Genomic DNA, 142,170 nt, shown 5'->3' with positions numbered 1-142,170 from the left:
GTTTTCGTTGAACTAAAGAAATATTTGTCCCGGTTGCCATTTCTCTCTAAGCCAATAATAAGTGAGATGTTATGGATGTACTTGTCAGCCTCCAAAGGGGTAGTCACTATGGTCTTGCTATGGCAAGAGGACAAGATACAACACCTGATATACTTCTTTAATCATTTATTAAAAGATATCAAGAACAGATACACTAATCCGGAGAGGTTAGCATTCGAGTTGACTCTGGCCGCTCATCAACTAATGCCATATTTTCTTGCTCTCCTAATCACGGTCCTTACTAATAGCAATTTGAGTCGAGTACTAACCAATCCAGAAGCCTTCAAAAGATTGATCAAGTGGATCACTAAATTAAGCAAATATGACATTCAGTATCAACCAAGAATTGCTATCAAAGCTCAAGTCCTGGCTGACTTTCACTGAAGTACCCAATAGGAAAGTTGAAAGAACATGGAAAATTTACGTGGATGGTTTGTCCACTCAGAAGAGTAGCGGAGTCAGAATATTATTGATATTCTCTCAAGAGGATGTACTAAAACTTTCGATCCAGCTTGACTTTCAAGTGTTTAATAACAAAGCCGAGTATGAACTTTTACTGGCGGGACTTTAAGCGGCCAAGAGGGTTGGGGCTCCTCGAGTCATAATCTACTCAGATTCCTAGTTGATGGCCTAATAGATAGAAGGGAATTTTGAGATTAAGAATGAACGACTACAACGCTATGCTAATATCTTCGAAAAATTGAGATCCAACTTTCAAGAGGTCAGTCTCTAAAAGATTACCTAGGAGGAGAATCAAAAGGTCGATGAGCTGGCCAAGCTAGCCAGTGCATTAGGGAATTGGAAGACGAAAGACTATGTGTCCCGGTCCTATTGATCTCTCAAGTTAATCAAACCTCAATCTAGGATATACCTATCGATTGGAGGGTACTCATCATCACCTATCCCGAATAAAGAACTTCGCCTACTGATCCAGAACAAGTTTGACTACTCAAAAGAAGCACCCTCATTTTACTCTGATTAGGGATGTACCATATCGAAGGTCCTTCTCACGTCCCCTCCTTAAATGCTTTAGCCTAGATGAGGAGGAAGATGCTACTGGCTATGTATTTTTGGTCAACTTTATAGGCAAACACAATCTGATTCATCATTGTATGCATTCATTACTAGAAACACCATAATATCTCTCATTGCCCAACTGAGTTTCTAAGAACTTTCACTATAGCTTGCCCCTTCGATCAATAGGGTATGAATATCATAGGTCCTTTTTCTACTGGGAAGCAACAAAAGAACTTTCTCCCAGTTAAAGTTAATTATTTTTCTAAATGGATGGAGGTTGCACCCTTAGCCCAGATAACGGAGAACGTGGGAATGAAGTTCTTGTGGCAGAATATCGTTTGTTGATTTGGTTTGCTTTACAAGCTCATCTCAAATAATAGCAAACAATTTTAAGGTCATCTATTAAGGGAGTGGTGTAAATGATTTGGCATCCAGCAAACCTTCACCACGGTGGCTTACCCACAGAGCAACGAGAAGGTGGAGGTGGTCGATAGAGATATAGTGAAAGGGCTAAAATTTAAATTGAATCATGTTAAAGGTAGCTGGGTAGATGAATTGTCTAGTATCCTTTGAGACTACTGAACGACTCCTCAAGAAAGTATGGGAATGACTCCCTTCCACCTTGTTTACGGCAGAGAAGTAGTCACCCCAGTAGAAATTGGAGACAAATTTACTCAGAGAAGCACTTATGGACAAGATAACGCCGACCTGCGGCGCCTTGCATTAGACTTTGATCTCCTTTCAAGACTCCCATGACTCAGATATAATCAGGATCAAGATTCCGACTGTGATATCAATCTTCCCTTCACACAAAGGTCGAGTACATATCATATTGCCCACGTTCTTTTCAAGGTCTAAACTCTCCCGACTCGGATATAGTTGGGATCAAAGATCTCAGCTGTGATATCAACCTCCCTTCACACAAGCGTCGAGCACATATCGTATAGCTCGTGTTCTTTTAAGGTCCAAACTCCCTCGATTCGGGGGTAGTCAGAGTCGAAATCCCGATTGTGATATCAACCTTTCCTTTGCACAAGGGTTGAACACATATCGTATCTCCCGTGTTCCTTTTAGGACCCGAACTCCCCTAATTCAAAGATAATTGAGGTCAAAGATCTCGATTGTGATATCAACCACCCCTTTACGCAAGGATCAACCGTATGTCGTATTGTTTGTGTCCTTTTTAGGGTCCAAACTACCCGATGCAAGCATAGTGGGGGGTTAAGATCTCGGTTGTGATATCAATCTCTCCTTCATACAAGGGTTGAGGCCTATGTCTTTTCAAGGCCCCAATTTTTCTGGCTCTAACATAGTCATGGTTAAGATCTCGGCTACGATATCAATGTTGGTGCAGGAAGCATCCGACGATCAAACTTGAATTTTGATAATGGCAAAGGGTTCAAAGTTAAAATTAATTGTTGTCTAACATACTCGAATAAGTGGTTCAGGAAAGTCCTAACTGCGGTTAGATAGGTGAAAATCCTAAGGGGTGGTAACTTTAGGTCCTAGGGGGTGGTAACCCTAGGTGGAGGAAAATCCTAAGGGGCAGCAACCTTAGGTCCTAGGGGGTGGTAACTCTAGGTGGAGGAAAATCTTAAAGCAAGGCAGCCTTAGATCCTAGGGGGTGGTAACCCTAGGTGGAGGAAAATCCTAAGAGGGGGTAACTTTAGGTCCTAGGGGGTGGTAATCCTAGGTGGAGAAAAACCCTAGGGAGTGGTAACCCTAGGTCCTATGGGGTGGTAACCCTAGGCAGAAAGTTCAGTCGGTCTGGAGGACCGGACTGACATCAGGTAATCTCTCCTGAGGGGAGTAGGTGAGGACGCGTTCCTTGCAGAGGGAATAGTAGGCGTCGGATCGACCTAGGGTTTCCGGTCGGAGATCCGAAATCAGACCCAGACAGTCCAACGACTGTCAAATATTGCTTTTACTATATTTTATGTGTGTTAACTTTGTCTTGCAAGGTATGCGTGTGTTTTGTGAACTAACATGCTTTGCAGGGACAAATGAGCAAGACCAGTCTCGGATGAATAATGTCCGAGGCGCCTCGGGTGCAAAGGAGCTGAAGTCTGCGCGGTAGAGCTGGAGGCGCCTCAGACTGAGCTGGAGGCGCCTTGGACCGCAGCTTGGAGGCGCCTTGGACCAGCTTGGAGGCGCCTTCGAGTGGATCAGAGGAGAAGATTTTAGCGCTGATCCACGCGGCTAACTCGACCACTTTGAGGTGCCTCGGAAGGGCTTTGAGGCGCCTCCAGCACTGTTTAAAAGGGGTATTCAAGCAGCAGGTTGAAACAATAAATTCCAAAGCAATATTCTCCTGTGTGTCGCGAACAAGACGACCCAGAAGTGCTGCTATAAGTGCCCGACGACTCAGAGTTTCAAATCTTCAATTTTAGTTGTCGGTACAACGTTTAATACTGTTAAACTGTAATACTTTTGTAACTGAATTTGCACGATATAGTTGTTGCCTATAGAAAGCAATCAACGATCGCGGACCTTGGAGTAGAAGTCGCCCTAAGCTCCGAACCAAGTAAATATCTTGTGTTCGTGTGTTGTTTTTCTTTCTATTTTCACTGCATTTACTCGAACGATTTTCGAATCCGAAATGCGTGAAAGCCACGAGCGATATTCACCCCCCCCCCTCTAGCACTTCTCGATCCAACAATTGGTATCAGAGCAGAGTATCTTTGATTTGGTGTAACCACCAATCAAGCATTTTTTGTGGTATTTTCTGTTTTTCAGAGTCAATCGGAATCAGTATTCTTGTCGTTTTCCGATCTAACTTTTCGTAATCGGATTTTTTTCTCGAGGTTGGTGCAACACCGCCCGAGTTCGTTTCTTTATACATCCCGCACTACTAATCCAGGATCAAGTCCTGGAATATTCTCTGTGTCTGTTTTTTTGTGTGCATATCCTAGGTGGAGGAAAACCCTAAGGGGCGACAACCTTAGGTTATAGGGGGTGGTAATCCTAGGTGGTGAAAACCCTAAGGGCCAGTAATCTTAGGTCCTAAGGGGTGGTAATCCTAGGTAAAGGAAAACCCTAAGGGGCGGCAACCTTAGATCTTAGGGGGTGGTAACCCTAGATGGTGAAAATCCTAAGGGGGGTAACCTTAGGTCCTAGGGGGTGGTAACCCTAGGTGGCAGAAAACCCTAGGGGGTCGTAACCCTAGATCCTAAGGGGTGGTAACCTTGGACAGAAAGTCCAGTAGGTCTGGAAGACCGGACTGACATCAGGTATACTCTCCTGAGTGGAGTAGGTGAGAGCGCATTCCCTGGAAGAGAGAACATAGGCGTCGGTTCGACCTACGATTTTCTGTCGAAAAATCCGAATTCAGAATCAGACAGTCCGAAGACTGTCAAAATATTTCTGTTGCTACATTTATTATGTGCTAACTTTGTTTTACAGGATATATTGTTGTCTTGTGGACTAACCTATCTTGCAGGGACAAAATAGCACTTTATGCCTCCGATGAATAGTATCCGAGACGCCCTCATGGAGAGTAGGAGTCGCCCTAGGCTCCGAACCAAGTAAATACTTGAGTCTTTTTGTGTGTGTTATTTTCTTATTCCGCTGCTTTACTCGTACATTTTTCGAATACGAATTATGAAAGCCACGAGCGCTATTCCACCCCCCTCCTCTAGTGCATCTCGATCCAACACAACCCATTGGAATTGTTGTAGTGTAATTTGTGTTGGATCGAGAAACATTAGAGGAGGGTGAATAGTGCTCGTGACTTTCACGCATTTAATATTCATAACGAGTAAATGCACAACGGAATAAGAAAACAAACAAGACACAAAGACACCAAGATTTACTTGGTTCGGAGCCTTGGGCGACTCCTACTCCAAGGCCCGCGATCGTTGATCGCTTTCGGTGGGCAATCACTATCAATCCGTAAATCTTTTAGACCTTTAAAATATAAGTGTTGAAGTAAAGAACTATTATACCGATAATACAAAAGATGAAGAGAATGGTCGTCAGTTGTTGGAGTAGCAAAGCGCAGTTGAGGCGTTTAGAGCAGTGTACAAGACCACAAGTTGTTCTTTTCAAGTTGTTCTCTGAAGCTGCTCCCCGAGACTCCTTTTTATAGCCTCTGCAAGACTGGTCCAGATCCTCGAAACTCGGGATCGGGTTTGACCCGAAGCGGATCGGTCGACCGATCACCACGTTCGGTCGACCGATCAGATGATCTCCTCCTCATCTGATCTGCCCAATCCGCTTGCTCTGCTTCAATCTAGTCAACTCCTATCTCTGGTTCGGTCGACCGAACCCCTGGTCGAGCCCGGTCCACTTGCTGGAACAACTGTCCTGCTGCTTGGGGGTTCATTCGACCGATCCAAACGTTCGGTCGACCGATCCCGGTCAGTTCTACCCCTGCACAAAATGTTAGTCTCCTGCAAAATAAAGTTAGAAGATAACAGATAATATATTAGAAAAGTAAGTTTGACAGTCTTTGGACTGTCTGATTCTGACTTCGGATTTCCGACCGGAAACCCTAGGTCGAACCGACGACTACTGTTCCCTTTTCCGGGGAACGCGTCATCACCTACTCCACTCAGAAGAAGTTACCTTTTGCCAGTTCAGTCTTCCAGACCAACTGGACTTTTGCTCAGCGCCCGATGCTTCCGATCTTCATGCTGGACGTCCGGTCCATGACCCGTCCAGACTTGCACCTGGTTCGCGACACCAGGATTTCAACCTAGGGTTACTGCCCCTAGGATTTTTACCCGAAGTTCCGACCCACCAAGACTTTTCACCTAGGGTTACCACCCTCTAGGACCTAGGGTTACCGCCCCCTAGGGTTTTTCCCTTGCCTAACCGCAGCTAGGACTTTTGCTTAAGAAACCTAGGTCTTTCCTACAAAGCTCATTCAACATATCAGATAACAAAATACCTTAACTTTGAACCCTTTGACATAATCAAAATATATGTTCGATCGTCGGATGCTTCCTGCACCAACAATCTCCCCCTTTTTTATTATGGCAACACGATTCAAAGTTAAGTAAAAATATGACAGTAAATGCAAAAATTTAAACATAAGCATAAATGAAATAATTTGAATTGAAAACAAACTTATGCTCCCCCTCTCATAATCTTATGCTCCTCCTTTCATAACCTTATGCTCCCCCTTTCATTATGTTTAAATTCTTAATTCTTAGCTTAACTTTGACTTTTCTCTCCTCCTTTGACATAACTCAAAAAGAATAAGTAGAGAGAAAAAATAGAAAACTATTTTATTTAAATCTAAGCTCCCCCTGAAGGGTAGCACTTAGCTAAATTTTGTGCTTTGAAAATAATTATTTTTGAGAAAACTTAGTTAAGTACTTAGCTTAGTTGGGTTTTTCATAAAATCATAGTTAAGTACTTAAAAAAAACTTGGCTTAAATAACATAACATTTTCAAAAGTATTTTAACTTGATTTTTCAGAGAAACTTTAGTCAAAATTTTGAAGATAATTAAAAAAATATATAATTATTAAAAATTTAAAATTTAAGATTTGTAAATTATAATTATACAATGATGTTGAACTATAATTTGAAAATTATAGTTTGATAAATAATTTTTTGTTTTGAAAATAAATTGAATTTTTTGAAATATTAAAAAACAATTTAAAAAAAACTTAGCTTGACTCCCGTCACTATGCCTTAATGCCCCTATGATTTAAAAATAATTATTATTGAATATCTTTTGATATTTTGAGATATAATTTAAAAGATTTTTAAAAGGATTTAAAATTTTTAAAAGGTTTTTAAAATAATTTTTAAAAGGTTTTTTAAAATAATTTTTAAAAGGTTTTTAAAATAATTTTTAAAAGGTTTTAAAATAATTTTTTAAAGTTTTTTAAAAGGTTTTAAAATAATTTTTTAAAAGATTTTTAAAAGTTTTTAAAAGGTTTTAAAATAATTTTTAAAAGATTGATAAAATAATTTTTAAAAGATATTTAAAAGGATTTAAAATGTTTTAAAAGGTTTTTAAAAGGTTTTAAAATAATTTTAAAAATATTTTTAAAAAGATTTAAAATAATTTTTAAAAGGTTTTAAAATAATTTTTAAAAGGTTTAAAAATATTTTTTAAAAAAATTAAAAGATTTTTAAAAGGTTTTAAAATAATTTTTTAAAAGATTTTTAAAAGGTTTTAAAATAATTTTTAAAAGATTTTTAAAAGATTGATCCATCTCACTCGATTCTAAGTTATCAATCAGGGAACATTATGTAGTTTTGTAATATGGTTATATTTAATTTAGATTATATCTAAGGATTAATTTATAGTTGAGTTAGACTTAGGTTTTCCAATTAGTCAATTAAATACACATTTCAAGGATCGACTCCCAGGCTGTGGCGAGGCACTAGGCCTTCTTGGGTATGCGATTATCCACCACTTCCTAGACAAAGCTGGTCAAAAAAATTATGTATTTAATTTACTTTTTGAAACCCCTAGGTTTAACTGGGTAAGTGTAAATTACGCCTAGGTCCTTATACTATCTTGATTTAAACATGCATATTACAAAGAAAAGAAAATAAACAAGCATCAAACAATTTTATCCATTTATTAAGATAGTTTTTCTATTGGCTCCCCCTGGATCATAGTCTGGATATGATCTATCAAGATAATGTACTTGACCCAATATTGTCCAAGTCCAACTTGATTAACCAAGTTTGACTTTGGGACCTATGCTTGAACTATTTTTCTATTATTTCTATTAACTAGGGATAAATATAATTTATACATTCTTTTAGTTTTAAATCCAAGTCCGAATTTGTTGTAAACGGCTCACTATTTTCTAAGAATCAGATCAAGATTCTTGGAACCCAGGGTAAACCGTTCCAACGTGTCCTTGAGTTCTTTAACTTGAGTTTTCAAATTAGAATTTTCTTCCTCGAGGTATTGGACTTGAGTTGAACTTCCAATTTAAACCGGCTCAGTCAAAGAACTCGAGTCAGTCGCTTCCTTAAGGGTTGTTACCTCCTTTTGGAGTGACTTGACCCAGACGTTGGATTTAGCCAGTTTCTTTAACAAATAAGGAACTAAGTTTTGTAAGTCGTCTAATTAAGTCTCAGCGAGTAGAGAACTTACAGTGGGGTTAGGTCCTTCAGAAATGGATACGAATCCATAGCTTCGCTCGGACTTGGTTTTTGCTTCGCTCTCGGATTCTGAATCAGACTCAGTTTTAGCAACATATGCTTGCACTGGTAAAGCGAGGAAGCTTGTTGGTTCTTCTTCGCCAGACTTGGATTCATCCGATGACTCAGACCAAGTTGCCTTCAACACTTTCTTTCTTCGTTGCTTCTTATTTGGACAATCTGGCTTGTAGTGCCCCTTTTGGTTACAGCCGTAGCAGGTGACTCCAGGCTTGACTTTCGTGTTCGTTGGAGTCGCCTTTTTTATTTTGCATATCTTTTGTACGAGCCTTATTAGTTCGAAGGTAATCTCATCGTCGTCTTCTGAGTCTGATTAATCTTTGGACTCAAGTTTGATTTTGTGCTTTGTTTTAGCTTCTCGGGTTCCGCTTGTACCTGCAATCAAGACAATACCCTTCTCGGTTGGATGTGTATTAGTCTGTTTATGCAATTCAAACTCTGAAAAAAGTTCATCTAGTTTAATTAAAGATAAATCCTTGGAAACTTTGTAAGCATCAACCATGGATGGCCACAAGTGTTCCTCGGAAAAACATTAAGCGCGTACCTTATTACGTCGTGATTTTCTATTCTCTGGTCGATTGCATGAAGGTCGTTCAGCAGGTCTTGGATGTGCGCGTGAAGTTTGCTTGTTGTCTCTCCTTCCTGCATTTTTATGTTATATAATTTGTTTATAATTAAATCGCGCTTGCTTACCTTAGTGTCGGAGGTGCCCTCATGCAGCTCGATCAAATTTTTCCACAACTCTTTAGCACTTGAGAAGGGTCCGACTATGTTTAGTTCTTCGTTTGTTAACCCGCATTGTAACATACAGATTGCTTTGGCATTAGCTTCAACTTTTTTCATTATGCAAGCATTCCTGTTGATGCATGAGACTAATTCTCCATTGTCGTCACGTGGAAGCTCGAGACCGGTCTGGGTAATTGATGTGCGCAAATATTATGATCATTTAAGAATGTTTGAGCGCACATTCACAGACTTTATGCTTATATATTCGTTACATGATTGCCTCTTTTGTCTTGTATTCATTATATATGTTCTTTTGTTCGGATATCTGATCTTTGTTTGATTTTGTGTTGACAGGGACGACTTTCGGAGCAAAAAATGGCAATTATCTACGCACCGAAACTAGCCGAAGAACACGTCCATGCACGACCGTGTGACTACACAGGGGGGAGCAGTGCACGACCGTGCACCCTTGCACGGTCGTGCATCATTGCATGGCCGTGCCACCCCCATGCCGAGATGAAGGAACACCCGGTTGTGCATCCTTGCAGCGCCGTGCCACAGGGAACAGGAGCCAGAGACTACACGGTCGTGCATCCTTGCACGGCCGTGCAACCCCTCCAGAGGGAGATAAGAACAAGGTCGTGCCATCTTGGCACGGCCGTGTCGCCGCGGCTAACCCTAGTGTATATAAAGGGTTTTTAACCCTTCTACCAGGAGAGGCGAGCCGTTAGGGGAGAATTCGTCTTGGAGCCATTCTACGTTGTCTCGGAGCTCCGTCCCACGATCCTCCACCACCACATCAACTCCAGAAGCATAGAATCAGATTCGGAGGTCACTCGTCGTCATCGGAAAAAGCATACTCTCTCTTCCTCGCTCTATCTAAAGATTGTATGTCGATTTACATTATGTCTTCGAGCGTTTCTCTGATACTTATGCAGTAGATCCTCTGTTCTAGGAGTAGGGAGTAGTTGAGGGTTGGTTTGATGTAAAACTCACAGTTTGTCTATTCACGTTGGATGATCTTTCATGTCTTGTTTCAACTGCTTATCGCTTGATTGTGTAGAACTTACCGACCCCCGCATAGGAATTGTTTCTAGATTGTACACCCGAGAGGCCCTAGTGACAGGGGTAAACCTTAACAGACTTTCTTAGGAATCTTATTCCTCTTGGTGTTTAAGTGTAGCCGATTTAGTTTCCAGCAACTGCATGGTAAAGGACAACGAAGATAGGATAAATTGCGACACATCAATACTACCACAACGAAACCGACCTCCTAGAATACCCCGTAACCAAGTGAATACTTTGACTTTCCAGTTTTCGATTCTTTTTCCCAACCTCTCTCTTTAGATTATTCGAGGTCATTGATAACTTAGCTAACCCTAAGTGAACAACTGCTAGTGCTTGTAATCAGTCCCTGTGGGATCGATATTTTTATTACTGACGACGAATCCATGCACTTGCGGAATCGTAACAATAATGATCCGCATCTTGACTTGTGTCTTGAGGTGGTATTCCATCCGATTCTTCCAATAGCCAAAGTCCTCGCCAGAAAAGAGCGGCGAGTGGACTGTGCTGTAGCCTTCTTGATGGGCCATTAATAAAAAACAGATATCTCGCACACACAAAAACAAAAAATTATTCCAAGACTTGGTCTTGGATTAGTAGTGTGGGAGTAAGAATAAAAAGTAAATTACGATCTCGAGTGGTGTTGCACCGACTTCGAGAAAAAAATTCGATTACGAAAAACTAGATCGGAAGACGGTAAGAATACTGATTCCGATCGACTCCGAAAAACTTAAAAACACCACAAAAAACGTTCTTGACTGGTGGTTGCACCAAATCGAAGTGACCCAACTCTGATACCAATTGTTAGATCGAGAAGCGCTAAAGGGAGGGGTGAATAGCATTCGTGGCTTTCACGCGTTTTGGATTCGTAACGAGTAAATGTACAGCGGAATAAGAAAACAAACAAGACACAAAGACACCAAGATTTACTTGGTTCGGAGCCTTGGGTGACTCCTATTCCAAGGCCCGCGATTGTTGATCGCTTTCAGTGGACAATCACTATCAATCCGTAAATCTTTTACACCTTTAAAATACAAGTACTGAAGTAAAGAACTATTATACCGACAATACAAAAGATGAAGGGAATGGTTGTCGGTTGTCGGAGTAGCAAAGCGCAGTTGAGGCGTTCAGAGTAGCGTACAAGACCACATGTTGTTCTTTTCAAGTTCTTCTCTAAAGCTACTCCCTGAGGCTCCTTTTTATAGCCTCTGCAAGACTGATCCAGATCCTTGAAACTCAAGATCAGGTTTGAGCCGAACCGAATCGGTCGACCGATCCCCACATTCGGTCAACCGATCAGAAGATCTCCTCCTCATCTAATCCGCCTGATCCGCTCACTCCGCTTCAATGTGGTCAACTCCTATCTCCGGTTCGGTCGACCGATAACCAGATTCGGTCGACCGAACCCCTGATCGAGCCCGGTCCACTCACTGGAACAACTGTCCTACTGCTTGGGGGTTCAGTCGACCGATCCAAACGTTTGGTCGACCGATCCCGGTCAGTTCTACCCCTGCACAAAATGTTAGTCTCTTACAAAATAGTGTAAGAACATAACAGATAATATATTAGAAAAGTAAGTTTGACAGTCTTTGGACTGTTCGGTTCTGACTTCAAATTTTTTATCGGAAACCCTAGGTCGAACCGACGCCTACTGTTCCCTTTTCCGGGAGCGCATCCTCACCTACTCCACTTAGGAGAAGTTACCTTTTGCCAGTTTAGTCTTCCATACTGACTAGACTTTTCTCAGCATCCAATGCTTCCGATCTTCATGTTGGACGTCCGGTCCACAACCTGTCTAGACTTCCACCTGGTTCGCGACACCAAGATTTCAGCCTAGTGTTACCGCCCCCTAGGATTTTTATCCGAAGCTCTGACCCGCCAAGACTTTCCGCCTAGGGTTACCACCCCCTAGGACCTAGGGTACCGCCCCCTAGGGTTTTCCCCTTGCCTAACTGCAATTAGAACTTTTGCCTAAGAAACCTTAGGTCTTTCCTGTAAAGCTCATTCAACATATCAAATAACAAAATACCTTAACTTTTAACCCTTTGACATAATCAAAACATAGGTTCGATCGTCGAATGCTTCCTGCACCAACAATTTGGTATTAGTCTGTCTTGACTATAAAATTATAGTAGTACACTATGTGTGTATTGAGCAGGACCATTTGAGGTTTTTCGATTTGTACTGACTGCATAAAAGAATAGAACATCTATTATTATGGATGTGCGTCCTCTTAATCCCTATATAATAACAAGCACGTATACTTAGTATTTATTTCTTTAACTTATCAATGGGTGAGATTTATTCGTTAAATCAATATGCCCGATGAGTTGGGAGATAGTATTATTTATATCGTATGTTGTTGATTATAGAAGGAATCTATGTCCTAATTATTTAGGTTGATGATGTCCCCTTGAGGAGCTCATAAGGATTATCATGTAAACATTGCAGGTGGAGTTAGTCCGGTATGATAATAAAGTTGAGTGGTACTACTCTTGGAATCAGATGTTAATTAATTGAGTTGTCAGTAATTCATTTAATTAACGGGCATACGATATCTTAAACATAGGGAGATTAACATACTGATGATAAGAAGAAGACCATATTGTAATATGGGATTGGTGCGGTAGTTCAATAATAACTTTTTAGTGGTATGAATTATTATTGATGAACTTGGGTTGGGTGTTCGGGCCAAACACAAGAAACCCAAGCCCATCAGGAGGCCTAAACCAATTCCTCCTCTAGGTTCCTATTGTAGTCTCTATATAAAGTCTCGCATCCACCCATCCATAACTTGGTTTGGTTTAATTGGGTTTAGTTTAACTTAACTTGGTTTGATTTAACTTAACTTGGTTTGGTTTAACTTGATTATAGAAAGAAAGATTTTTTCTAAACAGAATTCAGTTATAGAAAGAGAGATTTTTTCTAAATAGAATTCTGTTATTTTTCTTTCTTTGTAACCGACGGCAAGCCTATAAAAAGGAGTAAGTGGTGGCTCCTAAAACCTAATTTTCTAATTCTCCACAATCCTCTTCTCTCCTTGTGGTCGGAGTCGTTCCTCACCTTGCAAGGGCCCCCCTCCTCTCCTTGCTTAGGGTTGGTGTCCCCTTTCCTCTCCTAGCTAGGGTCGGCGCCCCTTCCTAGCAATCCATTGGTGGCTGGCGGTTTGAAGAAGAGGAAGAAGATTAGAAGGTGCCCCATCCTAGAGCCTCCTTTTGTAGCCGGCGGTTTGGAAACTGAGAAGACAAGGAGGGTGGTATTGTCTTGGTAGATCATCACCCACACTACGTCCAAGAAGAGGAGAGGAATACAACAGAAGATCAAGAGATCTTTAGCTACAAAGAAAAGGTACAACTAGTTCTTAATTCCGTTGCGTAATTAATTAGTTTTCTTTATATCATTTTTTGGAATACCAACACAAGAGGCCAGCGATCTTGTACTTCGATCAAGGTGCGCTTTGATCATTCAAGAACTTGTTTAATTGATCAAACACATGATTGATCGAACATGCGGGTTGCTAGAAAAAGTTCTGTTCTTGTATAATTTTTTGTACAAGGAAATTGAAACAGAACGGAATTTTAGCGCCTTCAGTGTATTTGATTTTTGACAAATCTGAAGCATTAGATCACTTCAATCGTTACTTAAATGAAATTAAGAATCAATTGGAATGTAATTTTAAAATCTTGTGCACTGACTATGGAGGTAAATATTTGTCTGATTAGTTAAAGACAATATATAATGATAAAGGGATTATTAGACAACTTACTATCCTTGGAACTCTATAATAAAATAGGGTTGTTGAAAGAAGAAATCAAACTCTTATAAATATGGTTAGGTCTATGATTGCTCAAGCTAATTTATCAATTTCCTATTGGAGAGATACGTTATTAGTTGCAACCTATATACTTAACCGAGTATCTTCTAAATTTGTTTCATTCACTCCATATGAACGTTGGATAGACAAAAAATCAGATTTGAGTAATCTGAGACCTTAGGGGTCAGCTGCCTTCGTTCATGATAAAACTTACAAATATGAAAAATTATGACTCATAGGTAAAAGTGTATCTTTATAAGGTATTCTAAGACTTTTAAGGGTTATGTCTTCATTGGTGAGCAACAAGATGAGACTATCTTTGAAATAAAGTCAAGAGATGCTACTTTTCTCAAAACTAAGTTCCCAACAAGAGATGAAGTTGATAAAACAATTCCTCTATTTGCGATAGAAGAGGAGGATAATGTTTCTTTATCAACAAATCAAGTATCGCGAGAGATGCTTGAATCTAGTCAACCTAGTGGGAGTGATTTGCTGATGAATGAGTCAATTTCTTAACTGTCTAACCTACAAAAAAGTAGTTGTCAAATTAGTCCTCAAAGAAGATTTGACATTGAGAATGAGGCATTAATGATTCTCTTAGTTGACGATGAGGAACTTCAAACAGTTGAGGAAGCTTTGAGATGCTCAGTAAGAGAAAAATAGAAAATTACAATGGATGAGGAGATGGAGTCTATGAGAAATAATCAAATTTTAGATTTAGTCGATCTTCCTCCAAGCTAAAGGGCTATTGGGAAAAAGTAGATTTTTAAAATTAAGAGGAAAGCAGATGGATTGATTAATCGATACAAAGCTCGTTTAGTTGTAAAAGGATATACCCAAATGGAGGGTGATCCTGTCCGAATCGCTAAATCAACGGACGTTGGGCACGTGGCTCTCTCCTGGTTGATGACGTGGATCTCCGGCCGGTCGTACGGCGCTCCGGCGAACCTGCAAAGAAGTCGGGCCGGGAAGGGGTTCCCGGCGACGACCCTCTGACGCTCAAGTCAGGCAAGCAGGCAACAAAGCAGTGGCTCCAAAAATCGTAGAATGCGTACCTCCGGTGAAGGGTGAGACCCTTTATATAGGGCTGGAAAGGGACTCACGCACACATATCGGGGTGAATATGTGTCCTCAGCCCATACCTCCATATGGGCTTATCAGAAAAGCTTACCTGACCCCTTACTGCTACAGTCCGAGCACGTCTTTGACGGGACAACGGACCCCTGTCATAAGATCCTACGTATGGCCTGCTCCTCGGACATACCTGCTGTCAGAGGATGTTTCCTTGTCCTGTTCTCCTTACTATATGACGAGTATCCGGCCGGTCAGCAATCCCTTTTCGTCCGGCCGGTCATACATGCTGGTCCACTTGAGATATTCCAGGTAGTGTGCTCTGTGGAGACTGATCGCAGTATTGCTACTTTATGCCTTCGGCCAAGTGGGCCACCCGCTCGATCGTACAATCCTATTCAACGAGCGTCGGAACCCTAACTCCTCGCCGGGTGCCTTGGACTCTGATGGGACCCCGTTTGGCCGACCGGTCTCCTCTCCTCCGGTCGGTCGTTCGGTCCTTTGACTTCTATGTGGCGTTGACTTCCCTCAGAGGTGGGTCCCTGTTCTTATCGCCGGATCACTTGCCTTCCCTTCAAGTCTAGTCGAAGGAGGCGATTAGTCCGACTGACTGGACCATCAGTTGGGTCGAGCGTCCTGCTGCAACTGCCATCCGCTCGGAAATCCGAGGCAGGCAAAACGCCAGTCGACGCCAACTTTCCTCAGCGTCTCTTCGAATTTTCCACCATCTCCATCATTAAGGTTGAGCACGCACTCATTAAATGCATTCCAGTGGCTGAATGCCACGTGGCGGTGCTGCCGTCATCGTACGGCGACGACGTGGATTTTGATGGGATCGAGGCGATTTGAAATGAACGGTGCGATGCGTGCTCCGATTCTCGCGACCTGGATCCAATGGTGGAGGTCGCTCGGGCTCCACCCTATAAAGGCTTCGTTTTCTTTCCTTCACCTCACATCTGCTATCGCGTGCCTCCCTATTCCTCCTGCGCTCCAAACTTCCGGCGATCTTGCGCTTCTGCTTCCGGCGATCTCTGGTGCTCTTCCCTCGATCCTCCTCTCCATTGTAAGGTTCTGCTTCTTTCTGCTTCTTTTTCTCTTTGTTTCTGGTATTTCCGTTGCTTTTCTTTCCCAAGTTTTTGTTCCTGGCTACTGTTTCTTTGCCATCTTCTTCCTTCTCCTTTGATTTCGTCAGTCCGGATCATGGCCCAATCTTCTCAACCCGAAGACCAAGCCCTCGGCCCATGGTACACTACCATGGAGTCGCGATTCGATCGGCGTGACGCCGACCTTCTAATTAATACTTTTGCATTCCCTTCCAACCTTGAAATCATCCTTCCCACAGATTCCGCTCGGCCAAACAAACCACCGCGCGGAGCGTTTTGTGTTTTCCGTGACCAGTTCACGGCCGGTCTGCGACTCCCCATTCATCCCTTCTTTGTAGAAGTTTGCAACTTTTTCGACATTCCGCTCGGAAGCCTAGTCCCCAATACTTTCCGCCTTTTATGCGGTGTAGTCGTCCTCTTCAAAATCCATAACATTCCCCTCCGGCCGGAGGTCTTCTATTACTTCTATTACCCCAAGAAATCCAAGCCGGGCACCTACATGTTCCAAGCTCGGCCCGGCTTGGTCTTCTTTAATAAACTGCCTTCTTCCAATAAGTATTGGAAGGAATTCTACTTCTACATCCGCTTTCCCGAACGGCCTACCTTCCGAACCCAATGGCAGGTCGGAAATCCACTCTCCCCAGAACTCAAAAAATTCAAGACCCGACCGGATTACCTCCGCGCCGCCAACATGCTATCCGGTCTGCGGCTTGACATCAACAAGTTCCTTCCAGAAGGGGTTATGTACATCTTCGGCTTGAGTCCGATCAGAGCCCCACTACCGAACGGCTTCGGTAAGAATTTAACTTGGTAAATTCATTTTAATTGCTAACTGATTTTCTCTGTTTTCCTTGGCAGCGAACACCGTCATGGAGTCAGTGATGGCTGGCATTCTGAAGAAAAAGGCGACGGTGCTCGAAGCCGCAGCGGCCAAAGAAATGGAGGCTCTCGGCATCCAGCCGGTCGGATCTAATGAGGGAGAGAGCGAGACCCACGCTGGGGAGTCGACCGCTCAAGCTTCTCTTCCAGATCAAGCGACTAGCGCAACTGCCAGTCGAGAGCCTTCCGCTCGGGATGAGGGCTCAGCGCAAGAGGAAGAACGCCCCCTTTGGCAAAAAAGACGACGGGAGGAAACGATACTCCGCTCGGCAGCTTCAGCTATACATCCATCTGAGCGGGTTACCGCCGCTTCTAGAGGTAAAGCCCCAGAGATCGAGGCGATTTCATCCGATCGGACTCCCTCCCAACTTGACGCGTCCGCGGACCCTCTCGAGGCGGTTCCAGTCAGCGTCCTTCCGCCCGCTCTCCATCAGGTCCATCGTTCTACAATTTTGTCCCAATTTTCTACGCAGGCTTCCGCTCCTTCTCCGGCTTCCGCCCAGACGACCCCCGGTCGACGCCGCACCATCCGAGTCTCGCTCCTCCTCCCGACCGAAGAACTGTTGCCCGAGGCCGACCGACCCACAGCGCCTGAGCACATGATCACAATGAAGGGGCCCTTAGCTGAAATGTGGGCCGACGCTCGGGCGCGTGTGGCACTAATTCCGCTCCGCAACTTGGCCGATAGTCACATGCAACAGGCCACCGGGGTAGGTGTATTTTCTCCAACTTCCTCTCACATTCTTTCCGATCGGCTTATAATAAATTTTCTTTTATTAGAGATGGGTGGAGGAGATTGTCGTTTCCAATCGGCTTGCGATGGTGGACGAGGAGCTTAAAAGGCTACGGAGCTCGGGAGGCGCTCCTCCCCAAGGCCCTTCGTATGCTAAACTCCAGAAGGAGCTCAAAAAGACTCAGGATTTGCTGGCGGCCACTACAAGAAAAACGTCATTCAACAACACTCAAACGACAACGGTTTTATACCAAACCGTTGTCTTTTTGCCTTTTAACAACGATTTTAATAAAAACTGTTGTCTTTTAGTAATTTTTTTGGCCTATGACAACGGTTTTTAAAAATCGTTGTCTATTTATGTTTTTTTGGGGATACAACAACGGTTTTTAAAGGGTACAACAACAGTTTTTTAAAACTGTTGTCTATGTGCACTTTTTTGGGATTACGACAACAGTTTTTAAAAACCGTTGTCTATTAAGTGTTGTTAAATGCAATTGTTTTTTCTTTCGCCACTTTTTCTCCTTCGTCATTTGTCTGTTTTACGCCTTGTTTTTTTTTCTGTCTCTTTCTCAAAACCCTACTCTTCGCCGACTCCTCCTCACCGCCCTCTTCGTCGCCTCCCTCCTCACCACCCTCTTCATCGCCTTCTTCGCCGCCTCCCTCCTCACCATAGCGCCATCACTGCCTCCGACCTCCATCTGCTCCTAGTCTTCACGCTCGACGATCGCGTGGACTTCATACCCGAGGCTGACCTCCTGCCGCCCTCACAATTGTCTCCCATCAGCGTCAGGAGCTGGGGCCAGAAGGGATCACTCTCCCCTTCTCTTTCCTATTCATCCTCTTCATGCTTCCTCCCGACCCGAGCGACGGAGATGAATGGTGCTGGTCCTTTCGACTAGTGTGGGAAGAACCCCGAAGGCTTGAGTTGGATGATTTCGCCTGCCGACAAGAGTGGGGAATAAGATGCGGACCATGGCTCGCTTGTAGATGGGGTGGTTGAGCCGGGAGCATTGATTATGCTTCTGTCACCACCGCCTAGGGATTTTCTGGGTCTGAGATGCAAGGACCTACGGTGCTAAATGGTAGCCTGGAGGTGGACATATGGGTTACTATTTTTGGATATGAAATCAATTTCTCTCTTTGCTAGCTCTGGATTTTACTTCTATTGAGTTTATTTTCCTTGCTATTTCATCATATGGCTAATTATGTCTTGTGCTCTACTTATCTTCAATTGCTAGATCTTATAATGAGCTTGCTTTTCACTCAATTAGATATTTATATGACTTTATTTGGTGGAGTTTCCTGACATGTCTATTTTACCAACAAAAAATCTGTTAAGATGAGTATTTTGGTGGTTGATTTCATATTAGGACTCGTCATGAATGTTTGTAGAATATGGTTCTTTCACCTTTAACATTTTAAAGCGTAATTAATCATCTTGTATGACATTCTATCAAAAATAGTACGAGTGTGTTTGTTTATCTGGTATAGTCGTATTGATTATTGTGTATAAGATTGGATTTTCATGCGACAAGTGGCCAATTTTGTCATAGATCTAAAACTATTAGAATTTTCCCTTCTTTTTTTTTTGATTATCTACAGGCATGGTTGATGGTCTGGATGTAGATGATGAAAGCTTTGTACTGACAGATTAAACTGGTCCAGCTTTATGGTATTTAATTAATTATATCTTGCTTCAGCATGAAATCTTTAGTATATGAATTTGGTTTTCAACCTATTTATGATAGTACGAATTTAGCTCAATGCATATGTATATTGTTTTTTGTTTTCTGTATATCCATGCTTCAAATTTTCTAAAAGCATCCTATGGCATGTCTTCTTTGTCTCAAAGATGGGCCACCACTGCAAGAGTTTTCTGGTAATATTTTGATATCAGCTCTCAATTTATCTATTTAGTATCTGAATGTTGCAAGAGCATTCAAGTAATATTTTCTGATGGAAGTTCTGAAATGTTTGATTGTAAGCAGCTCAAAGCTTGCAAGTGCTGATGTTATTGGGATTGATTTAGGCACCACAAACTTATGTGTGTCTGTCATGGAGGGGAAGGTACATTATGCTTCCTATTGTTTACAAAGCCTTTTTGATTTGTTTAGGTCTGGGTCTTTGTGTGGTACTATACTTTTCTAATGTTTCTACCCTGGTTGGTTGAATCAGACACTAAAGGTGATTGAGAATGCAGAAGGTACGAGGACTACTCCATCTGTTGTTTCCTTCAATCAGAAGGATGAGCTTTTGGTGGGTACTCCCGCGAAGCAACAAGTCGTGATGAATCCAACAAACACCTTATTTGGCACTAAATGACTGATTGAGAGAAGGTTTGATGAGTCCCCCATACTCAAAAAGAACTAAAGATGGTTCCCTATAAATTCTCAAGGCACCTAGTGGAGATGCATGGATGGAGATGAATGGTCTGCAATATTTGCCTAACCAGATTGGTGCATTTGTCCTCACCAAGATTGGTGCATTTGTCTTCATCATTGTACTTTTCTAATGTTCTATTATGTTCTTTGTTTCATCTTTTTTTGTTATTTTCCATCTTCAGGTTAAGGCTACCAATGGGGACACATTCCTTGGTGGTGAAGACTTTGATAGTGCACTGCTAAACTATCTAGTCGATGACATTCAATTAATAGCATCGACAATCAACATCTGCCTTGCTATTCTATTATTACAACTAAGCATGTATATAGAACCAAATGTTATTTATGCATGTCAAGAAATACCAATTATTAATTCAATTATAGAACCCAATTATTAATTCATGTATATAGAACCCAATTATTAATTCGTTCTACTGATGCAAAAATGTCAGCATGTGCATATGAGGTGTGTAAGCCTTTATGTAGAAGAATTGATTAGCAACTTTTATGATTACAGTTAGGTATGCTGAGTGATATGATATGTAGAAGAATTGATTAGCAACTTTTATGATTGCAATTAGGTATGCTGAGTGATATGACCAAAGTTCATTTCTATTGTCGGGAAATCAAAGCCTTCGCTCATACAAGTAAGTTTTTGCAATTCAAAATATTTTCCATTGATTAAAGGAGCACACATGATAAGTTTGGTTTCTTAATTACTTCTTTTAATACTACAAGAAATTATACAAATGATGTATGCCAGGTATAGAAACATGATATCTTCTTTTTGGAACTCATGATTTAGGTTTATTCTGGAAGCCTTCGCTGTGCTCATGCAATTCATCAGTGCTTGGAAGAGGAGAGGTATGTACTTGGCTTTCAACAACATTCAGTATTAATTGATACTTTATCTACGTGTTGGTTCCTCTATTCATTGCCTGGAAAAATAATATATATATGGATTCATTTAGATTTTAGCAAATATTGGTGCAGTAAGAATCTTATATTTTCTTTCAGGCATATTTTTTACCTTATGTGTACCTTTTTTTGTGTCAACCTTTGATGTTTCTATGTGGTGCAGTAAAGTACCATGTCTATATATATTCCTAATGGCAAGTGAGGTCAACAATCTAATACTAAATCTAATATTAAATTCTACAACAATTTTTGCAGTGTGATTGGTCCAATTGTTTTTGGACACAACAAAAACAACTAATGATCAACTAATGCTCTTCACTCTTCAGTCCTTACTAAAATGATTAAGATATTCTAAAGTTAGATTTCAGCCTGATGAAGAATATTCTTTGTGACTGTACAATAGTGTAAGTAGAGCAATTAAATGTGCTAGTTGTTGTAAGATTTTTACTGAAAATGTGTGATAATACATATAGTTTGTCAGGAGTAGGTTTATTTGCTAAAATCACTCATTTTACAATTTAACAACATTTAGGAAGTGCATTTCTCGGTGCTCTAGCATTATGTTTAGGCAAACTTATGGAATTAATTTCTATTTTTTTATCTAACAGAAGTGTTAAGTAATTATCTTTACAACCTTTTATTCTTGGACTTTCGTTTACAAAGCCGGTTAGCAATAAAGCTTATCAAGTGTTTAATTCTTTTAGTATTTATTTCTTGATTGACCATAAGTTATGATGTAGGTTATTGAGGACATGTCTATACAAGTCAATGTACCTGCTCTAGCAATGGAAGAGGTAAAAATATCTTTTGGAGTTGTCTTTTAGTTTATGGTAAAAACAGTTTCGAGTCACTGAAATACAATGGTTTTGCAGGTTGCTCCATTGGTCGTCTCAGATGCGGCTATGCTTGCCCCTCAGGAGATTTTTCATGGAAAAGGAAACATCAAAGAAGAGGCAGAGTTAACAAAAGAAGAGAGGAAAAGGAGACGGGCCAACCAGAAAAGAAGATTTCGAAGATTGAAAGGTATTCTTTATTCGCTTATATTTATGGTTCTGCTTATTTTCATGCTTGTCTACAATCTGTGCATAATGGTCAAAAAAATTAGTGGCGAACTTGTGACACACATGATCCACCACTTAGAATTACATAGTTCTTGTGCACAGGATTGTATAATTTCATTCTGCTCTTTTTAGGTGTCCTCAAGAGTATTGGGAAGAATGCCGACAAGCTAAAAAAATGAAGAGACTTTAACAAATTAAGGAGCACTAGGAGATGCAATCCCTCCTCTTCACCGACATCTAAGTAGAAAATCTTGTGTTATATTGTTCTACCTTTGTTTTAATAGTGTTATTATTTTGTTGGTTGCTTATGAAATTTTGTTGGTTGCTTATGAAATTTCTTCAGAATGTTATAAATATTATTTTTGAATGTTAAAAAATTGTATATTAAATTTTATTTTGAAATTTAGTATTTTGAATGATTTATAATATTGGAAAATTGTGTATTAATTTTTTTTATTTTTTTTCTAAAAAAGACAACGGTTTTTCACCGTTGTCGTAGATAGTTTAAAACTATTGTTGAAGACCCTGTTATTAAAGGTAGACGCTCAAAGACAACGGTGAAAAACTGTTGTCTTTGAAGGAAAAGACAACAGTTTTTCACCGTTGTAAAAAATGTTGTCTTTGCCTTCAAAGACAACGGTTAAAAACTGTTGTCTTTTGCCACCCCTTTTAACAACACGGCCTTTAACAACAGTTCAAAATGGCCTACGATAACGGTGAAAAACCGTTGTTGTTTGACTTTTTTCTTGTAGTGGGCCGAGCAGAAGAAGACGGTCGATCAGGCCCACGCCTTGGCCGAGTCCGAGCGACAAGTCAAGTCGCTCGACCAGAAAATAACCCTGGCCACCACTCAAAAAAACACGTCCATCTCCGATCTGGAGAAAAAGAATGTCGAGGCTCGGGGATTGGAGCAGAAAGTCAAGGAGTTGATGGAGCAGCTCGATAAAGAGAAAGCGGGCCGCTCGGCCGACGCAATCAAGCATAAGGACGAGCTGAAAACTCTGCAGGAATCCCTCGCTGCCTCCCAAGCGGTATTCACATAATATCAGGAGGCCGAGCCGAGTCGGGTCGCCGCCCTGAGACAGAATTACATCCGCTCGCCTGAATTTTCGGAGAAGGTTTGCGAGAGGATGTATACTGCGTTTGACCTTGCCATGACCGCCACGGTGACCTATCTGAAGTCCAAGGGGCACCTTCCCGAGTCCGCCGTCATTCCAGCCACAGATCAAGTGGCTCTTCTCGACAACATCCCCAAGGACCTCTATGATTACCTAGTAGAAGTTTTACATGTAAATTGGCCGCTCGGCCCAAGGCACTCCTTTTTTGTAATTTGGCCACTCGGCCCGTCTTTTTAATATGCTATCCTTTCGCTTGTTGTCCTTTTGCTAGTTAATATGTGTGTTGTCCGCTCGCCTCTTATCACACCTCTCGTGCTCGAAAGGTATTTTTACGAAGTATTTTGCATACCATTTCCGCTCGGACGAATATGTTCTGATTCGACGAGATTATTCACTGGATATTGATGAAGTACCTTTGGGCACTGGGCCGAGCAGAACGCATAGTTGGTCAAACGATATTAATAGCGATTACAAGTCCTTTTGATTGCCTTCTTCGTCCGCTCGGAAGATTTATAGACGCCGGCTCGTCTATCGATTTTTAACGTCGGAGCTCGACGGTCTTCCGCTCGGAGGGTTTATAGACGCTGGCTTGTCTCTCGATTTTTAACGTCGGAGCTCGACGGTCTTCCGCTCGGAAGATTTATAGACGCCGGCTCGTCTCTCGATTTTTAACGTCGGAGCTCGACGGTCTTCCGCTCGGAAGATTTATAGACGCCGGCTCTCGATTTTTAACGTCGAGCTCGACGATCTTCCGTTCGGAGGGTTTATAGACGCCGCCTCGTCTCTCGATTTTTAACGAGCTCGACGGTCTTCCGCCGGAAGATTTATAGACGCCGGCTCGTCTCTTGATTTTTAACATCGGAGCTCGGCGGTCTTCCGCCCGGAAGATTTATAGACGCCTGCTCGCCTCTCGATTTTAACGTCGAGTCTCGGCGGTCTTCCGCTTCGGAAGATTTATAGGCCGCTCGTCTCTTGATTTTTGACGTCGGAGCTTGACGGTCTTCCGCTCGGAAGATTTATAGGCGCTGGCTCGTTTTTAACGCCGAGCTCGACGGTCTTCCGCTCGGAAGATTTATAGACGCCTGCCTCGATTTTAACATCGGAGCTCGACGGTCTTCCGCTCAGAAGATTTATAGACACCGCCTCGTCTCTCGATTTTTAACGTCGGAGCTCGATGGTCTTCCGCTCGGAAGATTTATAGACACCGGCTCGTCTCTCGATTTTTAACGTCGGAGCTCGATGGTCTTCCGCTCGAAGGGTTTATAGACGCCGGCTCGTCTCTCGATTTTTAACGTCGGAGCTCGACGGTCTTCCGCTCGGAAGATTTATAGACGCCGGCTCGTCTCTCGATTTTTAACGTCGAAGCTCGATGGTCTTCCGCTCGGAAGATTTATAGACGCCGGCTCGTCTCTCGATTTTTAACGTCGGAGCTCGACGGCCTTAAAGGCTAACTTTAACACTGCCGTTCGGCGAAGTTATCTGTCATCCTTTATCATTTTTACGGCCTGCATTACAAGTACATAGGCGACCAAAGCATATGCAAAATTACATCAGCGCACCTCTTACCCTGCTCGGTACGGTTGGAGATGATTCGCGCTCCATGGTCAATCCAGCCGCCGCCCGTCTTCATCCTCCAAATAATAAGCACCCGAGCGGAGCTTTTCGATGACTTTGAAGGGGCCCGCCCAAGGAGCCTCCAGTTTGCCCACGTCGCCGACCGACTTTACTTTCTTCCAGACGAGGTCGCCAACCTAGAATGCTCTGGGGATTACGCGCCGGTTGTAGTTTTGCTTCATCCATTGCCGGTACGCCATCAGCCGGACGGATGCCTTGGCTCGCTCCTCGTCGACCAAATCCAGCTCCAAGTTTCTCCGCTCGGCGTTGCCATCATCATAGTTCTGGATCCGGACGGACTCGACGCTGACTTCGACAGGAATAACCGCTTCGCTGCCGTACACCAGATGGAACGGCGTGACGCCCGTTCCTTCCTTTGGGGTCATGCGGATGGCCCATAAGACGCCAGGTACTTCATCCACCCAGCCGAGTGCGCAGAATGCGAAGAATTTCCCGGTTGGCTACTTCGGCTTGACCATTGCTTTGGGGATACGCCACAGACGTGAAGTGTTGCTCGATGCCGTAGCTTTTGCACCAATCTTCGAGCAACTTTCCCGCGAACTGCCGCCCGTTATCAGAAACAAGTCGACGAGGGATGCCGAATCGGCAGATGATGTGTTGCCATATAAACTTTTTAACCATCTGCTCGGTGATCCTGGCCAATGGCTCGGCCTCCACCCATTTGAAAAAATAGTCGACAGCCACCAGCAAAAACTTCCGCTGACCGGTCGCCATAGGAAGCGGACCCACGATATCCATTCCCCACTGGTCGAACGGACATGATACGGTAGCTGCCTTCATTTCCTCCGCCGGTCGGTGATAGAAGTTGTGATACTTCTGGCAGGAAAGGCACGTTGCGACAGTCCGAGCAGCGTCTGCTTGCAAGGTTGGCCAGAAGTATCCGGCCAGCAGGATCTTCTTAGCCAACGATCGTCCGCCCGAATGCCCTCCACACGATCCTTGGTGTACTTCTTGAAGAATGTACGTCGCGTCCTCCGAGCTTACACATTTCAATAGTGGGCGGGAGAAAGCCTTCTTGTAGAGTTGGTCTCCAATGAGCGTGAACCGACCGACTCTCCTTCTTAATAGCTGGGCAGCTTCCCGATCGGACGGTGTCGCCCCCGTGCGCAGAAACTCTATGATGGTTGTCCTCCAGTCGCTCGGGAACGCGAGGCCCTCCATCCGGTCGACATGTGCCACCAAAGATACTTGTTCAATTGGCTGTTGGATGACGACCGGCGTTATTGAACTTGCTAGTTTGGCCAACTCATCTGCCGCCTGGTTTTCCGCTCGGGGTATCTTATAGATAATGACCTCTTTGAAATTGGCCTTGAGCTTTTCGAAGGCCTCCGCGTAGAGTTTGAGCCGAGCGTTGTTAATTTCAAAAGTACCTGAGAGTTGCTGAGCGGCCAACTGAGAGTTTGAATGCAGCGTCACCCGTCCGGCTCCAACATGTCGGGCGGCCTGTAAACCGGCTATAAGGGCTTCATACTCTGCTTCATTATTTGTAGCTCTGTAATCCAGCCGGACGGATAAGTGCATTTTTTCTTCTTGAGGAGAGAGTAATAGTACGTCAATCCCGCTTCTGAGCCGAGTAGATGATCCGTCCACGAATATTCTCCATATGGCTTCGGGTTCTGGCCTTTGTACTTCGGTGACAAAATCCACCAAGGACTGCGCCTTTATCGCCGAACGGGGATGGTATTGAATGTCAAATTCGCTCAACTCCGTTGTCCATTTGATGAGCCGTCCGGACGCTTCGGGATTCAACAACACTCTTCCCAATGGGCTATTCGTCCGGACGATGATAGTATGAGCCAAGAAATATGGACGGAGGCGCCGAGCGGTGAGGACCAGAGAGAAAGCCAGCTTCTCGAGCCCAGTGTAGCGAGATTCAGCATATTTCAAAATATGTCTTAGAAAATATACAGGTTCTTCTCCGCTCGCTCTTACTAGTGCCGAGCCGACTGCTTGCTCGGTTGAAGATAAATAGATACAAAGTGGCTCACCCACAGTCGGCTTGGCTAGCACAGGTAGCGAGTTCAAGTACGTCTTCAGATCTTCGAACGCCCGATCACATTCTTCATCCCAATGAAACTTAGTGGCCTTGCGCAAGATTTTGAAAAAAGGCAGGCTCCGGTCGGCGGTCTTGGAGATGAATCTGGACAGAGCTGTTATCCGACCGGTCAAGCGCTGCACTTCCCTTAGATTTCTTGGAGGCGGCATATCTTGTAAGGCTTTCACTTTGCTGGGATTTGCCTCGATGCCCCGCTCAGTCACTATGTATCCCAAGAAACGCCCGCCTTTTACTCCGAACATGCACTTCTGAGGGTTCAGCTTAACTCCATATTTTCGTAGCGTTCGAAAAGTCTCTTCCATGTCTTCAAAGAGATCGGCCGCTCGGACGAACTTGATGAGAATGTCGTCCACGTATACTTCCAGATTTCGCCCGATCTGCTCTTTGAACACTTTGTTCATCAAGCGCTGATAAGTGGCTCCAGCGTTCTTCAATCCAAACGGCATCACATTATAGCAATAGGTGCCATCGGCCGTAACGAAGCTGACTTTTTCTTGATCTTCTCGGGCGAGCGGCACTTGATGGTAGCCTTGATATGCGTCGAGTATGCATATCAACTCGCAGCCGGCCGTGGAGTCCACCAATTGATGGATCCGAGGCAGAGGATAAAAATCTTTTGGGCACGCCTTGTTAAGATCCCGGAAATCGATGCACACTCTCCATTTGTTGCCCGGCTTGGAGACTAGTACCACGTTCGCCAACCAGCTCGGGAACTGGACCTCGCGTATGTGGCCGGCCTCCAGGAGTTTCTCGACCTCCGCTCGGATGATTGCATTTTGCTCGTCACTGAAGTCCCTCTTTCTCTGCTTCACCGGCCGAGCGTCCGGTCGGACGTGGAGCTCGTGCTGCGCTATACTTGGTGAAATTCTGGGCAGCTCATGCGTCGACCAGACGAAAACATCACGGTTTCTCTGGAGGCATTTGATCACTTCCTCTTTCTGGTTGGCCTCCAGATCGGCCGCAATGAACGTTGTGGCCTCCAATCGGGTTGGGTGAATCTGCACTTCCTCTTTTTCTTCATAAACCAAAGAGGGAGGTTTTTCAGTTATAGCGTTCACCTCGATTCGTGGCGTCTTCCGAGCGGAATTGGCTTCTGCTCGGACCATCTCGACGTAGCATCACCGAGCCGCTAGTTGATCTCCTCGTACTTCTCCCACTTTGTCTTCAACCGGGAACTTGATTCTCTGGTGGAAGGTGGAGACAGCCGCTCGGAATTCACTGAGAGCCGGTCGTCCCAATATGACATTGTACTCCGACGGAGAGTCCACCACAACGAAGTTTGCAGTCCGCGTCCTTCTGAACGGCTCCTCTCCTAGCGAAATGGCTAGCCGGATCTGTCCAACCGACTGAACTTCATTGCCCGTGAACCCGTAGAGAGGGGTTGTCATGGGCAGCAGCTCGGCTCGATCAATTTATAGTTGATCGAAGGCCTTTTTGAATATGATATTGACCGAGCTTCCTGTGTCAATAAAAACGCGGTGTATAGTGTAATTGGCTATTACCGCTTTGATGAGAAGAGAGTCGTCGTGGGGAACTTCAACTCCTTCCAAGTCCCTGGGCCCAAAACTGATTTCGGGTCCGCTTGCCTGTTCCTGGCTGCAGCCGACCGCATGGATCTGGAGCTGCCGGACGCTCGCCTTCCTTGCTCGGTTAGAGTCGCCTCCGGTCGGCCCGCCAGCAATAATGTTGATCTCGCCTTGGGAAGTGTTACTTCTATTTTCTTCTTCCCGAGCGGACGCTCGGGGCCGCTCCCTAGACATCCGGGGATTCTCACGCCTCGGAGTGTGATGTCGTTCGGGAGTCTGTTGTTGTCACCTGTCGGCTACCATCCGATCGACTTCACGAGGCCTCTGTCGCCTGTCGGATGATGGCGATCGACGGCCGCCACTCTGAGGAGCGGGATGAGCGATCAATGGAAGACTCCGGCAATCTCTGGTGTTGTGCGTGTCCATCCGGTGGAATGAGCAAAACATAGGGGTCCACACCTTTTTATTCGTTCTGGGCCGTTCTGCAGCTACCTCCTGTACATGGGACCTAGCATGGGGGGAGCGAATTGCTTCGGCCCTCGGTCCTCTGGGCGGTTGATGAGCAGTGTGCGGCTTCCGCTCGGCGGGAGGGGCCCGCTCGGTTGGAGTTTCCTTCCTTCAGGCCGCTTGGGCTTCCTCCACGTTGATGTATTCGTTGGCCCGGTGTAGCATGTGGTCGTAGTCTCGGGGCGACTTCCGGATGAGCGATCGGAAGAAATCCTCATCCACGAGGCCTTGTGTGAAGGCATTCATCATGGTTTCCAAGGTGGCCGTTGGAATATCCATGGCCACCCTGTTGAACCGCTGGATGTAGGCTCGGAGCGATTCGCGGGCTTCTTGTTTGATGGCAAACAGACTAACACTAGTTTTTTGATAGCGCCGACTGCTTGCAAAGTGGTGGAGGAAAGCCCTTCGGAAGTCTTTAAAACTTGTGATGGATCCGTCCGGAAGCCTCCGAAACCACCGTTGGGTCGATCCCGAGAGGGTGGTAAGAAAAACTCGACACTTCACTCCGTCTGTGTATTGATGAAGGGTAGCCGTGTTATCGAACTTACCCAAATGATCATCCAGGTCGGTGGTTCCATTGTATTCACCGATCACCGGGGGCACATAGTGCTTTGGCAGAGGGTCCCGCAAGATGGCTTCCGAAAATTGACGGTTGACCCGCTCGGGAGAAGCGTCCGCTCGGGGGGCTTTGCCTTTTCTGCTATCTCGTATTGGCACTTCGTCTGATGATGACCCTCGATCACGATTAGCTGCCACGACTTCAGGAGTGCGGAATAGAGCCCGATGGAATGGAACTGTGGCCTGAGGTGCTTCCGCTCGGCCCCCTGATACTGATGTCGCTTGCTGCTCAAGCCGCTTGGCTTGTGCCTTTTGTCTTTTCTCCACAAGCTTAGCGGCCCTCGACTCGATCAGAGCATCGAGTTCCTCCGTGGAGAGCGTCACTGTATGCGGTCGTCCAGCTTCGTCCATTGCTTCCAATCGGATGCAAGAGCGTTCCCACAGACGGCGCCAAATTGATCCTGTCCGAATCGCTGAATCAACGGACGCTGGGCACGTGGCTCTCTCCTGGTTGATGACGTGGATCTCCGGCCGGTCGTACGGCGCTCCGGCGAACCTGCAAAGAAGTCGGGCCGGGAAGGGGTTCCCGGCGACGACCCTCTGACGCTCAAGTCAGGCAAGCAGGCAACAAAGCAGTGGCTCCAAAAATTGTAGAATGCGTACCTCCGGTGAAGGGTGAGGCCCTTTATATAGGGCTGGAAAGGGACTCACGCACACATATCGGGGTGAATATGTGTCCTCAGCCCATACCTCCATATGGGCATGTCAGAAAAGCTTACCTGACCCCTTACTGCTACAGTCCGAGCACGTCTTTGATGGGACAGCGGACCCCTGTCATAAGATCCTGCGTATGGCCTGCTCCTCGGACATACCTGCTGTCAGAGGATGTTTCCTTGTCCTGTTCTCCTTACTATATGACGAGTATCCGGCCGGTCGGCAATCCCTTTTCGTCCGGCCAGTCATACATGCCGGTCCACTTGAGATATTCCAGGTAGTGTGCTCTGTGGAGACTGATCGCAGTATTGCTACTTTATGCCTTCGACCGAGTGGGTCACCCGCTCGGCCGTACAATCCTGTTCAACGAGCGTCGGAACCCTAACTCCTCGCCGGGTGCCTTGGACTCTGATGGGACCCCGTTTGGCCGACCGGTCTCCTCTCCTCCGGTCGGCCGTTCGGCCCTTTGACTTCTATGTGGCGTTGACTTCCCTCAGAGGTGGGTCCCTGTTCTTATCGCCGGATCAGAGGGTATTAATTTTGAAGAGACATTCTCCCCAGTAGTGAAGTTTGTGTCAATACGTGTTATCCTAGTTATAGTAGTACAATTGACATGGAATTACATCATATGGATGTAAAAATGACTTTCCTTAATGGTAATCTTGATGAGGAAATCTATATGGCACAATCAGAAGGTTACATTACTAAAGGCCAAGAAAATAGAATAAGTAGACTTAAGAAGTTTATATATGGACTAAAGCAAACATTAAGATAATAGAACATAAAATTTATTGAAGTCATTTTATCTTATGATTTCGGAATGATCAATGAGGATCATTGTCTTTACCTAAGAAAGAAAAAAGAGAAAAGTTTGTCATCTTAGTATTATATATATGTTGATGATATGATAATAGTTGGAAGTAACATAGAGTATGTGATAGAAGTCAAATTATGACTTTCATCACAATTTGACATAATAAACATGGGAAAAGCTGAGTACATCTTAAGAGTGAAGATTATTAGAGATCGATCGAAAAGACTTTTGAATTTGTCTCAAGAGGCTTATATCAAGATGCTACAACACTTCAATATATCATATTGCAATATTGACCAGACACCTGTGGCGAGAGGTACTATTCTGAGTAAAATTATGTATCCCAAGACTCTTGAAGAGATACCTGAAATGAAGAAAAAAATCATATGTCAATACTATTGGTAGTTTAATATACACTATGTTGTGTACTCGTCCTGATATAAGCTATGTTGTTAGCTTAGTTAGTCATTTCCAGTCAAACCATGATTGAGACACTGGAAAGCAATGAAGAGGATATTCATATATTTTAAAGGGATAGCAGATTATTGTCTCTGTTTCTAAGGATCAAATATAAGTCTGAGTGACTACACAGATGCAGATTGGCAGGAGACCTTGATGATAGAAAATTCACATCAGGCTATATATTCTTGCTAAATGGTGGCGTCATCTTATGGAACATCAAGAAGCAGACTTATGTAGCCCTTTCGACAATGGAAGATGAGTATGTGACTTGTGCAGCGGTTGTGCAAGAGGTTGTCCGGTTAAGAAGGTTCCTGAAGCTCTGAAGATTTCTAAGGACAATGGGAGTCTTGTTACAGTGTATTGTGATAGTAAAGTTGCAATAGTATTTTCCAAAAATCTCAAATATCACAGCAAAGGCAAGCATATAGAAATTAAGTATAATTTTGTAAGAGATATTGTCGACAAGAAAAAGATAGTTCTTGAGTACATCCCTATACTTAATATGATTGTCGATCACTTTACTAAGCCATTGAATAAAGAGTCATTTCAAGGACATTTGAAGTCTTTGGAACTTCGAAGAATGTAACATATTATAAAGACAAATAGATATATGAAAATGTCATGGCCTATTTAATGTATAAGTCTTTAACATTTGAATAAAGTCTCGATAAGCATGTTGGCAGGTTGAGATTGATCCACTCACATAAATAATCATCTCTATTTGTTAAGTATAAATAGAGGTAACACTCTTACTTATGGGACAACTTATGTAATTATGAATAGAGACATGCTCATAAGTTAAGGTCGCCTTGATAATTGTGTCAAGATGAGATTATTTATGTAATGATCGGAGTAGATGAACCAACTATTTACTAGATCTATTTAAAACTATATAGGAATTCATATATTGAATTCAGGATTAGACATTGGGTATGTTTAGATCGAAATATGTATGATGTTAGATTCAGAGAAAAACATGTACTATTTTTAGTAAAGAGAATAATATTGTAGCATGTGTTTCATACCACATGTGTTATGGCGACAAGAAGGGTAGTAAGAGAATGGATCCGTACTTCTCTACTATGTGAGACCCTTGAAATTATAAGTTAATCTTAATCTTACCCTAAATGACTATTTAGCTGTCTACTTGAAGTTTTGATCAATGACTGCTACTTTAGCATGTTTCATATTAGCTATGGGTGATACAATCTATGAAGCATAACTAGGAAAGTGGTTAATTAGAATGAATAGATTCTAACTAAAAATAAAGATTAAAATTGATCTACATCTTTAACATTTATTCACTTATATCAATTACATTTTTTGTTCAGTACATAAAATATAATTATGAATAATTGTATTGAATTGAAAATGTTGAACGTGCTTTTGACATAATAGTCATTATGAGGGATTAGAAATGTTCATAATGATGTAAATGATTTAATCTGGGTTAAAGGCAAGTTTTTGATATCTTTGATTCATTCTATATTGGAGCTATGTTAGGTGTAACAATCTTCTTAGTAATAATTGTTCAATATGCTTGCTATCGCATGAATCATTTTCTCTAAGGTATGGATTGGATGTTCTTATTTGATATTTGTGATTAATTAATTTTTTGCTCTGGTCTTTGTGACTTAATTATCATATAGTCTATGTGATTTACCTGAGCTTTGTGACATATAACTTTTATGCATTAACTTGGACGGGTGAGAGATGTTGGACGTTGTAAATATTACAAAATTTGCAATGTGAGGAAGTGAAGGAGGTGATCGGTTCATCTCCCTCCATTTAATCTCAATGAAATATTATTAAAGTATCAGTTAAAAATTGATGTAAACTTCCTATATATCTCTACGACAAAGAGCAATCAAAAGGTGACGGGGGTGCAAGGTGAGGCAAAGGAGAACACCAATGAACAGAAGGGATTTGGTTTACGACACTTCTGAGAAGGTTCCAAGGTGGTGATCTTCTCGGTGTCATGAGCATCTTTATAGTGCGACATCGTCTCCAATGTCTTCTCCAAGTTTCTTCTCCAAAGAGTACTGTAAGTCTTTATTGTTCTGTACAATAGTTCTACAGTTAATCCCTATGGGCAGAGGTAAGCACATACAAATGCATCAAACCCTAACTTCACAAATCACCGTCTACATCTTTCTCCTCCATCTGAGACTTACTGGAGCATCAGAGTGCTTGCGCCGAGGCACTCTTTAGTCGTCATTCTAACCTACTCTCTTTGGTGCTTTCTTCCTAGGCTTCATCGGAGCGCTCTGCAAATCCTCGTGGCTAGATGATTGACGGCTTAGTCAATCTCGACGCTCATTCATCAATGAGTTGTTCATCAGCAATCTCAAATAGGATCAATTATCAATGATAGAAACGAAGGGGCAACATGGTAAGAGAATATATTATACATTAAAAACTATATTAAACAAATTTATCTAATAAAAAAAAGTAAAATTATATAAGAAAAATATATTTTTTATTGTAGGAAGTACAGATATATCAGTCGTTTTACTTTGATTGCCTACCTCCTAATTGGGATCCAAATTTTTGTAGGCAAAAATTAGAAAGGACCTAAATTTTACAAATCATGGTTCTTTTTTCAAATAAAATAAAAATAAAATGGCATCTCATTCCTTGGATTTTATCTTGAAAATATCTTTAATTTTAATATTATTGAGTAACTGATATAACGTATAGAAATTACTTGATAACTAAAATAATACCTAGAAGATATTCAATAGTTGCTATAATTTATTTATATATCATTTAATTTAACTAAAATGAAATAGAAAATTTTTCATGTAAATAGCCGCTATACATTGTAATTAAATCCAAAACTCCATTGTAATTAAATCCTAAACTCAAAATTTTGAACAATATTATATCAATTTTTTTATTAATTTAGTTAAAAAATTTTAAACTTTATTAAAATCATTTAGCTACTACAATACTAATAATATTATATTAAATATTACATATTATAACAGCTATATAATAACTTCTACACATAACATTTAATGGTAGCTATTATAATTACTTTAAAAATAAAAAATAACATTATAATAATTACCTAAAAATTTCTATACATGGTAACATGTACTCTATAGATACTGTAATAATGGTTGAATAAAGAGTATTTTTGAGATTAAATGATTGATGGGATGTCCATTCGTTTGCTTTTAATTTGGAGTGTCGTTTTAATTTTTACCTAATATTTTTTTTGCAGAATTACATATAACTCCCTTCCTTTTTGAAAATTCTCCAAGATAGAACAAGAAGAAGATAGATACTTTTACGTAATGCTATTTATGCGTAAACTGATATTAATTTGTAGCCAAATTTGTTGTAATTTTGAAATGACACACACATTTATCAATTATCTAAACTTAGGTCTCAGTTACATTTACTAAATTTGATGCTAAAGTTAGAAAGTTAATCCTTGGTAATTACACCACTGGTACCGAAAATTTTAAAATGACGATTATCGGAACCCCATAAATTATTTTCGTTCAAAATTCAAAATTCCCGCCTAAAAGCTAACGTCCGCTATGTTACCGTCTCCTTATCTGCGATGGTTCCGGTTTCGGTCCAACGTCCGTCATCTTCCCGTGCGATCGATTTCACGAAACCAAATAAACGTTGCGCCTCGCCGTCTGCTACTTTCTGCCCTCCTCTCTTCTTTTCCGTTTCTGATCTCTGCTCTCTGCTGCCATCGTTGACGCCGCCATGAGAGAAATCTTACACATCCAGGGAGGGCAATGCGGGAATCAGATCGGAGCTAAGTTCTGGGAAGTGGTGTGCGTGGAGCACGGGATCGACGCAACGGGACGCTATGGCGGAGACTCGGAGCTCCAGTTGGAGAGGGCGGATGTGTACTACAACGAAGCAAGCGGAGGTCGTTACGTTCCGCGTGCGGTGCTCATGGATCTGGAGCCGGGAACCATGGACAGCATCCGTTCCGGGCCGTATGGCCAGATCTTCCGACCCGACAACTTCGTCTTCGGTCAGTCGGGCGCAGGCAATAACTGGGCCAAGGGCCATTACACGGAGGGAGCCGAGCTCATAGATGCTGTACTCGACGTCGTGAGGAAGGAGGTTGAGAACTGCGATTGCCTGCAGGGTCCGACCCCGATTCTTTTAACCCTTGTTTGCTACTCTTCAATTAAGATGTCATTTTGTTCTCATTCCTGGGCTCAATGCTGTCATTCATGTGTGAGGTCGTAGATCCTTCATCGTTATTAATACCTTGTTGAATTTGTTAGGGTTTATGCTTATTTGACATTGATAAACACGATCTAAATAGTTTTCTAAGGTGTCGTAGTCTAGTTGGTATGTTTCATTTCTTAGCAGAGTGTTAATTTTCTTTCATTTCTGATATCAAATATAGTAGATTGTTTATCAGGATAGCGGGAGTTTCTTCACTAACTTGATGAATTTGAAGTTATATAAACCGGCAAAGATGAGATAAATTGTTTGTGCATTTCCATGTTTGGTACTTCCCTCGATTTTTCTATTAACTTCTGTTTATTTTCCATGTTGCAACCATATTCTTTTTCTAGTCACTTGTGTGCGCATATGGGTTAAATTCTACATGTTGAATATGTAAACTTTGCACGATACATATAGATCTTTCAAAATGCAGGTGGTCTCATTTATCTTGGCTGATTATTGGTTGTTTTTTTTTCAATACTAGTAAATAGATGATTATCTCTGATAGGAATTAGTAGTTTATGTTGACGAGCTTATGCTTTTCTACAGAAACAATGCCGAGAATGCACAATTATTTCTGTTTTATTCTGTTCAAATTGCAGTGAAGTTTAAAAAAAATGCAAAATGTTTTTCTCTTAATCATTCTATTTATTCAATAGGATTTACTATTTTATATTCTTTATTAACTTGACGGTTTGCAATTAATGAGCCTTTGGTTGATATCACAGAATTAACTAAACTAATATGATTCCCTCGTCACGTTAATCAGGTTTCCAGGTTTGCCATTCACTTGGAGGTGGAACTGGTTCTGGCATGGGAACGCTACTAATATCCAAGATCAGGGAAGAGTACCCAGATCGCATGATGATGACATTCTCTGTCTTCCCATCCCCAAAAGTATCTGATACAGTCGTCGAGCCCTACAATGCTACTCTGTCAGTTCATCAGCTAGTTGAGAATGCTGATGAATGCATGGTGTTGGACAATGAAGCTCTCTATGACATATGCTTTCGTACTCTAAAACTCACAACTCCTAGCTGTAAGTATTTGCAGAACTAATATTTTTTTTTGTTCATTTCATTAAAATTGACACTTTTTTTGTGTTGAACTTAATCAGTCGGTGACTTGAACCATCTGATATCGGCCACCATGAGTGGGGTTACCTGCTGTCTTCGCTTTCCTGGGCAACTCAACTCAGACCTTAGAAAGCTAGCTGTTAATCTCATTCCTTTCCCTCGACTCCACTTCTTCATGGTTGGATTTGCTCCTCTTACATCGCGTGGATCTCAGCAGTACAGAGCTCTCACTGTTCCCGAGCTGACGCAGCAGATGTGGGATTCTAAGAACATGATGTGTGCAGCTGATCCTCGTCATGGCCGTTATCTGACTGCATCTGCTATGTTTCGTGGCAAAATGAGCACCAAAGAAGTTGACGAGCAGATGCTTAATGTTCAAAACAAGAACTCATCTTACTTCGTGGAGTGGATTCCAAACAATGTCAAATCGACTGTTTGTGATATACCTCCAACTGGATTGAAGATGTCATCTACATTCATTGGAAACTCGACTTCAATTCAAGAGATGTTCCATCGGGTTAGTGAGCAGTTTACCGCCATGTTCCGAAGGAAAGCGTTCTTGCATTGGTACACCGGAGAGGGTATGGATGAGATGGAATTCACTGAGGCTGAAAGTAACATGAATGATCTCGTTGCTGAATACCAACAGTATCAGGATGCAACAGCTGATGATGCGGAATACGAAGAGGAAGAAGGTGATTATCAAGAGGAATCTTAGGTAACTTTCAACCATGAATGCTTCAATGTTGTGTCATGAACTTTACAATTCAGATCCGAATCCTCTTTGATGACTTAAATTGTTGGAATTATGAAGTAATTGTCTTTTGCTTTTGAGTTGCCATGCGTAATTCATGTTTCTGTTTTGCTATCTCTTGCCCCTTTATCTAGTTTCTCTTATCTATGCCAGATTACACAGATTGATACGAGAATATCAAGTTTTATCAGTAGTGAAAAGCAAGACAAGTATGTTTTCAAATTAACAATAGTTGATATTGTTAAGATTAACATTAGTTTGAGTAACGTTATATATTTGCTTCTGGTTTTGGGTTTGGAGGAATTTATTGGAGAATCTTAACCATCTGCCCATATGAATACATGTGAACGTTGACCTAACTACTTAATAATTGTTTCAGTTATTATATGCACAGAAGGCATACATGGTTGACCTGCTCATGTGTACGCGTCGCACGCACCAAATAATGCAAATTGCTCTCCTTTAAATTGCCATGCTTTCCGATGTGAAATCCATCTATGGATATTGACTAGATTGACTCAATCGATTTTGGACAGCGCGTGTTCACTGCAAAACGTTACGAGTCAAAACAGTAGAAAGACTAGGATAGTGGAGGAGATGTGATCACACAAAGACTAGAGAAAACGATTAAGAATGTCAAAGTAAATTTAATGCATTCCTTGTAGACTAGGGCATAGACAAAAATAAATGCACGACCTCACGACTGAGACACGGAGGTTTCAAACAAATAAGGTCAAATCACAAACATTAAGAAGGTCAACAAGTCAACTTGTATCGAGTGCTGAAGAACCGGTCCTTTTTCCATGGCTAGTAAGTCCAGTGTGGAGAGAGGGAAGCGTGAAACCAGAACTTTGAGTGTCATGTAAAATTAGATTATTTAGGATGTAAGGTGCTCGCAAGGTTATTATTGATTTTAAGATTTTACATTTTTTCCGTATACATATAAACTTTATCTTTTCTTTATATTTTTATAATAATTTCACATCAGCTGAAGGATAATGCCATCTGAATATGACGAGTCTGTTTCAAAACTAGTGCAAATAATTCTAACTTTGCTAGTCTTCAACGTTGTGAAGAATGAGACGCACTCCGCGAGAAGGCCGGAGTGACAGCATGATCCGCGGCGCGTGATCGTTCGCCGGTGAAACCGACAGGAAAAACCGGCGAAGGACTAGGCTGAGCACGACCTTGAACTCCATGGCGGCGAGGTTGCGCCCCACGCAGGTCCTACCCCCGAACCCGAACGGCAAGTACCCCATCCGGTGGTTGCACCCACCGTAGATCCGGTCCTCCTCGAACCTTTCCGGCCTGAACTCGTTCACGTCATCGCCCCACAGCTCTGGGTCGTGGTGCATGCCCACCACGTCGACCCACATGTTCGTCCCCTCGGGTATCACCACGTCGCAGACGCGGACCTCCTCCCTTGCTTGCCGTTGAACGTTCGGCGCCGGCGAGTACAACCTGAGCACCTCGTTCCACACCCACCCCATCTGCAATTGCAAGTCTTCTCGTGTTAATTTCCACCATATTGAAGGATTACTTTCATTTGATTTACCTTTGTTAGCTTGGAGAGCATGTCGGAGTCGAAAGGACCCCCGCCGGAAACTCGCGCGATCTCTTCCCTGAGAATGCTCTGCCACTCTGGATGCAGAGCCAGCAAGAACAGGGCCCAAGACAGCGCCAGCGCGGTGGTCTCGTGGCCAGCGAAGAAGAAGGTCTTGCACTCGTCGGTCAGCTCCCTGGCCGTCAACTTCCTCCCTCTCCCATCTCTATCCCCGGCCTCGAGGAGCCCTCCGAGCAGGTCATGCCCCTGCTCCGGCATTGAATCACTGTTTTTCTTTCGTCGGGAATGGATGATGTCGCGGAGAAGCCGATCGGCGTCCTTCCCCAGCCTCCGGGCGTCGTAGGCCTTCTTGGCGCAGAGGATGTGGCCTAATGGGACTCCGACGAGGCGGCCGGACCGGAACAGCATCTGCTGCAGCAGCTGCAGCTTCTGGAACACCCGCTTCCCTTTCTCTTGGCCGACGCCGAAGCTGGTCTTGGCTATGATCTCCGCTGCGTTCTTGGCGATGCCTTTCTCCACGTCTACTTCATGCCGGCCAGCCGCCACCTCGTCGCTCCAGTCCTCCAATAACTTCTGCGTCGTCTCCTCCATCACCCTTATCATTCTCTGCAAACGAATCATATAAACATACAAAAATCAAACAGTGTACACGCACATAACGCTTAATCAATATACCGACCGATCTGTTCCATGAGGTGACGAATGGTTATAGTGTGACAGATTTATTATAATATATTGATCGATCTAATTCCCGATTGTAAGTTTGATGACTTCGTATAAAGAGCGTAATCATCTTTTACTATCTCACGTACCTTGAGATTGGTGGCGGAAAATGCTGGGGCAATGATTTGTTTGTGGCGAGCCCAATCTTCGCCTTCGAGCATGACAAGGCCGCGTCCAAACATGGGCTCTCTGTCGAGCTTGAACACATTGGGTTTGCCCCATTTCTTGCCCATCGCACCAGCCGTGGCGAGTTTGAGGAACTCGGGGTCGGCGATATACAAGAAAGGCTCCGTGCCGAGCCAGTAAATGAAAACCTTTCCTGCAAGCAAAGTTCGATTTAAGATAAGAAGTAAGTAGAAAAGCTCATGAATTACTACTCACCGTAAGCTTTCCTCCATCTGGAGAAATAGGGGAAGACAGAGGAGTGTATATCGTGCAGGAAATTAGGGGGCCTTTCAGTGTTCTCCTTGCTCATTTCCATGAGGTTTCCGAAGGGGAAAAATGGAGAAGGGCCAGAAAAGCCGTTCCTTTGGAGCCTGCGCCAGCTAACTGCCGGAGAGAGCCAGAAGACATTGGCGATGGCTGCAAGAAGCAGGAGGAGGAGAAGAAGGCAGCCAAAGTACAAGAACATATCGTAGTAGTTACCCACTAATACTGTATATTAATTATTGAATATCTGCTATCTTATTAATTTGCAGGAGACTGAGGAGGAACGATGGGTTCGTTTTATAGAGGAGAGGAATGATTGCAGAGTTTGAGGGGTGATCAGAGAAGAAGGAACAGAAAAGAAAAAAAGTTCAGCTTTTAAATTTTGTAAGGTATAGATTTGTCCAAGATATGAACTTCCGACGAGAGCGTCTATGAAACCGCGGATGGAGGTCGGCTAGTGGTGCAAGATGACGTATAATTTATTCCGTGATTGATCAGTGGATAAAAAAACAAAACAAAAATCATTGTGTTAGGCTGTTAGCCGTTTCTTGTGGAAAAAAATTCTGTAAAAATAAAAAATGATATTGTTTTTTTAATGATATAGGTTAAAAAATAAATGTTAAATTCAATTTTTTTAGAAAATATAAAAATATAAAAAGGTCAAGTAGAGTAAAAAGAATATATTGAAATAAGAGATAATAAATTAACTATACGCAAGAGTTGGTACCAAATTTAGAAGAAGCTTTTCTGCTCTTTAGATCTTTTTGTGTCTCCAAAAAATGAGATATGTGTACATATTTTTCTGAAATATGCAGCTTTACCAAGTAGAAGTAGATGCTGCATCCATGCATTCTTCTTTCAGTGTCCTTGTTGATAAGCAGAGCTTTACCAACTCAATGAATAGTTTCTGAGATAAGCAGAGTTTTTCTTCTGCATTTGCATTTGCATTTGCATTTGCACCCATGTCTATTATTATTGAGGCATTGGCAATGCTTTGCTGAGATCCCTTATTCTGCTCGTGCTGCTATTCATTCAGACAGCCTTCATTCAATATATCCAGGTAGAACCACAGGTAATGAAATTAATACTGAGAGAGATAGTCAAAGGCTCTTAAGAAAGATCTTCAATTCCAATAAGCTACTGTTGTTAATGTTTGTTGTTTATATGCTCGTCTGTTAACACTATATATCGCAGAATTACTCATTTCAATTATCATTATATTTTAATTTTGTAGTTTAAAGTGCTTGAGAAGTTGGTCCCGAAGAAAGGTGTTATAAGTCAGTTAGTTAGCAAAGGATATTTTGCAAAACTTAGTTGATGATTTTATTATGCATGACGCACTTCAATTCTATGAGTTTATTTCCTTTCATATAATCGAAGAAGAGTTTTTGTTTTGTATTGACTTAACATGGATACAAAGTTTGTAGATTATGTATATATATTTTTTATTTGAATCGTATAATGTTTTATCTTTTGCTAAATAATTGTATTTTAAAAAAGATTATGGATACTCATAGTTTTTATTTGTGGATATTCATATTTTCTCTTTGTAAAGTTTATGGATACTCATATTTTCTATTTGTAAATAGATTAATCTTTTGCTAAAAAATTATATTAAAAAAAATAACACTTTCGAAGTTTATTTGGTTCTTAGATTCTTATAGATATATGATTTATCAAAAAAAAAGTTTATTTGATTTCTTGAACTTCATCATTATGATCTTTCGAAGTTCTTTCATCATCGTAAAGCCCTTTTGATGGTAGTTGAAAAAATAGAATTTAAACAAGATACAAATAATGGTCTTCAATATATAAGAACAGTCTTCATTAATGGAGAGATTCATCTTTCACTTTAGTACCAATATAAGCATACAATATAAGAAATTGAATTCATTCTCCAATTTCTCTTGAGTTACAATACTTACATATTGGAAGAAACGATAACCAAAGTTGTTTTAGTTTTTAAGACTACAAAAGAGAGTTAACTAAAATATCTTCCAGCAAAACACAACTTAAGACTCCAAGAAACTCATGCTGAAATCGCATTATCTATATGAGAAGCTTTTTGATTGCATCTTGCAGTTACATCATATTGAGAATAGATTAGTATGAGTAAATATCAAGAAATTTCAATGACAATTGAACTAGAAATTTCAATAATTGTAGTTACATCAGTTTGAGAATATCATTACTTGCATCTTGCTATTACATCATATGAGAATCATTTTTGTCCCTTCGGGACGGTCTAGTAGCTAGCGTATGAGGTGTTGCCACCATGAGGTATGGGGTTCAAATCTCGGCAAAGTCGAGGTAAATGTCTCTCTTATGTGCTAGTAACTATTCCAAAGGTTAGTAGTCGCCCGTGATTTGTCTCCTCCGTGTTGGCTCTGGGACAGGTTGGCTGGGGGGTGCTTGGGGCGAGCGTATTCGCCTTTTGCCACCATATAAGAAGTTTCATTGCTAGTCACAAAACAAGCAATCATAGACTCCCTTCCTCACCCTGCATTATTGAAGCTTGCAGAAACAAACTAATCACAAAATTTCACAAGAAAAGAAGCACTAGCGGATCTCTTTTTTCTAAAATAAAAGACAAAAAATGGAAAATAATTAAAACCTAAACAGCAATGGTACTTGAACAATAATCAAACCTAAAAATTTATCAATTTGTTCAATGTTTGATAACTCATCTTACTTTCTATCAACGATAAAATCCTGTAATAATTAACAAAAGTAAAATTAATTATCACCAAAATATAACACCAAAGTAGCAAATTGCACGAAATATACAAACCAAACATTTTTTTTTGAGACTTTACCTTTGCCCTTTTCTTAATTTGCTCAATTTTGGATTGTTTTCTTTTCGTCTGTGGATGTCCATGAGACCTTACTTTCAGTGGATTGTGAAATTTTTTGCTCTCATTTCTTGATTCCTTATATATTATGTTGCTGCCTGATCACTATCCAATGAATCACTAATATTGATATCCATAAACCTTTTTTTTGCTTCTTTAAAGATCCATAGTAAAACAAAGTACCTCTCTATTACAAAACATCAAACCTCGTAGTTCATTTTGAAACAACTTTAACATCTTATTAGTGTAAACACTTTGAAACCACTTTTCAATTGGATTGCCACTGATGACCAGAATTTCATCTTATTAGTGTAAACATTTTGAAATTGCTTTTCAATTGGATTGCCACTAATGACCAGAATTATTGAATTGAAAGATGTAAAATCAAAATTATCTTCCTTTTCAATCTTGCTTTTCAAAATATTGTCATATTATTCAACAAATTGCTTTAAAATTATTTTTGAATGAACATAATCATCAAAAAATGCATTCATACTCCCACTTCTTTGACTTGTCGACATCCTTGTTCAAAATTTATCTTTCACGTACACAGGCATCCACTTATGATGAATTTCATATAAAGAATTCAACCAATCGTTTTTCTCTAAGTTAAATTCTTCAATCATTTTTTCCAATTGCTATCACATTTTGTAGATGTTAAAGAATTGTAAACAATATTTTTAAGGTTCTCTTTATCAACTTATAGTTGGCATGACTACTAAACTTGGCTGGAAGTTTTTTCATAATATGCCAAAGACATAAACGATGATGAAAGTCTGGAAATATCTCAAGAATTGTAATTTCCATGACTTTGCTATGATCTATAGTAATAGTTCATGGAGCTCGTCCTCTCATGCATGTCACCATGGTTTAAATAACCAAATGAAAGTTTCTTAATCTTTTTTAGATATTAAAGTACAGCCAAGTAATATGGATTCACCATGATGATTCACTCCAACAAACAGAGCAAATGTCATATGATAACTATTGGTAAGATATGTAATATCAAATACAACAATGTTAGAAAAAGAATCACATGTAGCCCTACATCTTGCATAAATCCAAAATATATTTCTTATGCGAGAATCTTCATCTACGTCAATCACATAAAATAAATTTGAATTTCTACTTTGCATACGACAAAAGTAATTATTCAAAGGTTTTTGTATCATCATTCCCAAGCCTTAATCTCTGTACTTCAACTACATAATTTCTACACTTTCTCTTATCAAATGGCAAATTTTCATAGCTACTAACTTCAATAACAAATGATTGAAAACTCTTACTTAAAGTTATTCTTGGTTGATCATTCAACTCTAATTTCCTCTTAATTTGAGAATCTAACATTTTATTACATCTAAAATGTCTTGATTTCCTTGGACTTAATGCATAATTATGTTCTAGATTAATACTAATAATGACACATAATTCATCATTCTGAACTGTAATATTAATCTGTGCTTTGCAATCTATTCTGCTACAAGCTCTAGGATAAAAGGAATTTTTCACTTTAGGAACGATCTTATCATTTTTAGAGCATCTGAATAAAAAATACTTCATCTGGCTATTATTTCCTTTTTTGGAACCCAACTTTGAAATACCAAAATCAAGACCTTGGGCATATGATTTGTAAAAAACACGAACTTCTTCAAATAAAAAATACATCCCAACTTGTGGAGTATAAATTGTATTATATCACCCTAAATTACTAGTTCTTGCTCCATAACAATTTTACAACCTAAATTCAAACAAAATTAAAGATAGAAATAAACAATAGCAAAAAGAAATGTTTAAGAACTGTTGGATCGTTGCGGTCAGCTAGAAGGGGGGTTGAATAGCTTGAAAATAAAACTACAACCCTTCTCGAACTCTTAAACTAACACTTGCATAAAATAGCTAAACAGAAAGTAAATCAGAAAAGACGAGGCATACCGGGATTGACTTGATTACAACTGAGGAGGTTGTTAATCCAAGGAAGATGATCGCACTAAAAACTCCTTCAGGCAGAGAAACCTCGTACAATGATAAAGCGCACAAAAAGAAGCTAAACTGCAGACGAAATACACAAGTGTTGAAAGAATTACTTGAGTTCTGATTGATTGAAGCTTCTGGACCAAGGCTATATTTATAGCCTTGGTCAGGGCGCCCCGAAGGGATTCTGGGCGTCCTGGGGGGATAAAACTTTATCCCCCAATGTTCAGATCGTGTTTGACGCGATCTGGTCAAAAAGTCAACTTTAGGCGCCCGGAAGGGTTCCGGGTGCCCCGGAGGGGTCCGGGCGCCCCGGAGGGAAAAGTCAACCCTGTTGACTTTTTCCAACCCGGGTCTTCTACTCTGGCTTCGTTTGTCTCAGACCGAGTCTTCCACTCGCTTGGGTGATCTCTGCCATCCGGAATAGGCCTTACCCGAACCCAACTTCCGATTTTCTCGAACAATCTTCCGCTCCGGCTTCTCGTCTCTCGGAATCGTCGCGTGCTTCCTTCTCGTTCGCCAGCGTACTCATCCGTAGTTTTTGTCCCTCGGTCGCATCCCGTGACGACCTTCTCTCTAGCTGCGTCTCTTGCTTCTCGAGTAGTCTTCCGCTCCGACTTCTCGTCCCTCGAAACCACCACACGCTTCCTTCTCATCCGCCGGTGTACTCTTCCGCAGCGTCTCGTCCCTCGGACACACCATGTGTCATCCTTCTCGCTAGCTGCGTCTTCCGCTCAACTATCTATGCTCCTAAGCTCCTGCACACTTAGACACAATGTTAAAAATACACAGGACCTAACTTAACTTATTTTTCACACCAAAACAACCTTGGGGTTCCAACAATCTCCCCTTTTTTGATGTGAGCAACCCAAGTTAGGTTAGGGTAAAAATAGACATAATAATAAACTAACTAATTTTGCAATTAGGTGCAAAATGATAAAAAAAAAAAAATTATTTAGCTCCCCCTAGACTTATACTTTTCCTTCTCCCCCTTTGATCACATAAAAGAATGGGGTTCCGAAAAAAATCTAAGGGTTAAAAAAAATTTCTAACTTTCTTAAAAAAATTGTAAGTTGAATAAACTCTAAGTTTAGAGAATCTTCAATAATTTTCAGCAAAAAATATTCTAAATTAAATAATTTCTAAGTAAGAGTTTTAGTTAAGTAAAATTTTCAAAAAAAAATTGTAAGAAAAGCTCTAAGTAAAAATTTCTGACTTGAGAAATTTTGTAAAAATTTTTGAAAATATTTCTAAGTAAAGCAGAAATTTCAGAAAAACTTTTAATTTTTATATAAAAGTTTTATGCAAAAAATTTTTTAAAAAAATTGATTTTTATTTATTATTTTATTTTTAAAAATGTTTTAAAAATCTTTTTAAAGTATTATTAAATTTCCACCTTAATGTTTTTATTATAAAGTTAATTAAACATTTATTTCAATATTTTGACTTCTAGGTCATGGCGAGACACTAGGTCTTCTTGGTTATTGGAGCAACAACCACTTCCTTAGACCAAGTCTCATAAAGAAATTTTAATATCTAATTTTCTCACTGAAAGCTCTAATTAGTTCAAGTTCAAGTCAGACAGGACTTTGGAACCCAATATAGATTCCAGCCTACTAAATTGACTAAAAATTTCTTAGAGACATATTTCTTTGAGATATTTCTAATATGTCCCTTATGATATCGAAAATATCAATTTAAATTATTAAATATTCTAAAATTTGTATTAGATGAGCATGCACGGTTTTCAAGTTATCTACTTGAATTTTCAGATTTTCATTTTCTGATTTCAATTTTTCATTTCCTAATTTTGATTTGTCTAAATCTTCTAGAGGGCAAGATTTAGCTAATATTACTTTTAAATTTTTATTTTCTTTTTCTAATTTGCAGCAATCTTTTGTTAATAATTTAACGAATTTAAAAAGTTTGTCGGGAGGAAGAGATCGTACCTGACTTACCTTGGCTATCTCGTTGTCCGTTTCTTCCCCTGAACTGCTGTTTTCTTCCGACATAGCTCCCCCTTCATCGATGCTCATCTCGGAAGAGCTTGAATCGTAGTCGTCGTCTTGATGACTCGCCATTAATGCAAGCTCGGAGACCGCCTCGACTTCCGATTCGGACGACGTATCGTCCCACGTCGCCTTTAGGGCCTTGCGCTTTTGGACAGGCTTCTTACCTTTATCCTTGTCCTTGTTCTTTAACTTGAGGCAGTTGTCCTTGACGTGCCCTTTTTCGTCGCAGTGGTAGTAACGGATGATCCTTTTCTTTTTCCCCTGCAGATGGTTAGGTTCCCTAGATTTACAAAGATTCTTAAACCGTCTTACCATCATTACCATTTCCTTGTCATTGAGAGAAGACTCCGACTCAGGTTCGTCTCTCGATTCTTTGAGGGCGACGTTGTTCTTGGGCTCCTTCATACCTGCACATCTTGATTCGTGCACTTCAAATGTAGAAAAGAGTTCTTCTAATGAAAGTTTTTCTAAATCTTTTGAAATATAAACGACATCTACTAGTGATGCTCATTTTGAATTTCTCATAAATGAATTTAACGCGTACCTTAGTGAATCTCGGTTACTTACCTTTTCTCCGAGATTCGACAGTCCGGTGACAATTTCTTTAATTCTCGAGTGCAGATGTGCAACTGTCTCGTCTTCCCCAAGTCGCAAGCTGGTGAGCTGATTGCGAAGTAGATCTCGTCTAGCGAGCTTGGCTTCGGACGTCCCTTCGTGCAGCTCGAGGAACTTCTCCCAAAATTCCTTCACGGATTTGTAGTTCCCGATCCGGTTGACTTCCTATGGCAGGAGAATGCTTAGCAGATGGTACTCCGCTTTGTCGTTCGCCACATAGTCGGCCTGCTCTTTTTTTGTCCATTGATATTTTTCTTTGCCTTCTGGAGCTACAAAACCAAATTCCATTATTAAAATTAACTTAAAATCAGTTGTAAAAAATACCTGCATTCGCTTTTTCCAGGTAGCGAAATCCCCTTCGAATTTCGGTGGATAGATGCTTGGTCTGGCCATTATCTTTGCTTCGATCGGCGATTAGTCCTCTTGAAGCGCCACAGCTCTGATACCACTTGTTGGATCGTTGCGGCCAACTAGAAGAGGGGGGTTGAATATAGTCTAAAAATAAAACTACAACCCTTCTCGAACTCTTAAACTAACACTTGCATAAAATAGCTAAATAGAAAGTAAATCAGAAAAGACGAGGCACACCGGGATTGACTTGGTTACAACCGGGGAGGTTGTTAATCCAAGGAAGATGATCACACTAAAAACTCCTTCAGGTGGAGAAGCCTCGTACAATGATGAAACGCACAAAAAGAAGCTAAACTATAGACGAAGTACACAAGTGTTGAAAGAATTGCTTGAGTTCTGATTGATTGAAGCTTCTGGACCAAGGCTATATTTATAGCCTTGGTCGGGACGCCCCGAAGGGATTCCGGGCGCCTTGGGAGGGGGGATAAAACTTTATCCCCCAACGTTCATATCGCGTTTGACGCGATCTGGTCAAAAAGTCAACTCCGGGCGCTCGGAGGGGAAAAGTCAACCCCGTTGACTTTTTCCATCCCGGGTCTTTTGCTCTGGCTCCGTTTGCCTCAGACCGAGTCTTCCTCTCGCTTGGGTGATCTCTGTCATCCGGAATAGGGCTCACCGGAACCCAACTTCCGGTCTTCTCGAGCAGGCTTCCGCTCTGGCTTCTCGTCCCTCGGAATCGCTGCGTGCTTCCTTCTCGTCCGCCAGCGTACTCATCCGCAGTCTTCGTCCTTCGGTCGCATCCCATGCCGACCTTTTTGCTAGCTGCGTCTCTTGCTCCTCGAGCAGTCTTCCGCTCTGACTTCTCATCCCTCGGAACCACTGCACGCTTCCTTCTCGTCCGCCGGTGTACTCTTCCGTAGTGCCTCATCCCTCGGACACATCACGCGTCATCCTTCTCGCTAGCTGTGTCTTCCTCTCGACTACCTGTGCTAAGTTCCTGCACACTTAGACACAAGGTTAAAAACACACAGGATCTAACTTAACTTGTTGTTCACACCAAAACAACCTTGGGGTTCCAATAAGAACATCATTAGAAAAAAAAATTGAAGATGGAAATAAATTCAGTATGTTTCTTTTGCTATTATGAATACACATAACCATCACTAGTAACACACCATACAAATTCAACATCATACTCTATCTATAACTTACCAAGCACATTCATTGTTGCAAGCAAGTTAATATTGACATGGGGCCTAAAATAGTTTGATGCACCACATAGACGGTGGTTGTTTAGAGCAACATCGAAGAACATTAAAAAAAAAAAAATCCTAACAATTTAGTCAGAAAGTCAAACTTGACAAGAATTACTATGTAACACTGACATAGAGCCACTGGATGTAAAATAAGAAAATAAATGATAAATGATATTAGAGAGAATGAAACACACGAACTTTGTAAATTATAATAGCAAAAGAAACACTCTTCGTGACCCCGAGAAGAATGGAAAGGGCATGAGGAAGAAGGAGATACCATCATGGGAAAGGGAGAAGGTACCGATCTTGCTCTGTGGGTAGTGAACACCGCTGCTAGGTCGCACGGAGTGACAACAAATGGAGCTTGTCGTCTGGCAAGAACTCAACGAGGCAGATAGCGTAATCGAAGAGGGTCAAGGTCGGAGTCGAAGGGCTGCTTGTTGCCAAAGATCACGGATCACGACATAGAAGAAGAGGGGGACAGCGTCAATATGGTTCGTCGGCGGGAAACCGACGCGGGGGTGGAAGGACGAGGGAGCGATAGCAAGCGGAGCCGAGGCGGCACCAAGTGGAGCTTGTCGTCTGGTCATGATGTAGAAAGGGGGGGGGGGGTGCTCTAGTCGAAGTAGAAGGACTACTGGAGCTAGCTCTGGAGCCTACGGGGGTCAGTGGGGAGGGGCGGTCGTGGGCAGAGAAGAAGGGAGAAGCGACGTTAGGGCGTGGAGGAGAAGGGAGTTGCGATGGAGTTAGGGAGAAGCTATGTTAGAGCGTGGAGGAGAAGGGAGTTGCGATGGAGTTAGGGAGAAGCTATGTAGTATTTGACACCGTTTCTTTGATTTTTTATTCAAAAAATAATATGCAGAGGAAAAAAGTATTCAGACAAAACTCAGGGATAGATATATAAAGTGATGAGCACATAAAAATAAAAATAGTAGATCGTGTCTATCCTAAACTTTTCCTTGATATTTTTTTCCTCTATATATTATTACTCTTTTTATTCATTTTTTCCACATAAGATTCGTTAATTGTATCTCTTAGGATGTGTTTGATTCAAGTTATCATGTATAACCTTGGTTATGTGATTACTTGGTAATCACATAACCAAGGTTATATGGAAAAAACATAATCAAATGTTGTTTGGTTAAATGTAGATAATGTAACAAAAACTTGTTTGTTTGAATGTTTTAATGAATAACCTAATTTAATATTTTACTATATTACCCTTAGTTATAAAAATCAAGCATATATATTTTTTAAACTCCACATTTTTTATATTTTTTCTTTTTCACATTTTTCTTTATTTTTATGTTTTTTTTAAAAAATTTTTATTGCTTTTCATTTTTTTATTTTTTTCATCTTTTTATTTTAAAATTTTTTTTTTCCATTTTTTCATTTTTTTTATTTTTTTAAAAGTTTTTTTATTTTTTTACTTTTTTTTTATGTTTTTATTTATTTTTATTTTTTATGTTTTTCTCTATTTTTTTATATATTTTTTATTTTTTTATTTTTTATTTTTATGTTTTTTATTTTTATTTTTTACATTTTTTCTATTTTTCTAGTTTTTATGTTTTTTTAAATTTTTCCCATTTTTTATTATTTTTTATTATTTTTATGTTTTTTTCTATTTTTAAAATTTTTTTAATGTTTTTTCATTTTTTTTATTTTTTTATTTTATTTTTATTTTTTTCTTTACATTTTTTTATCACATTTTTCTTTTATTCGAGCGTATTTTGGATAAAAAATTTTTGTTACCTTAGAATCAAGAAAACCTCAGTTTTCCGAGGTTCCCGATTCCGAGCTGAATGCCCCTTTTGCTGACGTGTCGAGCATGGAACATTACTCAGGAATCATCGATTACCTAAATCAAATAGAACCCTCAACCAAATGCACCCGGTGCGTTTGGTTCAAGATATCATGTATAACCTTGCTTATGTGATTACCAAGTAATCACATAACTAAGGTTATAGGGAATAAAACATAACCAAATATTGTTTGGTTCAAATTAGGTAATGAACCAAAAACTTATTTGTTTGAAGGTTTTAATGAATAACCTAGTTTAATATTTTACTATATTACCCTTAGTTACAAAACCAATCATATATTATTATTATTATTTTTTAACTCTATGTTTTTCTTTTATTTTTTAGTTTTTTCACATTTTTCTTTATTTTTATGTATTTTTTTTTCATTTTTTTACTTTTTTTGTTTTTTTATTTTTTTTAATTTTTTCAATTTTTTTGTTTTAAAATTTTTTTTATGCTTTTCTATATTTTTTTAAAATTTTTTACATTTTTTAATTATTTTTACGTTTTTTAAAATTTTTAACATGTTTTTTCTATTTTTTATGTTTTTTTTTCCATTTTTATTTTTTTAATGTTTTTCTATTTTTAAAATTTTTTTACATTTTTTTTTAAAAAAAATTGTTTTATTTTTTATATTTTTTTCTTTACATTTTTCTTTTTTATCTCATTTTTCTATTATTCGAAGGTATTTTGGACAAAAAAATTTCATTATCTCATTTTTCTATTATCTCATTTTTCTTTTTTAATCTTATTTTTTTATTTTTTCGAGATTTTTCGATTCCAAATTACATGTCTATTTTGCTGACGTGTCGTACATGAAACATTACTCAAGAATCATCTCATTTATATATTTTCAAGTGTTTTAAATGAAACTCATTTCATATTTCATTTTAATAGTATAGATGAAATTTAACCCACTATCACTCCATTGCTAGATTAATATCGACACCAAATTAAGCAAATAGTGCCATAATCTTGTTCTTAATACTACCAAATATACTAGTTTTGTTCTACGCCTTCCAATGTAATCTGACGAACAGAATATATTTTATTCTCGATAATTATCATATAGATATATATAATATAAATTCTCTATGTTCTTTAACAAAAACTAGAGGCGACTCTATTTATCAAATTTAACTCTAACTAGAAGCTTAAGGGACGTACGTATTCCGATTCACGACATCAGTTATTCCAATCGAGCCGAGAAATCCGACTTCCTAATCGATGTTATCAAGGAATGATATTGCTGCAAGGTTTCAGAGGCAGACCGCATAGGCACAGATTGTTGGCGTAAACCCTGGCGGAACGTTTGCTGAAGAACTCTCCGTGCGGAATTCTTCCGCAGAGCTTGTTGTTCCTGAAGTTGACGCGCGCCAAGCTGTTGAGCATCTCCAACCTGCGCGGGATCGGCCCCACCAGCCTGTTGTAAGACACGTCCAGCACCTGCAACCCCTCCACGAGGCGAAGAGTCGACGGGATCCTGCCGGCGATCTTGTTCTTTGACAGATCCAGCGTCTCCAGCTCCTGCAGGTTCGAGATGTTGCGCGGGATCTCACCGCGGATCTCGTTGTTTGACACGTTCAGCGATCGCAAGGTAGAGTTGGGCGGGAATTCCGGTAAGTTGCCGGTCAGGTTGAGCCCGGCGAGGTTGACGTCGGTCAGGTTCTTCCGGTGGAGTATCCAACTCGGGATGGTTCTAAGGGTGAGATTGTTGTAGGAGAGGTCGATGGAATTGAGAGCGGGGAGGCCCTTCTTGAAGCTGACAGGGAGGTGGCCTGTGAACGCGTTGAAGGAAAGATCAAGGTTTTGTAGGGCAGGAAGGTTGGCTATGGATTTGGGGATGAAGCCGGAGAAGTTGTTGTGGCTGAGGTCGAGGGATTGTAAAGTGAGAAGCGTTCCCAAGCTTCTGGGAATCTCTCCGGCGAGCCTGTTGTTGGACAAGGACAGGTTCTTGAGGGAGGAGAGTCTGTGCAAGAGGGAAGGGAGTTCACCTTCGAGATTGTTGTCGTCGAGGACGAGCTGCTGGAGTTGGGTGAGCCTTTGGAGGTTCCTGGGGATGGTTCCATTGATGTGCTTGCAGCCGACAAGCTCGAGCACTCGGAGGGACGGAAGGAAGCCGAGGGCAGGGGAGAGGGCGCCTTGAAGTTTCAAGCCCTGGGAACAATGTAGCTTCAAGCTGGTGACGGCGCCGGTGGTGAGGTTACAGCGAACGCCCTTCCAGTGGAAGCAACAATCGCGGGCGGGCCTCCATGTGGAGAGGACCTTGGTGGTGGTGTTGTCAGAGACGCCGGATTTGAATTTGAGGAGGGAAAGTTGATCATCGGGCGAGCAGAGTTTGGGGTTGGGATTTTGGGCGTTTCCTGGATGGAGAAGAAGAAGAAGAGGGAGGAGGAAGAGGAGGAGAAGTTGCTGGCTCGGCATCTCTGCAATGGCAATGCAGTTCTGCTTCACGGTACATCTCGTTATAAACCTTCGGACGTTACTACACGTCCTTTGCAAACTCCAGCTTGTGTTTACTAGTTTCTGAAACCCCCACTGCCAAATTAAAGGAATTACTTGAAACCGATGTACAGGCAATGCATATGGATCAAGTTCGCATAAATCTCTCAAATGCACACTGGATCAACTAATTAATTGCCAATGTTGTTTCCTGCAAACAGGAAAATACAAGTTTACAGAGCACTACATTGCACAAGTAAATATTTATACTCGATAAACATGGCCTCTAATCATCCAAATCAGCGTGTTGCTGAATGAGATTGAATGGGACGAATAAAAAAAGCTACATTCGAACAGCTAACGAGCGATAAGATGATCAGAATGTCTCCTAAACCACTGAAACCTTTTTGTTAATTTCTACAGATCGTGAGGAACGTCGATGACATGGCGGCGGCCAGGTGCGATGGCCGGCAGCGACGCCAGGTCATTCCGACACAGCGGGCACGTGGCATGTCTGAGGAGCCACGGGTCGATGCACTCCGCGTGGTAGCCGTGGCCGCACCTTGGCAGCACCCTCAAGGTGTCGTCGCAGCCGAACTCTGCCAAGCACACGGCGCACTCCCCTGCCTCCTCGCGTCCCCATCCCGCGGCTCCGAACGGCACGAGCAGGAACGAAGTCACGGTCTCGGGGCTGAGTCCCTGCTTCTTCTTCTTCTCCATCATCCTTCGCGCCAAATTCTCCTGCTCCTCCTCCAAGCCCGAGCCGAAGGAGACGCTCAGGAGCGCGCCGACGATGAGGAAGGAGAGCACCAAGAGGCAGATCTGGGGAAGGGCTTCGTCGATGGATGAAGTCGGATACTGCGGAGCCGCCGCGGTGGTCGGCGGGAAGCGAGGATGCGAGCTGAAGGAGAAGCTGCTTTCCATCGTGCGTCTTCAAGCAAGGAAGCCGACAAGCAAACGTTTAAATAGGGTGGAGGTCGACATTACTCACCTACCACTCCATGGATCCTTCGCCAGCTTTCCAACAGTTCGGAGAACGGAAAAAGAGAATTTATCTGCAAGGTTTACAAGAAATAGCAGTTTGCATGGGGTTCCGATCGACGCCATCTGTGCAACTCTTTCTTCTAAACCGCCGGCTCTCGCGGAACTTTCGTCGTCCTCTTCAACGACAAACCGTGGCGCGCCAGAAATATAACGATAACATGTTGAAAGCGGATAAAGAAAGTTATTATGTTAGGCTATTGTTTTAGATCCAACTGAACCTTCAAATCCGTCTCATTGTGCGTACGAGGACTCTCATAATTTTTTTTTAAAAAATAAAATTTAATTTGTAATGCAATTGAATGAGCTTTGACTCTTCCATTTCAACAAAAGTCAATTCCACATATTCAACTAGATCAATAACATATTAATTTACCTTAGCAATCCTACATTTTATCTTTACAATGTATTAGTATTTTTTTTTTTTTGCTTAGCTCTGTTAGCGTACGGTTTTTGAAATAAAATTTCTATAAACTTATTATTAGTGTACGGTTGTCTTTTAGCATACTCATTGACCATCCTTTTTTTTTTTAACAATTAATCTTTATAATAATATAGGAAGGACTACAAAAATTAAATTATTCTAAGGATATTTAAAATATGAAGGCCTTAATAGGTGTTTTGAAGGACGGATTCTTGTAAGCCAATCACAATTTTTTTAAAGCCAATCCAGCTCAGCTTATTGACACGTTAGCACTGATGACGTAGGAACCGAAAAAAACAAAAAAAAAAAATGCCCAAAAATACTCAATTCATTCACCGGGATCGTATGTTGGGAGTCTTCAAGGGAAAAAAAAATCAGCAGCCAAACCCAGGATTCCACCATGTTGTGGACCCGACCCGACCCGACCCGACGGAGAACTTCTGGAGCCCTATTTATCAGGCCGCCTGTTCTTTGACTCGAAGCTTCTTCGACAAGACCCAAAACCAGCAATTCCCAATCTCGCCGGGAGTTGAATAGCAATCGTGTTCCAGTTAAACGCAGTCGTCATATCCATTTCCCTAACCTTCCCTCTCCGCGGGGGTTGGATTCGTCGGCGATGCCGCAGTCCAAGCGGCTCCTCTCGGCGGGAGGCGGCGGGAGGCGAAACAGCGGCGGAGGCTGCCGGCCTCCCGTCGTGCCGTTGCTCTTCCTCTGTCTTCTCGCTCCTTTGCTCTTCTTTGCGACGCGCGGCAGTACTCGCATCCCCATCTCCTCCAGTGAGTCATCAAGTTCTCACCTAATTTTTCTTGTGTTTTGAAGACTTTCATCTTCTTTAGTCAGCCCTCATTGAGGTTCAATATCATAACCCCTGAAACACTCAGATCTGAATCGAACTTGTCTGCTCGGTTGCTATTTTGAGGGTTTTGTTCTTTAGAGATCTTGAAATTATGATGGACCTCTGTCCGCTTAGATCCGACTATTTTCTCGCTTACATTGCTTGTCTACTCGTTATCCCCGATTATTTATTGTCGCTTCCGCATTCTGACGTTTATGCTTAGTGCATTTTCAAAGAATACCAGATAATGTATACCTAAACCAGGCATTATTAATTTGGTATTGTTGAATATGAATCAATTATGTCCAAGGACATGAAACCTAAAGCAGAAGACAAAGAAAGAGCTGGTGTACACTTTTTTTTTTTAATAAAAAACTAACTGTGGGGTGAACTGAGGTTCACTCGAATTTTATGTTTTGAGTTGTACAGGTTACTTGCAGATAGAACTGTATGGAGGGTATTGCTATTAGTTCCTCAATACTAGACAACTGTACTGCAAATGAATGATTTTCTTTAAATTTAATAAGCTGATAGAAAACATCTTGTACTAGGAAATACATTAAATTGATAAACATGCCATCTGTATCTTCTGTTCATTCTCGTGTAAAAGTATTGAATGATCATGTCAAATTATATATGGATCACATAACTTAAGTATGAATAATCACTGGATTACTTAGCACAGTCATCTATTTGTTATCCCTTTTCAATAACTATGGTTATGTTGGAAACCTCAACTCAGATTATACGATGCAGAAGGGTAAAAACTAAATGGTAGATGAAGAAGATGCACTAGATATTACTAAATTATACTCTTCAGAGAAAACCCGCCTTTTATGCTTTTCAGTATGATATCTCAGAAATTCTGGATACCTTCTAAATTATATTTTTCTAATTTTGATACAGGGACTTCAGGATTCTTAGGAAGAAAGGTAGAATGACATTTTTTTCCTTTTATTGTTTTACTTGTCAAGACACTCAGCTCTATTTTTTCAATATATCCATACTCCCCGACTATTATACAGACTCCGGATTGGAAAGAACAGTTGATAATCAAGCACCTGAAACCGATTCTGACAAAAGAGGTTAGTTTCTTGTAAGAGATGGTGAAATTAGCTTACTCGGTGCCTCGTTTATGTAGTTTGCTAGCTATTATGGAATCTGCACATTGCATTTCTTACTGGAAAGTAAAGAGATATATCAAATGTTTTAAATTTCTTTGTTTTCTGTTCTATGATTATTTTAATTTGGTTCAAGTTTATAGTGCATGATTTTTATAGAATCTGTTGTATTTTTAGTGTTGATAACTTTAGCTGTTTGATTCACCTAGTTCGGGTTCTATATATATGATTAAACAACATACAAGTTTGTTTTCCTGACTCAAAGATGAGTCTCTAGTGCAGCACTGGCTATATGAACTCTCAAGTTTACATTGTTCCAGGTGGTGGATTTAATATCTGCAAGCCAGCGTGAGATGGGACAGTGGAGTCTTGATTATCTCAGAACACACCATATATCTTCTTCATGGCAAATTGATGGAGCTGGTATTGCTGATGTTGATAATTCAACTGTGACAGAGGTGAATATGCTATTGGCTCTGTTCCCAAATTATCAAGTTTTATATAATCTGCTATTAAGTGTGTATACTGATTTTTTCCTATCTTCATCTTGAAGGTACCTCAAAATGCATCAACTGTTGAAAAAAGAAATTCTGCAAAATCGGATGATGATACCAGGCTTGGTCCCATGGGGACTAAGAATAAAGATAGTAAAGATACTTTGGGTAAATATTACTTCATTGTTTCTATTTACTTAAGTTTTTATCATATCCTGCATTATCAAATGAGAAAATGAGTTCCCATTAATGCAGATGGACACGAACATGTTGACTCACCTGCGAAGATTGCTAGAAGGGTAACTTGTTTGATAATTACTACTTTTCTTTGTTAGGTTCTGGCATTTTTTTGTATAACTTTTAAGGAATATTATTCATTTTAAAAATCAATATTACACTTGCCTGGAGGAATGGAATTTAGAGAAAATGACCATTTATAGATTTGATCATGTACGGAGAAATGATTTGGCTTGGAGAAAATGTTTACTTGCTAGGACTCTGATGATCAATAATTGCTTAATGCTTTTTCTTATTCATCTTAACTCTTTTTTATTCTTTTTTGCTATGTTCTTATACTTTAGCAAATGCGAGAAAAGAGACGGGAAAAGAGAGCAATAGAGTTGCTTAAGCAGGATGATGAGGCATTGGTTAGACTTGAAAATGCTGCTATTGAACGTTCAAAAGTAGTGGACTCTGCTATCCTGGGAAAATATAGTATATGGAGGCGCGACAGTGAAAATGAAAATTCAGATTCGACTGTTAGGTTGATGCGTGACCAAATAATCATGGCTAGAATCTACACAGTACTGGCTAAATCAAAGAACAGGCTTGATCTTTATCAGGAATTACTGACTAGCATTAAGGAAAGTCAACGTGCAGTTGGTGAGGCCAATACTGATGCTGACCTCCATCATAGGTGAGTTACTTTTCATGTTTCTTCTATATATAACAATTCTTCTAATTTAACATGCAAAATGTTCAGTGCTCCCGTGAAAATGAAAGCCATGGGTCAAGTACTATCAAGAGCTAGAGAAGCATTGTATGACTGTAAGGCAGTGATTCAAAGGCTTAGGGTGATGCTTCAATCTGCAGATGACCAAGTTAGGAGCTTGAAGAAGCAGAGCACATTCCTTAGCCAGTTGGCTGCAAAGACAATACCTAATGGCATTCACTGCTTGTCTATGCGCCTGACTATAGACTATTACCTCCTTCCTCCAGAGAAAAGGGTGTTTCCGCGGAGTGAAAATCTGGAAAGTCAAAACCATTACCATTATGCTCTCTTCTCTGATAATGTTTTAGCTGCATCTGTAGTTGTGAACTCAACAATCATGAACACTAAGGTAGTATCATTTCGTTTCCTGATTTGATGTTTTAAATTGATTATCCACTATTTTCATGCACATATGGTTATTATAATTACAGGAACCAGAGAAACATGTATTTCATCTTGTGACTGATAAATTGAACTTTGGAGCAATGAACATGTGGTTTTTATTAAATCCTCCTGGCAATGCGACTATTCATGTAGAAAATGTTGATGACTTCAAATGGCTGAACTCTTCATATTGTCCAGTTTTGCGACAGCTTGAATCTGCTGCCATGAAAGAGTACTATTTTAAGGCTGATCATCCAACAACTCTGTCAGCAGGTTCTTCCAATTTAAAGTACAGAAACCCAAAGTATCTGTCTATGCTGAACCATCTCCGGTTCTACCTTCCAGAGGTTTATCCCAAGTTGGATAAAATTCTGTTTCTTGATGATGACATTGTTGTCCAGAAGGATCTGACTGCATTATGGTCTGTTGACCTTAAAGGAAATGTCAATGGTGCAGTGGAGACATGTGGTGAGAGTTTCCATCGCTTTGACAAATATCTCAATTTCTCAAATCCTCATCTTGCTCGCAACTTTGATCCCAATGCATGCGGTTGGGCTTATGGGATGAATGTGTTTGATCTTAAAGAGTGGAAGAAGAAAGATATAACTGGTATATATCACAAATGGCAAAATATGGTAAGTTAAAGGAAAGTTTCTCATTGTTTATTTTTAGCTTCATATGATGTTTCAAAAAACAAGATGGACATCATGCTTAAATAAAAATGTATACAATAATCATTAGCTTTGCCGATCTTATGCTGGGGCACCCGCTGCCATCCGGGGCGCACACGTGGGCGCGTGAGGGGGGTGGGGCGCAACATATCATATTTGTCTGTTACATAATCACTTGCTTCATTATTATTAAAAATGAATATAATAATCATTAGCATTGCAAATATGTTACATAATCACTTAATTTTGTTGCATAATCCTATACAAATTTACATTAATTTTGATTTAGCATTATACTATATGAAGCATGGATGATTGCAATTATACATGATGTTTGGTTTAAGTTGTATTCTATATGGAGGAGGATAGATGATTGCTACGTATAAATTTACTCTGCATTGGTTTAACATGTACACTACGAATCATAATGTATGTAAATTCTGACATAGTTTGTTTGTGCATAGTATTTATGATTATTCATGTGTTTGATTACTTGATTACTGCAACTATAGGCCTGCACTCTTAGAAAACTTTTTGGTGTGTTTTTACTCTAAAGATTTCTTTGTTTGCTGAAAAAAGTTGCCTTTCTGTAAAATTCTTTTTACATTCATTTTCCATAGCTAATGCACTTCTCTTTCAAATCACATGTATAGTTCTCTTTATCAATCATACCTCAATGAAGGTCACTCATGTTCCTACTTCCTAATGGAATGGTAAAATATGAAACTGAAATGTAAGTCTTTGAGCCTATAGAGAAAGCCTACTGGACCAATTATTTTATTTGTATCAAATTTAGAGCTTAGTCAGGAGGTATTCTGTTTCAGTCGTGTCCTGTCACCTTCTATTGCCTTTCAATATTTTGTTTAATGTTGATGTGCATTTATGGTCCTTGGCAATTTAGACCTTGTACTTTATAGTCTGGCTATGAGAACCACTATGCTGATATAAACGATCCCAATTTCCAGCTGCATTTCTATCATTGATTACTGCATTCATGTCTTCTCATTGACTATTTCACGAGAAGACAACTGTACTTAATCTTCCTCTGTTACTATGGTTTAACTCTTTTTTTATTTGCTACCTTTCTGGTGTCTAGAATGAAGACAGGGTCTTGTGGAAGCTTGGGACACTTCCTCCAGGACTTTTGACATTCTATAAGCTGACGCATCCTCTGGACAAATCATGGCATGTACTTGGCTTGGGTTATAACCCTAGTATTGATCCCTCAGATATACACAATGCTGCTGTTATCCATTACAATGGGAACATGAAACCCTGGTTGGAGTTGGCAATGACTAAATACAGGCTATACTGGACCAAGTACATCAAATATGATCACCCGTATATTAACGGCTGCAAATTGATAGAGTAGAATACAATTTAGTATGAAAAATGCTGTCTTGCCTGGGAGGATGTTAAGTTGGAGAATGAAAATTTTCCTTTATTCTCGAGACGTGACATTCCCCTCCCAATGTAAATGCCCGCATGTTATTTTTAGCTGTTTGGAGATTCTGCTGTGCTCAATTTTTTTTTTTTTTTTTTTTTTTTTTTTTTTTTGTATGAGAACGTATAGCTACGCTGACAGGAAAAGCACAGTTTCTTTGATTCTCTTTTTTCATCTAGATTTTCTTCAATGGATTGTGTGAAAATCTTTCCCTCGGAGATTATTAGCGATTGTGCAGAGTGTACAGACTGCAATTTGAGCTATGTTTGCATGACACTCGAAGTCCAAGATCGTTTGTTGTAGTGCATTTTTCCATGGATGCGCTAAGACACCATAGATGCAAACCAAAATAAGGGCTTTGATCCTAGTAAATCATTTTTCCATTATTAGCGATTGTGTACTTTTGAGTTTTGATCCTTTGTCACTACTTAGACACCATAGGTGCAAGCCAATCTCGCCTAGCGTGCACCGTGTCTGCGTAGGAAATCTAGCTCTTTGATTTACTTACAAGGATAACATAATCCATCTCACCAAAATTTTTTTATTTCATTATATTAACCTACAAACTTTGAGACAAATCCTCCTCTCCAGTTATTTTGGTCCAGAGATCCAGGGCCGTCTCAACCATTCTTGATACCCTAGGCGAAAAAAAAATTTAATATTTTTTTTAAATAAATATTAGAAACATTTAATTTTATTAGTTATAGGAAAAGGTGGAATTTGTCACCCTAACAGCCCAACACGACCAATCCTACGACCATCTGTGAGGAGGTAAATCGGAAAGCTGCAGTTGGCCACTGTGTGGAGAGCATTTTTCTTGACTTTGCCGAGATTCGACACCTTGCCCATTGTAACAATATCTACCCGTATAGCCAACTCAACCATATCCCGGAGGTGACATTTAATTTTGTTAATAAAATTTAAAAGGGTAGTTTCATATATTGTCAATGATTATTTATACAATTAGTAGCAGTGACCAACTAGGTCACAAAAACTTTATCTTATGTCAAACCTCACTTTTTTATTATTAGTAAAATTTAAAAAATAAAAAATATTTTATGTTATCTAATTTAGAAACAATAATAAATTATTGTAATACTATTAATATAAATTTTAATTATAATTTTTTTTAAAAAAATATCAATCATTTTTAAAGGAAGGAAAGTTTTGACACAACAATAAAATTATTGTATGACCTAGAAGAAATAGGTTCGATTACTAAATATAATCATTATGTATAATAGGCTCTTCCTCGGAATTCCTCATTGATGGGAGTTTCATGAACTAAACTGTATTTTTATTTATTTTAACTTTGATAAATTATTAATAAAATTTATTTATCTAAAAATATTTAGCTAGAAAATATTGATCGTGAATTATTAAAAAAATGAAATAAAAATAAAATTTAAGAAAGAAATAATTCTACATTTTGAATATGTTTTTGACTATTAAAAGTGTGTGTATATATATAAATTAAGTGTAATCAATAAATATATCATAAAAAAATTTAAAATTACTAATTAAATTTTAATAAAAAAATAAAAATAAATTACTAACTAAATTTAATTTTAATAGTAAAAAAATTAAAATTATCAATTAAATCTAACACGAGTAAAAAAAATAAAAATGATTCAAATTTAATCTATAAAAATTTTAAAATTTTTGATCAAATATAATTTAACTAGTAAAAAATTACAATTACTGATAAAAATAAATCTCAACTAAATTTTATTTTAACCATAATTTTAAATATTTAATATCCATACTCATATGTTTTTAAATTAATATTCATATTTAATTTACATAGATATATATATATATATGTAAAATTTGTGGACCCAGGCATAGGCCTTATGCCTTGAGCCGGCCCTGCAGAGATCTTCAGAGAGATTTTTTTTTCCTTCTCTCTTTCCATCCGAAATTGCATCGTTCCTGGTTAATATAAAACGTCCAAAACTGATGTTTACCAAAGATGGGCAAAATACCTCAAGCTAAAATCTGTATAAAATGAAAGAAAAAGTATGATACAGCTTGTTAAATATATTGTTCAAATCGACCTCAATCCACAATCTTTCTCAGCGTGGATGAAGGAAAACACAACACTCCATGTCTAGTGTTCTTTAGGCAACCAAAACTCCTCAAAATAAAGACGTCTTTTGTATGAGTATCTCAGGATCTCAAGGGACTTTATTGACGGCAATTGGTTAATTGAGAATCGAGAATTGAAGCTACTTATTCATCTAAGGATTGACGCTACCTTCTTGGCAGGTCCTCAAGTTTTCTCCTTGCTTCGTGTGCTTGAGACAGAGCTTCAAGTACGATGTTTGTGGAACATCTCCTACCCACAATCTTTCCTATGCAAAATCAAAATAACACTCAAACAACGTAGCCATCTGTTCGCAAATGCCCCTGCGCATTATATCTTCAAAGGAACTTTCTCAAATATAGTAGGCTCCATGTCAAGATGCAAGATTACTCATTCAGTGCCCCTGGAGCTATAGTGCGATGGCAATAAATGGGATGAAATTTTTAGATAACGAGATTCAAATTTCACCTAGAGCACATTACACGTAGGGAGTTTATTATAATAAATATCTATACACATACCAACTATGTCAACATCTCGGACTTAAAAGTACTCTATTTTGTGGGAAAAAAAAATAATTTGCTCGCCCAAAGCGTTCTCGTAAATCCGTCACTAAGCTAACACGGAGAAGGTAAATTACAGATGACTATTAGTCATTAGTATAGACATGAGGAAAGATAAAATTGAATGCGCAAAATTTCGATCCCAAAATTTTATAAAATATAACATATCCTATATCTTTATTGCACCATCCGAGAGGACTTAAAAAACGTTCTCTATTTTGATTAGTAGTGAGATGGTTTCAAACGGAAGGAGCATTGACATGGCAAGTCATGCAAGCAATGAGGGAGTATGAGAAGTCTTCGCTTGTTTAATTTGTTGAACTTGCGATCTGTTTCTTCCTTTCATTTTCCTTTTTTTTTTTTTTTTTTTTTTTTTTGTCAATCTCTCTCAAGCTATGAACGAGGACCGGCTCAAGGCATAGACCATTATGACCTATGCCTAGGGCCCCAATATAATTGGGACCCACAAATTTTACATATATATATCTATGTAAATTAAATATGAATATTAATTTAAAAACATATGAATATGGATATTAAATATTTAAAATTATGATTAAAATAAAATTTAGTTGAGATTTATTTTTATTAGTAATTGTAATTTTTTACTATCTAAATTATATTTGATCAAAAATTTTAAATTTTTTATAGATTAAATTTGAATCATTTTTATTTTTTTTACTCGTGTTAGATTTAATTGATAATTTTAATTTTTTTACTATTAAAATTAAATTTAGTTAGTAATTTATTTTTATTTTTTTATTAAAATTTAATTAGTAATTTTAAATTTTTTTATGATATATTTATTGATTACACTTAATTTATATATATACACACACTTTTAATAGTCAAAAACATATTCTAAATGTAAAATTATTTCTTTCTTAAATTTTATTTTTATTTCATTTTTTTAATAATCCACGATGAATATTTTTTAGCTAAATATTTTTAGATAAATAAATTTTATTAATAATTTATCAAAGTTAAAATAAATAAAAATACAGTTTAGTTCATGAAACTCCCGTGAATGAGGAATTCCGAGGAAGAGCCTATTATACATAATGATTATATTTAGTACTCGAACTTATTTCTTCTAGGACATACAATAATTTTATTGTTGTGTCAAAACTTTCATTCCTCAAAGTTAAAAATGATTGATATTTTTTTTAAAAAAATTATAATTAAAATTTATATTAATAGTATTACAATAATTTATTATTGTTTCTAAATTAGATAACATAAAATAATTTTTATTTTTTAAATTTTACTAATAATAAAAAAGTGAGGTTTGACACAAGATAAAGTTTTTGTGGCCTAGTTGGTCACTGCTACTAATTGTATAAATAATCATTGACAATATATGAAACAACCTTTTAAATTTTATTAACAAAATTAAATGTCGCCTCCGGGATACGGTTGAGTTGGCTATACGGGTAGATATTGTTACAATGGGCAAGGTGTCGAATCTCGGCAAAGTCAAGAAAAATGCTCTCCATACAGTGGCCAACTGCAGCTTTCCGATTTACCTCCTCACAGATGGTCGTAGGATTGGTCGTGTTGGGCTGTTAGGGTGACAAATTTCACCTTTTCCTATAACTAATAAAATTAAATGTTTCTAATATTTATTTAAAAAAATATTAAATTTTTTTTCGCCTAGGGCCTCAAGAATGGTTGAGACGACCCTGTATGAACCTTTTGTCAAGTTTACACTATACGATGCCAATGTGCCATACCTCTTATTTTTAATTTCCAGGCTCTCTCTCTCCTCTCCTGTCTCTCTCTCTCTCTCTCTCTCTCATTTATAAAAGATATCTTTATCTTCCCCAAAATAAAAGACATCTTTACTAATTACCTGTTATGAAATTCATTTAGTATGCAAAATAAGATGCATCGTTTGATGTCGTCTATTTCTTGGACGGAGCTGGTTAACATGATCCATCATAACGATAAGACCCTAAAATTAAAAATTGCAAAGAAGAAATTCAAGATGGATATGCATAATATTTAATTTTAAACGATTGATATTGTGATATTTAAATCATTAAAACAAAGCCCGCCCATTACTTGGGTAAATTTATGGTCATTTCATAATTACTATGCTTAATAAACAATATGCAATGTTATTATTATTTATAAACATATATAATTTGTTGAAGAGACCTATTATTCAATTAATATATATAGACACTCGCAAATTAAATGGTAAATGCAGGATTAAAAAAAAGAGAGAAATAAATTAAAGAGCATATATATGTCGCTTGCTCAATTAGTTAGCGTCGGGTATATATTAAAAAAACAGCAGTAGATGAAGTTTCTTATCCGGCAACAATAATCTGTCTCCCATCTTGCAAGCCAAGAACTTGATCTCGTTTCAAGTTTCAACTCCCATCCAATCAATCAATATCTACGCAGTAGGTTGGCCAATCAATCAAAAAAAAAAAAAAAAAAAATCCTTCTAGCCATTTCTTTGAAGCCCTAAATGAAACACTATAAATACCACCATCATGCATATATGTCCAATTGTCCATCACAAGTTCTCGCACATATACAAAGTTATCGAGCACAGCAAGAAGCAGCATGACCAAATCTGCTCTGCTCTTCTGCTTCCTCCTCTTGTTCGTCGGCCCTCCTCCTTGCTCCATCGCTGCCGATCCTGAGCTTCTTCAGGATTTTTGCGTCGCGGATCTAAACTCAAGTAATTTTTTGTAAAAATAAATTCTTTTTGGGCTTCTTAATTTAATTGGTTAGATAGATAATTATATTATTACGAATTGCTAGCTCATGCATGCATATTTTCGTACGTGCAGGTGTGAAGCTAAATGGGTTTGCGTGCAAGGCGCCGGCGAACGTGACGGCGGCGGACTTCTTCTTCGCGGGGCTGGCGACGCCGGGCGCCACAAACAACACCATGGGGTTGCTGGTGACGGGAGCCAACGTGGAGAAGATCCCCGGCCTCAACACGCTCGGCGTGTCCCTGTCGCGCCTCGACTTCGCACCGGGCGGGCTGAATCCGCCGCACACCCACCCGCGCGCCACCGAGGTTGTGTTCGTCCTCGACGGCGCCCTCGACGTTGGATTCATCACCACCGCCAACAAGTTAGTGGCGAAGACCATCGGCAAGGGCGAGGTGTTCGTCTTCCCGAGGGGGCTGGTCCACTTCCAGAAGAACAACGGGGCGGAGCCAGCCGCCGCCATCTCCGCCTTCAACAGCCAGCTCCCGGGGACACAGTCGATCGCCGCCGCCCTCTTCGCGGCCAGCCCGACAGTGCCGGACAATGTGCTCACCAAGGCCTTCCAGGTGGGGACGAAGGAGGTGGAGAAGATCAAGAGCCGGCTAGTGCCTAAGTGAAACCAACGACGCTTGCTCGGTCGTTAATATTTCACTAATTAATCACAAAATCGAACTTGATTTAATGTAATATTTTACTTTACTCGAGTGACGTAAAGATGTGCGAAACTAATAATGACAGCGAATGTGAATGATCGAGCACTTGGTACTTGAATGATTAAGATACGACAATTGTATTATGAGGGTCTTTAAAGGTAATATAGGATCGATAAAGGGTAGTCTCGTACATGAAGTTCTTATTATATGGGGTCCTTCTCCGATGTACAAAGTTCTCGTTATATGGGGTCCCGGAGAAGGATCCATTATATGCAACATTACCCTGCTTTTTGCAAGAGACTGTTTCCCGGATTCGAACTCGTGACCTTTTAATCATAAAGTAATAATTTACCATTGCTCCAAGGCTCCCCTTCTAATATAGGATTGATAGTCAATATAATATGATGGTCAAAATTAAGCTTAGATGATAATCAAAATTATTTCTCCTATGCAAATTTATCAGTATACAGTCGGTCGGGTCTTAAAGTCGCTCAGATATATGAGGCTTAGCTACCCACTTTTCCTTGTAAGTTTCTCAACAGATAGTCGGTCAGATCCTATAACTGATCGATATACAGGGCTCAGCTCCCCATTTTTCCTATGCAAGTCTCTCAGTATATACTAGGACGACCCTATAGTCGATCGAACATATGAGGTATAACTCCCCACTTCTCTCGTGCAAGTATCTCAACATGCATTCATCCGAACCTAGAGTCAGCCAGATCTCTTCTAAGAGATGGTATTGTCAGGAAATCGTAACAACTTCTCAGAAAATAACAATTACTCATCAGAGAATATTCTTTTATTTTGACATATACTGTATATACTTTATCACTCGATATATTTTGACATCAGACATTCTCTGCCGCCTCATTGTTACAGAGGTTATGAGAGATGATATAAAAATATGAGTCCTCTCCATTGGCTAGGTACGTCAACGGATCCAAAGACATTCAAATTCCATTATTCTACTATTTATCTTCTTATCTATTTTAGCTCGGCTACTATTTTTCATTATAAAAATGGGAGCGTCGGAGTGCCTCGGCTACTATTTTCCATTATAAAAATGGGAGCGTCAGAGTGTCTGCGTCAAAGATCTCCTTCCTTATTCTCGTTCTAATATTCCCATTGGCTCTGTCTGTGGTGTGCGCATGTCTACAACTCCAAGCTCAAAGCCCCCCCTCCGGGTCATAACGACTTGGTCCTTGTTCCAGCCAGCTCACCAGTCCCTCTATCTGACTCAGTTTTCAGCCGAGATCAAATTTGACGTCGTCTGTAGAAATCTTTGCTTGTTTTGGAACATAAAGATAGGCGTAGCCGGTACAATCAACATCGCCATGACTCCGGAGGACTTCGACAAATGCATCGCCGCTACAGTACAGGAGTGGTGAACTGAAATTTCTTGGTCTCAATATTTGGGAATCGAGACAAATATGTCATAGCATAGCATACTTTGATATGATCAGTCATCCCTATCAAAGACAGAATTAAATTTAAACCCAAGCATATTCATCCAAGTTCTAAATGACAGCTCAATCGTCTTGAGTAGCTCCTTCGTTCTACTTGACAACTTGAAATTATCCGTTCAAGTGATCTTAATAGAAAAATTTAAAACTTGAATTTTAAAGTTTATACTTATCAGATAGGAGACTCTTCTATCAATGGCCACTCGACGATCGATATACTTGAATTTTAAAATTTATACTTATCATATAGGAAACTCTTCTACCACTTAACGGCCGGTATTTCTAAATAGTCGCTGAACCCGTAAAAAGGTAAATTTTAAATCAATGGTCATCTAGATTTTCATTATAGTTAAAATAAACAAAGTTAAATTATTCATGGAAATGACAGTGAGCGGTCGACCAGCTCTAACGACATCAAATAAATTCAAGTTTGATCGAATAAAGTGACAGCGGTCCAGCCAAACTTTGTCGATCCAATAATGTGGCAACTTTAATTGCTGCAACCTCAAGTTTGATCATTTTCCTCTTCCTACGTAATGACTCAATCCAAGCACGCAGGATTTTTAACCTTGTCGTTTTCGGTTCCTCATAGTTTAGATAATTAACAAAAAATTGAAGGCAACAAATGAGCTTATTATAATGTAAGGTAAGGATGGATATATACAACAAACACTTTTAGGTAAACATATGAAAAAGAGTGTATTACACAGGCTACTTATCATTGAGGTCTTTACCAACAATTATTTCACCAAAAGTGAAGTACCCTGAGGGAAGAGTGAAAAGAAGCACAAGAAGCAAACAAGACTCATTATCTACTATGTTAGTGCAGCTACCTACAAAGGTCAACCACCGACTAGATATCGAAGTATCTCTCTACCGTGATTAGTTTCTCTTGTTCAATGGCGAAGTTATCCAGCAGCTGAATCACTATGAAAACGCACCGGCTAATGCTGGTCGAGGATTGAGCTTTTCTTGTCGAACGAACTGCCCCTTCACTCTTGGACGCTGTTCTGCGAGTAATTTTCTGCTCTGGTAGCGAACCTGTGAAAGATTTCCAAGTTCACGGTGATTGTCTCAAACAAAGAAGAGAAAAGGAAATGATTCAGCCTTACGGTTAGATTTTGCATTTGTACCTTCTTCTCAAAGCATCTTTCTTTTCTCTTCAGTCGAAATTTATTCAAGGCCAATTCCCTTTGGGTTAGGCCATGGCAATCTGCTGGCTTTGTGCCATCAGAAGCAATTTTGCCCTCATCATTTCCCGTCATTGCCATGGGCCAAAAGACATTTGTTCCACTGAGATTGCTGCTATTGCAATTGCTACTACCCCCACTTTCTCCAGCTGCTGCTGTAACATGCCTACGTTCATCTAGCGCAGTAGTTTTGTCGTCCTTTTCTGCCGAACTGTAAGATGAACTTCTACCATCAGCCACATCGAGATTTTCTTGGTCAGGTCTGTGTGAAGAGTGAGGTTGTTTGGCTGCTTCCTGCCATATGGATGCTGTAGTGGGATCCCAAAAAGACTGACCTGACAGTGGATGCAACATTTGTTGCATGACTGTGCTAGTACACTCAAAACCCAAAGAACCGTCTCCAATTGGAAGCGAAAATGGGGTGACTTGGATGGGGGTGCATTGAACTGCCCTCCCATCTTGAACTTTAGATCCCCCAAATGCAGAGTTAATCTCTTCAACATTGATTCTGATTCCTTGAATTTTTGAAGGATCAACAGGCTTAAGTCTACTGCTTTCATATCCGAGGCTTTTCTGCTGCAGCATTGTAGGGATGACTGTTTTACTATTATATCTGCAACAAACCCTGCTGTAAGTGGCGAAGTTATCCAGCAGCTGAATCACTATGAAAACGCACCGGCTAATGCTGGTCGAGGATTGAGCTTTTCTTGTCGAACGAACTGCCCCTTCACTCTTGGACGCTGTTCTGCGAGTAATTTTCTGCTCTGGTAGCGAACCTGTGAAAGATTTCCAAGTTCACGGTGATTGTCTCAAACAAAGAAGAGAAAAGGAAATGATTCAGCCTTACGGTTAGATTTTGCATTTGTACCTTCTTCTCAAAGCATCTTTCTTTTCTCTTCAGTCGAAATTTATTCAAGGCCAATTCCCTTTGGGTTAGGCCATGGCAATCTGCTGGCTTTGTGCCATCAGAAGCAATTTTGCCCTCATCATTTCCCGTTGTGGCAATATATCATACATGACTTGATTGCGAAGGTCCTTCAGTGACAAATAGTTTATTGGGAAATCATCAAAACCTTCATTCCTCCAGAGAATAGCTGCACTTTCATCTGTCTTTTTCTGCCGAACTGTAAGATGAACTTCTACCATCAGCCACATCGAGATTTTCTTGGTCAGGTCTGTGTGAAGAGTGAGGTTGTTTGGCTGCTTCCTGCCATATGGATGCTGTAGTGGGATCCCAAAAAGACTGACCTGACAGTGGATGCAACATTTGTTGCATGACTGTGCTAGTACACTCAAAACCCAAAGAACCGTCTCCAATTGGAAGCGAAAATGGGGTGACTTGGATGGGGGTGCATTGAACTGCCCTCCCATCTTGAACTTTAGATCCCCCAAATGCAGAGTTAATCTCTTCAACATTGATTCTGATTCCTTGAATTTTTGAAGGATCAACAGGCTTAAGTCTACTGCTTTCATATCCGAGGCTTTTCTGCTGCAGCATTGTAGGGATGACTGTTTTATCTCTCTCTACCGTGATTAGTTTCTCTTGTTCAATGGCGAAGTTATCCAGCAGCTGAATCACTATGAAAACGCACCGGCTAATGCTGGTCGAGGATTGAGCTTTTCTTGTCGAACGAACTGCCCCTTCACTCTTGGACGCTGTTCTGCGAGTAATTTTCTGCTCTGGTAGCGAACCTGTGAAAGATTTCCAAGTTCACGGTGATTGTCTCAAACAAAGAAGAGAAAAGGAAATGATTCAGCCTTACGGTTAGATTTTGCATTTGTACCTTCTTCTCAAAGCATCTTTCTTTTCTCTTCAGTCGAAATTTATTCAAGGCCAATTCCCTTTGGGTTAAGCCATGGCAATCTGCTGGCTTTGTTCCATCAGAAGCAATTTTGCCCTCATCATTTCCCGTCATTGCCATGGGCCAGAAGACATTTGTTCCACTGAGATTGCTGCTATTGCAATTGCTACTACCCCCACTTTCTCCAGCTGCTGCTGTAACATGCCTACGTTCATCTAGCGCAGTAGTTTTGTCGTCCTTTTCTGCCGAACTGTAAGATGAACTTCTACCATCAGCCACATCGAGATTTTCTTGGTCAGGTCTGTGTGAAGAGTGAGGTTGTTTGGCTGCTTCCTGCCATATGGATGCTGTAGTGGGATCCCAAAAAGACTGACCTGACTGTGGATGCGACATTTGTTGCATGACTGTGCTAGTACACTCAAAACCCAAAGAACCATCTCCAATTGGAAGTGAAAATGGGGTGACTTGGATGGGGGTGCATTGAACTGCCCTCCCATCTTGAACTTTAGATCCCCCAAATGCAGAGTTAATCTCTTCAACATTGATTCTGATTCCTTGAATTTTTGAAGGATCAACAGGCTTAAGTCTACTGCTTTCATATCCGAGGCTTTTCTGCTGCAGCATTGTAGGGATGACTGTTTTACTATTATATCTGCAACAAACCCTGCTGTAAGTGGAAAGAGTAAAAAGAATACTATCATGACAATCATTGATTAAGTCAGATGTCAATCAAAATAAAACACTCACAGTGAAAAAGCAGACAAACTCGAATGGTTCCATGCACTTGATTTGTCACATTCTTGCTTCTCTGAGAAGGGCCCCTTGTTTTGTGTCAAAAAGAGCTCCAATTGAGGTACAAAGTTCGACTTCCATGTGCAATCACGGACCAACTCAACATCATCCTTGGAAGTTCTGTCTTGATGGAGTTTCTGGCCATAAGTTTCATTGTCGATGTTGTTGCAGTCAAGACGCCCTTTTTGTATCACCTCCATCTCCACCGTTGTATTCACTGCCATCTTATAAAGTTAGTCTTTCAGAATCAGCAAACTTCAGTTATGTGAAGTTTCAAATACCGTATCAGGAAAAAAAAATTATAAAATGGGAATGGTTACCTTTAGCTGAACTTTCATTATTGAATACATTTCTCATTTGAATAGCCTGCCCACTCTGATCCATGGTTGCACCAGGTGCTATCGGTAGCTTCAGCTCGATTTTCTTGTGTTCGCTTTGAGCTTCCATGTCATACCTTGTACAAGAACTCTGCACAAAATGTAGCAAAATGTGCCGTAAGTCACTGCAAAAACCTGCACTAAAACACATGACTCGGGAGCACTCCAGAAAAAAAACATCCAAGCAGGAAAAGGGATCTTATGTTGGCACAAATAAACAAAAACAAAGATGGAAGATAAAACATCATGACAAGAAATTCAACCATAAGAACTGAACTACACTGGATAGATTTAACTTATTATTGTAGTAAAACATATTTAAGGTATGGAATGAAAAAGGGGAAGGGATAATTTCTTTTTGTTTAATAGTCATTATGCGTTCATTTTCCTCAAATTATAATCGTTCATTGTGCTTCTAACACCTTAATTTCCCGCTAGAAGAAAATATTAACACACATTCCCTGAACCACAAAAAGTAAAGCAAAAAATATAGCAGGAAGGAAATCTTACATGAGCATCACTCCCTTGCTCACTGCATTCTGCATTTGCTTGCCTGATGGCCACACACTCAACAGAATCTTCCATTTTACCATAATGAGATTTCTGATTATGCTTTACCTCACAATTGTTCTGAATTTCATGTATCTCGCCAGCTCCATTTACCTGATAAACCATGAAATTGTTAATATTAGACCAAAACTGATGGCTAATTAGGAAACAACAGTGCTTGCAGTGCAACTCAAGCTTACAATCTGCCTTCTCCAGACATGCTGCCATAAATTCCTAAGCTCATTCTTGCGGATCGGCTTAATGAGAAAATCTGCTGCACCTTTTAACATGCATTTGAAAACGATGCCCATACAATCGTGTGAAGACATCACTGCAAGAATAAAACCTTGGAGTAAATACACGAACAGATTATAATTGCAGCCTTTTTCTTAAAAAAGGAAGAAAAAATTCATCTTACTGAAACGTACTTATTACAGGAATGTTCTTGCATGGATCATGGTCCATTATCATGGTAAGAAGACCAAAACCTGAAATTGATGGCAAGTCAACTTCAGTCAGAACAAGGTCAATATTCTGGGGTTTCTCCTGCAAGGTGTCCCATGCCTTCAAGCCATCTGATGCTGTAGCAACTGTTGAACACACAAAAAGGAAGTGTAAGGAAATATCGATATTCAAATTGACAAATTACCTTGAAACTGACTCATCATATATGGGTACCAATGGAACTAGACTAGTATATGAAGACCTCTAAAATTATCTATTCACATAAAACACTAAAGGATGGAGATTTGTGTTAATTAGTCGGATAGCCCTGTACTTTTGTGTAAAAGAAAAGTAGTAAAGGAAGGATTACTTTGCTTATGCATAATCAAGAAGCCATAGCTAATGAGAATCCAAAAGTTTGCTTATGCATTTCTTAAAAATAAAATTAGACATCAGAAAGTTCCAAAAACTTTCAAAATAAAAATATCCTGCATGTTGTATGACCATGAAAACACTGATTATGCATATGCAATCCAAAGAAATCTCAGAGCAAGTAAACTCTTACATCTATAAGCAAAAGAGCCATTGTCTTAGTATTCTCATCCACATAAACTCATCAAACTAGCAAATGTTGCAAATTAAACTTTAGAAATTAGTGATAGATATGTTTCCAATGCAGGCTTTTTGCTAGTTACAATTTACTATTCACATTCAAGATTCAAGCATTAATGCTTACCATTAAGATTGTGCAATTTTAATTTTGTACATTCAATAATTTGTTCTTAGGCACCTTAGATAAAGATCTCTACAACTGCAACATCATTTTGAATCGACCATCAAAATGAAAAAGACTTCGTAAGTGGTTGTGATAAAAATACTAAATCAGATCAAATGACAGATAAATTAGGACATGTCTAAATGATCATATAACCAATTGGAATACACAGTGTTTAAAATCCGCCAACAATAAATAGAAAAGAAGTTATTTGCCCAGTACAGCCATAGTAGAAAAGAAGTTAACTACTCATGCTAACTCTGATCCCATCCAACAATCCAATTCCAATCTCCATTCAAAACCATTATAATCTATCCTGAGAAAACAACAATAAATAGAAAAAAAAAAAATCTAAGCTCATAGAGCAACCTTTGCCAACGGATCATTGAGATGGTTACAAAAATATTTTCAAATAGAAAATTGCCGCATACCAATTAGCAAAAGACAAAAAGAAATCAGCATAGTTAGTTCGACCAGGGCAGGCAGAGCCATAATCTCGCAATTCACAGAGAAAAAGAAAATTGCAAGCAGACGCCATTTAGTCATACATCCTTCGTATATGAGAGAAGATCACATCACGTACGGACAGGGAACACATTCACAATCCAAAGAATCCACCAAAGAATCAGGAATAACAAACCTATGTAGCTACACTTCCGGAGGAGCGCCGCGATGATCTGCCGAGTGGAATCGTCTCCTTCCACGAGGAGTACCCTCACCGGCATCCTCGGAAAGAACTTTTCCCATCTCACTTCATCTAGTCCTTTCTCCTCCTTCCTCTCTTCCTCTTCCTCCCAATCCCGGCTCTCCACCACCGCGTGCGCCTCCGCCACTTTCCGCCTCTTCTCTCCAGACCCCATTGCTCCACCAAAACACCCCCTTCCTTTCTCACTCTCTATATAGACGACGCTTTCTTCTTCGCCCTTGAGTGCGGTAAGTCACACCGCAGCAGTCCGCTCCTCCGCCTCGACTAAACCCACGAGAAAATATCTCTCTAGCGGTCGACTCCCGACCCTTAAATCAGATCCAGGCCACGTCATCCTGCCCACGCCTCCTAGGCCACCCGATTCCTCGAGTGCCGCGGTAGCATGGCGAGGCCTGCTCCACCCGCTGGGATATTTCCCCACTCCAACTGGCCGCCATCCTCACGACGCGTGTCGCCAAACAATCCGGCAGGAAGGAGATATTTCGCCAACACTACGCGTGGAGCCTCCTGGTTGGAGACGCGACTTTGTGGTCGTGGATCGACCGAATCCAGGTGCGAAGATTGCGGCTGCGGTTGACCACTACGCTCGAATCACGATCTACCGCTGCTGCGGTTGGGGCGAATCCCGGGCCCGCAAGTAGGGTAAGGATCTTGCGTGTACGTGGCGGGAACAGGGGTTGAGTTGTCGTGATCTGTGTGGTATAGTATTTTGGCGGACGATACGAGGTTTTACTTCGACACGATTCGCGATGCCAGAAAAGGAGACGGGTTTAGTTGGCTTTCGTGTCGGGATTTTGTGCCTTCCATTCCACCACTATTTTCCCTTTTTCTCCAAGTGGGTGCCAACTTGGTTAGATCTTTTTCCTCAACGGCACGAAGATAGCGTAATGAAGCGAAGCCACTGGTGGCGGGGTTCTAAGGACATCTTCATTCCATCGTTAAAATTTTAATAATTTTTTTTAAAAAATTTTAACATTTCACAATAATATTATATTCTTTCCACAATTTTAAAAAAACTTGCATACAATTTTTCATTTAATATTTTCATATGGTTTTCATTTGATATTTTAATTAATTATAATATTTAATTTAATTTATTTATAATTAACAATTAATAAATTAATTAATTTATAATTTATAATTTAAAATAATTTATCATTTTATTTAATATTTAATTATTTTATAAATTTAATTTAATTATAGTCATTTGTATATTTTTTAAATTTATCTCAAATATATTTATTTTTAAAAGAAAAAAAATATAATTTTAATTATTACTAATTATTTATAAACTGGAACATTATAATTAACTCATCAAATAATTTATTTTTAAATTTGCTTGTATATTTCTACTCATACTAAATTAATGATATCGGTGTGATAATTACAAATATGTCTTCCAAATATCTCTATCATAGGGTTACTGACTCGACTACACCATGTGAGAGTGTGTTTTTACAGATATATGAACCACAAGTTTTTGTGAAATGAGGTACTTCAGTATATAGAATATGCCATATCAATTGGGCACTTTAAATTTATATCTGGACGATCTCTATTACCGGTATGTAGGAATAGAATCTTCAAGCAATGCTTTCACGAAGTATTAGCAGCCCCGGGACTTGGTACAGCGGTAGCATATTTATACTTTGTTTGATAGAAAAGCATGAAATGCAATATGAATTATCTGTGGGCTTGAGCGCACTGGTGGAGCGGTCGTGTTACAAATGCAGTGTAAGGTATGATTACCAGCTTGAGCTCATTGACAAAGCGGCCGTGTTGCGAACGCGACGCGAAGTACAATTACGCAAGGACCTGGGCCCACTGATGAAGCGGCCATGCTATGAGTCATGATTGAGTTCTCAAGAGGAGCATGACCTTCATTAGGGAGGAGCGACCTGTGAAGATCAGCTACCGGTGTTCAACAACACGAGTACTTTTACGATTTATTTCGGTGGCTTGTAAAAAATGTTTATGAGACTGGACAAGGAACAAGAAACATTTGCCTCAGCGCAATACTTTTTGTATGATTGGGAGTTTGACAACATCATTGATCCACAAGGAGACCAGACGATCTTGACAACTATGGAGGTTCACCTGATCCATGGTAGCCAAATGATATATGTCATCCCAGAAATAATGATGACTATTGGGAATTTCTACAAGAATATTCAAATCTCAATTCTAACTAGAGGATATCCAGGTGGCCCCATTGCAATGTCAGTGGGTGGTCGATATGGAGATATTACTATGCTAGTGGAGTATATTTGTTCTGTAGGCTGGATGGTCTCTTCAACTAGCCTTCTGAGACATGGGTATTCCATCTCACAATTTGCCACAAGAACTTCTTGTTCTCTCCCACCACCTTCGTCTGCGAAAGGATTGGTCCATTGTTCTTCTGGATCAGATTCTGGGTAAACATCCCATTTGGTTGGTTGGGCTAAAGTAGAGAGGTACTGAATGTAGTCCAGTTAGGAATCATTTTCTATCTCATAATTTAGAGTAGAGTCCATGGACCGAGGTACAAAGGTTCATGGGCTTGTAGTCTCTACGTGGTCTTGCTCTAGATTACAAGAAAGATTGGAGGATTCCTGGACTAGGACCGCTGCTGTTTCTCTTGGCATAAGAAGAGAAAATATGTCTTGGTGTAAAGTGACGAGACGGTTGCGATGTATAAGCGTCCTCTCTATTGCTGTTTGCAGGGACATCAGAGGAGCCAAATCCTCTATCTCCTCTTTCTGTTGAAAAACCCCAAGATGTGATAAGGGTTTGGAAGAATGCCCCGAAGAAATCGAATTTTCTGATGCAGACCAATTTTGACAGATAGACCAATCAAACCAATACAAACAATTCTGCTGGATAACTAACACTAAGTTTAGTTCCTGATCATAGCTAGTTATGTGCATATACATTTCTCCTTTTTTTTGGAAAAAAAGAAAACAAATTACTCCCATGTCATATCATAACATGGATTTTATTTCCACAAGTGGAATGAAAAAAGAAACACTGAATACATCTTTTTAATATAAATTTACATACTCATAATCAAAGTAGAGTAGAACCTGGTAAACTTTCATCTACAAAATTGCAGATTACCAAGAATTATTAATCCCGCGTGATTCTTTAGTTCATTGGTTAAGGAAGGTAGCATAGGAAGGCATAAAACCCCTGCAATTTGTTCAACTAAAGACATACCAGAACAGTATGTTTTTGTGGTGATTGATACCGTGAAGCCAGATCCTGCAAGATTTCAAAGAACCTCGTCTGGCCATACTTTGCGGTCTTCTGCCAAACCTGTAACATCACACCCCCAGTTCTAGTTTTGAACTCGAGCAAATTACGATCTATCTCAGTTTCATGCTTTTCAATAAATGGTTGAAGTAAGTTTTGATAAATGTATGTTGTTCCCTGTTACAACTGAAACTACTAAGACACCAACACAAAGAAAGCTGACAACCAAAACAAATCAAGGAGAAATGAAGTACCTTTGTTTTAGGATACCATAAGTATATATAAAACGCTAGTTTTGCTTCATTGTGCATTGGGAACCTTCAGAAGAATAGTACAATCCAACAAAATTAGAGGAAGGAGAACATAGTGAACCTTGGAAACACAGTTGGATTATTCTTTACCAAGAAATAAAGGCATCACCAACTCTCTCTAACACAGATAGTATAGCAACCAATATCCTGTCAAAAAGAAACGAATTAACTCAAAAATAGATTTTTTTTTTTTATATTTATATTCAACGGTGCTCGGTGACGAGGCAATAACTGACCAGTATTGACACCAGAAACGCAATTGCTCGATCTCCAGCCTGTTAATTTCTACTGCCTTGTAGCACTCGTAAGCGGGGCAAGCATATCCAAAGACCATCCTGCAAGTAACAAATGGCATAGAGTAAGATTTACCGTCATTGCGACAATCAAGCAAACGACTTTAAGGCGGGAATTGCTTACAGGACGCGCGGGTGAAGAATGCGCCCATCGTTCTCATTCTTTACCGACTGGAATACGCGATCCGTCTCCGATATCATAAAGGAAAAAAAGGAAATGGAATGAGAAGAGAAGAGAGCCTTTAGAGTGAAGAGATGAAGGGGCAGGAGTTGGTTACGCTGCCAAGACCGCGTCTGTTGGCAACGGGACTGCACCGATCTCCCGTCCATTACTGGAAGCAAAGCATATGGTTTGGAGTTCCAAGTGGATTTTTATACGTAAATGGCCTTCTATCAACTCTTACAACAGTTATAGGGTTACAGAACATCCACTCAATTGGATATGACAAAAAAAATTACAGTTCATACAATCCATTTGAGGCTCTCCAATGTTTGAACAGCCAACTCAACTCTCTTCTTTTCCCCAAGCACGAGAGAAAATAAACAACAGAACAAAATGGACTTTAATCGGAACTAGAACTCCATTTATTCATAGAAGTCTGCTGAAATATGAACATCGGCAGAAATTCAGGGAAGCCTGGTGTCATCGAACAAGACATGGATCGACACAAAATACTGAGTATCTCGGTCAAGCTGCCTCCTAGATTTGGAGATTCGTTCTTCAAACTTAAAAGAGAAATTGTCAGGCAGCAACTTTTTTTGAAGTCACTGAGTTGACAATGGTGGCGAACTCTGGACCCTATAAAAACAAGTCGACGACTAGGTTCAACATTTATTCACATAACTTTTACCATAAAGATTGAAAAATCAATCAGAAGATACATAATACTGCAAATTGTGACAAGAAAACAGGAAGACTTGATTGTTAGTACCTTAAGAGAGGCACCTCCAACAAGAAATCCATCGATGTCTTCTTGTTTAGCAAGCTCTGCACAATTGCTTCCGTTCACAGAACCTGAAATGGTCGATGATCCAGTTTCCTTTTAACTTTATGAATTAGATGAGGGTCAAATGAACAAAAAAAAGTCTCTTAAAAATGTTTACTTGCTAAGTGAGAAAAGGGATTTACAGCTATACAGCATCTGAAAATGACTCCAGAGAATTGTCGCATAATGTAAATGAGTAGAAAAGCATTGCTGTAAAGAGAAAATATCTATGGTCCGACACCAACTGACAAATCTAGTTGTTATACAAAGACAAAAACTGGTTGATTTCATAAATTTCATAATATGGTGGCAAAAAAGACGAATACGCTCGCCCCCAGCGCTCCCGTCAACCCATCCCAGGGCCAACACGGAGGAAGTAAATCACGAACGGCTACTAGCACATCATACCTTGGTTGATGCAAAGGCATAATAAAGTTCTAAATCTCATTAATATTCTATGTGTATATGCCTGAAATTCTATAAAGGAAGACACTTGATGGTCAAGGCCATCCTCCCTCTTCCTCTGCAAATAAGGTGAGGCCAAACTGATTGACTTAGACAATACCAAAAACCAAACAAAAAAAAAAAGAGCTTGATAATGACCAATGTCTTGTCAAAGATGATCAATATTATTCAAGAACTTCATATGCTATTAATTGCAGGAAGCACAACTCGAAGCAAACAACAATTTGATTCAATAAGCAAAATGGAATAAAATGCAAACGAATATGTAAGATGAGGTGATACATATTTCTGTTTAAATTAACCACAAATTTTGTAACTTCTTTTGGAGTATTATGACTTACAGTCAACATTGGACTACACTAAAAACGAAGGAAATGTTTTATTTAAGAAACATATAATCCTAATCCACATAACCCTTCAATATTGATATTCACATCAGATTAAAGAAACAGTACAGTTTCCGTATAGATGCAAGGGACTTTCAGTTAATTTTGGTTAAATGAAAAACAAACCACGGCTAGATTCCTTTTTTCTAAGAGAACTACAATTTTATGGAAACTATTTAGACTATTCCAATGCTTTACAAGGTTACCTCCATAGATGATTCGTGTGAAAGAAGCAACCTCAGCTGAGACATGCTTCTTGAGCCAATCACGTACAGCTGCATGTACTTCTTGAGCTTGCTGGGGTGTGGCTACTTTCCCAGTGCCAATAGCCCATACAGGCTCATAAGCAATAACAACATTAGTCCAATCCGAAATGCTATCTGTGAACATTTATAATATGCGTTAGATATAATAATCCAAGGGTGTCTTCTGTTTATTTCGACCATAAACGACAAGTAAATTCTATTTTTTAAGAGTGGACTATATTGAGACCTGCAAAAGCTTTCAGTTGCTGGAAACAGACATCAAATGTCTTTCCAGCTTCTCTCTCTTCAAGCTTCTCTCCTATACAAGCAATCACCTTAAGATTTTGACTCAATGCATATGCAGCTTTCTTTCCAATAAACTGGAAGAAAAAAGACCTCGTTAAGATGTATAATCATTAGGGAAGAAAAGATGTGTAAAACTCATTTGTTAGGCCCTACAGGCATGTTTCTCATAAAGGAAAGTAAATAGGAAAAAATAAAGTGATAGAAAGATATTCCCTGTTGCACTTCGACTTTATTTCTTTTGGCAGAAAACCTGAAGGGAAGGGAAGGAAAAGCTGGAGAAATCTTTCCCTAGGTGTCCTCTATATTACTTCCGGCCTATTTGGGCAAAATCTCATTTTCACATGCAATGAAGCTCAGATATGAGCTTAAAAAATCTTTAAAAATAACTTTTCAAACCTATTTTTTTATTTATGTTTTCTTCTTTTTTTATCTTTGACAAATGAAGTTTTAAATTTTTTCCTCATTTTTTCTTCCATCGAAGAAAAGATGAAAAATATTTTACAATTATTTTCCTATTTTTTGCTACCTACTTTCTTTTTTTCTTTCCTTAGCTGTTTTCTCCCTTCATTGGAACCAAAGTCTAAGTCTCTCTGCAAAAAGAGAAAATAATATCAAAGCCCTTCAACTATTATCTATTTACATCCAATTCTCTACCCACATAGTTAAACTTCTGTACATATTTGCCCAAGACATCAAACCATGGAAAGAGGAAGTGTTAGATTCTTAATCTTTAGGAAATATACAAAAAAGATTAGAAAAACATAATAAACCTTGGAACCTTACCTGGTCATCCTCCCCAATAATATGCCTGCGCTCAGAATGACCTAGAATAACCCACTTGCACCCTAAATCTATCAATTGCTCTGCACTGTATAGCACAAATTAACATTAACAATAATATTATATGTTTCACACTCCTAATAGTAGAACAAAAGTTAATTCTATTGTCAGAAATTTGGAGTACTTAAACTTTGTGCTTATAGATACCGTTGTTAAGCAAAGAAAACACTCTAGAAAGCATATGCTTTCAGTGATTGAAGTAGCAAGTTCCTTATCACTTGGCTCTACGATGAAAACTAATGCGTATTCAAAAGACACTTTTGCAGTGAAATTTGCCTAAGATAAGAAACATATACTAATCTTATAGCAGTCTGTACTCTGTAATTAAAGAAATTTAATAGTAGATAGCACAGAAGAGAAAAAAGGCTAGTGCTGCTGTAAGTTGAGAAGTTTAGAATGGATAAATTTGTCAATGTTTAATCACTCGCACACATCCTTAAGGACAGAAGCTTCACCTAATAATTAGTTTTTGTGTCTGTGCACCTAGAACTGACCACTGGAATCAGCAAACAAACCAACTATGGAGGGGCTATAGTAGTTTGTTATTACATGGATCACAAAACAATAAATGTAAAGTTTCTTTATTCTTGAAGCTCATTGAAGCATGGTGATGTTCTTGTGGAAAAATCTATGTGCCTCTTTGCTAAAAGAAAATAGATAATAAATCCAAGTCTCTCAATGGCCTGAAGATCTGAGAGGTCATGCTACATCTCTATGCATAAAGGAAAAAATTAGTTTTAGTGAGAAAAAAGTGGAAAGAGGCAAGGTTGTGGATCAAGTAAACATATCCTTGATGGCTTTGAGTTTCAAGGAAACATATATATAAATGCAACTATAAGCAACCAAAGTCAATTGTTTCCTTTCAACTTATTATGCATACTGCTTACTCCAAAAGCTTGAGGTGTAAAACAAAGACCACTCTATACACATACTTTTAATGCTCCTCCCCATGTGGGCACATGGATTGGACTCGACTAGCCTATGATCAACATATGGACTGATAATGCTGGCAAGATTTGAATACACGACTTACTTCCATGCCATTTTAAAGTCAACCTGTGACCAAATATCTAAACAACTCAAAAGGAAATTAGTGGTCAGTCCGTCAACTTTTAACAAAATGTAATGATTGTACATAATCCATAGTTCATCCTGAAATTGGCATGGTATGTGTCTTATGATATTCATTATAATTTCTTCTGTAAGAAAGACAAAAACGTTTCAACATTTGAAAAAAAAACATGTTTCAAATTAGAGTGTTATCCTAGTGAAAGAAGTAATTTTGAAGTAAAATCAGTATTTTTACCTGATTTCACCAGTAAAGGCTCCACCTTTCCCAACCCAAGAATTCTGAGCAGATATTTCAATGAGATCAGTCAATGATTGCTTGACCTTATCGAGATAGATATATGGAGGTGCTACAACAACATCTGCATTATTACCATGCTCAAGAGATTAAAAACACATTTAAAGATGTGACAGTTTGTCAGAAATAATTCATTTACAAGGTAGCTGAAGTTTTCTGAATCAGGGAACAGGTTGCATAATTGGACAAATTATCAATGCAAATGACATGGCATGTAATTATATTAGTTCGTAGCAGTTCATGCTAAACAACAGATATTTCCACCTGAAGAGTATGCAACCCAGCGATTTACTAAACTTACCTACATCATTTTCCAACTTAGCATCATTCAGATCAGCAACAAGTTTGGTAACAGAATCCATTGTCCCGTTCTAGAAAAGAAGAAGAAGTGAACCACTTAGATATATATGACTAAGAGTAATTTACCTTAGAAAATACAATCATAAGCACATGAAGAACTGAAAAAGAGAGTACTAGAACTAAAGAGCACAAGTAAGAGTCAGGATAAATGCCATTGGTACATAGGACTTGATCTCAATCTTACATCCAAATATCCAATGAACCTGTATTACATATTTAACCGAGAAATCAAATAACCCTATATCTCCATTCTGCATCACCATATGGAATTCTCTCTAGACTGTGGACCTATGATTTAAATTAAATGATGGAACACTTTTTCCTAAACAAAAAAAATGAAGTTTTTCTTTCCCATGACTATGAATACCGTTGTTTTAAAAGACGACTGCCTAAGGGCTCATTTAAGCAATTTCAGTAAGGAATCACTTGGCTTATTTGCTAGGTGGGGTTCCTGTTAGGTGACTCTTTTAAAAAGTGGTCTATGCAAACCACCTAGGTGGTCCGAATGGGTCCAAGGAAAAGTTTTGAGTATTTTTTTTTAAGTTATTGGTTCATTTGATTGGAAAGTAACCATATTTCTCATATTAGTCACCTAACACACCATGTTCGTTCAAGTCTCCCACCTCATGCAAACTTCATCCCCACTTGTTCTCCTGAAGTCAATGATCAACATTAATTTTCTACTATTTTCTAATCATCTTTCCTTCTTTTTTATTCTTTCTTCCCTAGGTGTGTTTAGCCTTTTTCTTGTCTCTTATTTTTCTAAATATTGGATACAAAAGAAGGGGAAAGAGATATTTATAGAATTGCTAAAGTGAGAGAAAGAAAAACAAGAGATCTTATCCAAATAAAATGTATTAAAGATGAATGTAATAGGGTATTAGTAAACGATGAAGAAATAAAAGAGCGGTGGAAGAGGTGTTTTCATCAACTTTTTAATGAAGGTTCACGTGACTAACTTAACTTAGGTAATTTAAGTAAGTCAAATGAGCATAGAAATTTCAGTTTTTATCGTAGAATTTAAACTTCAGAAGTAGAACAAACTTTAAATGGGATGCACAATGGAAAAACCGCTGGACCAGATGATATTCCGATAGAGGTATGGAAATGCCTAAAGAAACAAGGTATTGAATGACTTACAAAATTATTTAACATGATATTAAAAATGAAAAAAAAAATGTCTGATCAATGGAGGATAAGTACTCTAGTTCCCTTATATAAGAACAAGGAAGATGTACAAAATTGTACAAACTAAGGGGTATTAAACTAATAAGTCATACCATGAAACTTTGGAAAAAAGTAATAAAAAAAGATTAAGGAAGAAGAATGACCGAAAATCAATTTGGGTTCATGCTTGAAAGGTCGACAATAGAAGTTATACATCTTCTTAGATAATTAATTGAAAAATATCGGGAGCAAAAATAAGATTTACACATGGTATTTATTGACTTAGAAAAAGCTTATGATAGAGTGTCAAGAGAAATTATATGGAGAATTCTAGAAAAGAAAGGTGTTAGCATAACATATATTGAGCTAATTAAGGGTATGTAAGAAGATGTAATAACCAGAATAAAGACTTCAGGCGGAGTAACTGAAGCATTTTCAATAAAGATAGGATTATATCAAGGATCAGCTCTAAGTCCCTATCTTTTTACACTAATTATGAACGAACTCACTGCGCACATTCAAGACACAGTAGTGCATATTGTTTGCAGATGATATTGTTTTGGTAGATAAAACACGTGAAGGAGTAAATGCTAAACTAGAATCTTGGCGGGAAACCTTAGAAGGAAAAGGTTTTAGGTTTAGTAGATTGAAAACAGAATATATGGAATTTAAGTTTAGCAATATTATAAGTAATGAGACAATTGTTAAGATAGGAGAGGACGAGTTGCCCGGAACCGAAAGCTTTAAATATTTAGGATTATTTTTGCAAAACGAAGGAGGGATTGAGAGAGATGTCTTACATAGAATATAAGCAGGATGGTTGAAATGGAAGAGAACGCCGAATATTTTATGTGACCGTAAAGTACTTCTAAAACTTAAAGGAAAGTTCTATAAAATCGCAGTTAGACCTGCTATGTTATATGGAGCTAACTGTTGGGCTATGACTCGAGCACATGAGCAGAAGATGAGAGTTGTAGAGATGAGGATGTTAAGATGGATGTGTGGGCATATGAAGATGAACAAAATAAGAAATGAGAGCATTAGAGAGAAAGTCGAAGTTGTATCTATTGAAGGAAAACTCCGAGAGACACGTTTAAGATGATACGGGCATGCACTGAGACGACCAATAAATGCTCCAGTTAGGCGATGTGAAATTATGACAAACACGTATATCAAACGAGGAAGAGGAAGACCAAAAAAGACTTGATTAACAACAATAAAGCAAGCTAAAATTTATTTAAGTATAGATGATGATATAGTAGGAGATAAAGCTCAATGACGTAAAAGGATTCATATAGCCGACCCCACCTGGTGGAATAAAGCTTGGTTGTTGTTGTTATTATTTTTCTAAATTTCCATTATTTAATCTTAGCAACTCGAAACTTTGTTTCATGATTTTGTGACTATTTCTCTTAGTTGTAATGTGAAATACGAAATGCTTAATTATTGTTGTATTTAGGGCTTATTATGACTTGTTTATTTGTTGCAAACTTGTTTTATTTGATTGAGGATACACTTGTTATATATATATATATATATATATTAGTAATTCTTAATTTAATATAATTCTCTTTACTATCTTAATATTATTTTAATATTGACCGTGCGTAGGGGCCTAGGCACTAGGCAATAGCTCTACCGCTTGAAACCTCTTTTTAGTAACTTTATTAATACCTTGAGATAAAAAAAACCTAGATTTAAATAAAAATTCCCAAGTGATCATAGGTTAGCATGTTCCAATCATGACATCCAAATGTGATTTGTTTTCTCCACAGAATGTCATTCTTGAAAACAGTGTTCTAGGAATAACATTCCATTGAAGATATGGACATGATGGATCAATTGGATGGTTGGGAAAATTATGGTACAGATTTAAGTTGGTAGTTTACACATGCAACTGATTCAAATTGTATATGTCTTGGATGTTAGCCATTCTTGAGACAAACACATAATTATATAAGTGATTATCTCTTCTCCCAGCCTACCATTTTAGTTGATTGGAAGAAAAATGAATTTAAGTGGCAAGTATTATTAAAGTAAATTGTTGCCATTAGTTGCAAGAAATGGAAAACAAGAAAAAAAAATGAAAATATAGGAAGTTAGACTTACACATTTCCAATTCCCCCCTACGAAGAACTGCAAGGCACGTGAAGAGATACATATCAGAAAGAATGCAGAATAAAGAGAAAATCAAGGGTTTGTTTGTAAAACAATACTAGAGACACAAAATTTAAAAGAGAAAACAAACAAAGAAATAGAGACATAATAGTCCATTTTCATCTTCTAAAAATAGCTTTTGCTACAACAGTCTGTGATGAAATAAGATTATAAAAGCTAAAACCTCAACTTACAGAAACATGGAAAAATGATTCAAGTACCAACTAAACTAATGATACCCTCAAAACTTGTTGCTAAATTACATACAGGAAAAAAAAGGAGTGCTTTGACATTTTAGAATGGTTTAAAGTCACAAACAATGCTTAAAATATTGAGCAAAGTCGAGGTTTCGATCCCCAACGAGCTTGAGAGAGTATTGTGTCAGTGCTAGAGATGTGTTGAATGAGGAAAAGGGGAAAGGGGGAGGAGGAGGAGGGGAAAACATGAGAGGAGGTGGAGGAAGAAGAGAAGGACCCAACCACTTCGAGGAGGAGGAGGAGGAGGGGAAAGAGGAAGAAGAAGAGCTGGTGCACTGAACCTAATGGGAGGACAAAAGTCAAAAGAGTAGACCGAACTAGAAACATAAGCTTTCTAACAGTGGGAGGAGAATACATGCAGGTGGAAGTTGTGGAAGCAACATCCATGTGGATGGTGATTGGTGAAAGCAACAAGCAGCACCAATGACACAATAGGGTGTTGATATTGGGTTTCAAAGAGAAGGACAAGGCAGTGAGGTAGAGTTTGTTCTATGTCAAGCAACCATGTACCCGGAAGCTAGTGGGTGTCAAGTTTGATACACTCAGAGGCCCCATTGAAGAGGTGAAGACATGCTAATAGGCGAGGCTGTGGAGGAAGAAAACCGATCCATCGATGTATCAAGGTATTGGGACTTTCTCACATGTTAGTTAACGAGCGTATGTCATTCTGTAGACTTTTCAAGATGAAAAATCCTCTTCTCTCTAAAAGCATTATGCCATAAGACATTTCAAGACAGATTTGTTCTCTACTTTCTGTGTGTGTCATTTCAGGGACCTCTTGAGTCCATTCCGAGAATTAACCTTGTGTGCATCATTCCATGGATTTCTCGTATCTTTCCTCCACATGAGTATGATAGGTTGTATCAATTGAATATATATGTAACAATATGATCTATATTTGAATCAACTTGAGAAAGAGTGTCATGAAGTATTATGCAAATATGTAATAGGTAAGGGTTTTATTATAATCTTCCTATTCATCAATAATATTTATATAAAGGTAAAGGGGCTACCTAGAGTTTCTTGAGAAGTAGGAAATCTAATTTTTCCCTTGACAGAAATGATTTATTAAATAACCGAATATATGGATTTAGTAAAAAGTTAAAATATATCAAAGCAGCTTTATAAACATACAAAACATTCATTAGAATTGTTAATTGTCGTTTTACCCAATCCTGAACTGAGTTTAGATTGAAGCCAGAGAACAATGTATAGAAATGTTTTTTTTTTGTTCTTGCAAACGCAAATCTAGCATCGGCAAGATCTGTCCTCCAATGGATCTTCGACAAGAATCATATTTTCTACGTTCTCCCGTCTACAAAATTAGAAAAATAGGGAAGGTAAAGAAATGAATGTTCTTGACCTTTCCGGTGCCGGCCATGGCAATGACTCGTCCGTTAGGGCAGCGGGTGGAGGAGTGGCGGAGCTTGAACTGGACAGTCTGGACGAAGAGCGCGGTGGAAGGGGGTGCCTCGCGTCGAAGCCCCATGAACTGTGATACCAGAGATGACGCCGCCGCCGCCATTGCCGTCGTACCGAACCTTCTCCCTTCCTCGACTTATTTCGACGCCCTCGACGTTAGATCCCAAACCGATTCCACTCGGAAGATGCTTGGCGGAGAAACCAAGATTATCAGGATCACGCCCAGGTCCATTCTTCTTCCGACACGTATGTCCCGTAATTTTGTGGTCAAAGAATCCAGCAACACTCCGCGCAAACGCTGTGCGAACCCGAACAGGGACGAGACATTTTCCCTGCAAGAGGATGTTCCCTTTTTCCATTACATCGGTGGAGAACGCTGTTCTCTATTACTGTACGCCCATGGGATTGTTGGTTGGGAAATGAAAGGTGCTAGACGTACCGACTTTCCCATTTGGTCTCCTAATGTGGCCCACCCGATCCGGCCTGGATAACGGAGTTGGTTAAGGTCGACCATGTATCAACACCGGATGGGTCGTCGTCGCAGTCGCAGGTTATTGTCGGCTGAACGAGATGGGGCCCGCTGCGAGGAACCTTTGAAGTGGGATTGGATAATGGGTAGGGTTGGGTGGACCCATGGACAATTACTCCTCACTTTCCCTTATATTTGATTTAGTAAACTCAAAATCAATCCACTGTCTTTAGAGAAAAAATCTCTCTAATCTTTTAGTAAATTTGACGATCAGCTGTATATAATCTTCTTTCTTTTTTTTTTTAGAGACGAACCGCTAGGTGAGGTTGATCGTGTGAAATCGTTGGATGACGAATTTTATCTTTTGTTATAATAGAGACCGGTTATGAAGGATGTAGGAGAGTGTAATCACTTGTTGCTATAATGATTTAACAAATTTAGACCTCTCACATAATCAACCGTATATTCATTTATACAAAGATAAATAAAAAAACTAAGCAAATCATCACATGAAAGAAAGAGTATTTCTCTTTTTCCCCCTCTGAATAATATGGTATGGGATTTTGTACTATAAATTATTAAATCATGTAATTAAAATTGTCAAAATTCAAATCACATAATTTCAATTTTACTCCTCCCAAGTGTGGCAATCAATTTGGATACTGTTTATTAGCACAATAATATCCCAAATTAATTGTTACACTACATCAATCGATTAAAAAAAAATTGATTCATGTTTAAAATATTGATGCTCTCAATATAGCATATATAGCGTATGAAAATGATACTTGAAGGAATGAATATAATAAAAAGAATTAGACGAACACAGGATATGATTTCATAACATTTAGAACTCTCAAGATCTATTATCCAATTTCTGTCAAAATAGACATAAAATCAGATTTTATGTTTTAGTCTAGTTCTCCTATTATATCTATGCTCTCAAATATCATTTTTATGGGTCACACTCAGAGCAATACTTCTTTGAACATGAATATGTCCGAATTGATTGCTACATTGTAATAATTAATTAAAAAAATAGTTCATGTTCTATTAAAATTGATCTCAATATGACATATGAAAATGATATTTCAAAATATGAATATAATTAAGAGAACTAGACGAGTACATTAGACTTAATTTTATATCATTCTAAGTTCTTTAGGTCCATTTTAATCAAAATTAATTGATAGACTAGAGAGCTCGGAATAATATAAAATCATGTCCTATGTATAAGTTTAGTTCTATTATATTTATATTCTCAAATATCATTTTCATATGTTATATTAGGATTAGTATTTTTTTTAAGATGAATTGAATTTTATAATCGATTGTTATAGCGTAACAATTGATTCGGAACAAAATTATGCCGAACTATGTTTCAATCGATTGCAATTTATTAGGAAAGACGTGAGTAAATACTGAGGGATAAAAATAAAATTGAATATATAATTTAATAATTTTAAAATTTATCTATTTGATTTAGATATTTAATAATTTTGACTGTGATTCAATCATTCATTGAATTCTATAACCAGAGTTTGGAATGGGATGGAGATTTGGGAAAGGCCCGCTAGACATCACTTGAAAACTGCCTTTAGTTAATTTTGCATCATATTTATTTTCTTGAAACCTCATTTAATTAATTTGGGATTATTTTAAATATTTTTATTTTAATACAAATGGTATAATTTATTAAGGACTTGTCTACGGCCAACTATGCAGTAATAAAAAGTGATTATACTGTGTGCTTCTTTAGTCTGTCTTTATATTATATGAATAAGATAAAATATAGGATCAATTTATAGGGTTAGGTTAAAGATTGGAAGAAGAATTTGCATCTAGCAAGAATTCTTAGCACATTATAATAAATCTGTCTTAATTGGGACAGGCAAAGTTTTGGACGCAAGCAAGATGATCCTGACGACGCAAATACTCAAACCAAAGTGTTTGACTTTTTTGCTCGCCAAATGTCGGACCGCGACACGTAACCGGTCACTTCCCCATCGACTTACCGTCACGGTTAATTGATTAACCAGTTATCGCCAAATTCTATGTTAGAAATCGAATTAAATCGGTCAAATCAGCTTCGTCGGGCAGTCAATCAAGATTAATGCTCTATCCATTTAAGAAAAAGAATTTTAAAAACGATTCTTTATCTACTGTTTGAGAGGAGGTGCGGAAGAGGAGAGAAGCATAAAAAGGAAAAGGGAAATTTAAAATTATGATTGAGAGTAAGTGAGGAAAAGATAAAGACGGATAAATTTTAATCTTTTTTTATTCCTGAAATAAAGAATTTTTTATCCCGGATTTAAGATGTAAAAAATTTATATTTCAATATTATTTTTATTTTATTATATTAATTTTAAAAATCATTATTTTAGATCATGTCGCTCGACTCGCACCGCTCGACTCGCACCGCTCCATCGAAATCGACGTCGACTTCAATGCCTACGCCGATGTCGACACCGAATTTGATGTCGACACCGAATTTGAACTCATTTCGACACCGACGTCACCTTTAACAAATGAATTATAAATATTTAAATATATAAATCTTAATCAATAAATACATGCAAGTTGTATTAAATTCTTCAACTCATAAAATTTTAATAAAAGTAAGATAATTTTATAATTTTATATATTTAATTATCATTACTCTCTCACTAAATAAATCTTTCCTTTCTCCCTAATAAAAAAAATATAAATATATTACTTTTCCATCTTTTCCCTTTCTCTTTCCCTTTCCTTCCTTCTGTTAATTAACCTTCGCTCGCTCACCCCGTTAGGAGATTGCGTAACTTGAAGGGAAGGCAAACGAAGTAGAAGACAAACAAAAAAAAAAAAAAAATCTGAAAATTGCATCGCAATGGCAGGTAGGTTAGTAAAGCCGCTACTTGACCACACGTCACCATCATGTCGCGTACTCATCTTCCTGTTGGAGGAAAATATGTTGAGCGGTAAGCCGTAACGTGGTGCCGCCGCCAACGGGAACCCGCTGTGCGGCAAACGGAAGGTTAGAACTCCCCTCGGATCGTCGCGGAGGGGCTGAAGAGGAGGCATTTTGGTGGTGGAGAAAGCTAAGATCGGTGTTTCGATTAGGATTGCTTTGGAGTTGCATTCGATTTCGGAGATGGGATGCGTCTGTTCGAGGCAGATCAGGAAGGATACAGAGGCGACAAAGGGCGAACTGTATGGTGATAGATTTGTGGAGGTCGGCTTCCGTGGAGATCGGAAGACCAATTACAAGATTTTTGATTCTGGCGAGCTCCTGGTGCTGCCGGCCAAGGCTGTGACGGGAAAGGTGCTTCTTCTTCTTCTCCTTTTTTGCTTTAATTGACCTCGTTATTTCTGACGTACATGAGCAAGACGACTAGGAAAGTTTGCCGTTCCAAGCGTTTAGGATTGTGATTTAAGATTTAACTGGTGCGATTATCGAATTGTGCAAGAATATGACGGGGATATGATGGCAGCCAAGTCTAGGTTGGATGCCATTAGCTCGGTGATTAGTCTATGATGTATCATTAATGATGTTTAGTTATTTGGAGTTGTCTACCAAAGGGAAAAACAAATATACTGATTCGTGACCTCATCCATATAAACAGATTGGGACAACTGATTAATGTTAGGAATCTTTCATCGCATGTTTAGATATGCAGAGGAGAACTTTACTTCAAAAGAAAAGCTATTCATTGTGAAATTGAAATTATGAATCAGTGATGATCTTCTTATTGCAAAATGTCCGTGGATTTGGACGTTAGGGATGAAAACAATAAAACAAATGGGCTCAACAAGTGAAGCTGCAAACTGGATGTGTTTCCTTGCAAAATGCAAGTTTGGAAATTAATCGGTACTCATATTTGCATGTAATGAAATCTTTGAAAGAGCCTTAGTTGGACTACGACATCCACATCTAATGTATCTTAGCTTGGAAATGGATGCGTGAACTTGGTTAGTACAGTTAATAATTTCCTACCTTCCTCATGAATTTGTTCTTGTCAATTCAAACTGTGCAATTCTTTCCTCCCACGATTTCTCAAAAAAGAGAAAAATTCTGTTCTCCAACATACCATTATTAGTATGCTCATATCTGATGCCTTGTAGGTGCTCATCTGATGCATTGAGGAAAGATAAATGAAACATCATAAGATGAGCTAACTAGAAAGAATCATACAAGCTTTTAAATGCATGCAACAGATGTCTTCATGATCATTAGACATCTCAACTCTGCTTTTTATCGGTCATGTTGATGATTGAGTGAGCAGTGATACATAGGTTTATTTCATTTACAAAGTGAGTCTCATTTCTCCTTTTTTTTTATGTGGAAGAAGTATACTGTTTCAACATATGTATGCTGCAATTTAAGGATACGCTAAGTTGCTTACTTCAGCGAGTAAACCCAAAGGAGCAACAATTGTGTTCTTTTGAGAGAGAATTTAATATCACGAGAAAATCAAAATACATAATGTATTGGCCAGATCAAGTGCAAATACAAAAGGTAGAATATAAGACTGGCAATGCCACATTTCAGTTGGTTTGCCTCAAACAATTAATGATGAGCTACGTATTGGTCAACTATTGAAACTATATCATGATAATCCAACTGCCATTACTTTGCCCCCAATCTAGTCTTCTTTGAAAAGCAAAACACAGTGATAATTTGTTATTTTGTCGAGAAGGAGCAATCTTAGTTGTTACATCTCTTGTTGGCTCCAATGATTGTTTGTCAGAGATAGTGGCGATCTGATTGAAACTCAGCCTTCCATATGTAATTATGTTTGGGAACCATAGATTTCAGATAGAAACATGGTTACTTGCATAAATAGTTGTGAGTATCCATAGTGATAGGTGTTTGGTTTATGGGTGGTAGTGGCAAAAACACAGTGATAATTGGTTGATTGATGACTAAGTCTTTGAGGGGTCTTATGATCAGATACATTTGTGACAAACTGAGATTCTATAATGTCAACTAGTTCGAGAGGGAATGTTGAGGGCCTACTTGTAAAACTGTAAACGTATAGGAGCCTCTTTCTAAATATTATTATTCTAATATAGATAGGTTGAAAAGACTACTAAGGTATTGTGATTTATTTTCCCCATTTGCAGGAGTCTTCATGATCATTTGTCAGAGATAGTGGTGACCTTATTGAAACACAGCCTTCCATATGTAATTATGTATGGGAACCATGGATTTCAGACAGAAACATGGTTAATTGCATAAATAGTTGTGAGCAGCCATAGTGATAGGTGTTTGGTTTATGGGTGGTACCGTGGTAGTGGCAAAAATTGTTGAATTTTATGTGAATGGTGTACTATCACTCAGATTTATTTACTGCAGCAAATACATCCTTTGCCAATATTTTGCCAATTCATAGTTATTGCACCCACTGTCCTCCATTTCCAAGGTGGGTTTCTAGCTTAGTTACCATGATGGGTTTCCTATAGATCTAAATGGAAATTCTTGTCCTCTTATCAGGGCAAGGTGCTCCCTTGCTTCTTGTTCCCTTGGTCATCATAGGCGATGAACTCTGAAACCTTTTATTGAAACCTTTCATTAATCTTTTGAACTTCTCAGTTGGTTGAACTATATAATCTGATTTTCTTTCAAACTGAGGACTTTCAATTTCTTCTAGGCAATGAATCATGTTGTTTAGGCATGGTACAAACAAACATGAATAATCAAAACTCTCTCACGATATGTATTAGTCAAGTGACTCATTGAACAATACAAGTGAAGAAAAACAACCTTAATACCTGAGAACTTGACTCATCCACTGTTTGGCATTATTCAAGTCTACTTATCCTAATTTCAGCACTCTTTTAGAGTTTTTTTTTTTAATGTTTTCTTGTTTCTCATCTGACATAAGGTTGACCATCTTGTACCATAAGGGTTTGAGTGTCTAGCCAGAACAAGATGATTTTGGTGCTGATTATTGTACCATGTGTCCAATAAGGTGGTGTCGATTGGTGATGCCAATTGGCGCCAACGAGGAAGGCAACAGAAGAAGAAGAGCAAGTAGAAAGCAGTGGAAGAAGAGAGGTTGTAAGGGAGAAGAAGCAAAAGAAAGACTTACTCAGATTCATCCATAACCTCCTGAAACTCACATTTCAACCTTCCTTTGGCTGTTATCCTCACTACAGTCAGCTTATGAAGTTCATTCCTGTGTGGTGCCACTGTCTCAATGCAATATCGGTGCTGATAGATGTTCCTTAGTATCTCTTTGAGGGATATGGAAGAATGATCTCAGATCTTACAATGATTATCATGATGTGGAAAAGTTGGTTCCCACTTTCTATATATCATAGATTTTCATGTGTAATCAATTCTCTGCCTCTGAATGTGACATTTTGTTAAATTTATGTCAAAGACAATGTGCTGGCATTTGCTATATGTACTTGGAATTTGTGCTGTTCATTGTGATTAAATGGTTGGACACGGCTAGTTGCCATAAGAAGTTACCGGAATATTTTGATACTGTACTCTGAAAACAACACATGGTTATTATGTAGGTGCATAAACAAAACATTATCCTGAAAGGTTTTTCATGTCTGCATTTACTGTTATTAATTGTTTATGGATTATGGCCTTGGTTAGGTATCAGAATCAACTTCAATCTTGGGGCGGGCTAGCATTGCTGGTCTAGAGAAAGCTGTAGAGGTCCTTGATACGCTTGGAAGTAGCATGTCAAACCTGAATCCTAGCAGTGGATTCACATCTGGAATTCCATCTCGAGGAAATAGAATTTCAATCTTAGCATTTGAAGTTGCAAATACTATTGCTAAAGGTGCTAATTTGTGGAGAAGTCTTTCAGATGAAAACATCAATACTTTGAAGGTAGAAATTTTGCAGTCGGATGGAGTGAGAAAACTTATCTCTGAAGATGCTAATGAATTGATTTGCATTGCTGCTCTGGACAAAAGGTGGATTTAAGAATTATTTCTTTAGATTTTATAATCTAGCTATTGGCCCATCTTTTTTACTTCATTAGCTTTGTATTTCTGGAACCTGATATGATGCTCATCTATAACTTTCATCATCTTAACAGAGAGGAACTTGACCTTTTCTCGAGAGAAGTAATTCGCTTTGGGGACCTTTGTAAAGATCCAATGTGGCATAATCTCGGTCGCTATTTTGAAAAGTAGGTTACCATAACTTGGAAAACATATTAACCGTTCTGAAGCAGAGTTCCAGTTTATGTATATATTTTTCTCTTTGGAATATAATGATTGGTGAGGTTTTCAGATTCAGTATGGATACAACTTCTGTGGAACAATCAAAGATGGAGGTAGAAACAACAATGCAAAATTTGATAAATTTGGCTCAGAATACTTCTGTGAGTACATTCATAATAAATTATTTGTTTAATTACTATGAGTATTTAAATTAATTTGGACTCGATCAATTGAAATTAATATCTCTAGATTCTATGATCTTTTTTATGATTGATCCAGTATTTGAGCATTCCATGTCTCCAGTGCTATTTCTCGCACCAAAAGTTTTGCAATGAAGTTGATTCTGATATGTTTCTTGAACATCAGGAAATTCCTTTTTTTTTTTTTGGGTCCATTGTGCTCTAGTGTTAATTTCAAACCAATTCTACTATCTGTATCCTAATTCAAGTGCCAAACATAAACCACATAAACACAATAGATTGTTGCTACTTGTCAATTCTAATTTATATGTACACATGCAATTTATATCAACAGATTCTTGAGATCACTTCAAAAACTTATATCTGCTCAACGTCACTGTAAAGCTCCATTATAAGTAGCTTGTGGTTCCTTCTTGTCAGCCATGCAATGGACCCTCCTGTTTTATGGTATAAAATTGTTCCTTCTGCAAATACTTGGTAATCTGTAAGAGGCATTTAAAATTTCATTTGACATCAAATGTGACCAATCTTATTATGACGTATAGTATATGATTCACATAAAATCAATTTGGTTCATTTTGTACTCGTAGGAGCTTTATCATGAGCTCCATGCACTAGATAGATATGAACAAGATTGCAGAAGGAAGCTTCAAGAAGAGGAGTTGATTCCTGCATCTAAACAGGGTAAGCCACTTTTTTTGGGTAAAGATTTAACCACTAAAATGAAGTAAAGATTTAACCACTAAAATGAAGTTTGCTTTTTTGACTGGGAGTTCAGAATTTTCAGATGTTTTTACCTTATTGATTGTATGTTGAAGGCATCTGGTCAAATTATGTACGTGTTTAGTGGGTAATTCTTAGTAGGGTTATGTATGTTTATTAATTAATTTCTTGTTCGATCTTTGTATCTTCTCTCCCTCAACCTATTTTGCACTAGTGGTATCAAAGGTATTGTTCCCTGTGCTCCTATTCTGCTACTTCACCCCATGGCCTTTGGATCCTCTACCTCTTACACACCACCCCATCTAACTCACAAACTCCCACTTACCGCACATCCCCACTATTCCTTCCAAGTTTACCCACTTCTAGTTTATTGCACAGAGGGTTTTGGTACAGATATTCTCAGAATTTCCAATGAATGCTTCATTTACCTAACATAGATGCTTCTTCTGCCATATTTTTCCTGCAGAGATTGGTTGTATTCCTTTAGATTGGAACTTTCATAGTGTTTGCACTTGCCATTCTAGGTGCTGAACAATTATCATTAGAGAACCTTTGTTAATATTTAACTAACATTTGCTCTCAGATATTCATTAATTCATCTATTTTACATTGCTCTGATAAACCAATGATGTATTTTATAATCCAAAAAGTGGAATATGTATGAATTTGACTATATGATTGAAACTTGGGCACCTCGAACATTTTGAGTCAAGGAACAATGAACATCCTTGGCTGTTGGCATTGTTATATTTATGCTTTATAACATGCTACTGTGTAAATTATAATGAGCCACATTATGGTATAGGGAGCTCTTTTTGGATCTACATGTTTGAGCTTGCTTTTTGATGAGTTAATTTCCCTAATTGTTTGGAAATATTTGATCCCACTAATCTCTACCCAATTTTTCTATGAGCAGAGACTTCTCTGAATAGCGAACTCAAGCATCAAAAGAAGCTAGTGAGGAGTTTAAAAAAGAAATCTCTTTGGTCCAGAACCTTAGAGGAGGTAATGAAATATTAATTATTCATCCTCCAATCTGGTATTATTTTGGTCATTAATGGTTTTGGAATTCATGTTTATCTTTGTTAATATTTTATTTATTCTCATGAACATTCTAGTGTAAGAGTTCTTATTTTATGCTTGATTTATCTTAAAAAATTAATGCTTAGCTGCATGAGATTAACATTTTCTAGATACTGATCTCAACATCAAATAGCCCTTCAATATTCAGAATTTTTTTTCAGGTTGTGGAAAAGCTTGTTGATATCGTAGCATTTTTTAATAAGAAGATTTGGGAATCATTTAAAGCTCCCGGTATGTAGTAGAAATGTTGACATTGGTAACTTTTTCAAACTTAATAATGTATTAATTTTGAAATCATCAAATCAAATTTATTATTACTTCCTTCCAGCAGTACGTCAGATGCATATTATGATCTTTTTGGTGATCATATGTATTACTCACATTTCTTATATCTGAAATAATTGCTTTTCTTATCTTTTTGGAATTGAATATTCTCAGTGAGTTTGTGTAGTTAATATGGAGCTAACAAAAATAAAAAGTTATGTTGCTGCCAGAAGTGTCATTGAACTCAAAATGATTGTTGTTTGTCTTCATTATGATTGTCTTGAATTTAAGAATATTTTAGGTATGGGCAAACTAATAAGACAAGTTGTTTCCATACGTGTTAGTTGCATTTAGGAATTGGGTAGATAAAGGATTACTTTTGATACCTAGTATGACTTTCACATATGATTATTATTTTTGCAATAAAATGTTGTTTTTATGAATTAGTTATTGACAATTAATGACTTTGGTTTGATCCTTCAACAGGTAAACAACTATCAAATCAACTCTCGTTATAGTAATTTGTGCAACATTTTTTTAATCCTCATTGCACATCGATTAGGATTCTTGTTTTCCAGAAATGCAAGTAATCATTTACAATAAAGTATGTTATAATAAATGTTGATTGCTTCAAATATACAAGATTGCAGTTCTCACTCATGAAACTGGTGCTCTGGAACTTAATTTTTCTTAATAGAAGATAACGACTCTTGAAATTTTTCATATTTCTTTTTTGGTTTTGTATGTTTGTGTCATCTACATAATTATTATTGAGGTAATTCAGATGAAGTTTCACTTGCACCCTAATAAAAGTGACTTACTATTAATTGATATCGGCCCACTTCTGGACCACTTCTCTGTGTGGTCTTATTATGTTCAATACTAAACAATTTATCCATGAGGATCATGAATTTTTGTTTTTATTATTTTTTGCATCCAACTAAGATTTTGAATACTTATTACCAGGCAACATGGGGCTGCATATACTTAATGACTTCAGGGCATCTATTCACATTTTCATTATTGGATTGCACTTTATTTGCATACCTTTTATCTTTTGTTGGTCTTGCACCATGCGGTCATTTCAAAATATTGTAATTTCAATATCCTGTATCTGCACGACTGCACATGTTGCTGTGACTGTCTAATGTTTAACTTTGATGATTTATTGGCTATGCTTGTATGAACACTCGTCATTTGTGCAACAAACTTGGGGACTTCGTACTATGTTGTCTTACTAAAGCATTTTATAAATCATCATCACTCTAACAGGGATGGTAAAATTCTGTTGTTTTCTTCTTAGCAGCTGCAATTTCTGTAATCTCTCAAGCTGGCTTGTAGTTCTGATGGGCTGTAAATTTAGCTACATCTCTAGGTACCGACTGATAACAAAAAATAGATAGTGGTGCAGTTAAGTATGGTCCTTGACGAGACTTAAAATGAGTCAGTATGTACTGTCATAAAAATGAAAACCAGACTAGAGAGCAATGGCATGTATGCTAATCATTCAAGTGGCGTTAAGCATAGCTTCAAAGATATTCTTCCTCTATACCATGAAATTTGTTTTCCTTTCTATCTCAATGTATTATATTCTAATGTTCCATGTCAATAAACCATAAGTATCAACTGCTCAAAGTTCTGCCACTGTATGTTAGTGTTGGGCATAATTTGCTAATTATAGTCATGATTTTATCACCATTGGCGTGTGTTGAGACTTCTGGTACTGTGATGTGAAACCTTTCTGAGTTAATTTCAGGTAGCAACTTGCTCAACCTTAAAGAAGCTCTGAATGGAAGCTTAGGTTCTTCTGGTCTTGCATTGCATTATGCTAACATCATTAACCACATTGACAACATAGTAAGTATCTGTATACTTAGTTGTTGCGCATAAATAAATGTGATTTTCAATATTATTTGCAGAGTTACAAAAGATTTTAAGATATATTGGTTCTCATATTCAAGGTGTTTTTCGTTGATTTCTTCTTTCATAGGTATCCCGACCACTTTCACTTCCACCAACTACAAGAGACAACTTGTATCAGGGATTGCCAATCCGAGTGAAGACAACTCTACGTGCCCGAATTCTGTCTTCTGATGCCAAAGAAGAGGTATATATTCTTTTTCCAATTTTGTGCGAAGCTAATGTGTAACCATCTCATAATTAAGTAATCTATCATGCATTCATATGACTTTTCATGCATGCAAGTGCATATTCGCTTGCATTATCTCAAAATTACTATGTATTTTTTCTTTCCTGTTGCACGTAAAAAGTTTAGAGTTCAGTAACATATAAATGATGTTCAGAAGGAACACTAATAAGAAGAACACATTTTAGAGTTTAATTCTTTCACTCATTGTTTATTTTTCATATCTTATTCCAATACGAAATTCAGATGATATCAAAACTTGATAGATGAGATGCGTGAAGGAGTAAATGCTAAGCTCGAATTAGGGCGGAGAACGCTAGAAGTGAAAGGTTTTAGGCTTATTAGAGTAAAGACAAAATATATGTAATTTAAGTTTAGTAATATTAGATGTAATGAGACAATTATTAAGATAAGAGAAGATGGGTTGTCACTAACTGAGAGCTTTAAGTATTTATGATCATTTTTGCAAAAGGATGGAAGGATTGAGAGAGATGTTTTGCATAGAATACAAGTAGGATGGTTGAAATGGAGAGATACCTTTAAGACTAAAAGGAAAGTTTTATAAAACAACAGTTATACCTGCTACGTTATGTAGAGCTGAGTGTTGGGCTATGACTCGAGCACATGAGCAGAAGATAATTGCAAAGATGTGAATGTCAAGATGGATGTGTGGACATACAAGGATGGATAAGATAAGAAATGAAAATATTAGAGAGAAAGTCGGGATTGCACCTACTAAGGAAAAATCCCGGGAGGCACATTTGAAATGGTAAGAACATATATGTAGATGACCAATAGATGCTTTAGTTAGGCGATGTGAAATCATAACAAATGTGCACATCAAACGACAAAGAGGAAGACCAAAGAAGACTTGATTAGCAATAATGAAACAAGATAAATATAAATGATGATATAATAGAGATAGAACTTAATGACGTAGAAGCATCTATATAGCCGACCTTACCTAGTGGGATAAGACTTGGTTATTGTTGTTGTTGTACTCCAATACGAAATTCAAGTTTAGTATATATCATACATGTTTAAATATGCATGATTTGATTCACTAAGGCTGCCTAAAACTAGCACCAGTGTCCATTGACTATCGCTTTTGTTCCTCTTTGCCAGCACCCAATTTACCTTTTTTTTTTAAAACTAATGCCATTGTCCAATTCAGTGTAAGCCGCTAACAAACTTGGATCGTTGATATTTTATATAGGCGGGCACAAATATCTCATATGTAACATTGTTGTTTCACTTAAAGAATTATTTTCACACAACATGATCCACTTGTTGTTAAATCAGAAATAAAATTGAAAGCATGTTGTAACAAATAAAACTTGGTAAATTGTTGGGTGTTTACTGGTAAGTTCCTGACAAAGATGGCTCGTTGTTCTTAGAGTTGTAGTAATAAAACAACTCTATACAACTCAATCTATATAACATGGTTTATCAGAATGACCATATATATGCTAGTATAACATACGTAGCTGGTTTAAAGACTTGAAATTTTGTACTTATATAAGAAGTTTCGATTTACTAATTTTGATGTTTAACAGTACACTGTTCCTCATGTAAAAGCTGAAATGCAGAAGATCTTACGGTGGCTCACTCCAATTGCGCAAAACACAATTAGGTTTGTTTTCAATATACTTACATCAACTATTCATCTATTAAAAATATACATCTTTCCACTATCTTGATGTCATCCCAGCATATAATGTTGCCTAGTTTGATAAACTTCAAGTCTCTGATATATTTTTGTTTGATCTATCAGAGCACATCAAGGATTTGGATGGGTAGGAGAATGGGCAAACATGTGGTGAGTTCTCGACCCTTTTCTTTTCTTTATACGCGATGTTTTCTGCAATAATCCATGAAAAAAAAATGATCTCAGAATCTGCTTATCTTCTTCTGCAGTATTGAGATTAACCAAAAACAGGACATGCAAGACTGTATTATCCGCATCCAAACACTTCATTATGCAAATAAAGAGAAGACCGAGGACTACATATTAGAATTGGTGGTATGGCTCCATCATCTAATTACTCAGGTGAAAAGCAGGGGATTTAGGTTGAAGTCAGTTGATACGGTCCAAAGTCAACCGCAAACAATGGCATTTCGAGAGACTGCACAAGATCTATCTCAGGAGTACAAGGGTCAAGTTGACAATCTCAATTTTTTATCAGAAGAAATGAAATTGTTGGAGCAAGTGAGCTTAGCGAATATCAGATTAGGGAGAAGCAAAAGTTTGAACTGCAGGAGCAAAATCAACGTGAGACACAGGAGTTTAACCAGAAGCTGTGGAAATTCTCCAGATAAGGAGTTCAGCACAGCATTAGACTGGCGGTCGGAGAGGTCGAAATTCTTGGATGTGATGGATGGACTCGACGCACTTGGTACACTACCAATCGTTCAATTTTAGTTCACTGGCACTCGGCCTTTTCTTATTGTAAATGTTTTGAGGATTTAATGATTCATTTTGCACCTGTATATTGTTTACTTGATATCAGGTATTGCACATGTATGAAACAGAGCAACGAGAAGAGTCGTCCATTAGGTTAGCCTCCGTTTACAAGGGCAATTCCAGCAGGAGAATGATTTTGATTTCGTTGAACCTACTGAATGAGAATAACGTGGTGATAATGGTAACGGAATATGATCACTTGATTGGTAGCGCTCATTATTGTAGTTGCAGAGCTATCAGCTTGGATTCCCAACTCAGCAACGAGCAGACATGGCAGTTTATTCCCTCCGTGTCCTCCATTCCATTTCCATTACATATCACGCGAATCAGAATAAAACGGAGGTGAAGGAATCCTGTTGGCCGATTCTGAAAGCTTTCCGCTTTTATATTTTTACCTTTTATTCCTTCTCCACTATCATATTCGCAGTCATTTTATCTAAATGACTCCCTGTTCCAAGATGCTTATAACCTGTCTTTTCTTTGATTCGCTCGCCCAGCCGTCCATTGCATTTCTATCTCTTACTGCCAAGAAGGATTCCTGTTCTAGAAATTAAAAGCATTCCACTAACGGGTGGGATTGAATGATGAGATGCTGTGAAATTGATAGAAAAAAAAAAGATAAAAAAAAAGTAATTCATCTTTACCTGTAATTACCTAATTTGATTCTTCTGCCTTTCTCCATTTCAGTTTGCTTCTCATGCATCGTGTGTTTTTTCTGTCAAAGGAGTTGTAGCGAGGTGCGTGGAGTAGATACAGCATGAAGCCAGAGATTGGACAATTGTTCCTTCTTTTTCTCTTCTGCGTCGTTACTGCTGCTTCCGAGGATGGAACTGGTGGAGATTACGGCGTTCTGATGACACTGAAGTCCAAATTGTTGGGGCCCGGAGGCTCCGGCCTTAGCGACTGGGGCGCCGCCCAATCCACTGAGCACTGCTCCTTCTCCGGCATCACCTGCGACGGCGACTCTCGAGTGGTCGCCGTCTGCATCACCTCTGTCCAGCTCAACGGCACTCTCCCGCCGGAGGTTGGCCTCCTCCGCCGCCTCGTCAACCTCACTCTCTCCAACGCCGGCGTCGTCGGCCCGCTTCCCCTGGAACTGACCTCCCTTCCCTCCCTCCGCTTCCTCAATATCTCCAACAACAACTTCTCCGGCGAGTTCCCCCACTGCGGCCCGGAGGGCTTTCCGGCGCTCGAGGTCCTGGATATCTACAATAACAATCTGACCGGCTTCCTCCCTCTGGGTCTAGCCACAGCGCCGCGGCTCCGGTACCTCCACCTCGGCGGCAACTTCTTTTACGGGAAAATCCCGGAGGCGTACTCCGAGATCAAGAACCTCGAGTACCTCGGCCTCAACGGTAACAGCCTCACTGGCCGTGTGCCCGCCAGCCTCAGCCGGCTCTCGAAGCTGAAGGAGATGTATATTGGATACTTCAATACGTTCTCCGGTGGGGTGCCGCCGCAGTTTGGGAGGATGTCGTCGTTGGTCCGGCTCGACATGGGAGGGTGCAACCTCACCGGCACCATTCCGGCGAGTCTAGGACAATTGAAGAATCTCGATACCCTGTTCCTCCAGATCAACAATCTGACCGGCACCATCCCCCCTGAACTCGGTGGACTCGCTCATCTGAAATCGCTCGACCTCTCCATCAACGAGCTCACCGGCGAGATACCGCAGAGCTTCGCGGAGCTGAAGGAGCTCACGCTGCTGAGCCTCTTCCGCAACCATATACAAGGTCCCATCCCGTCTTACATTGGAGAGCTTCCCAATCTCGAAGTGCTCCAACTGTGGGACAACAACTTTACCATGTGCCTCCCGGAGTCGCTTGGACGGAACGGCCGGTTCTTGAAGCTGGACGTGGCCTGGAACCGAATCACGGGGGCGATTCCACCGGATCTCTGCGCCAGCGGCCGGCTCGACACGCTGGTTATCATGGGCAATGGCCTGTACGGAGAGATTCCGGCCAAGCTCGGCAATTGCACTTCGCTGACTCGGGTTCGACTCGCGAAGAACTTCTTGAACGGGATGATCCCTGCTGGGTTCTTCAGTTTGCCCTCCAACACCATGCTCGAGCTCAACGATAACTACCTGTCCGGCGAATTGCCGACGGTGATGGCAGGCGATGTGCTTTCCAAACTCGACCTGTCGAACAATCTCATATCAGGCCCCATCCCGTCGGCGATTGGCAAGCTTTCCGCCTTACAAACTCTTTCGCTCGATTCGAATCGGTTCTCCGGCGCGATTCCGCCGGAGGTAGGGCAGCTAAAGAACCTGTCGAAGTTGGATTTGAGCGGAAACGACCTCAACGGTGAGATTCCCAAGGATCTCACACGCTGTTTGTCACTCGTCACCGTGGACCTCAGCCGGAATCAGTTAACTGGAAGCATTCCGAAGGAGGTCGTGGCGCTCCAAAATCTCAACACTTTAAACCTCTCCCGAAATAATATCTCAGGTGGAATCCCGACGGAGATTCAACGTATGCGGAGCCTCACCGCGTTCGACGTATCCTACAACCGCGTCTCAGGGCTGGTACCAGCGCAGGGCCAATTCCTAGTCTTCAACGAGAGCGGATTCGTGGGGAACCCGGAGCTCTGCGGCCCACGGCTCCAGTTGCCTTGCGTAGCGGCGGACGGAGGAGGTACGGTTGACCGGCAGCGGCGCAGTCTGAATGACGCCAAGCGGGTGCTGCCATTGGCGGGGCTCGCAGCGGTCGCCATCGTGCCCCTGCTCGCGGCGGCGGTGAAGGGCTGGAGGTGGTGGAGGGAAAGGAAGGGCCGGAAGAAGACTTGGAAGATGACGACGTTTCAAAAGCTGAACTTCACGGTGGAGGACGTGATGGAGTGCCTGAAGGAGGACAACGTGATTGGGAAGGGCGGCGCCGGGATCGTGTACAGGGGCAGCATGGCCAGCAGGGAGGAGGTGGCGATCAAGCGCCTCGTAGGCCGTGGCGGGGGGTCGGAGCACGACAGGGGGTTCACCGCCGAGGTGGCGACGCTGGGAAGGATCCGCCACCGCAACATCGTGCGCTTGTTGGGCTTCGTCTCCAACAGGGAGACCAATCTCCTGCTCTACGAGTACATGCCCCACGGGAGCTTGGGGGAGATGTTGCACAGCAGCAAGGGAGCGCACCTTGGGTGGCAGGCGCGGTGGCGCATCGCGGCGGAAGCCGCCAAGGGGCTCTGCTACCTCCACCATGATTGCTCTCCGCTCATCCTCCACCGCGACGTCAAGTCCAACAACATTCTCCTCGACTCCAACTTTGAGGCGCACGTCGCCGACTTTGGCCTAGCCAAGTTCCTCCATGACACCGGCGCCTCGGAGTGCGTCTCCTCCATCGCCGGCTCCTACGGCTACATCGCCCCCGGTAATTATATTAGTTAAAATCCCCAACCAACATCTCTCTTCCACTGATGATCAATCTACTCGGAAAACGTCTGCTTAAACCTAAATTCTCGCACAGAATACGCATACACACTTCGAGTGGACGAAAAGAGCGACGTGTATAGCTTCGGCGTGGTGTTGCTCGAGCTGATCACCGGGCAACGGCCAGTGGGCGGGTTCGGCGACGGCGTCGACATTGTGCGATGGGTCCGGAAGACGATATCGGAAGCGAATGCGGAGAGTGATGCAGCAGCCGTTATGTCGATTGTGGACGGCAGGCTGACGCCGAGTCCAGAGACGTTGATCACTAACCTGTTCAAGGTGGCAATGCTCTGCGTGGAGGAGCAGAGCACCGACCGGCCGACGATGAGGGAGGTGGTCCACATGCTCTCTAATCCCAATTCCGCCGCCCGCTGATGATCTCCTCCTCCATGGCTTATCATGCTCGTTCTTGATATATGATGATGTACATATTCACTTCTTTTGGTTGATTTATGCCCTGCTATATTAGAATTACTGAATCATATGTTTGAAGCATATTGTAATAATAATTTTGTAGTTGTAATACAATAATATGTGAGTGAATGGAGGATGAATTCAACAACAAGAAGTTAGTTTTTAATGGGTTCAGTTCCGATAAAAAGCTGCTTGGATAAGACAGGATAAGGAAACAATTTCCTTAACAGAAGCGAAGATAGCTAGCAACCAAAAGAACACTTTTTTTTTAAAAAAAAACAAAAATAGGTAGCAACAAAAGATTGTTAAATCGTTTTTTACTGTTTTTCTTTGTAGATTCATGAATGCTTACAAACACTAATTGAAAGAAAGAAAAAAAAAGAGTTTAATTATTGTATATACGTTATCAAAGATTATTGATGATACTTCTATTTGTTTGAGTTTTTTTTTCTTTCTATTTTTAGGTCTACACGAGGAATCAATGTTTGGACATCCAAAATTAAAACAGAGTTCCTAGCTGGTAAATTCGATTCTACCTGTACCGGCACTGCCCTCACCTCTCACATGCAAGTGAGTGGGACCCACCTGCATATCTGTGGGGTCCACCTCTTTTGTGAGAGGTGAGGGCAGTGCCCTTAAAGGTAGGATCGAATTAACCGTTCCTAGCTAATCACTTGACATAAAAAGTTGATGTATAAAATCATAACATATGGTTAATTCTTTAGGAAAGCTCGACAAAGTAGATGTCATAGAGGCTGATGGATTTATAATGAGCTAAATATCCTGTCAACATTAACCGTTAAAATTCTTTAACTACAGCTGTCTATTTCTAATTATACGGAAGATAGGAATCCAACGGTCACAAACCCGCCGATCGATAACTCTATCATCCGTCACTTGTCTCAGAGCTTTCCATCGCTTCTTGCGTCTTCTTCTTCATCTTCTTCTTCATGGATCCTTTACCTTGGAGAATCAACGCAGACAGCTCCGCCCCGTCGACGGTGATTCCTGGGTGGGCAGCCGACGCAGGCGGCGTTATTCTTCGCATTGAGGCGCGAGTGGTGTTACGGCTCTTGGCGGGTGACCAAGACATGATGCCGCCCCAATTGATCTCGCACTTTTGCCGGCGGAGGATTTCTTCTTCCGACGACGTCGCCGCCGAGGACTCCCGCTTCACCATCCCCCAGCCTTACTACCACATCAACCATGAGCCCACCTGGGAGGAGCAGACGCAGCGGATGTTCTACCGCGTCGCGGCGAATCACGTGCGCCCTGCCGACCTCGACCTTCTCGCTCAAGCTTTCCGCACATACACCTACGCCGTGCTCGACCTATTTCCGATCACGGATTTGGTCTGTATGGAGTTCTTCTCCGTCATTGAAATCCCCGACGCTCCTTCCTCTTCTGACAGCCACCTTCGCTATTTGATTCCTATGGAGACTTATGAATACTTTTTCGAGGACGACGACGATGTCGACGTCGTCCAGTTCGGCAGAGGGCCGTGGCGGGCGTCCGCAGAGGCGGTGGAGGGTCTTCGGATGGTGACTACGACGAGAGAAGAGAGCTCGTGTCCCATCTGTCTCGATGACTTGGAGGAGATGAGTCAGGTTCTGGCGATGCCTTGCGGCCATCCGTTTCACGAAGGGTGTCTGCTGGAGTGGCTGAAGCGTAGCAATTCTTGCCCCCTCTGCAGATTCTCACTTCCGGACCCTGAGTAGTCTCTGGATCTATTGCAATTGAGGAAAGAAATTTCTGATCAGTTCAACTATTTGTTGGTTTGATGATGATTGTTAGTTATGTTCTGCTGTAGATTACTGTATGATTGTTGTTGTTTGTTTGATCGGCAAGACTGCCAATTTGATGATGTAAATGTCAACTATATTTTTTGATCGATCAACAACTATATTTCTTGATCGATCAGTAAATTCTTAGTTACAATTTGATTCTGTTTGGTCATTCACAGTTCATCGATTTTTTGGTGTTACCCTTTACTCGCTAAACAGAGGAACATGGGTGATGATATAAGAACTAAGCTATTTCTTCAAACTTGATTTGATTTTTTTTTAAAAATTAATTTATTATTTTGTTAGGTTTTAAGTTTGGGCAAACAAATTAAAGTGATGAATGAATACACCAAACTTATTGTATTTAATATGATTTAATTGGTGGTTTGATAATAATTTTTCGTTCTATTATAAGGAATTAAAAAAATGATCTATTTTAAAATTTAAATTTAAAACGAAATCAACTTTTTTCCCTTCTTTAATTTCACTCAAATAAACATAGCATTGTTCCCAACAAGTGGATCTGTTCGCTAGCTAAACAGTAGACTTATTTATTGAACCAAACTTGTTGAAAACTTTCCACTAAATTCATTTAATAAATTTGCAAATGGACTTAAATTGATATATTTTTTTAAAGATAAAAAAAAAATCAAAAGTACATCCTAAATTACATAAATACTTTAAAAAAAAAAAAATCAAAAGGATATTCAATTATATTATTTATCTCAAAAATATCCTTATTTCTAGTACTATTATAACAACTATAATTAATTGTTAAAATATGTAGCAACTACTCTATAACTATTACAATAATTACAATACTAATCCAATGCTAATAGTATATTAGTATGGCAAATCTAAGATTTTATGTTTTGGTATACGATGACTTGCTCTATAAAAATATCATCGTAGGCCAACATGATGAACCTGTTGGCAATCGGCAACCCAAATTCTTAGCTTCCTCAGTCCTATGTAGGGGTGAGCAATCAACAACCCAAACTCTTCCTCCGTCCTAGGGGCTGTGGCCAGGGGCATAGTCAGGATTTTCGATTAGGAGGGACAATTTTTAAAAATTCATGAAACGAGAAAGGAATAACTTATAACTCTTGGAAGATCATTGCTTTTGAGAAAAATAGAGAAGATAAAATAGAGAGGAAGAAGTAAAAAATGGAGAACTTTACTTTCTTCATTAGCAACCTTGATTAGTTTCGATGAGCTCGGTAACAACACAAAGAAAGCAAGGTAAGACAACATGACTATTTTGTTGTGCCAAAAAAATCCTAAAAAATAGTAAAAGAGGAAGAAGATATGGAGGTTGATAGCTAATTGATCTTGTTACTATAAGAGGGCAGCAACTGGTGTTGTATTTCTTGTTTGTTGGAGAAGAGAAATGAGAAGAAAAAAGCTCTTGTGCTTCAGAAGAGGAGAGAAAAAAATTGTAGGTTTACCAACGTTGGAGAAGAGAAGGAGAAGAAGCAAATGAGGAAGAAGAGGAAGAAAAAAAATAAAAGAGAGAAATGGGTGAAGGGGTTGCATATGGTACGACGGGGATGTAACATGCATAGGGAGAAGAGGGAGAAGAGGGAGAGAAAAAAATGAAAGGTTTCGTCAAAAATATCCTAATTCAAATCAATTAAACTTGGTTAAATATTAAACTTGGTTCGGTCATAACTCAACTTCAAATCAATTTCAATTTGAACCAACATAATTTTTATCTCCATATTTACCCGTTGAATTTAGTTCAAACTCGATTCAATTTTAATTTAGCTTCCTTACTTTGTGCCCTACGATTTAGTTCATCCGTTTATTATTATATATTTTATTTTTAAAATCCAATACTTAACATTTCAAATTGTGATATTTCCTCGTAGAAGTGGTACAAATGGATAACTTAGGTCATGAAATTTCCAAATATGTGATCAATTTCAATTTTCGACATTGAATGGTGATGAATCAACTACTCACAGTGACGATAAGGAATTTCAAATATATATATATATATATAATTTTTTTAATAAAATTTGAGAGGGGGCGGTCGCACCCCCTCTCCTTAAGGTGGATACGCCCCTGGCTGTGGCTCCCTGGCTGTAGCTGCTATAATTGTTTAATAGTTGCTTAGGTAATTGCTATAATAATGTACTAGCTAATATATTATTGTATCAGTTAGGATTTAGGATTAGAATTTAGAGTTCAAATTTAAAATTTAGAGTTTTGTAATTTTAACCAACTAAAAATAATTTTGATTAAATTTAAGTAATTTTAATCCAATAAAACATTTTGACATAATAATATTATATATATAGTAATTTTGATTAAAATGAAAATAATCAATGACCTCACAAAATATAATGGTACAATAGTTAGACCCTCCAATAGATAATTAAGTGATCTAAGATTCGAATATAATCTCTAGTGAAAATTAGATCTAAAAATACTAACAACAAAATTTTTATGGAGCCAAACTAATTACTCCTAAAATTAATTAGTCTTAAGAATTAGAGACATAATATCAATTTTTAAAAAGTTATAGAGTGACTGTGACAATCAAATAAAGATTACTTTTATTAAAAAATATATGGGGCGGAGGTTCTTTTTTCACATTGATGTCCTTTTAATTTTGTTTGACTTTTAATATTTCTGTTTTTATTTTTTTAAATGAAAGATAAACTAATAAAATAATTTTTTTATATAATATGATTGGGTTCGTTGTGGATGTTCTATTTATAATTTGTTCTACTCATTACTCATTTCTTGTATTCGTTCAAGATATCATGAGTTACAAAATAAGTGAGTAAGAAGTTGGAGTTTCGAAATATCATATGTTTAAGTTAAATTGAAATTTTGAATTCTCTAACGACTTAATTAGTTAAACTTGGAGTTTTGATTTGGTCTTCAAGTTAAATTTATAAATTAGTTTAATTGATGAAAAATTAATAATGTATTCTCATTTAAATCTAATCGTTTGAGTGTTTTAAAGTTCAAATGAAAAAACTTGACCTAATAAATTAACAATTGATTTTGTGGACTAAATGTATATATATGATGTACGATCATTTATTATATTCCATAGAAAAAATACACTAATTCTAAATACGCCTATTTGAAGTATTTATCCGATTTAGTTTAATTACCTGTCATCTAGTTACCTAATTCGGTTACTGATAACATAATTATTTTGTTGACCAAACAATAATCAGTAACTGAATTATCATGAATAGGTAAAATTTGTCACAATCTAACCAATATATCTGATTTAATTTCGAAGTTAAAATTGTTGAGGAATTATCGAAAAAATAGATGGGAAAACAAAAAAAAAATTTAAATAAATTGAGTTTAACGGTTTAATCCAAAATATCGTAGATTTTATGGTTGCTCTATATATATAATACAACCGGAAGACTCAACTTGCACCGGCTACTTCATGCATGTTTCATTGCACTGCCGTCAACATTGCTGCTTCTAAATAAGTCCTCCCAATGGAACCTTCATCTCCGACGGTCATCGCCCCTGTAGAGGACGTTGTTCTGATGGATCTTCTGTCACGCATAACCATCTCATCGAGCGTAGAACACACACATGCTCGGCAAGGTCGCTTGATTCCAGCGCCGTCAGCCCCACCCCGATTATCCATCCACTTCTCTCTTTTGACGTATCCATCCCGAGAGCCCCCGAACGACCAAGCCAACGTCATCTTTCATAGATCATTCGACCTCCTCATGCAAGAGCAGGCATGGGAAAGGGAAGCACGGGCGATGTTGGCGCAAGTGGCAGCCGATTACGTGGAGCCTGTTAACCTAGACTTTATCGCACAAGTATTCTGCTGGTACACCTCCTTCTCCGTCCACCGGGTACCCATGATGAATGTTGTTTCGATGGAGTTATCTTCCACCATTTTTGTCCGCACAAATTATTCGGCCACCATTAGCCTCCTGAGCATTAGTGACGACGATGACGATGATGATGATTATAACGACGATGACAATGACGACTATAATGATTATGATGATGACGACGATGATGATGATGATGAGGACGATGATGATGAGGATGACTACATGGACTTAGTCGTCGACGATGACAACTTCGACTTAGTCGTGGACGATGACTATCATGCCTACTTTGACAGAGGTTCTAGGCCAGCATCTGCAGCGGCGGTGGAGGGCCTCAAGATGGTCATGGATGAGGAATCGGACTCTTGTTCCATATGTCTGGAGAATTTGGGGATAACGGCTCCAATGTTGGCGATGCCTTGCAGCCATCTCTTCCATCCGGGGTGTCTAAAGAAATGGTTGGAACGGAGTTGTTCATGCCCTCTCTGTCGCTTCTCGCTTCCTCAAGAACAATGGTAGCTTAATAGCTCAATGATCTACAATTCCTCATCGTTCATTTATCTCATATTCATTCTTCCATTTGCTTTGTTCTGCTTTAGACTCTAGATGCTCTGTTTAATTAGGGTTTCATGTGCTCCAATTATGATTAAGAGCATATTGATATTAGGTATGGTGCAAATATTTTTTACTTCATGATTAATTAGTAAATTCTTTGCAAAATATTATCTGTTGGATTTTACTCATGGTCATGCCAAACTACATTAATTTCCTGTTATGGTTTCTTTTCTTCTTTTTGCATATGCTTTATTTCAACTCGAATAACATAAAATTAGATTGAATGCTTCGTGTTTCACAAGAAAGGGGTGGTGCACGCGCTTTGTCAGTGAAAGATGAAATAATTGAATTAACACCGTAAAAGAAACCTCATTTCAGAATCATTAATAATACAAGATTACTGACAGAATTAATATTTTGTCAGGAATCCTGAAAATAATTAGAGCACTAATATGTACACTTCTCCTCTTCGCGTGTGTGTTTGGTCTTTGACTATTCTCTCATTTCCAGTGATCTTCGGGTAAGTTCTCTCCTTTCCCATTCTTTTATCCCCTTCCCGATCTCCGTCGGCGGCTAGCACCTAGCTGGTGGCTTTGCCGGCTGCTAGCACGCGGCTAGCGGCTTTGTTGGTCGCAAGCATGTGGTTGGCAACTTTATAGGCCACTAGAACATGGCTGGAGGCTTTTATGCTAGCCATCACGCGGCTGATGGCCAGCCACGTGCTGTCGACTTTCCCGGCCGCTAGTATGCGGCTGGCAATTTTTCAAGCAGCCAACCTTGTGCTGGCGGCTTTGTAGGCCGCTAATCGCACGCTGGCGGCTTTGCCGGCAGCCAGCATGACGTCAGCGGTTGTGCCAGCCGCTAGCAAACGATCGACGGTTTTGCCGGCTGTTGGCAGCATGGTCAGCTGTCAGATGTACAGCCGGCTACTAATGTTGGTGCAATATCCCTCAGGTCAAGGTTGACCTGGGTAACCAAGCTGAGTCTTGGTTTAGGTTTAGATGTTTGACAATAAGATATTGATTGAAGAACAGTCAAGTAGGTCACGGTTGACTGGATACTTGACTGGGAAGTCCTAACTGGGATGTTAGGCAAAATGAAAGACCTAGTGAGTGAAGCTAGGCAGTATGAAAGTCCTGGTGAGTGAAGCCAGGTAGAAGAGAAGTCCTGGTGAGTGAAGCCAGGTAGAAGGAAGTCCTAGTGAGTGAAGCTAGGCAGATGGAAATCCTGGTGAGTGAAGCCAGGTGAAAGTCCTAGTGAGTGAAGCTAGGCAGATGGAAATCTTGGTGAGTGAAGCCAAGTGAAAGTCCTAGTGAGTGAAGCTAGGCAGATGGAAATCCTGGTGAGTGAAGCCAGGTGAAAGTCCTAGTGAGTGAAGCTAGGCAGATGGAAAACCCTAGTGAGTGAAGCTAGGTGAAAGCCCTGGTGAGTGAAGCCAGGCAAGGGAAAATCCAGATGGATCAAGGATGATCGGACATCTGGTGCTGGGAAGTCCAAGTAGGTCAAAGGATTGACTGGATACTTGGCATGAAAGAAAAGTCCAAGTAGGTCAAAGGGATTGACCGGATACTTGGCACAGAGAAAAGTCCAAGTGGGTCAAAGGGATTGACCGGACACTTGGTAAGGGAGTCCTAGCAGGTCAAGGGAGTGACTAGATGCTAGGCATGACATACCAACAGGTCAAGGTTGACCGGATGTTGGTTTGGGAGGTTTGGGACTTGGTTTTGGACAAAAATCAAGTGCTGGATCGATCAGTGGATCGATCCAGACCTGTCCCAGCGAACAGAGAGCTTCTGGATCGATCCGTGGATTGATCCAGAGGTCCCAATCGATCAGTGGATCGATTGGGACGCGGCTGCTTCGCGCGATAAGCGCTGGATCGATCCGTGGATCGATCCAGGCGCGTTTCCAGAGCACAGAGGCGCTCTGGATCGATCCGTGGATCGATCCAAAGCCTCCCCGATCTATTGGGAACATTCGAATCGATCGGGATCCGACCGTTGACATCGTTTATAGCTGCAGGCGTTCGATGGCTGCGGCAACCCTTTCACCGATACACTCCAGAGCTCTCGCCAACTCCTCCACAGCGCTCACAAAGCTCAGATCGCCAGTTCTTGAAGGATCTTGGAAGCTCTCCAAGTCAAGAGGCGGATCAAAGCCAAGAAGAGAAGCTAGGGTTAGGGTTTTGTACTCATTGTAAGCTTGTAAGCTTGTATTTCTTGTATCCTTTCCCTCTCTTCTTGTATTGAGTCTTGTAGGGCTTCTCCGCCTTTGGTAGTTACCATAAAGGAGAGTTTTATTTAGTGGAGGGTGTGTGTGTTGGTGTGGATCCTTGGATTAGTCACCTCTTGTGAGGTGGATACCAAGTAAAACCAACCGTGTTAGCGTTGTGTGTTTGTTTCTGTATTTTCCGCTGCACATCTTTGAAGGAACAAGCAACGCCGAGCACCGAGCGAACGCGACGAGTTATTCACCCCCCTCTAGCTACTTTTGGTCCTAACAAGTGGTATCAGAGTGAGGCCGCTCTTCACCGGAATCATCGCCGGAAGGGTCAAGCATAACAATAAAAGCTAGAGGGTGAAGAAGGTGAAGCAAATTCTTCAAGTTCAAGACTTTATCAAGCTCAACTTCAAGATGCAATTCTAAGATGGACTTGGATTTGACACAAGGGTGGCTCCACCATACACATCGGCAAGCTTCGATTCTTGGAGATCAAGAATCGAAAACTTTCTTATGATGGAGATAGAGCAATGGTTTGCTCTAATGGAAGGCTTCAAAGCTCCAACAAACTCCAAGGGCAAGCTTCTAAAGAAAAGCAGATGGAGCTCAGAGCAAATTCAAAGGGGCGAGGCAAATGACAAAGTGACCAAGCTTCTGGTCAACTTATTGCCTAGCCACATCTTGGCTCGAGTTGGAGAATTCGAAGATGCCAAGGAGCTTTGGAGCAAATTGGCCAAGCTTCATGAAGAGATCCCCTCCACTGTACAAGATCATGAAGAATCCAAAGAGGGTGACTCTTTGGAGCAAGACCAAAAGGAGGATTCCGAGGTTGATAGATGCTCAACCTCCGAAGAAGAGGAAATCCAAGATGCTTCATCCTCAAGGGAATGCAACGAAGGGAACAAGGAGGGAGCATACTCCTTGTTTCATATTCAAGATGATGAAGCCTCCACCTCTAGGATTGAGGGGGAGCAATCCTTGGTGACACCGGATCAAGAAGAAGGAGAAGCTTCTACATCCGGGTCAAGTGAAGAAGAAGAAGATGGTGCCACCTCTGAAATTCAAGAAATATCAAATGGAGGAGCAAGTGCCATCCCTATACAAGAAGGTATAAATATTTCAATTAATAATAAAAATCATATAATATGTTTTGAGTGTAGGGAACATGGGCACTATAAGAGCAAGTGTCCCAACTTGGCCAAGAAGAAGGGCCAAGTGGCACAAAAGGGCAAGGAGAAGCCCAAGGAGACCACCCCCGGGACAAAGAAGAGCAAGGAGCACATTGTGTGCTTTTTGTGTCAACAAAAAGGGCATTACCGAAGTCAATGCCCCAAGGGGAAGAAGATGGTCAAGGCTCAAGGAGGCACTAGTCAAGGGGGAGCCTCCAAGGTAAAAAGGAAGGTAACTTTCGTTGAGCCTATTCCCTTGCAAAATGGTAAAAAGCATGCTAGGTCAAATTTTTATCATTTTAATGCGATTTACCATAAGAATAGGAAGCATGAGGGCCTTAAGGAAAAACATGTGGCCCTACATGCCAAAACTACCCAACCTAAGGTTAGGAAGGTAGATAGACACTTAGGCAATAACTCTAAAGATTTTAGATACAAGCCCAAAAACAAATATGCTCATGAATCAAATGAAAAATCTAAAACTAAGGACTTAGTGATAGAAAATCAAGTCTTGAGGTCAAGACTTGATAAAATGGAAAAGACCCTAAAAAGGATGGAAAATATCCTATTAGGGCAAAGTGAGCATAACTTAGGTTTAGGAAAATCAAAGCCATCCAATGGCCATAAAGGTTTGGGATACAAACCAAAAGCTAAGAAGGATGTGCCTAGTTATCATAGGGTTCCATATAGTTATGGAACGAACCCTAAGTCTAGAGGTCAAGTCAAGGATACAAGGGAAGATATCCCTAGAAGTATCTTTGCAACCAAAGTGACTAAGACTTCTAAGAAGTCTAAGAAAGTCACGAACAAGGTTACAAGGGAGGCTATCCCTAGAATTGACCTAGAAAATGTGACCAAGGCTTCTAAGAAGCCCAACAAGGTCACTAGGAAGGTATCTAGGGAAGTTATCCCTAGTGAGTACCTAGAGCATCCAAGGAGCACCAATAGGTGTTGGGTTCCTAGGAGCATCTTCTCTACCCCATAGATGGGTTAGAGAGTGTCAACTCCGATTAGAAGGGTAGTTAACCCAACTTTGAGGAAATTGACACTCAAGGAGCATTTTCAAGGTTTTTGTTAACCTTTGAAAATGAAATGGAATTATTATTTACTCCTCGAAAGAGTAAAATGTGCCAAATTGGAGAAGTATTGATTTTATTTTAAAGTGGCACAAATTTGAGAAAACACAAGAACTACCAAGTTGGGATTTTGGTATGTTCTTAGGAAATTAAAAGCAAACTAAGCCTTAATTTAAAAGTGCTACTCTTGTGGAAAAATGGAATATGCCAACATTTGAGGACATGTTTATTTTCAATTGGCATACATTAAATCAAGGAAATTAGAAATGCCAAATTTAGGCTTTGGCATTCTCTTGTAGCATTTTAGGGCAATCTAGGTTTAAGGTGTAAGTTTAGCTAAGACTTTAAGGATACTTAGATAGTTAATCTAGGTATATTTTATTTATGCTAAACCTTGCCATGATTGTTTGCCCATCATATGCCATGACATCATGTCTATTTTTGCATTCATGTTTTATTATGAAAATCCAAAATACCATGTCATGACATTCATACATCATGTAGTAATAGGATATTTTCTTTTGAAAATTATTTTCTGTTGATGTATGCCATAACATAATCATGCATTAAGTTTAATTCCTTGTAATTAAGGACAAATGGCATTTAACGACACTTATTGACAAGTGACATCCTAGGTGGATGTCTAACATTTCTAAAATGCCTAGATAAATATGCATGATCCCTAGATTAGGGCAAAAACCAAAATCTACATCTCACAAAGACTATAAGGTGATTTGTATGTGTTTTAGTGCATATTATATACAAGTGAGATGTTAGGATGATGAACAAAACTCAAGATGTTGATTTAGTGCATTCTTTTGAGTTTTAGATTCATCAAAACACATAGTTATGTGTTTTCCCATCATTGGGAAAGCTAATGTACAAGTCATGTGCATTAAGCCCAAGGAATGTGATGGGATATTGGTTTTGAAAATGTTTTTAAAATGTTTTTGGAAAACCTTGGTGAAGACTATCTTTTGATAGTAATCACCATTGAATAGTTAGACACAAACTTGAAGAAAAACACTAAAGTTTTTGTAAGTTTTCAAGTTTGTGTCAATCTTTGAAAATATGATGTATTTTCATAGAAAGCTATTTTTCCATGATTAAGTATGTCCTAAATAATGTCTACACGAAATTTCATAATTTTTGGATTTTTGTAGAATTTTCTAAGGGTTTCTGAAGTTGACTGAAATGGAATTTCAGCAACTATCAGAGCTCCGATCGATCCATGGATCGATTGGAGTTCCATGAATCGATCCATGGATCGATTCAAACGGCAATTCCCGCGAGCAGAAGCTCGCTGGATCGATCAGCCGATCGATCCAGGGAGTCTGAATCGATCAGTGGATCGATTCAGAAAGGTTCAATCGATTGGAACCCAACTCCAATCGATCCAAGTTGCTGATTTTGGCTGGGAAGGCCTGATTTCAACATCTTTGAACCTCTTTGAGTCTAGGTAACCATTCCAAACCCCTTAAATACATTTGTATACATACAAAGGGTGTTTTCATGTTGAAAACAAGGATGGATTGGTTAACGAAGACTAAGTAGAAGTTTAGGTTGAGGTTGTTTCAAATTTTGAATATTTGAACCTCAAAACTTCTAAATTTGGGTTTCCTAATGGTTTAGGGATTCCAAGTCATTGTTGGTGCAATGATAGAAGTTACCACCATGTCTTTAGGGGGAGGGACTCTTTAAAGACATGAAAATTATTTTTCATGAACCTTGGAAGGTGGTTAACCTTCTGTTGTGAACTTGCTCAAGGTTGAGCATTTAAACTTGAAATGGGGAGAAATGGGGAGTGGATATCCTCATTATTTCAAGTGGACACTCAAGTGGTAGATAATGCTCAAGGTTGGGTAGTTGTCTACATTGAGGGAGAAGTTAAGGATAAATGAAGGGTATGGGACCTTCATTATCGTGTTGATCACAACGAGTGATGTTGTGAACAACGATGAGCAACTCTTCAGGGGGAGAGTCTTCAACAAATGGATTTGTTGAAGTGTGCCCAGAATTGGAGCATAGGTTGATGTGTGTCCAACGATGGGTTGATGTGTGCCAATAGGGGGAGAATGTATGGTTAAGTTTAGGCTTTCATTACCTATGGGAAGGTCATAGGGGGAGAATGAAAGGATCATAGGGGGAGAATAAAAGGACTCATGAAAGGGAGTAAGTTAGGCTTCCATTACCTAGAGGGAGTTTGCCCTCTTAGGGGGAGAATGAAGAGCTTAACTTATGCTTTCATTACCTAGTGGCATGAAGAAGGAGGCTATGGGATTAGCCTAACTTACATATGAGATTGTAAGTGTTATTGTGGTATTGTCAAACATCAAAAAGGGGGAGATTGTTGGTGCAATATCCCTCAGGTCAAGGTTGACCTGGGTAACCAAGCTGAGTCTTGGTTTAGGTTTAGATGTTTGACAATAAGATATTGATTGAAGAACAGTCAAGTAGGTCACGGTTGACTGGATACTTGACTGGGAAGTCCTAACTGGGATGTTAGGCAAAATGAAAGACCTAGTGAGTGAAGCTAGGCGATGAAAGTCCCGGTGAGTGAAGCCAAGCACCGGTGAGTGAAGCCAGGTGAAGGAAGTCCTAGTGAGTGAAGCTAGGCGATGGAAATCTGGTGAGTGAAGCCGGTGAAAGTCCTAGTAAGTGAAGCTAGGCGGATGGAAATCCGTGAGTGAAGCCAAGTGAAAGTCCTAGTGAGTGAAGCTAGGCGGATGGAAATCACAGTGAGTGAAGCCGGTGAAAGTCCTAGTGAGTGAAGCTAGGCGGATGGAAAACCCTAGTGAGTGAAGCTAGGTGAAAGCCCTGGTGAGTGAAGCCAGGTAAAAATCCGGATGGATCAAGGATGATCGGACATCTGGTGCTGGGAAGTCCAAGTAGGTCAAAGGATTGACTGGATACTTGGCATGAAAGAAAAGTCCAAGTAGGTCAAAGGGATTGACCGGATACTTGGCACAGAGAAAAGTCCAAGTGGGTCAAAGGGATTGACCGGACACTTGGTAAGGGAGTCCTAGCAGGTCAAGGGAGTGACTAGATGCTAGGCATGACATACCAACAGGTCAAGGTTGACCGGATGTTGGTTTGGGAGGTTTGGGACTTGGTTTTGGACAAAAATCAAGTGCTGGATCGATCAGTGGATCGATCCAGACCTGTCCCAGCGAATAGAGAGCTTCTGGATCGATCCGTGGATCGATCCAGAGGTCCCAATCGATCAGTGGATCGATTGGGACGCGGCTGTTTCGCGCGATAAGCGCTGGATCGATCCGTGGATCGATCCAGGCGCGTTTCCAGAGCACAGAGGCGCTCTGGATCGATCCGTGGATTGATCCAAAGCCTCCCCGATCGATTGGGAACATTCGAATCGATCGGGATCCGACCGTTGACATCGTTTATAGCTGCAGGCGTTCGATGGCTGCGGCAACCCTTTCACCGATACACTCCAGAGCTCTCGCCAACTCCTCCACAGCGCTCACAAAGCTCAGATCGCCAGTTCTTGAAGGATCTTGGAAGCTCTCCAAGTCAAGAGGCGGATCAAAGCCAAGAAGAGAAGCTAGGGTTAGGGTTTTGTACTCATTGTAAGCTTGTAAGCTTGTATTTCTTGTATCCTTTCCCTCTCTTCTTGTATTGAGTCTTGTAGGGCTTCTCCGCCTTTGGTAGTTACCATAAAGGAGAGTTTTATTTAGTGGAGGGTGTGTGTGTGTTGGTGTGGATCCTTGGATTAGTCACCTCTTGTGAGGTGGATACCAAGTAAAACCAACCGTGTTAGCGTTGTGTGTTTGTTTCTGTATTTTTCGCTGCACATCTTTGAAGGAACAAGCAACGCCGAGCACCGAGCGAACGCGACGAGCTATTCACCCCCCCCTCTAGCTACTTTTGGTCCTAACAACTAATTGGCCGGTCGTTAGCCGACAACACAGCTAACTGCAAGCTCAGCAAGCCAATATTTTCATCTCGCCCTATCGCAAGCTCGCGGCTACAAGCTCGATTCGCCACATACTCTTATGTTAAATTTGTTTGTGATAAAATTTCACTAATTTTTTTTGTTGTAGTATATTGCATTTGTTTCTCTTCTTCGGCTAGACTACTCTTCTTTAGGTATAATTTAATATATAATAAATATGAGATATTTTACATAGTTGAATTTAGATGTAGTCATTTCGTGACTTTAGTGTTGATATATTTATATTTATGTTAATTTTAAAGCTCATTATCTTTTGGTTGGATCCAAAAAGATAGCATTGTTTGTTATTTGTTTGATTTGAAATCTTGTTTTTTTTTATTTAAGTTGATAGATACTACAAGTTCAATATATGGAAAAATAATTAAGATTTTTTTTTGTTTACTAAGTTGAATATTCAATAGAAAATGAACATTATGTCTGATCTAACCTATTAGGTTATTAAATGAAAATTACCTACACTATATTATGTTTGATAGCTTTATTTAATCATAAATCAAATTATACAAGATTAATAGTATTTTAAATTATATTTTTATTAGGCGACAATGTCTAAGAACAAATCTTGGATGTATAATCGATTAGAAAATAAATTTATTAAAAATAATTTTATTGCAGAAGTTGAAGATGTTGGAACCCCAAGGTTGTTTTGATGTGATCAACAAGTTAAGTTAGGTCCTGTGGTATTTTAACCTTGTGTCTAAGTGTGCAGGAGCTTAGGAGCACAAGTAGTCGAGCGGAAGACGCAGCTAACGAGAAGGACGACACGGGAGCGAGCCGACGGGCTCGATGCGTCCGAGGGACGAGGCGCTGTGGAAGAGTACACCGACGGACAAGAAGGAAGCGTGCGGTGGTTTCGAGGGATGAGAAGCCAGAGCGGAAGATTGCTCGAGTAGCAAGAGATGCAGCTAGCGAGAAGGTCGGCACGGGGTGCGACTGAGGGACGAAGACTGCGGATGAGTACGCTGGCAGACAAGAAGGAAGCACGCGACGATTCCGAGGGACGAGAAGCCGGAGCGGAAGCCTGCTCGAGAAGGTCAAAATTTGGTTCGAGTGAGCCTTATTTCGGTTGGCTGAAATCACCCAGGCAAACGGAGTTGGAGCGGAAGACCCGGACCGAGGCAAGCAACATCGGAACAGAGGGCCCAGACCAGAAAGTCAACTTGGTTGACTTAGTGGTCCGGGCGCTCGGATCCATTCCGGGCACCCTGACCATCCGGGCGCCCGGAACCATTCCGGGCGTCCGGAGTTGGACTTTATCCAGATCACGGTCAAATTGCAATCCGTGCATCAGGGATAAAGTTTTATTCCCCATGGCATCCGGAATCCTTCCAAGCGCCCCGACCAAGGCTATAAATATAGCCTTGGTCCACAAGCTTCAAATCAACTCAAACAATTTATTTTCCAACACTTGTACGCCTTCTTTAGAGTTTAGCTTCTTTATTTGTGTGCTTCATTGCTATAAGAGGCTTCTCCGCCTGAAGGAGATACTAGTGCGACATCTTCCTTGGATTAACAACCTCCCCAGTTGTAACCAAGTAAATCCCTGTGTGCCTCGTCTTTTCTATTTTAATTTATTACTTTTATAATTTATGCAAGTGTTCTGTTGAAAGTTCGAGAAGGGTTGTGCTTTTATTTTTGCAGGCTATTCAATCCCCCTTCTAGCCGGCCCCAGCGGTCCAACAAGTGGTATCAGAGATAGGACACTTCAAGAGGACTAACTGCCGACTGAAGCAACGAGATGACCGGAGCTAACATCTATCCAACAACATTCGAGGGGGAGTTCGTGTTTTGGAAGCGACAGATGGAGGTTTATTTTAAAACTGATTTTGTTTGTTATTAATAATGACATATGGTTTTGATATGCCCAAAAGCAAAGAAGGAAAAGAACTTGAGGAGCATCAATGGACTGACGAGCAACGCTATGAATTCATGACAAACGGTAAGGCTGAGTCTTGCCTTTTGAGCGTACTACCTGTCCAGGATCTCGACAGAGTCAGAAAATACAAAAGCACAAAAGAACTTTGGAAAAAGTTCTTGAAGCTCTACGAAGAACCACTCGAAGTCGAATCCAACTCCTCGATGGACACTGAACCACCGTCAGAAGAATCCAAGACGGAGGAAATTGTCAGAACAACACTCACCGCGGAGTATCTACCAGGCGCAATCAGCTCTTCCTCAAAAAGCATCGAGAGCATCAATGAAGGGGGAGCAACGTCGGGAGAAAACAGCTCAGCAGGGGGAGAATCAACAGCTGACAAGGTAAATCAGGTATGGTCTTCATCTCCTGACCAACTGCTTAATTTGATCAATAAATTATCGAAAGATTTTTGTGAGTTAGAATTTATATTATTGAAACATTTTTATGAATTAGAAATTCAAAATAAAACAAAGAATAGTGAAATAAAAGAAGCTCTATCAACAACTTGTCGATTGAAGGATTTAGACAAGCTAAAAATAGAAAATGACATGTTAGAGTAACAAATACAGATTATACAATTTTTTGCATGTTCAAAATTCCTTGTTTTACATCTGAAAAATTACGATAAACTAAAATGAAAATTTAAAGAATTTGATCTAAAGTAAAAACTTAGACTTAGCATTTTTAATGTGAAAATTAAACATTTAATTTCTTTATGCGGCTTTGTTTAAGAAAGTGGTTGTTGTTCCAATAACCAAGAAAGCCTAGTTCCTCGCCACTGTCTGAAAGCCAAGTATGGAAATAAAAAGTTTAATTGACTAACTGAAAAAATATTAATTTGAAATTAATAATGCTTTAAAGAGTTACTCAATGTGTTTTAGAAAATTCTCAAAAATAATTTTTGCTTGCAAAAACTTAGAAAAATTATTGCTAAATATTCTTATGTAGAAATTCTATTTAAATTTTCATTCACTTAGAAATGTTTTCTAAAAATCATTGAAATAATTTTCAACATTTTCTAAGTTTTAACCCTTAGATTTTTTTTCTTCGAACCCCATTTTTTTTATGTGATCAAAGGGGGAGAAGGAAAAGTATAAGTCTAATGGATGTAGACCAATTTTTCACAATTTCTCTATCTTTTTGCACTTTATTGCAATATTAGCTATTCTATTCTTTATGTCTATTTACCCTAACTTAACTTGGATTGCTCAGATAAAAAAAAGGGGAGATTGTTGGAACCCCAAGATTGTTTTGGTGTGATCAACAAGTTAAGTTAGGTCCTATGGTATTTTAACCATATGTCTAAGTGTGTAGGAGCTTACGAGCACAGGTAGTCGAGCGGAAGACGCAGCTAGCGAGAAGGAGAGCACGGGAGTTAGCCGACGGGCTCGATGCGTCCGAGGGACAAGGCACTGCGGAAGAGTACACCGGCAGACGAGAAGGAAGCATGCGGTGGTTTCGAGGGACGAGAAGCCGGAGCGGAAGACTGCTCGAGGAGTAAGAGACGCAGCTAGTGAGAAGGTCGTTACGACGTGTGACCGAGGGATTAACACTGCGGATGAGTACGCTGGCGGATGAGAAGGAAGCACACGACGATTCCGAGGGACGAGAAGTCAGAGCGGAAGCCTGCTCGAGAAGGCCGAAATTGGGTTCAGGTGAGCCTTATTTCGGTTGGCTGAAATCACCCAAGCAAGCAAAGCCGGAGTGAAAAACCCGGGCCGAGACAAGTAGCACTGGAACAGAGGGCCCGGATCCATTTTGGGTGCCCGGAACCATTCCGGGCGCTCAGAGTTGGTCTTTTTCCAGATCACGGTCAAACCGTGATCCGTGCGTCGGGGATAAAGTTTTATCCCCCCAGGGCGCCCGGAACCCTTCCAGGCGCTCCGACCAAGGCTATAAATACAGCCTTAGTCCAGAAGCATTAAATCAACTCAAGCAATTCAGTTTCCAACACTTGTACGCCTTCTTTAGAGTTTAGCTTCTTTATTTGTGCGCTTCATTGCTATAAGAGGCTTCTCCACCTGAATGAGATACTAGTGCGACATTTTCCTTGGATTAACAACCTCCCCGGTTGTAACCAAGTAAATCCCTGTGTGCCTCATCTTTTTTGTTTTATTTTATTGCTTTTTAAATTTATGCAAGTGTTCTGTTGAAAGTTCGAGAAGGGTTGTGCTTTTATTTTTGTAGGCTATTCAATCCCCCTTCTAGCCGGCCCCAGCGGTCCAACAAGTGGTATCAGAGCCAGGACACTTCAGGAGGACTAACTGCCGACTGAAGCAACGAGATGGCCGGAGCTAACATCTATCCAACAACGTTCGAGGGGGAGTACGCGTTTTGGAAGCGACGGATGGAGGTTTATTTTAAAACTGATTTTAATTTGTTATTAATAATGACATATGGTTTTGATATGCCCAAAAGCAAAGAAGGAAAAGAACTTGAGGAGCATCAATGGACTGACGAGCAGCGCGACGAATTCATGACAAACGATAAGGCTGAGTCTTGCCTATTGAGCGTACTACCTGCCTAGGATCTCGACGGAGTCAGAAAATACAAAAGCACAAAAGAACTTTGGAAAAAGTTCTTAAAGCTCAACAAAGAACCACTCGAAGTCGAATCCAACTCCTCGATGGACACCGAACCACCGTCAGAAGAATCCAAGACGGAGGAAATTGTCGGAACATCACTCACCTCCTAGTATCTACCAGAAGACGCAATCAGCTCTTTCTCAAAAAGCATCGAGATCATCGATGAAGGGGGAGCAACGTCGGGAGAAAGCATCTCGGTAGGGGGAGAATCAACAGCCGACAAGGTAAGTCAGGTATGGTCTTCACCTCTTGACCAACTGTTTAATTCGATTAGTAAATTATCGAAAGATTTTTGTGAGTTAGAATTTATATTATCAAAATATTTTTGTGAATTAGAAATTTAAAATAAAACAATGAATAGTGAAATAAAAGAAACTCTAGCAACAACTTGTCGATTGAAGGATTTAGACAAGCTAAAAATAGAAAATGACATGTTAGAAGAACAAATACAGATTATACAATTGTTTGCATGTTCAAATTTCCTTGTTTTAGATCTGAAAAATTCCGATAAACTAAAATGGAAATTTAAAGAATTTGATCTAAAGTAAAAACTTAGACCTAGCATTTTCAACGAGAAAATTAAACATTTAATTTCTTTATGCTGCTTTGTCTAAGAAAGTGGTTGTTGCTCCAATAACCAAGAAAGTCAAGTGCCTCACCACTGCCTGGAAGCCAAGTATGGAATTAAAAAGTTTAATTGACTAATCGAAAAATTATTAATTTGAATTAATAATGCTTTAAAGAGTTACTCAATGTATTTTAAAAAATTCTCAAAAATATTTTTTGCTTGCAAAAACTTAGAAAAATATTTGTTAAATATTGTTAAGTAGAAATTCTGTTTAAATTTTCATTTACTTAGAAATGTTTTCTAAAAATCATTGAAATAATTTTCAACATTTTCTAAGTTTTATCACTTAGATTTTTTTCTTGGAATCCCATTTTTTTTATGTGATCAAAGGGGGAGAAGGAAAAGTATAAGTCTAGGGGGAGGTAGACCAATTTTTTACAATTTATCTATGTTTTTACACTTTATTGCAATATTAGTTATTTTATTCTTTATGTCTATTTATCCTAACTTAACTTAGGTTGCTCACATCAAAAAGGGGGAGATTGTTGGAACCTTAAGATTATTTTGGTGTGATCAATAAGTTAAATTAGGTCCTGTGATATTTTAACCTCGTGTCTAAGTGTGCAAGAGCTTAGTAGCACAAATAGTCGAGCGGAAGACGCAGTTAGCGAGAAGGACGATACGGGAGTGAGCAGACGGGCTCAATGCGTCCGAGGGACGAGGCGCTGCGGAAGTGTACACCGACGGACGAGAAGGAAGCGTGCGGTGGTTTCGAGGGACAAGAAGCCAAAGCGGAAGACTGCTCGAGGATAAAGAGATACAGCCAGTGAGAAGGTCGGCATGGCATGCGACCGAGGGACGAACACTGCGAATGAGTACGTTGGTGGACGAGAACGAAGCACGCGACAATTCCAAGGGATGAGAAGCTGGAGCGGAAGCCTGCTCGAGAAGGCAGAAATTGGGTTCGGGTGAGCCTTATTTCGGTTGACTGAAATCACCCATGCAAGCGGAGCCAGAGTGGAAGACCCGGACCGAGGCAAGCAGCACTGGAACAGAGAGCCTGGACCAGAAAGTCAACTTGGATGACTTAGTGGTCCGGGCGCCCGGAACCATTCCGGGCGCCCGGAGTTGGACTTTATCCAGATTGCGATCAAACTGCGATCCGTGCGTCGGGGATAAAGTTTTATCCCCCTAGGGTGCCCAGAATCCTTCCATGTGCCCCGACCAAGACTATAAATACAGCCGTGGTCCAGAAGCTTCAAATCAACTCAAGCAATTTATTTTTCAACACTTGTACGCCTTGTTTAAAGTTTAACTTCTTTATTTGTGCGCTTCATTGTTGTAAGAGGATTCTTCGCCTGAAGGAGATACTAGTGCAACATCTTCCTTGGATTAACAACCTCTCCGGTAGTAACCAAGTAAATCCCTGTGTGCCTCGTCTTTTCTGTTTTAATTTATTGCTTTTATAATTTATGCAAGTGTTTTGTTGAAAGTTCAAGAAAAGTTGTGCTTTTATTTTTGCAGGCTATTCAACCCCCCTTCTAGCCGGCCCCAGCGGTCCAACAGAAGAGTTTATGAATTTTACTAAGAGTCATCCAGAATGTATGAATGATGTCGAGTTACGGTGTCCGTGTAATCATTAGAAATGTAGGAATAGAGTCTTTCGTGATGAGGATATCATGAAAGTACATATATGTAGAAATAGTTTTGTGTCAAATTACTACAAATAGTACTGTCACAAAGAACCTTATTTGTATGAACCAATTGGGCTTTCTGGTGGTTTATCATTTGGCACAACTTTTACTCTGCCTGAATCATTAATTAATGATATTACAATGCAATTAATAGTTCATGATGCGATGAATGTTGCTGTTGAATATTCTAATATGGATAAAATACCAACATCTAAATATTAGCAACTATATAAAATGTTAAAGGCTAGTGAAGGAGAAGTGTTGGAAGACACTCCCTCTAGTCATTCCCAACTATCAGCCACTGCAAGGTTATTGAATATGAAAGCAAAACATTATTTTTTAAAAAGATGTTACTATGACATATGTCAATTGATATCAGAGTTGCTTCCTGCTGATAACATAATGACTGATAGTTTTTATAGTACAAAGAAATTGATTAGAGGTTTAGGTTTTCCTGTAGAGAAGATTGATTGTTGTATAAACAACTGTATGATATTTTAAAATGAAGACAGCGATTTGAGTGAATGCAAAATCTATACATACCTTCGTTATAAGTATGGTACTCGTATACCAGGGCAGAAGAAAAAAAAAAATTACATGGAAAGTGATGTATTATTTTCTGTTAACAGCTAGACTTCAACGCTTGTATGCATCTGCTGCTACAGCTTGCCACATAATATGACATCATGAGCATAAGCATGAAGGAGCTAGGTATAATGTGTCATCTTTGTGATTATCTTTTATGGAAACATCTGGATACTATATTTATCTCTTTTGTAATGGAACCACGTAATGTGAGATTATGATTTTCCGCAGATGGATTTCAGCCATTTTGTTAGTTAGGTATTCATCTTGGCTAGTTATATTTGTAGGTCTCTTGTGGCCGGCAAGAGGGGGGGGGGGGTGAATTGCCTTGCACAATAAAACAAACCAATACTTTCTCAAACAATTGGACTTAATACAATTACACACTTAATTAAGCAGAATAATAAAATGAAAATAAGTACGAGACAAGCAAGGTTTTTTACTTGGTTGACAATCACAGGATTGCTATTCTAAGGAAAGTAGGTACATTAAGAAAATCTCCTTATCGAACAAAAAGTCGGAGGCGGAGAAGCCTCATACACCAAAATCGCAGTAATATGAGCTGGTCGTGATGTTGATCGAGTCGTCGCGGCCCTGAAGGGTAGATGAATGTGAGTCAGCTGAGGAGCCGGATCTGGGGGTGACGACATGGGATCCGGCGCAGCATCGATCCAAAAGGCGACATGTAGTCCGAAATATGTCAATGACACCTAGGCCAGAATACCACAAAGGCTCGCAGGCCAGAACACGGAATGTAGGCCAGATAGTACCAATAACTTACAATCATAATAGCGGTGCGAAGAGCGAAACACAGCGGTGGCTCGAGCAATGGATTAGCGCCAAAATCATACGCCAACATGGATCGAATATTAGATGGGCGTCGGAAGTGTATGACAGTGCGGATTGAGGGCTGAACAGGCGCCGTGAATGTGACAACAACACTGGATGGTCGGATTTGGCAATAGAGGTGCCAACAACGGTGATGGAGGGTGTGCCACCGACGAAGGCCGTGGGTCAGCCAGTGGTTGTCGCTGGAGGTGGCATCGGAGGGCGGCAGCAGTGGTCGCTGGAGGTGGTAGCCGTTGGAGTCTGCAGCAGTCGGAGTCGACGACGGCGGCGGCAACAGTTGCTAGGGATAGCGGAGGTGCCTGTGAGCTCAGCGGCGGCCGTCTCTATGCGACGGAGAGAATTACGAAGAAAAACCTCCTGCGAGCTCGGAAAGGGGGCCCTCCTGCCGAAGAAGCGGGAGGGGAGAGGAAGGAGGCGTAGCCTGTGGCGAAGGCGGTGCCGACGTCGGCGCGAAGAGGGGGAAGCGTCTCCGAGTGCTGGGCGGTGATGATGACACGAGTCCGGTGATGTTTCCGTGAGGCGATGATAGCCTGAGAGGGAAGAGGAAGTGGCCACTGGAGTGGACGCCCAAGGCGGAGTGGTTAGCGACTGGTGTGCGACCGACGACCTACCGGCTCCGTGGGTGGCGGCGGAAGAAAAAACCCAGCCGTCTCCCCTCTCGAAGTAATGAACAACACCCCATATAAATTCAAAGCCCTAATAGTAAAAAAACAAAACTGTCCTTCCCTTCTTCCCTAATTACTCCTAGTTCTGCATCAAATGGAATACAGTGTAACGGAGGCATGTACTTGGAGAAAACTGTCATGAAAATCTTTTTCACCATGGAATAAAGTAATTTTGGTCATTCTTAATTTCTTTGTTTGTGTTTAGTTGTTCTCACTATTATGAAATTATTTTGTACTGCTTTACTTTGCAGATTTCATGAATGCCTACAAACACTAATTGAAAGAACTATAAAAAAAAAAGAGTTTAATTATTGTATATACGTTATCAAAGATTATTGATGATACTTCTATTTGTTTGAGTTTGTTTTTTCTTTCTATTTTTAGGTCTACATGATGAATCAATGTTTGGACACCTAAAATTAAAACAGAGTTTCTTGCTAATCACTTGAGATAAAAAGTTGATGTATAAAATCATAACATATGGTTAATTCTTTAGGAAAGCTCGACAAAGTAGATGCCATAGAGGTTGATGGATTTATCTTCAGCTAAATCTCCTGTCAACATGGAACAAAATATTTGTTGAGATTTTTTTTTTTTTTTTTTATGTTTTAAAGTTTTTACACATTTAGTAAACTGATGTCCGTTAAGTGTTTTTAGGATATTAAATCTTATTACCGTTAAAATTCTTTAACTACAGCTGTCATTTTCTAATTATACGGAAGATAGGATACTGACTCCATTTGATCCGACACGTGACATTGACCTAGCTAGCCCCATATATATCGCAAACCCGCCGATCGATAACTCGATCATCCGTCACTTGTCTCAGAGCTTTCCACCGCTTCTTGCGTCTTCCTCTTCGTCTTCTTCATGGATCCTTTCGCTTGGAGCATCAACGCAGACAGCTCCGCCCCGTCGATGGTGATTCCCGGGTGGGAAGCCGACGCAGGCGGCGTTATTCTTAGCATTGAGGCGCGGGTGGTGTTACGGCTCTTGGCGGGTGACCAAGACATGATGCCGCCCCAATTGATCTCACACTTTTGCCGGCGGAGGATTTCTTCTTCCGACGACGTCGCCGCCGAGCACTCCCACTCCACCATCCTCCAGCCCTACTACCTCATCAACAATGAGCCCGTCTGGGAGGTGCAGACGCAGCGGATGCTCTACCGCGTCGCGGCGAATCACGTGCGCCCTGCCGATCTCGACCTTCTCGCTCAAGCTTTCCGCACATACACCTACGCGGTGCTCGACCTATTTCCGATCACGGATTTGGTCTGTATGGAGTTCTTCTCCGTCATTGGAATCCCCGACGCTCCTTCCTCTTCTGACAGCCACCTTCGCTATTTGATTCCTATGGAGACCTATGAATACTTTTTCGAGGACGACGACGATGTCGACGTCGTCCAGTTCGGCAGAGGGCCGTGGCGGGCTTCCGCAGAGGCGGTGGAGGGTCTTCGGATGGTGACTACGACGAGAGAAGATACCTCGTGTCCCATCTGTCTCGATGACTTGGAGGAGATGAGTCAGGTTCTGGCGATGCCTTGCGGCCATCCGTTTCACGAAGGGTGTCTGCTGGAGTGGCTGAAGCGTAGCAATTCTTGCCCCCTCTGCAGATTCTCACTTCCGGACCCTGAGTAGTCTCTGGATCTATTGCAATTGAGGAAAGAAATTTCTGATCAGTTCAACTATTGGTTGGTTTGATGACGATGGTTAGTTATGTTCTGCTTTAGATTACTCTATGATTGTTGTTGTTTGTTTGATCGCCAAGATTGTCAATTTGATGATGTAAATGTCAACTATATTTTTTGATCGATCAGCAACTATATTTCTTGATCGATCAGTAAATCCTCAGTTACAATTTGATTCTGTTTGGTCATTCACAGTTTTTCCTTTACTTGCTAAACAGACGAACATAAGTGATGATGTAAGAACCAAGCCATTTTTTTAAACTTGATTTGATTTTTTTTTAAAAATAATTTATTATTTATTATTTTTTTAGGTTTTAAGTTTGCGCAAACAAATTAAAGTGATGAACGAATACATTAAATTTATTATTTAATATGATTTAGTCTGATATTAATTTTTCGTTCTATTATAAGGAATTAAAAAAATTGATCTATTTTAAAAGGAGTTAAATTGATATATTTTTTTAAAGATAAAAAAAATAATCAAAATACATCCTAAATTACAAAAATATTTTTTTTTCAAAAAAAATCAAAAGGATATTCAATTATATTATTTATCTTAAAAATATCCTTATTTCTAGTATTATTATAACAATTATCATTAGTAAATTTATAAATTAGTTAAACTTGGATTTATAAATTAGTTTAATTGATGAAAAATTAATAATGTATTCTCATTTAAATCTAATCGTTTGAGTGTTTTAAAGCTCAAAAGAAAATACTTGACCTAATAAATTAACAATTGATTTTGTGGACTATATATATACACACACACGATCATTTATTATATTCCATAGAAAAAATACACTAATTCTAAATATGTCTATTTGACTTATTTATCCGATTTAATTTAATTACTTGTCATATAGTTTCCTATATTCGGTTACTGATAACATAATTATTTTGTTGACCAAACAAAAATCCGTAACTGAATTATCATGATTATGTAAAATTTCTCACAATCTAACCAATATATCTAATTTAATTTCGAAGTTGAAGTTGTTGAGGAATTATCGAAAAAATAGATGGAAGAACAAAAAATTTATTTAAATAAATTGAGTTTAACGGTTTAATCGAAAATATTGCAGATTTATGGTTGCTCTATATATATAATACCATCGGAAGACTCAACTTGCACCGGCTACTTCATGCATGTTCCATTGCACGACCGTCAACATTGCTGCTTCTAAATAAGTCCTCCCGATGGAACCTTCATCTCCGACGGCCACCGCCCCTGTAGAGGACGTTGTTTTGGTGGATTTTCTATCACGCATAACCATCTCACCGAGCGTAGAACATACACATGCTCGGCAAGGTCGCCTGATTCCAACGCCGTCAGCCCCGCCCCGATTATCCATCCACTTCTCTCTTCTGACGTATCCATCCCGAGAGCCCCCGAACGACCAAGTCAACGTCATCTTTCACAGATCATTCGACCTCCTCATGCAGGAGCAGGCATGGGAAAGGGAAGCACGGGCGATGTTGGAGCAAGTGGCAACCGATTACGTGGAGCCTGTTAACCTAGACTTTATCGCACAAGTATTCTGCTGGTACACCTCCTTCTCCTTCCGCCGGGTACCCATGATGGATGTTGTTTCGATGGAGTTATCTTCCACCATTTTTGTCCGCACATATTATTTGGCCACCATTAGCCTCCTGAACATCAGTGACAATGACGACGACGATGACTATGATGACGATGACAACGACGACGATGATAATGATGAGGACAATGACGATGCTGATGATGAGGACGATGACGATGACGATGACGACGAGGATGACTACTTTGACTTAGTCGTCGACGATGACAACTTCGACTTAGTCGTGGACGATGACTATCGTACCTACTTCGACAGAGGTTCCAGGCCAGCATCTGCAACGACGGTGGAGGGCCTCAAGATGGTCACGACTGAGGAATCGGACTCTTGTTCCATATGTCTGGAGGATTTGGGGATGACGGCTCCAGTGTTGGCGATGCTTTGCGACCATCTCTTTCATCCGGGATGTCTAAAGAAATGGCTGGAACAGAGTTGTTCATGCCCTCTCTGCCGCTTCTCGCTTCCTCAAGAACAGTGGTAGCTTGACAGCTCACTGATCTGCAATTCCACATCGTTCATTTATCTCATATTCATTCTTCCATTTGCTTTGTTCTGCTTTAGACTCTAGATGCTCTGTTTAATTAGGGTTTCATGCGCTTCAATTATGATTAAGAGCATATTGATAGTTGGTACGGGGCAAATATTTTTTACTTCGTGATTAATTAGTAAATTCTTTGCAAAATATGATCTGTTGGATTTTACTCATGGTCATGCCAAACTATATTAATTTCCTGTTGTGGTTTCTTTTCTTATTTTTGCATATAATTTATTTCAACTTGAATAACATGAAATTAGATTGAATGCTTCGCGCTTCGTAAGAAAGGGGTGGTGCACGCGCTTTGTCAGTGGAAGATGAAATAATTGAATTAACACTGTAAAAAAAAAACCTTGTTTCAGAATAATTGGTAATACAAGATTACCGACAGAATTAATATTCTGTGAGGAATCCTGTAAATAAACAGAGCACTAATTTGTACACTTCTCCTCCTCGTGTCTGTGTCTGGCCTTTGACTATTCTCTCATTTCCAGTGATCTTCGGGTAAGTTCTCTCCTTTCCCATTCTTTTCTCCCCTTCCCGATCTCCGCCAGCCGCTAGCACCTAGCTGGTGGCTTTGCCGGCTGCTAGCACACGGCTAGCGGCTTTGTTGGTCGCAAGCATGTGGTTGACAACTTTATAGGCCGCTAGAACATAGCTAGAGGCTTTTTTGCTTGCCAACACGGGGCTAATGGCCAGCCACGTGCTGCCGACTTTCCCGACCGCTAGTATGCGGCTGGCAACTTTCAAGCAGCCAACCTTGTGCTGGCGGCTTTGCAGGCCGCTAACCGCATGCTGGCGGTTTTGCCGGCAGCCAGCATGAGGTCAGTGGCTGTGCCAGCCGCTAGCAAACCGCCGACAGCATTGCCGGCTGTTGGCAGAATGGTCGGCTGTCAGACGTACAGCCGACTACTTGGCCGATCGTTAGCCGGCAACGCTGCTAGCTGCAAGCTCAGCAAGCCAATATTTTTTTCTCGCCCTATCACAAGCTCGTGGCTACAAGGTCGATTCGCCGCATACTATTTTGTTAAATTTGTTTGTGATAAAATTTCACTATTTTTTTTGTTGTAGTATATTGCATTTGTTTCTCTTCTCCGGCTAGACTAGTCTTCTTTAGGTATAATTTAATATATAGTAAATATGAGATATTTTACATTGTTGAATTTAGATGTAGTCATTTCGTGATTTTAGTATTGATATGTTTATATTTATGTTAATTTTAAAACTCATTATCTTTTGGTTGGATCCAAAAAAATAGCATTGTTTTTTATTTGTTTGATTTGAAATCACTACAAGAAAACAAGGCTTTAGAGACGAAAAAATCTGTCTCTGAAAATCATTTTTCCGTCTCTAAAGAAAGTTTGAGACGGAATATTTCGTCTCAGAAATCCGTTAGTGAAAGACTCGTAGCTAATTTTTAAACGGAAATATTTCGTCTCTAATTTTAGAAACGGATGAAAAAACTGTTTATAAATCGATTTTCAAATTAACAAAAATAAAATTAATTTCAAATATAAATTCTGTCTTTAATTTTGTTTTAAATCTGTTATTAATCTTGTTTATAAATCAGTTTACAATTCTATTTATAAATCTGTATATAATTTTATTTTTAAATTTATCATTAAATATTATTATATTATTATATTATATTTTTATATTTTTCATCAATATATTTAATAATTCTTCATTTCAAATAAATTAAAAATTATTAAAAAGAAATAACTTCTAATTCCAAATGTATTATACAATTAACATTAAAATAAATAAATATTTATATTATCCAAACAAATTTGACCAATAATCAAACTATTAAGACTAAATTTTCCTAGATATAAATGATTTGTACATTCCATTTCTTGAATCATTTTCGAATCATCTCCTGAGATTTTCTTCCCTCTGCCTACTTTCTGTAATAACAAAATTTTTTCCTTTTCAATATTTTGTTCATCCATCCTCGAGCTAATAGCATCCATGCCTTCATTGCTCTCCCTGTCTTCGAATTTCATGAGATAAATTGCTTCTCTTGAACAGATTAATGAACCAACCAATTTTATTGAGAAAATCTAACAAATCAAAATATGAAACGAGTAAGTCTTACAATATCAGAATTTTTAATACAAAATAAATTAAAATTATACAAAAGTCATAATCAGTATCAATGATCACCCACTAATTAGTCCATAGTTGTTAATGCTAAAGAATTAACAAGGGAGTTTGGATTTTGGATTCTAAGACTAAGATTTGAAATAGCAAAGCAAGTATAAAATCAAACCTAATGAATAAAATACAATGTAAGAATTGAGAGTTAAGTCTAACCTAACTACAATTGCAGAAAATAAAAGTCAACATAAAGTAATTAACGAAACTAAGCATGGAATAAAACCTAGAGCATTAAAGAAACCTAATCTAACTTAACCTAATTGAATTTAAATGAAGACATAAAACTTAACAATTGAAAGAGCAATACAAAGCAAGAGTTAAGTAAACTAAGATGTATCAGATTGAACCTAATTATTGAAAGAGACATTTCACCGAACACACGACATGCAGGAATTAGAACCTAACTACAGAACATTTTATCAAACAAGTTGGGTGCATGAAACAATTAAAGTCAAGTGCGTGCAATCTAATTAAGGGAGATCAAGTTTGATATAAACATTCAATAAGAAACATAACACACATCCAACATGATAAAAGAAACAACCCAATAAATCTAATCAGGTTCAGATTATTACCCTTATTAGCAGTTTGTGGCTCTTCCGACGATGGTAAATCTGTCCAACAACCCTCACTGCCTCAGAATTCACTGATACACAACATTGGCACAAATCCAAGCACAAATGGCGTCACCGCAGCAATGGATCTGCAATCCAGAAGATGTCAATCTGTTGATAAGCTGTGACGGCTGTCAAACAGGGAATAGGAATAGAGATGACAACATCTCATACCTCCTTGTGGCTGACCAGATGGCCACGACACAATTGAAGGCGGCAACACGTGGTAACCCCTTGCAACTGCTGATTCGCGGAAGAACAACCCTACTCTCCTGTGTACTTAGCTCTCCGACGATGGCAGATGGAAGAGGAAGAAGTGGCAGCCGGTGAAAGAGATGGCGGCGACGCTAGCCACCCAAATTGCAGGTATTGTGGTCGGATGCGATGACGCCGGCTGCATCTAGGGCAGAGATGCAAGGGGAAAATGTAGAAGAGGATCGGGCCGCCTGATAGCCCAGAGAGCTTGGTGTTGGTGAGGGTCGCGGAGAGAAGGACTGCTGTCGGCGGTGCTCTCGTGACAATCGGCGCGGTGAGGACCTCCGCGACAAGGAGACGATGGCAGAGGAGGGAAGATGACGCGGAAGAAGAAAAAGGGGTGCCGGTTGGAGAAGATGAGGAGAAGAAGAAGAGCAGAGAGTAAACGGCGCGAGAGAGGAGGAATAATCGGGGCGGCGACGAGATAAGGTGAGCAAGGGTTCGACGATTAGGGAGGAGTAGGGCACGGTGAGGAATTATAACCAAAATTGATTAATTAAATTAGAAAAATTAGGTTTATTTTAATTAAAGCCTAAGTAATTTCTTTTATCAACTCCTACTAAATTGGATATTCTAAATATGCATTTCTCAAGCCCGCAAATACATCCCCTCTAATTACGCCTTATGAGTTTCGAAAAAAAAAATCTTAAAAATTTCTAAAATTCTATTAAGATTATTCCCCAATTAAATCTTATTATTTAATTATTATTATTATTATTTTATTACCGTAATTTACAATAAAAGTGCACCATTATTAATAAAAATCAATAAAAATAATAAGAATTCAGGGACTGTAGGATGGAGGACCTCACGGTCGCATGCGGGGGCTAATTGAAAAGGTCGCGAATCTTGCGACCTTGAGAAGCAACTGTAGACAACCTCAAGTGGTTGCAACCGACCTCACAACTATGTCCGATCTCGCAGCTGTGAACGTCCTTGCAGCCGTATGAGATGGCCACCAAGCATGAGAAAAAAAAATCAAAGGAGGGGGAAAACGAATTTGTACCTGCTCTAATAAAACCAAAGCCAAATTAGGACGAGGAGAAAGGGTTAGAAAATCTAATTCATATCTATTTTTATTTATAAAAAGTTATATGTAATTTCATATTAAATTTGGTTTAAATTCTTTCTTAAAGTTTTTTCATATATTATATTTTGTCAAAGTGAACATATTTATAAGTTCATGTCTCTGATTTATATAAATATAAAACAGATTTTATTTTCATTTAAAATTTTCATTAAATATAAAACAGATTTTATTTTCATTTAAAATTTTCATTAAATGTTTAAACGATCACAAATTCTGTTTATAATCCATATTTATTTTTTAAATAAAATTTATACATAGCTTCGTATCAAAATTTGTTTTAAATTTCTTTTCAAATATTATATTTCATTAAAGTTAAACAAATTAATTATTATGTAATAAATCTGTATCTGATTTATATAAATTTGAAATAGATTTTATTTTCGTTTTAACTTTTAATTAATTTATTTTCGTTTTAGATTCTGTCTTATTTTTTAAAATATATATATAATTTACTAAAATGAAACGAATTAATAATTCCGTATTAAATCTGTCTCTGATTTATATAAATCTGAAACAGATTTTATTTCTGTTTTAACTTTTAATTAATTTATAAACAAAATTTGTCACAGAAATTATACTGTCTCAAATTCTGTTTATAATTCATATTTATATATTTTTGTTTATAAAAATTTATATGTAATTTTGTTTCAAATTTGTTTTAAATTCTGTCTTAAATTTTTTAAAAATATATATTATTTACTAAAATGAAACGGATTAATAATTCTGTATTAAATCTGTCTCTGATTTATATAAATCTGAAACAGATTTTATTTTCGTTTTAAAAATCCGTTTCTGAAGCCCTGTTTTTTTGTAGTGAATCTTGTTTTTTTATTTTAGTTGATAGATACTACAAGTTCAATATATGGAAAAATAATTTAGATTTCTTTTAATTTACTAAGTTGAATATTCAATAGAAAGTGAATATTATGTATGATGTAACCTATTAGGTTATTAAATAGAAATTACCTACACTATATTATGTTTGATAGCTTTATTTAACCATAAATCAAATTGTACAAGTTTTATAGTATTTTAAATTATATTCTTATTAGGCGACAATGTCTATGAATAAAGGCTGGATGTACAATCGATTAGAAAATAAATTTATTTAAAATAAATTTATTGCAGAAGTTTAAGATGTTGGAACCCCAAGGTTGTTTTGGTGTGATCACAAGTTAGGTTCTGTGGTATTTTAACCTTGTATCTAAGTGTACAGGAGCTTAGGAGCACAGGTAGCCGAGCGGAAGACGCAACTAATGAGAAGTACGGCACGGGAGCAAGCCGACGGGCTCGGTGCGTCCGAGGGACGAGGCGCTATGGAAGAGTACACCGGCGGACGAGAAGGAAGCGTGCGGTGGTTCCGAGGGACGAGAAGCTGAAGCGCAAGACTGCTCGAGGAGCAAGAGACGCAGCTAGCTGTTAGGATCGATGGTCCTCGGCTAGAGAGGGGGGTGTGAATAGCCGCCCCAAATCGTTCGCGTTTCTTTCTACAAACTAGGGTTAGCGCAGCGGAAATAAGAACAAGAAACGAAAACAAGAAGATCAAACCTCAACGCGTCGATGTAACGAGGTTCGGAGATAAACTCCTACTCCTCGGCGTGTCCGTAAGGTGGACGAGCCCTATCAATCCGTCGGTGGATGAGTCCCCGGAGAACCGGCTAATAATCACTCCTTCTGGGTGGAGAAACCTCGCCACAAAGTTTTGCAAAAGCAATACAAGAAGGAGTATACAGCAAGAAGCAAAATACAATACAACTGTAAAACCTTCGCTTACTTGCCTTCTCTTCGACTGGATGAAGCAGCAGCTTCAAGCGACGCCTACAACAGTAGGAAACCAGTCGTAGAAGCTCACACGAAGCTTCGGAACTCAACAAAGCTCAAGAGCACAACAGCAGCTCAGTAGAAAGAAGAGGAAGAAGCAGTAGCACAGAAGATGCCCTCGTCTCCTTTATACCTGCGAAGAAGAAACAGCGAAGAAACTAGCCGTTGCGTTGCAACGGCTAGAACCCTGATCGGTCTGTGGACCGATCAGGCAACATCCTGATCGGTCTGCAGACCGATCAGGGAAGAAGCCTTCGCTTCTGTTCCATCCCTGATCGGTCCATGGACCGATCAGGAAACATCCTGATCGGTCCACAGACCGATCAGGGAACCTTCTGATCGGTCCGTAGACCGATCAGGCTTCTCTTCTCTGCTAGTTTGCCACTGATCTCCTTCTGATCGGTCTCCAGATCGACGATAACCATCGATAGCATCTTGACGGTCACCGATCGGTCACCGCATCGATCGGATGACCATATCATGGATCGGTGCGGCCGATCCAAACTTCTCACCCTAAACCTAAGGCTTCCACACCAACATCCGTCAACCTTGACCTGTTGGTACATCATGCCTAGCATCCGGTCACTCCCTTGACCCGCTAGCACTCCCCGCTAAGTGTCCGGTCAATCCCTTTAACCCACTTAGACTTTTCCACCGATGTCCGATCATCCCCGATCCATCTGATTTTCCTCTTCGTGCCAAGTATCCGATCACCCTTGACCTACTTGGACACTCCAACACCAGAAGTCCGATCATCCCCGATCCATCTGGATTTTCCTTGCTCGGGTTCACTCACCGTGACTTTCACCTAGCTTCACTCACTAGGGTTTTCACACCGCCTAACATCCAGTTAGGACTTTCACTGCCTCGCTTCACTCACCGGGACTTTCCAACCGCCTAACATCCCAGTTAGGACTTTCCTCTTGCTTCACTCACCAGGACTTTCCAACCGCCTAACATCCCGTTAGGACTTTCTCCTCGCTTCACTCACCGGGACTTTCCACACCGCCTAACATCCCGCTAGGACTTTCCCATCGCGTTTTACTCACCAGACTTTCCACCGCCTAACATCCCGCTTAGGACTTTCCCTCGTGCCAAGCTCCCGCTTGGACTTCCCAAGTTTCCATACTTGGACTTTTCCCGCGCCAAGTCTCCACACTTGGACTTTTCGTGTCAAGCTCCCTGCTTGACTTTTCGAATCAGGTCAACCAGGTCAACCTTGACCTAAGGTTGCACCTACAATCTCCCAAATACCTATTCTTGTCAAACATCAAGAATACAACTCTCTTCTCGTCAAACATCAAAACACAACTCGAGTCAGGTCAACTCGAGTCAGGTCAACCAGGTCAACCTTGACCTAAGGTTGCACCAACAATCTCCCCCTTTTTGATGTTTGACAAAATCCAAAATCAAGTTGGGTTAAGCCGATAACCTAACTTAGGTTTTCCAATGTTCTTCCTTGAACATTCTTCCAAAACCTACACTCTCCCCCTTGGGACATCTCTCCCCCTTTTTGACACACATCAAAAAGAGGGAATCAAGGTCAAGAGTTTCTTCCTAATGAAAGTCCCATACCTTTCATTGAAACCCTTAATTTCCCCCTTGAAACTAAATTCAACAATCAACTTAGTGATAATCCCACATCACTCAAGTCTTTAGGAGTAAAAACTCCCCTTAAAAGTCAACTCCCCCTTGACTAATAGGTAAAACTCCCCCTAAAGGTCAACTCCCCCTTGACCATTGCACCAACAATGTCTTGGAGAGTTCAAACCTTTAGAAACCCGAAACTCACTCCCAAAACTGAAATTTCAGACACTGTCGAAAATCGAAGCACGCCTGATCGGTCCTCGGACCGAT

At 39.6% G+C, this 142,170-nt stretch overlaps 12 protein-coding genes and 1 long non-coding RNA gene across 16 annotated transcripts; 6 read left to right on the top strand and 7 right to left on the bottom strand.

Annotated features, from left to right (window-relative positions):
• Positions 1-34,940: 34,940 nt before the first annotated feature.
• On the top strand, positions 34,941-37,455 carry LOC122038149 (tubulin beta chain-like). The gene is made up of 3 exons (XM_042597767.1): positions 34,941-35,456; positions 36,315-36,584; positions 36,663-37,455. The coding sequence occupies exons 1-3, from the start codon at positions 35,063-35,065 to the stop codon at positions 37,337-37,339; spliced, it is 1,341 nt and encodes a 446-aa protein (XP_042453701.1). The 5' UTR covers positions 34,941-35,062; the 3' UTR covers positions 37,340-37,455.
• A 911-nt stretch (positions 37,456-38,366) lies between these two features.
• LOC122038148 (cytokinin hydroxylase-like) lies at positions 38,367-40,403 on the bottom strand. The gene is made up of 4 exons (XM_042597766.1): positions 40,044-40,403; positions 39,752-39,981; positions 38,931-39,545; positions 38,367-38,865 (listed from the first exon to the last, which is right to left on the bottom strand). Exons 1-4 carry the CDS (start codon positions 40,291-40,293, stop codon positions 38,431-38,433), a joined length of 1,530 nt encoding a protein of 509 aa, XP_042453700.1. The 5' UTR covers positions 40,294-40,403; the 3' UTR covers positions 38,367-38,430.
• Positions 40,404-52,183: 11,780 nt separating this feature from the next.
• Positions 52,184-53,374, bottom strand: LOC122005706 (LRR receptor-like serine/threonine-protein kinase FLS2). Its single transcript, XM_042560839.1, has one exon. It carries the CDS (start codon positions 53,372-53,374, stop codon positions 52,184-52,186), a length of 1,191 nt encoding a protein of 396 aa, XP_042416773.1.
• Positions 53,375-53,809: 435 nt separating this feature from the next.
• Positions 53,810-54,575, bottom strand: LOC122005700 (E3 ubiquitin-protein ligase ATL9-like). Its single transcript, XM_042560827.1, has one exon. It carries the CDS (start codon positions 54,314-54,316, stop codon positions 53,810-53,812), a length of 507 nt encoding a protein of 168 aa, XP_042416761.1. The 5' UTR covers positions 54,317-54,575.
• A 751-nt stretch (positions 54,576-55,326) lies between these two features.
• On the top strand, positions 55,327-60,865 carry LOC122038147 (polygalacturonate 4-alpha-galacturonosyltransferase-like). Its single transcript, XM_042597765.1, has 10 exons — positions 55,327-55,633; positions 56,599-56,624; positions 56,718-56,777; positions 57,134-57,271; positions 57,367-57,475; positions 57,563-57,606; positions 57,889-58,223; positions 58,290-58,647; positions 58,730-59,317; positions 60,450-60,865. The coding sequence occupies exons 1-10, from the start codon at positions 55,474-55,476 to the stop codon at positions 60,723-60,725; spliced, it is 2,094 nt and encodes a 697-aa protein (XP_042453699.1). The 5' UTR covers positions 55,327-55,473; the 3' UTR covers positions 60,726-60,865.
• A 5,109-nt stretch (positions 60,866-65,974) lies between these two features.
• LOC122011666 (germin-like protein 5-1) lies at positions 65,975-67,004 on the top strand. Its single transcript, XM_042568042.1, has 2 exons — positions 65,975-66,141; positions 66,254-67,004. Exons 1-2 carry the CDS (start codon positions 66,024-66,026, stop codon positions 66,793-66,795), a joined length of 660 nt encoding a protein of 219 aa, XP_042423976.1. The 5' UTR covers positions 65,975-66,023; the 3' UTR covers positions 66,796-67,004.
• Positions 67,005-68,956: 1,952 nt separating this feature from the next.
• On the bottom strand, positions 68,957-75,194 carry LOC122038146 (two-component response regulator-like PRR95). Of its 2 annotated transcripts, XM_042597763.1 has the most exons (9): positions 74,867-75,194; positions 73,436-73,597; positions 73,208-73,338; positions 72,969-73,121; positions 72,402-72,549; positions 72,037-72,298; positions 71,272-71,956; positions 71,092-71,179; positions 68,957-69,250 (listed from the first exon to the last, which is right to left on the bottom strand). In XM_042597763.1, exons 1-9 carry the CDS (start codon positions 75,084-75,086, stop codon positions 69,225-69,227), a joined length of 1,875 nt encoding a protein of 624 aa, XP_042453697.1. In that variant the 5' UTR covers positions 75,087-75,194; the 3' UTR covers positions 68,957-69,224. The 2 variants fall into 2 exon arrangements, with proteins under 2 accessions (XP_042453697.1, XP_042453698.1); XM_042597764.1 differs by lacking the exon at positions 68,957-69,250 and having other exon boundaries at positions 71,013-71,179; positions 71,272-71,941; positions 74,867-75,188.
• Positions 75,195-77,818: 2,624 nt separating this feature from the next.
• LOC122038145 (putative HVA22-like protein g) lies at positions 77,819-79,097 on the bottom strand. Of its 2 annotated transcripts, none has more exons than XM_042597760.1 (5): positions 78,892-79,097; positions 78,711-78,809; positions 78,565-78,621; positions 78,418-78,481; positions 77,819-78,340 (listed from the first exon to the last, which is right to left on the bottom strand). In XM_042597760.1, the coding sequence occupies exons 1-5, from the start codon at positions 79,095-79,097 to the stop codon at positions 78,116-78,118; spliced, it is 651 nt and encodes a 216-aa protein (XP_042453694.1). In that variant the 3' UTR covers positions 77,819-78,115. The 2 variants fall into 2 exon arrangements, with proteins under 2 accessions (XP_042453694.1, XP_042453695.1); XM_042597761.1 differs by having other exon boundaries at positions 77,819-78,226.
• An 18-nt stretch (positions 79,098-79,115) lies between these two features.
• Positions 79,116-88,935, bottom strand: LOC122038144 (triosephosphate isomerase, chloroplastic-like). Its single transcript, XM_042597759.1, has 9 exons — positions 88,666-88,935; positions 86,998-87,024; positions 83,663-83,732; positions 83,302-83,425; positions 81,939-82,023; positions 81,097-81,229; positions 80,811-80,984; positions 79,700-79,782; positions 79,116-79,566 (listed from the first exon to the last, which is right to left on the bottom strand). The coding sequence occupies exons 1-9, from the start codon at positions 88,825-88,827 to the stop codon at positions 79,510-79,512; spliced, it is 915 nt and encodes a 304-aa protein (XP_042453693.1). The 5' UTR covers positions 88,828-88,935; the 3' UTR covers positions 79,116-79,509.
• A 3,043-nt stretch (positions 88,936-91,978) lies between these two features.
• LOC122038142 (protein PSK SIMULATOR 1-like) lies at positions 91,979-103,386 on the top strand. 2 transcript variants are annotated; one of them, XM_042597758.1, is made up of 13 exons: positions 91,979-92,497; positions 95,789-96,114; positions 96,240-96,332; positions 96,437-96,527; positions 97,157-97,250; positions 98,206-98,294; positions 98,534-98,603; positions 100,393-100,493; positions 100,627-100,743; positions 102,339-102,415; positions 102,557-102,601; positions 102,700-103,178; positions 103,293-103,386. In XM_042597758.1, the coding sequence occupies exons 1-13, from the start codon at positions 92,327-92,329 to the stop codon at positions 103,307-103,309; spliced, it is 1,770 nt and encodes a 589-aa protein (XP_042453692.1). In that variant the 5' UTR covers positions 91,979-92,326; the 3' UTR covers positions 103,310-103,386. The 2 variants fall into 2 exon arrangements, with proteins under 2 accessions (XP_042453692.1, XP_042453691.1); XM_042597757.1 differs by having other exon boundaries at positions 102,700-103,386.
• Positions 103,387-103,522: 136 nt separating this feature from the next.
• On the top strand, positions 103,523-107,210 carry LOC122038141 (leucine-rich repeat receptor-like kinase protein FLORAL ORGAN NUMBER1). Its single transcript, XM_042597756.1, has 3 exons — positions 103,523-103,875; positions 103,971-106,608; positions 106,705-107,210. The coding sequence occupies exons 2-3, from the start codon at positions 104,004-104,006 to the stop codon at positions 107,040-107,042; spliced, it is 2,943 nt and encodes a 980-aa protein (XP_042453690.1). The 5' UTR covers positions 103,523-103,875; positions 103,971-104,003; the 3' UTR covers positions 107,043-107,210.
• Positions 107,211-108,031: 821 nt separating this feature from the next.
• LOC122005682 (E3 ubiquitin-protein ligase Iruka-like) lies at positions 108,032-108,799 on the top strand. The gene has a single exon (XM_042560808.1). It carries the CDS (start codon positions 108,032-108,034, stop codon positions 108,797-108,799), a length of 768 nt encoding a protein of 255 aa, XP_042416742.1.
• A 27,363-nt stretch (positions 108,800-136,162) lies between these two features.
• Positions 136,163-137,868, bottom strand: LOC122011659. Its single transcript, XR_006120004.1, has 3 exons — positions 137,322-137,868; positions 137,109-137,236; positions 136,163-136,436 (listed from the first exon to the last, which is right to left on the bottom strand). It is a non-coding gene; the product is annotated as an uncharacterized LOC122011659 (long non-coding RNA).
• Positions 137,869-142,170: the final 4,302 nt, after the last annotated feature.

The sequence above is a fragment of the Zingiber officinale genome, chromosome 1A (assembly GCF_018446385.1).
Source record: "Zingiber officinale cultivar Zhangliang chromosome 1A, Zo_v1.1, whole genome shotgun sequence".
Lineage (NCBI taxonomy): Eukaryota > Viridiplantae > Streptophyta > Magnoliopsida > Zingiberales > Zingiberaceae > Zingiber > Zingiber officinale.
Note: the sequence above shows the minus strand (reverse complement) of the source record. Positions and strands in the feature narration are given on the sequence as shown.

Excerpts from the sequence above, each read along its gene's own strand:
- LOC122038149 (XM_042597767.1), top strand. The coding sequence starts at position 35,063 with ATGAGAGAAATCTTACACATCCAGGGAGGGCAATGCGGGAATCAGATC. Across the intron at positions 35,457-36,314 it reads GAACTGCGATTGCCTGCAGG|GTTTCCAGGTTTGCCATTCA; the intron begins GTCCGACCCCGA and ends CACGTTAATCAG. Across the intron at positions 36,585-36,662 it reads AAAACTCACAACTCCTAGCT|TCGGTGACTTGAACCATCTG; the intron begins GTAAGTATTTGC and ends GAACTTAATCAG.
- LOC122038148 (XM_042597766.1), bottom strand. The coding sequence starts at position 40,293 with ATGTTCTTGTACTTTGGCTGCCTTCTTCTCCTCCTCCTGCTTCTTGCA. Across the intron at positions 39,982-40,043 it reads CAGATGGAGGAAAGCTTACG|GAAAGGTTTTCATTTACTGG; the intron begins GTGAGTAGTAAT and ends CTTTGCTTGCAG. Across the intron at positions 38,866-38,930 it reads TGCTCTCCAAGCTAACAAAG|ATGGGGTGGGTGTGGAACGA; the intron begins GTAAATCAAATG and ends TTGCAATTGCAG.
- LOC122005706 (XM_042560839.1), bottom strand. The coding sequence starts at position 53,374 with ATGCCGAGCCAGCAACTTCTCCTCCTCTTCCTCCTCCCTCTTCTTCTT.
- LOC122005700 (XM_042560827.1), bottom strand. The coding sequence starts at position 54,316 with ATGGAAAGCAGCTTCTCCTTCAGCTCGCATCCTCGCTTCCCGCCGACC.
- LOC122038147 (XM_042597765.1), top strand. The coding sequence starts at position 55,474 with ATGCCGCAGTCCAAGCGGCTCCTCTCGGCGGGAGGCGGCGGGAGGCGA. Across the intron at positions 55,634-56,598 it reads TCGCATCCCCATCTCCTCCA|GGACTTCAGGATTCTTAGGA; the intron begins GTGAGTCATCAA and ends ATTTTGATACAG. Across the intron at positions 59,318-60,449 it reads ATCACAAATGGCAAAATATG|AATGAAGACAGGGTCTTGTG; the intron begins GTAAGTTAAAGG and ends TCTGGTGTCTAG.
- LOC122011666 (XM_042568042.1), top strand. The coding sequence starts at position 66,024 with ATGACCAAATCTGCTCTGCTCTTCTGCTTCCTCCTCTTGTTCGTCGGC. Across the intron at positions 66,142-66,253 it reads CGTCGCGGATCTAAACTCAA|GTGTGAAGCTAAATGGGTTT; the intron begins GTAATTTTTTGT and ends TCGTACGTGCAG.
- LOC122038146 (XM_042597763.1), bottom strand. The coding sequence starts at position 75,086 with ATGGGGTCTGGAGAGAAGAGGCGGAAAGTGGCGGAGGCGCACGCGGTG. Across the intron at positions 73,339-73,435 it reads CAAGAACATTCCTGTAATAA|TGATGTCTTCACACGATTGT; the intron begins GTACGTTTCAGT and ends TTATTCTTGCAG. Across the intron at positions 72,299-72,401 it reads TAATGAAAGTTCAGCTAAAG|TGAATACAACGGTGGAGATG; the intron begins GTAACCATTCCC and ends ATAAGATGGCAG.
- LOC122038145 (XM_042597760.1), bottom strand. The coding sequence starts at position 79,097 with ATGGACGGGAGATCGGTGCAGTCCCGTTGCCAACAGACGCGGTCTTGG. Across the intron at positions 78,622-78,710 it reads CGTTTCTGGTGTCAATACTG|GATATTGGTTGCTATACTAT; the intron begins GTCAGTTATTGC and ends TCTTTTTGACAG. Across the intron at positions 78,341-78,417 it reads TATGGTATCCTAAAACAAAG|GGAACAACATACATTTATCA; the intron begins GTACTTCATTTC and ends CAGTTGTAACAG.
- LOC122038144 (XM_042597759.1), bottom strand. The coding sequence starts at position 88,827 with ATGGCGGCGGCGGCGTCATCTCTGGTATCACAGTTCATGGGGCTTCGA. Across the intron at positions 87,025-88,665 it reads CCATGGCCGGCACCGGAAAG|TTCTTCGTAGGGGGGAATTG; the intron begins GTCAAGAACATT and ends CGTGCCTTGCAG. Across the intron at positions 81,230-81,938 it reads TTATTGGGGAGGATGACCAG|TTTATTGGAAAGAAAGCTGC; the intron begins GTAAGGTTCCAA and ends TTTTTCTTCCAG.
- LOC122038142 (XM_042597757.1), top strand. The coding sequence starts at position 92,327 with ATGGGATGCGTCTGTTCGAGGCAGATCAGGAAGGATACAGAGGCGACA. Across the intron at positions 98,295-98,533 it reads GGTCCAGAACCTTAGAGGAG|GTTGTGGAAAAGCTTGTTGA; the intron begins GTAATGAAATAT and ends ATTTTTTTTCAG. Across the intron at positions 102,416-102,556 it reads ATTGCGCAAAACACAATTAG|AGCACATCAAGGATTTGGAT; the intron begins GTTTGTTTTCAA and ends TTGATCTATCAG.
- LOC122038141 (XM_042597756.1), top strand. The coding sequence starts at position 104,004 with ATGAAGCCAGAGATTGGACAATTGTTCCTTCTTTTTCTCTTCTGCGTC. Across the intron at positions 106,609-106,704 it reads CTACGGCTACATCGCCCCCG|AATACGCATACACACTTCGA; the intron begins GTAATTATATTA and ends ATTCTCGCACAG.
- LOC122005682 (XM_042560808.1), top strand. The coding sequence starts at position 108,032 with ATGGATCCTTTACCTTGGAGAATCAACGCAGACAGCTCCGCCCCGTCG.